The sequence below is a fragment of the Taudactylus pleione genome, unplaced genomic scaffold (genome assembly GCF_031769625.1).
Source record: "Taudactylus pleione unplaced genomic scaffold, aTauple2 ptg000041l, whole genome shotgun sequence".
In the NCBI taxonomy this organism is placed as follows: Eukaryota; Metazoa; Chordata; class Amphibia; order Anura; family Myobatrachidae; genus Taudactylus; species Taudactylus pleione.
The window spans coordinates 68,679,560-68,823,738 of NW_028284443.1; the positions used below are offsets into that span (position 1 = coordinate 68,679,560).

The following is a 144,179-nucleotide window of genomic DNA, read 5'->3' on the forward strand; positions in this document are numbered from 1 at the left end:
AGGAAATATATATATATATATATATATATATATATATATATATATTGTGACACAGTTAGGTTAGGGGGTCCCTCTCCTGGGTAGAGGACTCCTTCCTTACACACACACACAGCAGCAGGGAAGCAGCACACCAGTCTGGATGTAAGTACAAGCTGGTCGGCGCCAGTCTTTATTGTACAATGTCAGAAATAACACAAAGAAAACATAAACGTAAATCCTAGCCCTGTCGCGGCACTAACTTCACAGGTAGTTCCCTCACTACCAGAACCTGGCAGGGCCTAATGCCCTCGCCAGCAACAAAGCACAGCACAGTACTCACAGATAGGTTTTCCAAGTGTCTCTGAGCAAACTCCCTGTCTGCTCTCCCAGGTGAGACAATCAGCCCTCAACACACTAGGCTTATATTGGCCACTCTCAGGTGGAAACCTTAGCAAGCCTGTTACCAGGCTAAGAGAACCAAAACCTGGATTGGCCGTGGGTGGAGCCCTCCCTCTCCTCTCACCCACAACGCCCAGGTCCCAAACCGGCTTTTCAAAAAGCCGAAACTCAAGCCTGCTACACTGCAGACTTTCTCCTGGGGGTTTAAAACACAAAAGACAGGAATCTGGGACAAATGTACCTGCCACAGACCACTTTACCAGTGATCCTATCACATATCCCCCCCTTTGTTTCGACCTGTGGGGCGGAACAACTGAAGCCCCCAAACAATGAACGCGTGACAACGCATCAGCATTGGCCAGCTGGCTTCCTAGCCTGTGTTCCACTGAAAATTTAAAAGTTTGTAACGCCAAGAACTATCTTGTAATTCTCGCATTATTGTCCTTATTTTCAGACATCCACTTCAGAGGGGCATGGTCAGTGATCAATTTGAACTTTCTTCCGCCCAAGTAGTACCTGAGAGCCTCTAACGCCCACTTTATGGCCAACGCCTCCTTCTCCACTGTGGCATAGTTTCTCTCATGTACATTCAACTTTCTGCTAAGATAGAAAATAGGGTGTTCCTCACCCTCCTTGTTCTGGGACAGGACCGCTCCTATACCTACTTCTGATGCATCGGTTGGTACTATGAATTCCCTTTCAAAATTAGCAGTCATCAGGACTGGTTGGGAACACAACGCTACTTTCAACTCCTGAAAAGCTTTCTCTGCCTCAGGACTCCATTCTACCATGACTTTTTGTTTGCCTTTGGTCAGGTCAGTCAGTGGGACTGCCATGGTGGCAAAGTTGGGTATAAACCTCCTGTAGTACCCCGTAATTCCCAAGAAGGCTCTCACCTGCTTCTTATTCAGAGGCCGTGGCCAGTTTTGTATGGCATCAACCTTATTGAGCTGAGGCTTTATCAGGCCTCTGCCAATGGTGTATCCCAGATATTTTACTTCCTCCATGCCTAGACAACACTTTTTTGGGTTGGCTGTCAAACCTGCCTTATAGATGGAGTCCAACACTGCTTGTACCCTGGGTAAGTGAGACTGCCAATCAGGACTATGAATGACCACGTCATCCAGATAAGCAGCCGCATACCGTCTATGGGGCCTTAGAATCCTGTCCATCATTCTTTGGAAGGTAGCAGGTGGCCCATGTAGCCCGAAGGGGAACATCTTGTACTGAAACAAGCCCTCTGGTGCTGAAAAAGCTGTCTTTTGTTTGGCGCTCTCGGTTAACGGTACTTGCCAATACCCTTTGGTTAGGTCAAGAGTGGTTAAATACCTTGCCGTCCCTAGTCTCTCAATCAGTTCATCCACTCTTGGCATCGGGTAGGCATCGAATTTTGAAACACTGTTCAACTTTCGGAAGTCATTGCAGAAACGCACACTCCCGTCGGGCTTTGGAATCAACACAATTGGACTTGACCATTCACTATGTGATTCTTCAATAACCCCTAACTCTAGCATATTTTTAATTTCTTTCAACACCGATTCTCTTTGTGCTTCTGGTAACCTATAGGGCTTTAGATTAACTTTAACCCCTGGGTCAGTGATGATGTCATGTTTAATGACCGAGGTTTTCCCAGGTACGTCAGAGAACAGCACCCTATTTCTAATCAGAAACTCCTTGACCTCTTGTTGTTGAATTGCCGACAGGGTTTTTGCCACTGTCACTTCGGGAACTAAGGGCCCTGGACTTACTGGAGGGTCTCGGACGGCCGACAGTACCGTTCTATCTTTCCAGGGCTTTAACAGATTTATATGGTATATCTGTTCTGGCTTTCTTTTCCCCGGCTGGTAAACTTTGTAATTGACCTGCCCCACTCTTTCTAAGATTTCAAAGGGCCCTTGCCATTTAGCCAAAAGTTTATTTTCCACAGTGGGAACCAATACTAACACTCTGTCCCCAGGAGCAAAGCTGCATAACCGAGCATTGTGGTTGTATACCCTCTGCTGTGCCTGTTGAGCCTGTTCCAGGTGCTCTCTCACTATCGGCACTACCGCAGCAATTCTCTCCTGCATTTGAGAAACATACTCAATCACCGTTTTGTAAGGACTAGACTGCCCCTCCCATGTTTCTTTGGCAATGTCTAGTAACCCCCTTGGGTGTCTCCCATACAACAAGTCGAAGGGTGAAAACCCGGTGGAGGACTGGGGAACTTCTCTTATGGCCAACAATAAATACGGCAATAAGTAGTCCCAATCCCTACCATCCTTGTCGACCACTTTCCTAAGCATGTGTTTTAACGTCTTGTTAAACCTCTCGACCAGCCCATCGGTTTGGGGGTGTTAAACCGAAGTTCTTAACTGTTCGATTTTGAACAGGCGGCATAACTCTTTCATGACTTTGGACATAAACGGTGTACCCTGGTCAGTTAGTATCTCCTTAGGTATACCCAGCCTGCTAAAGACATGAACTAGCTCTCTGGCAATGGTCTTGGTTGACGTATTGCGCAACGGGATCGCTTCCGGGTACCTGGTAGCATAATCCATTATGACCAGAATATACTGGTGTCCCCTGGCAGACTTCATTAAGGGTCCAACCAAATCCATCACTATTCTTTCAAATGGCACCTCTATGATAGGCAATGGAACTAGTGGACCCTTAAAATGTGGCCTGGGAGCATGATACTGACACTCAGGGCAGGATGCGCAAAAGTCAGATACCTCTTTATGAAGCCCGGGCCAGAAAAACCTCTGCATTATTCGCTCAGTGATTTTCTCTACCCCTAGATGACCTGCCGTTATATGACCATGGGCCAGATCCAACACTGTTCTTCTGTAGGCTTTGGGAACTATTAGTTGTTCCACAACATCTTCCCCCTTCTTAGTCACCTGATATAACAAATCCTGACACATTGCCATGTGGGGATAGGACAAAGGACTATCAGGGTCTACGGGTTTACCATCAACTACTTTTACATTCTCCCTGGCTTTTACCAAAGTAGGGTCATTCAACTGCTCCACGGCAAAGACCTCTCTTCTGACCTCTAAATCAGACAGATGATCACCTGGCCCAACAACACTTCCCACCTCAATGGGAGGCACATCAGTTGGCGGGCCACCGTCACGTTCCGCATTCTCTAGTTCGCCAACCATAGTAGAAAAAGGAAATAACTCTGACTCAGAAGAAACTCCCTCCTCCACTACATCGACAACCTTCTCAAATGGATCGGGGTTGTTCACCTCTGGAACAAAACGGCTTTCCCACAACTTCCAGAAGTGAGCAAAGTCTCCCCCCAATATTGCATCGTACACCAGACCATGAACCAAACCCACAGAAACTATAGCAGAGCCACATGGTGTCTCGATGTTCACCTCGGCTGTAACATAATATCGAGTATCCCCATGTATGCAGGTCACACCAACAGTTTTCCCTGTATGCCTCAAGGGGTTCACCAGCTCAGCTTTTATAAGTGTCACCAAGCTACCAGAGTCTAACAGTGCCTCTACTCGGTTGCCATCTACAGTGAGTACACACATGTGCTTATCAGTCTCAGCCTGCCGGTCAGCCGTACAGGCTATCTGTGCAAAGAAAGACCCCCTGCGGTAGACATAAGCAGTATCACATTGCATAGGTTCAGTTGTAAGTGCACAATTAGCGGCAATATGGCCGAAGCCACCACATCGGAAACACTGAGTCATATTAATGTCTAGTCGTTTACGGGGCAAGAACCTTCCCGGCCTGGCAGGCCTGTCTCCAGGTTCTACACCCTCAGTCTTAGGTACATTCCACCGCCCAGCACCCTTCTCCCCTGGAACAGTCTTACCAGTGTCTCTGGGAGTTCGCCGGTGCACCATCGGGGCTCGGTGGGGCATACTCATCAGCTCCTCAGCCGCCACGTACCTCTCCACCAGCTCGACCAACTGGTCCGCGGACTTAGGGTCTGCATGGCTCACCCACTTGCGCAGAGTCACAGGTAATGATCGCAGGTACCGGTCCGTCACGACCCTTTCCACGATCTGTGGTCCCGTCAGCGTCTCGGGCTGTAGCCATTTTGAGGACAGATGGACGAGGTCATGCATCTGTGAACGTGGAGGCTTGTCCTTATAGAACTCCCAGCAGTGGACCCGTTGGGCACGAACAAAGGTGGTGACTCCCAAGCGAGTTAGGATCTCCTGTTTTAGTTTTTATAGTCCTCGGCATCAGCCAGGCATAAGTCGAAATATGCTTTTTGTGGCTCCCCAGACAAAAAAGGTGCCACCAGACTTGCCCACTGCTCCTGGGGCCAACTCTCCCTTTCGGCCGTTCTTTCAAATGCGGCGAGATAGGCCTCTACATCATCGAAGTCATCTTTTGGAGGAAGTGACGGAGTGAGTGGTGGTGGGAGGACCAGTATTAACATCTCTGGGCCGGGCGACCAGGTGCTGTACCACCTCTCTTATGGCCTGGCTGTTTTCCGCTAAGGCCTGGCGGGTTTCCTCGATGGCAACCTGTTGTTGCCTGGCGGTTTCCTGCTGAAGTTTGTTAGTCTACTGCTGAGCTGCTGTAGCTTCCTGCTGAGCCCTGGTAGATTCCTGCTGAGCTGCTGTAGCTTGGAGCAAGGCCTTAATAATGTCCTCCATTTTGTCCTGGGGTGTAGGTTGGAAGCTGAACCTTGCCTCTCTGAGCATTGGCTGACGCCTCCTCTATGGGACTCCAAGGACACAGTGTTATTTCCACACTCACAAATTGGGGTGTCTGTCGCTTTAATTTTTAAATGGAAAGTTTTCCTCTTGCTGCAAGTTCAGTGTGTGTGGGTGCCCGCATTCTCCACCATATTGTGACACAGTTAGGTTAGGGGGTCCCTCTCCTGGGTAGAGGACTTCTTCCTTACACACACACACACAGCAGCAGGGAAGCAGCACACCAGTCTGGATGTAAATACAAGCTGGTCGGCGCCAGTCTTTATTGTACAATGTCAGAAATAACACAAAGAAAACATAAACGTAAATCCTAGCCCTGTCGGGGCACTAACTTCACAGGTAGTTCCCTCACTACCAGAACCTGGCAGGGCCTAATGCCCTCGCCAGCAACAAAGCACAGCACAGTACTCACAGATAGGTTTTCCAAGTGTCTCTGAGCAAACTCCCTGTCTGCTCTCCCAGGTGAGACAATCAGCCCTCAACACACTAGGCTTATATTGGCCACTCTCATGTGGAAACCTTAACAAGCCTGTTACCAGGCTAAGAGAACCAAAACCTGGAGTGGCCGTGGGTGGAGCCCTCCCTCTCCCCTCACCCACAACCCCCAGGTCCCAAACCGGCTTTTCAAAAAGCCGAAACTCAAGCCTGCTACACTGCAGACTTTCTCCTTGGGGTTTAAAACACAAAAGACAGGAATCTGGGACAAATGTACCTGCCACAGACCACTTTACCAGTGATCCTATCACAATATATATATATATATATATATATATATATATTTATGTACAGGTAATTGTGGCATATAAAAATAATAATTATGCCCCTTCCCTGCCCATTATGCTAATTTTAGGCACACCCACTGCGAGTGCAGCCCAGAATCGGGAGAGTGTGTATGCTGGAACAATCATTTTCTTTCGATATTTTGGCAGCCTGGGATCGAATTTTAGAAGTATGACTGTATAGGTGTGTGTGCATATTGGCACTGTGGTCGGGACTTCTGACTGGGAATGAAGTTGATCGAAACATCGTAATGAAAGTGACTGCACAGGTATTAATTTTAATAAAGAGTTTGTTTATGGCTATTACCATCAGTTCTCAATAATAAAACTTTCTTTTTTGGATTAGTACATGAATTTATGCTAATATGGTAATATGTGCTAATGGATCTATATTTGTAGTCTTCAAATGTATACTAATGTAACCCTTACAGCCTAGTATAGCCAACCAGAGGCAATGGAGGGGTTAACGCCAGTTCTGGAAGATAATGTGGAGAGAACATGAATATGCGCTCTGTGGCACACGCTTATAAGAACATTGGGCAGCACAAGCCCAGGTAGTTCAAGTAGGGCGATGTGTTTAGAGCTTGAAGAAAGGTATGCTAGCTGACATATAAACAGAGAGCATAACACTCACCTAGCCTCACCCACCACCTATATGGGGGAACACTCACCTAGCCTCACCCTACCACCTATATGGGGGACCATTCACCTAGCCTCACCCTACCACCTATAAGGGGGACTACTCACCTAGCCTCACCCTACCACCTATATGGGGGACCATTCACCTAGCCTCACCCACCACCTATAAGGGGGACCACTCACCTAGCCTCACCTTACCACCTATAAGGGGGACCACTCACCTAGCCTCACCCTACCACCTATATGGGGGAACACTCACCTAGCCTCACCCTACCATCTATATGGGGGACCATTCACCTAGCCTCACCCACCACCTATAAGGCCGACCACTCACCTAGCATCACCCTACCACCTATATGGAGAGCCACTCACCTAGTCTCACCCCACCATCTATATGGGGGACCACTCACCTAGCCTCACCCTACCACCTATATGGGGGACCACTCACCTAGCCTCACCCCACCACCTATATGGGGGACCACTCACCTAGCCTCACCCCACCACCTATATGGGGGACCACTCACCTAGCCTCACCCTACCACCTATATGGGGGACCACTCACCTAGCCTCACCCCACCACCTCTCCTCCCACTTCCTAATATGGGGTACCACCCATATTACCTCTTCCTACTCCCACATGAAATCTCTCATCCCCATGAGGACCACCCACCATGTCATTTTATATCCAAAGTCTCAGGAAGACTGTCCATCTTGCTTTTACACTCCCTATGGATGACATTCACATTGCCACTACCAGGATAAATAAGTAATAAAGAAAGCAACTCTTGGACACAAATATAAACATATATACTGTAGGTGTTCAACTCGCCTTAGCTGGTGTGATCTTGGGTGTGGGCAGGGGAGGTCCTGCATTTCCCAAACTGACTGCTAGTCACAGCCACTTTTTGCCCATTGACAGGATGAAGCATATGATTAGTTAGTGAATGACTGCATGAAAGTGAACAGGTAAAAACAGGGACAGAGAAGTTCCTCTATCCCAGCTCTTACCATTGTGCTACTCTTATATGCAATGTCGAAGCCAGATAATTGGCTGAGACAAAATCTGTTTAAAATTAAATCTGCACAACGCCATTTTGCGAATGGCAACAAGACGCCATTTTGCGACTGGCCACCCAATGCCATTTTAGCGAATGTCACACATAAGTACATACGGCGATGCTATTATTTAGCGTTGTGCGATTCCCACGCAATAGAAAGATGTTAAAAGTCCTCATTATATAAATACAGTTACTAAAACATATAATATGATCAACCCTGCAAAACACGTACCACGGTGTACTCCACAAAACACGTAGTCGCACAACGCTAAATAGCGTCTTTTCCCAATACCCCAATACTTACACACTGCACACTTACTAAAAAGGTTCCCTAGCATTAAGGTTAATATTTAAGATTTTATTCATTATCAGTAATGTTGTGAAATACATGTTATTTGATATCTAAGGTTTAGTGCATGATAAGCAGATCGTGTTTGGTGTCATTCTAAACCACTTTGTCTTTGCAGATTTCCGGTTCCATTGGGGAAGAAATCGAATAATGTGTCTGCAAGTTATGGATCATAGAGACTTAGGCATTAAAATGTATCCTGTAATGCAGCCAGTCTAATTTGTTATGCAGCGGGAAAATGGACACAAAGAACTGTTGGAGGCTGGAATGTGACCATACGAATTGACCTATGAACTGTACTGTAACAGAAGAACCAGGAAGAAGAACCAATGGAATCATGCCAAACTGTTTTATTGTATTGCCTATCTCTGAAAGAGTATATATGCAGGCTCTCTGAAATTAGATGCTAGTCTTCTTACTTTGCTGTTGACGGAGGTTTCATCTTTGATGCTGGGATCTGGATCCAGAGCGCATGCATGACTGTACCTTGTGACTGTATAATTTGTTTGCGCTAATTGTATTTAGATCACAGCGTGTAACTATCTGTTTTTATGGTGAATAATAACTTTGGTGCTTTGGAACCACAATCAAAGTCTGAAAGCAATTATTTCTTGTGCGACTCATAACGTTAAACACAAATAGAGGAATATCAACACTTTTCATTTCCATAGCTTGATGAATATCCACTTCCTGATAAATGGGCATTTCATGTCACAAATATATCATGCATGGTGCACCTCAGAAGGAACTGACATCATATACATATTCCCAAGTTATGGAACTCTGTGATTGTCACAATATATGTATCCAGTAAACACTGGGATGGTCATTTAATATTTATTGAATAAAGTCTATTTAAAAAACTTTTATTAGGTATACATCTGAGTTATCCTTATTGACCAATATGTTGACACTGGGGAATCTTAAAAACATAGCGCCTTATTCTGAGTTGTACATCGCACACAGTTGGTCCATGTTTTACTTCTGTGCATGCGTCCTGATTGTCTGCACTCGGAGATTCAGTACAGAATTGACCGCGGGGGTCTGGGAATTTAAGTGGGGGTTCTTAGGAGGTAACACGGGTAAGGCAAAGTCGATTGGGGCGTGTTGTGGGCATGTAGCTGAAAGCGGCTGTTTCCAAAGACACACAGCCACTCACATAGGAGGACATAGTCAGTTGGAGAAACTACCCCTGCCAAAGGGCTGGTGCAATTGTCTATAGTGCATCTGATGGTGCGTCTAAGGATGTACAATAGTGACGTAAATGCAGTTTCTTAATATGCTGCAAGTGGGTTTCTCAGTTGTGTGGAGGTCGGCTGCAGCATTAGCATAAGACGTGACTGTGGTAAAAACCACAGCCATGTCTGCTTCTGTCTCATTCAGGCCCATAAAGTGTGAGGGAAAAGTGGCCAAAGTGTATGTGAAAATTTATTTTCATTTTTACATTAGGATATATGGATATAACCCCTCTCTTAGACATCAGCATTTACACTTTGTGGTAGTAATACCTTACTGATAACAGTGAATAAGTTATTTCCTTTGGATACAGTATACTGTATGAAGGAACATGTAAAATTGTAAAAACATATAGCAAATTTAATATTCTAACTAACATAGAGATAGTACAGCAGGTTGGTGTTACTAGTCCGGGGACCGTCAACTGTGATTAGCAGAAAGCACTTCTAATATGAAGCCACTTCTGCTTTTATTACAGCAGTCTTACCTGCAGGTGTGGTGAAACAGCCACTGGGCACGAGTACTGAAGCGGGCATAGCCAAATCTGTGCGGTGACAGGAAGCTTTCCCCCTCAGCAGCTCGCCCAGCACCTCGTCGGGCACCTCAAAGAGGCCTGGGCCTAGGTGATTAGTATTCACTACTCCCGCTACCTGAGACCCTGCTTACCTGGCACCTAGGAGCTGCAGCTGATGCAGTCCCTAGAAACCTGTTTTATGCAATTGTGCTGGTTTTGAATGGGCTTTTTTCTGTTATCTTTTTTGTGCATGTGTAATGGACATGGCAGGGGACCCAGCCGTCATGGCAGCAACCTGGACTGCAGCTCAGACAGTCCTCCTCAGATATAAAGGTAGGAGACAAAACTGCTCCTCACCAGTATGTTTTGTCTCTTACCTGGTATATCATATGAAGAATCTAGCCGACTTGTCCCTCAAATATATAACTAGTTCTTTGTGATTAATCTATGAGTAATGTATTTTAACAGATATGTCTATGATAAGTCAGGGTATATTGTTGAGCGATATTAAAGGGCAGAAACAACGGGATATGACAGTCGGGAAGCCGGCTGTCGGGATTAGGTCCGCCGGCTTCCCGACTGCATACCGTAATTATGATACCTTATTTTGTCTGTCTCAAATAAATATATTACAAAAAATTGTAATTGTAGCTGTTTAAAACAGAATTTATATTGTATGTATTTGTTTAATCCTGTCCATCTCAATTAGCTGTTTACTATACATCTCTCATTTATTACTCTCCAAATACATATGTATTATACTTTTTTTTATACATTTTTATACATTTAGATACCATTGATATAATCATACTGGCATTTGTCACTTACAATATATGAGCATTATAGCATAACTACAATCTCTGCTATTAATTGATATAAAGGAGTTTGTTATGCAGAGCTTATTACACAGTGAAATTACCAAAATCTACAGTAGTATAATTATTCAGTATAGTCATACTTATGTCTATTGTTTAAATGGACACGGCCACTTCTGCAATATACTCTCTCCAATTAATTGATACAAAAGAGGTTGGTATGCAGGGTTGCACAGGGAAACAGCTAAGTTCTTGTTGATGTACAAATCCATCTCCTAAAAAACAAACAAACTGCAGGTGCTATTAAATATATAGTCGGTCGGTATTATCACATACTGCAATGAGATTTTGGGTGCTGATAATGTGCCCAGAACGCATTCAGCATGTGATTATTGATAAGTGAACACAAAACCCAGGCCAGGACATCTCTTAGTACAGCATAAACCACTAAGTAATGACTACCATTAATATTTAAATATCAGATACATTACATATTGTACTGTTTTCTATATATTTTATATAGTCACAGAGCTATTTAGGTACCTGTAATGTATTTATCTAGAGTAAGCATATTTTGCTTCTACAGTCTGTACATTTATATATTTTTTCTAATTTAACTGGTGAAGGAATTTCTAGAATTACAGTCCATCACCAGTGGCAAATTTAAGCTACTGATCTTGCACCTAACATTCTTTTTGTGCTTGATTATACATTAAAACACTTAAAATATTTGATGCCAATTCTAGGCTACTTTTCAAATTCAGTGCAGGAGATAATGCAACATTCATTAGTTGAAACATATTTTCAAGGTGATTTAATTGAACTACAAGCCCCAGCTGGCATTAAATCTCATAGCAGTCGCAATTACATTACTGAGAATGAATATGGCAGTCCAGGGCCCTTAGCTACAAGGCCAAACACCTTTATTACAATCCAAAACACAAAATAAGCCTTCTCTATTTAGTCAATTGATAAGCTGGCCTATTGCAGTATATATAATACAATATGTCTCAGTCAACACTCTTCAGTGGATAACAATCAATGAAAAAATACACATGAATGTGTAGGTAAAATAACATTTTATTTAGTTGTTCCTATACTTCACATTTATTGTATAATAAAATAGTTAGAGAAGGAACCACAAACAAGAAAAACAAGTTAGGTACAAAGAAACATAAGAAACAGTTCAACTTTAAAGGTGATTTAACAACAAATAAGTAAAAACACTTATGTAAGTGTTGCAATTTATACATCATATATCAAGTAGACTTGTTTCTGGTTAATAAGAAAGCCAGTGAGTGACATGGAATATCAGGATAGTATACCTATGGGATTTACCAATACATTCTGGAATATATTCACTAAGCAATTTAGTAGTAGTTAAAAACAATAAACATAAAATGTGAAACTAGGGCTAAATAAAGTAATAAGACCCCAGACAATTGAGCACAGTCCAGAAAAAGGCTGTGTGTATATTATAGGATGTTGAATACATAAACAGTTATAGGAATCGATAACTACTAATCACCATTCTGGAAAATAAACATTCCAAATTACAAAGATCCAGTGCTAAAACATGAGAGCCCTACCCAAAGCATAAAGTACTAAATGTTCATACCTTATCTTGCATTTTCTTATATTGCTAGAAATATATTTCCTTTCTATTTCAACTGTATTTGTTTAGCATTATGTTATTTGTGCTGAACATACTAATCCCATCAATGTTCTATGTAACAAATTTTTTTATTATATTGTACTATGCAAATTATCAGATAAGAGTATGTTCTGGCTTTGGCACTGCTTAAAAGTAATATACTATGTTTTATAATAAATGTCATATGAAATACGAATAAAAAGTCTAAGTGTTTATGTAGGAAAGTCAACAAATTACCTAGGCAATGTATCCCCAGTATGTTTCAGTTAAGTAATGAAAGTTATATATTAATAAACAATACACATGATATATTTATCCCTTCTGTTTGATTTTAAGATCTTGTACTGTACTTAAATGATCCATTTCTCTGAAATAGAAAAACAGTGATAAAATGTATCAGTTATCATTATACAAATACAGAAATATATAAATATATATAGAAATAGAACATGTTCTATCACCCAAAACAAAAAACTGCTAAGGACAAATCATATAAACAATACTACAAGGTTTATAAAATTTCAATTAAATAAAATACATACATTTAATATAGCCAGTTATAAAGATACTTAAATAAGAGTAAAAATCTATACACACAAAAAATATTCCTGAAAACACAGCATCGTTAAAGTGGAAGTAAAAATAAATTATAATATTAATAAATACAATAAAATAAAACTTGTTCAATTCAGTAGAGCCATCTTTTGACTTGTTGCTTGATTTGCAGTATGTCTTAAATGCACATTTAGGGGGAAATATAATAGACTCTGATTTTTAAGTTTGTAGTTTCAAACTGCCAGATATACAGTACAGTATAGAATTAAACTTGCCAGAAATTTGGCATTTTCAAATACAAATGTTCACAACTCACAATCCCAATTTTTAAAAATGTTTTGAATAGAAATTGCTGGATGTAAAAAGCCCTGAGTTAACAACTTGCCAAAACTGCTGGAAATATGCTGAAAAATCAATGGTCCCTCTAGTCAGGGAAACTGCTGAAATTGCATGCATTTTGAGCCATCTGTCTGGGAATAAAATAATAAAGAGCAACATAGATATGTTTCACTAATTAATACTCAATTAAGGGGGCCCAAAAAATAATAAATGTTGACGGGCCATAATTATTTAATTAATATTGTGGCAATAATATTTAAAAATATTTTTTTTGTTTATGGAGACAATAATATTTGTGTTAACTGGGACCATATTAATTAACTAATAAAGAATCACATCCATTCTGGCACTTGTAGTGACAAAAGTTTTTAATATAATTGATACCTCAAACATTAGTTAAGTAATATGTTATAGGTTTTAAACATTATTGCCCCCAATAATAAATTTAAATAATCATGGTCCAACAATCTATTTATCATTTTTGATCCTTTAATTATTAATTACTCATACAAATATGAATGATTAATGTGGCTCTTTATTATGTTCTGCCTGGACAGACAGCTCAGAATGCATGCAGTTTGAGTAATGTCTCTGGCAAGAGCCATTTTCTAGTGAGTTTGTCATTTCAAACTCACTCCAAATCGCTGGAAATGACTGGTGAGTTTGTCAGTTAACCTCAAACTCTTTGGGTATTAAGGGGTCTCCCTCTTACTTCTGTCACCCAGTGATCACAAAACTATTTATAGAGATAATCCACTTTGCCAATTCAAATGTGATCCAACTGAATCAGACTTTTATCTGGCATGATGTGTTTCCACAAAGTACAGTGCTTCACCAATATGGTTAGAAATGGTCAAATTGGACAAACAGATAGGCAAGTATATTGCTATTGTATAGGTGATAGGTAACATGTACAATTTAATTTTACTTTTGTGCATTTCCATGTACATGAAGCTTAAAATGTTTATATGTTGTCATATGATTAAATACAACAAACAAGCAGTTAATAGCTTCCCATGTGGAATCATATTGCTTTGGGGAGCGGTAGAAGGTGTTTTGGCACTGCTCATATAGTGGGGTGGTAGACAATAGAAACACAGTTGCTGGATTGCGATGGGTAGTGGCACAAGCTGTATTGAAATAATTTATATTGATGCTCATATATGTCAAACTTGTTGGGTGGCTATAGTAAATCTTTTCAACTTATTTTATTTCAATATTTGGTTCTGTTTGGAATCCAACAAGTAGAAATATATAGATGTGATATTTTTATGAAACAGTCTCAGCTGATCTCATATGTTAGGATTTGTGGTTTGGTGGATCACAACAATTCGCTCTGATCCACCGGATCCCAATGCTCACTGGCTCCATCAGCTTTCTGTTTGCCATTTTACATTGACTGTAGTAGTTGGTATGTTTTACACTGGATTTTTTTTGCACCCCTATATATATAAAGATGTTAACGACAGAAACAAAAATGGATTCTGAACTTCTAAACTTTGTGTTTTGGAATTAAAAGAATTGGGTGGATAATTTGGAGATAAGGACAATTCTGCAATAGACATGCAGCATTTGTCAATGTTTGCTGATTGGCTTATAGAGGTTTCATGCACTGTGATTGTCCTGATTCTCTGGTGATGTAAATTCTTTGGCAAACTTTTTAACATTGCCTATGGTTAATCTTTGACATTGGACAAAGGACCTGATTCAGACCCGCTCGCTAAGAAGCGTTCGCTCATAGCTGCCGATGGTTCGCATTGTGCGCACGCGTAAGCATCGCAATGCGCGTGCATGAACCACTGCCAGAGATCAGGAAGCGTTTGCTCGCTGCGCATAGACTGCCCAGCAGAGTAAGTGACACGAGAGGCCGTTTGTGGGTGGTGACAGGGGCTGGCTGCTAGAAACGGGGGAGATGCGAACGCAGGCGTGCCTGAGTATGTCAATGCCGTTTCAGAGGCGTGCATAATTTATAGGCAGCGTCATAGTACATGTCACCTGGCTGGTTTTTACACTGAAGTGCTCGCAGTGCTTGTGGTAGAGTATGGTCAGCCTCAAGCGCTGCAATCCCAACCGATTGCTGCATACACTTCCTGGAGATGACGTGCGCAAGAGGGCGTCTTAAGACAGGCTGGTGGGCATCTGCATTCACAAAGCGATCTCACACCAAGACATAGTGGGCGTACTAGTGCCTTGCCGAGCGATCGGGGCCGGTTTTCCCGTTACGCATGGTACGCAGCTGCGTAGGGCGCCACATAGTGGAGGGAGTCTCAGCTGCATACCATGCGGGCCGCGGGCAGACTGTCTCTCTTTTGACACAGGCTGCAAAGCGTGTGTAGCGCTGACCGGACGGAGTTCGGTCAGCACTACACAGTGCCAAACACACAGCTGCCGGCGCTGGCAGCTGTGTATTTGTTTTAGCAGCCGATGAGAGTCAGACAGACTCTCATCGGCTGCTGTGCCCACTGCCCACCCACTCCCGCAGTGGGTAATGGGAGAGACTTCATGACGTTTCTCCCATAATGCAAAGCGGCCCAGGAGGACGTACGGAGGAGCTGATAGCGGCGGCAGGAGCAGGAGCCGGGTTTCTGGTAAGTTGTTTTTTTTTTTTTTATTACATGTGTGTCTCTACTGGGGGGTGGACTACTACTGGGGGCACTACAAGGGGGGCCTACTACTGGGAGCACTACAAAGGGGGCTACTACTAGGGGCACTACAAGGGGGATTACTACTGGGGGATTACTACTGGGGGCACTACAAGGGGGGGCTACTACTGGGAGCACTACAATGGGGAATTACTACTGGGGGCACTACAAGGGGGGGCTGCTACTGGGGGCACTGCATAGGGGGGGGAACCTCCACTGGGGGCACAACAATGTGGGGACTACTACAAGGGGACACTACTACTAGGGGCACTACAAGGGGGGGACCACTACTGGGGGCACTATATAAAGGGCAATACTGGGGGTACTGTATAGGGGGGAACTACAACTGGGGCCACTGTCTAAAGGGCACTGCATAAGGGGTACCACTATTGGGGGCACTGCATGGGGGACTACTACTGGGGGCACTATATAAGGGGCTTACTACAGGGGGGACCACTACCGGGGGCACTGTAAAAGGGGACCTGCAGAGGGAAGCGCCAAAAAATATACTCGCTTACCAAAAAATTTGGGCTAGGGCCGGCCCTGCGTGCAATCACCTGCCTTCCCAAATTTGCATATGCATTGAGTGAGTGAACGCATCTAGTGAGCGGGTCTGAAAGAGGTCCAAATTCCATTTTCCAAATTTAGCCATCCATAGTATTATAGAGTACAAGTACTGTATAACTTACCACTTGGGGTCAAATGTAATAGCCAGATATTGTCTTATAAACAAAATTTCCACTTTAAAGCTTGTGGATAAATCAAAGAAATCTCAGCACTTGCCACAAGTTGCAGGCCATTACATTTGGCCCATGCATGCTCAAAACTTCATAAATTGACAAATGGGGCAACACACTATGGGCTGTATTCAGAGGCGGCCGTACGGTCTACGAACGCATGGCCGCCTCGATGTTTGCCTAGTGCGCATGCGCATGGGAACGCCTGCCGTTTGGAGGAGGCTCCACTGACATCACTAGTGATGTCAGTGGAGAGCTTCCAGCTCTGACAGAGCCAGAAGCTCTCCGGGGCTTACGACAAGTGAGACCCTACCCTAGGGTCTCGTCGTAAGCCCCGATGGTCGCGATGGTCAATGACCATCGTGACCATCACCCTAGCGGTCGTTAGAGTTCAGTTTCTGAGCGACCGCTTGCATCCTCCGACCGCCTCTGAATGAGGCCCTATATTCTCTGACAAGTCTGATCAATAATAATTAATATTAATATTAAATAATAATATTACATAATAATTCAATAGCAATCTATCTTCAACACATGCATCCACTATTATAATCACTGTACACCATAAGTTCACAAACTCGGTCCTCAGGATTCAAAACAGTGCATGTTTTCTAGGTCTCCTCACAGAAGTGAAATAATTAGCTCCACCTGTGGATCTTTTAAAATGTGTCAGTGAGTAATGACTACACCTTGTTTGGAGTCCTGAGGGTCGAGTTCTAGAACCACTGCTGTACACTATACATTACTACAAGTCAGGGCAAGCTCGAGGCATGTTCGACCAGTGCGGTCAAACAGGAGCGCCAGCCCATTGAGGGCGCACTCCTCCCAGCCATTCCCGATTTCAGCAGGACAGTCCCGTTTTTCGGGTACTGTCCCACTGTTCCACCCACGGGACGAAGGGTCGAGATGTTGGGCACCTCAACGCCACAGCTGTGCGGCGGTGCCGGACCCTGGGAACAAGATTGGATGCCGCACACATGCGCGTGGCATCCATTCAGTGCAGGGAGAGCGATGGGGCCAGCCCAGCTACTGACGTAGTGCTGGGTTCGCCCCCATCCTGACATTAAATGGGAGGTGTGCCGTATGGACACGCCCCCCAAATAGCGTCATTTAGGGGGCATGGCCTATGTTAATTAGGCCACTCCCCTTGTTGGTTGCACGCTGCTTCGCCACGCACAAGGGTAGGGCATAGGGGGCCATCACCGCACAGGGCGCAGCTAGGGCTGGAGCCGGCACTGCTAGAAGTTAATAATTGTGAAAACAAAAATTTTAAACTTACCTCTTGCAGAAAAATAGCAAGGTTCACAGTGGATAGTCTGCCTATAGATCCACATACTGTCTCCAGCTCTCATATTTCCCAAAGGACTAGAACACGCTTCACACTAGAGAAAATGTGAAACAGAACATTAACTCATTTTAAGTGTTTACGGGTACTGATTCCAACGACCTACTAATATTGTATATTAGATCCAAACAGGAGCATGCATAAATATCTGTAGTACTATTGCAAACATTATAGACAGCCTTCACCAACCATGAGACAATGGGGGACATGTACTAAGCTCTGCAAAGTGATAAATTGGAGAGTCATAAACTGTCAGCCACTCAGCTTCTAACTGTCATGTCACAGGCTGTGTTGGAAAAAATGACAGTTAGGAGCTGATTGGCTGGCAGTTTATCACTCTTGAATTTATCACTTTCCAGAACTTAGTACATCTGCCCCAATATGTGTAATTTCCCCTAGGTAACATGTTAAGTGAGGCAGCAGATGGCACTTCAAATCAGCACTGCTTCACCCTGCTATGTTCCATACAATTAGTGTGGTTATTGCTACTTGATATCCTAAGAGAGAGGGTCTGTATAAGCCAGGCTCATATGCTCTGTATACAGGAAGACATATCCTAATTGTGTGTGCACACTTTTCATTCAGAAATTCTGCTCATTTTGCGACCAGTTCTGTGTCCTCCCTTATTTATTTTCTCATCGCTCCATATTCCTTTTACTTACTTTTTATTTTCTTTTTTGGAACTTTCTCTGTTATTGATGTTATTTTATTTTGGACAAGGTTTCACAATAAAAACCCTTCCTGCACATCCATAACTAATAGCAGGAGATCCCCTTGCAAGGATTTTGGTTCCTCACCGTGTTTGTGTAGGTTTCTTTTGGTTTCTCCCCCTCACAATCCAGCAGCAATGTTAATTGGCTTCTGACTAAATTATAAAGGAATTGCGTCTGGTGCGGATGGCTGTGGGTGACCTCATCTACCTGGCCAAAGCCCAGTGTCATTAATATGAATATTTCTAGAGCTGGTCTGGATGTGTCCAAATGTACATTTGGAGTGTGTACATTTGGAGCCTTAGAGGCCTATGTATCAAAGCTCGATGAGAGACAAAATTGTGAGAGAAAAAGTATTAACCAATCAGCTCCTGTAATTTTTCAAACATAGCCTATAAAATGTAAGTTAGAAGCTGATTGGTTGGTGATTTATAGCACACAATTTTATCTCTCATCAAGCTTTGATACATAGGCCCCTTAGTCATCTATCTATACATAGTATAAAATAAAGTCCCTGGTAGGCGTCTGTCTGTTTGTTCGTGCTATTCTCAAAAACCACTGGACGAATTTTGATGCAGTTTCGCTGTTCTATAGAGCATTTGTCAAGAAAGGTTTAGGTGTAGGAAACATTAATGTATGACAAAATGGAGCCAAGCAGTGATGATTTTAGTGACGCAAGTCAATGAAAAAACGGTTCCTGTTAGGCATCTCTCTTTTTGTTCGGGCTAATCACGAGAACCACTGGATGGATTTTGATGCAGTTTTCACTAATCTATAGAGCATTTGTCGAGGAAGGTTTAGCTATATGAAACATTAATGTATGACAAAAGGGAGCCGAGCAGTGACGATTTTAGTAAAGCTGCCTAAACCATTAAAGATATATCACAGCGATGGACTTTATTTTATACCATGTAGAGATCGATACATTATTATTCAGTTTCTCCAGAAAAAATTATGTAAGCCCTGTTTACTGATACAAAATGACAGTTTTTCTCTTTTGTTACTGTTCCTATTTAATTTAGATGAAAAAACGATTCTTTAATTTCAAACGAGTCAAATTCCTGGTAAGAGTCTTCTTTGGCAGGACAATAAACAAAGCACAGGGATAGACACTTACTGTGGCTGGAGTTGACCTACTGTAAGTGGAGACTGTTTTACTCATGGACAAAACTACGTGGCCTGTTTACCTGTCACATCAAAATGAAATCTTTTCGTGTTGATATCAAGAGGAAAAACTACTAATGTCCTCTACAAGGCAATATTAGAAGACCTTGGTTAAAAAAAACTATCACCGTTAGTTCAAATTTGCTTCAGTGCGAAATTGGGGCGGGTCGCTAGTATTATATATTACTAATTATGTAATAAAATATATATAAAAAATAATTTTCTTTGTTGAAATTGATGGACACTGAGTATGGAAAAAAGTAATAAGGCAGTTAGCATGAGGTAAACTACATGTCACAACTATTTTTGGTATACTTGGAAAAAGTATATAAGATGATTATAAGAATAAAGTCAATGTTTGCTTTGGCATGGTAAATTGAAAATATATATATATATAACTTCTTGGTCAGTCATCTAGTAAAACACCAACAGTCAATGTCCCCTCTAAAGAGAGTGGACATGCATCTTTTTCAGGCTCCCATGAATGGATCCAAAGAATTTGCGCACTTACCGGTGACAGAGGTGATTGGCATACTTACCATCACCCCTAATGCCACTGCACTGGCATCTTTTACAGATATAAACAGGATATTTTGTTGAGTACATGGTCACAGTGTTATCATTGCTGGCTAACTGTGCTGGGGTTATGGGTTTGATTGATCCTTACCAGGCCCTATGTGGAGTTTGTGTGTTCTCACTGTGTTTGAGTGTGTCTCCTCCATTTGGTCGGGTTCCTACCACAGTTCAAAATAATGCTGGCAGTTTGGTTGGCATCAGACAAAATGGACTATAGTGTGTGGGAGTAAATCTAGGGCCTGATTCAGACCCTCTCGCAAGCGCATAGCGCTTGAAAGCGGGTCAATTGTGGCCAAGTGCGCACTCGCGGCGCGTGCGCAAGCCCCGTAGTGAGTGAGAACTTCACTCACTCTGGGGCCGCAACAAAACGGGGTGGCTGTCGATGTTGATCGGCAGCTCGCTCCGTTTTGTAGACAGGTAGGGGTGGTGGCTGCACAAACGGAGGCGTTGCCTTAGGAACGCCTGCCATTTGTGGGTGGCCCTACTGACATCACTCGTGATGTCAGTAGTGGACTTCCTGCTCTATTAGAGCAGGAAGTCCACTCGGCATTGCGAGTGTTGAGACCCTACCACAGGGTCTTCTCGAGATGATCACGATAATTGCGACCATCTCCAGCCCGCTCGCACAAGCTGTGGGTGGGCACCCACAGCTTAGCGAGCGGGCAAGAAAAAAAAAAAACCTCCGCCCTGATTCAGAGCGAGCGCTCGCAAACAGCGAGCGGCTCTGAATCAGGCCCCTAGTCTCAAAGTCCATGCCCCTAGTCTCAAAGGGGCATGGACTGATGTGAATGGATCAATATACCCTGGAAAGCGCTGTGTAGTATACTAGCAGTATACATACAAAGGGAGAAGCAAAGAGAAAAAGGGAGATTCAGAAAGCTAAAGGTGTGGAAAAATGTCTGGGGAAAAGAAAGAAATCTATAGGTGGAGTGACAGAGAGGGGCAGGGTGGAGACAGAAAGAAGAATAAATATATAAAAGTCAGGCAACACCAGGCATTACATCTAATCATAAATAAATACATAGGATAGTCCTCAAATATTAGGATTGTCTCACCAAAAAATTAACCTTTGAGAAGTATTTATATAGGGTGAATCGTCCAGTTAATGAACGGTTAAAGGAATTCTCATATTTAAGGGGATGGTGTATGTAGAAGATACAACATAAAAACTGTTTTGAGACATGTGACATCGTTATTACTATATATACTTTTAAAATACATGTTGGGTTTAAATATTGAAGGAATAGTTAGAATTATACAACCAAAAAACACAGGAGAGGTGTAGAAATTACCAGTGTATGAACGCACAATGCTAGCAAATGAACAGACAAGTATAGTAAATGAATAATACGACTTACATCAATAAACATAGTCAATAGATCTAATTTAAGATTGCATGCACTAAAGTTAAAATTACTTTATTAAACCTGAAAATGTTAATTCACTGGTAGGGCAGCACAGCCAGTGTAATGGTTAGCATTACTGCCTCACAGCACTGAGGTTGTGGGTTTGATTCCCACTATGGCCCTAACTGTGTGGAGTTTGTATATTCTCCCTGTGCTTGCGTGGGTTTCCTCAGGGTGCTCTAGTTTCCTCCCACACTCCCAAAAAAATATACTGGTAGGTTAATTGGGTCACAACAAAATTAAGCCTAGTGTGTAAGTGATAGGGAACATAGATTGTAAGCTCCACTTGGGCAGGGACTGATGTGAATTGACAAATATTTTCTGTAAAGTGCTGCGGAATATCTGTGTGCTATATAAATAACTGGTAATAAATAAGTATTGTTCATTCACTGGCTGATGCACCCGATTTGATTGTTGAATTATAGAGGACCAATACTTATTTCTATGACTGTTACCTATATTCCATTACTTGGGGGTAATACCTCTGTACACATTAATTAGATCAGGAATCATGGAGCTTTAGCTATATTGCTATATACCAAGCCTACATATAACATGCTTACAGCTATGTATCTTGGTTAGGAATATGAGTATTCATTCTATAACTAATTGGTGCAAATATCAAAACTTAGGATGTGCTATGTTATTCTGTCCAGAAAATGTATTTGTATTTTGAATTATAGTGTTAAAATTTTTTATTTATAATAGTAATAATGTTAAATAAGAATAATAAATGAAAAATAATGAATACAAATAAAGCAGCATCTACTATTTTCCATATCAACTAGGGGTGTGCACCGGCCACTTTTCGTGTTTTGTGTTTTGGTTTTGGATCTGGATCTTTCTTCGTGTTTTGGATCTGGATTGGTTTTGCCAAAACCACCCTTCCGTGTTTTGGGTTCTGGGTTTTGTGTTTTGGATCTGTATTTTTTTTTAAAAAAGCATAAAAACAGCTAAAATCACAGAATTTGTAGGTTTTTCTGCTCCTATGCTATTATTAACCTCAATAACCTTAATTTCCACTCATTTCCACTCTATTCTGAACACCTCACACCTCACAATAGTGTTTTTATGTCCAAAAGGTTGCACCGAGGTAGCTGGATGACTATGCTAAGCGACACGAGTGGGCGGCACAAACACGTGACCCATCTAGGAGTGACACTGCAGTGGCAGACAGGATGGCAGTTAGAAAAACTAGGCCCCAAACTGTACATAATGCAAAGAAAAAAAAGAGGTGCAAGATGGAATTGTCCTTGGGCCCTCCCACCCACCCTTATGTTGTATAAACAGGACATGCACACTTTAACAAATCAATCATTTCAGCGCCAGGGTCTGCCACACAACTGTGGCTGAAATGATTGGTTCGTTTGGGCCCCCACAAAACAAGCTGGCAATTAATCTGTCCCTGCACAAACTGGCTCTACGGAGGCAAGATGTCATCCTCATCCTCCTCATCCACCGATTCCTCACCCTCTTCAGTGTGTACATCCTCATCCTCACAAAGTATTAACTCGTCCCCACTTGAATCCACCACCACAGGTCCCTCTGTACCTTCTGGAGGCTGGTCTCCCTGGAAGAGCTGATAATTCATTTTGATGAACATCATCCTCTCCACATTCTGTGGAAGCAACCTCCTACGCCTTTCGCTGACAAGGTTCCAGGCTGCACTAAACACTCTTTCGGAGTACACACTGGAGGGGGGGCAACTCAGGTAAAATAGAGCCAGTTTGTACAGGGGCCTCCAAATTGCCTCTTTTTCCTGCCAGTACAAGTATGGACTGTCTGACATGCCTACTTGGATGCTGTCACCGATGTAATCCTCCATCATTCTGTCAATGGTGACAGTATCATATGCAGTGACAGTAGACATGTCAGAAATTGTTGCCAGGTCCTTCAGTCCGGACCAGATGTCCAAACTTGGTCCTGCCTGCCCTGCATCACCGCCAGCGGGTTGCTTAGGATACCTAAGTTTTTTCCTGGCAGCCCCAGTTGCGGGAGAAAATGAAGAAGGAGCCGTTGACGTGTCACGTTCCGCTTCAGCTGACAGTGTGTTCACCAGCAGGTCTTTGCACCTCTGCAGGCTTGTGTCGGCCAGAAAGAGAGACACCACATAGGCTTTAAACCTAGGATCGAGCACGGTGGCCAAAATGTAGTGGTCTGATTTTAACAGATTGACCACCCTGGAATCCTGGCAAAGCGAATGAAGGGCTTCATCCACAAGTCCCACATGCCGAGCGGAATCGCTCCGTCTTAGCTCCTCCTTCACTTTCTCCAGCTGCTTCTGCAAAAGCCTGATGAGGGGAATGACCTGACTCAAGCTGGCAGTGTCTGAACTGACTTCACGTGTGGCAAGTTCGAAGGGCTGGAGAACCTTGCACAACACGGAAATCATTCTCCACTGCGCTTGAGTCAGGTGCATACCCCCTCCTTTGCCTATGTCATAGGTGGATGTATAGGCTTGTATGGCCTTTTGCTGCTCCTCCATCCTCTGAAGCATATAGAGGGTTGAGTTCCACCGCGTCACAACCTCTTGCTTCAGGTGATGGCGGGGCAGGTTCAAGAGTGTTTGCTGGCGCTCCAGTCTTCGGCACGCAGTCGCTGAATGGCGAAAGTGGCCAGAAATTTTTCGGGCCACCCAAAGCGTCTCCTGCACGCCCCTGTCGCTTTTCAGAAAATTCTGCACCACCAAGTTTATTGTGTGAGCAAAACATGGGACGTGCTGGAATTTGCCCAGATGTAATGCCCGCACAATATTGGTGGCGTTGTCAGATATCACAAATCCCCAGGAGAGTCTAAGTGGGGTAAGCCACTGGGCGATGATTTCCCTCAGTTTCTCTAAGAGGTTGTCGGCGGTGTGCCTCTTACTGAAACCGGTGATACACAGCGTAGCCTGCCTTGTAACGAGCTGGCGTTTCTGAGATGCTGCTACTGGTGACGCTGCTGCTGTTGCTGCGTAAGGTGATACATCTACCCAGTGGGCTGTCACAGTCATATAGTCCTTAGTCTGCCCTGTTCCACTTGCCCACATGTCCGTGGTTAAGTGGACATTGTGTACAATGGCATTTTTCAGGACACTTTCTGACGTTTCTGTACAGTCTCGGTATCGCCTGCCTAGTGAAGTGGAATCTAGACGGGATTTGGAACCGGGGACACACTACCTCCATCAATTGTCTAAATCCCACTGCACTAATGGCGGATACCGGACGCACGTCTAACACCAACATAGCAGTCAAGGCCTCAGTTATACATTTTGCTTCAGGATGACTGCTGTCGTACTTCATCCTCCTCGCTAAGGACTGTTGGAGGGTCAATTGTTTAGTAAAAGTAGTGGTGTTCCTACTTCCTCTCTGGGATGATGAACGACTCCCAGCAGCAGCAACAGCAGCAGCGGCAGCAGTAGGCGTAGCAATGCAGGATCCTCCGGAGGAATCCCGGATAGGAGAGTCAGTCATGCCAGTGACATGGCCTGCAGGACTACTTCCGATCCTGACTAAGGAAGAAATTGACGAGGAGGGAGTTGACGGTGTGGTTTGCAGGCGCTTGGATACAACAGGACAACGGGATTTAGGTGTCCCTGGACTGCTTACGGTCTTAGCCAAAGTTTCTGAACTTGACAGTAACTTTTTATGAACGCGCTGCAGGTGCTGTATAAGGGAGGATGTTCCTAGGTGGTTGACGTCCCTACCCCTACTTATTTCACCTTTACATATGGTACATATGGCAAGACAGTTGTTGTCCGGATTTGGATAGAAATATTGCCAGACCAAAGAGGTGGAATGTTTGGTCTTCTGCCCAGGCATGACCGTGATGGGCTTTTTCATCCCACGGACAACAACTGTCTCCCCCGGAGCCTGATTTAAACAAACCACATCACCATCAGAATCCTCCTCGCCAACTTCCTCCTCAGCGCCAGCTACACCAGTATCCTCATCCTGTTGTACTTCAACAGTGACATCTTCAATTTGCATATCAGCAAGTGGACTGTGGGTGCTCCTTTCAGCACTTGCAGGGGGCATGCAAATGGTGGAAAGAGCCACCTCTTCCCGTCCAGTGCTGGGAAGGTCAGGCATCGCAACCACCACCACACTTGGACTCTCCTTGGGGATTTGTGATATCTTCTTAGAAAGCACAGTTCTTCGCTGTGCTTTTGCCAGCTTAACTCTTTTGATTTTTTTAGTGGGAGGAGGGCTTCCATCGTCATGTGAAGCTGAACCACTAGTCATGAACATACTAGGGATCGACCTTAGCCGTTCCTTGCCACTCCGTGTCGTAAATGGCATATTGGCAAGTTTATGTTTCTCTTCAGCTGATTTAAATGTCTTTTTCAAGGTCATTTTCCTGAACTTTGCCATTTGGGATTGTATGTGCCCTCTACTATGACATTGGGCATCGGCCTTGGCAGACGACGTTGATGGCATGTTATCGTCTATGTTATGACTAGTGGCAGCAGCTTCAGCACTAGGAGGAAGTGGTTCTTGATCTTTCTCTATTTTATTTTTATCGGAAAAAGTTTGGTCCTCCATTTATGTTATATCGATTTGATATATACAGTCAGGTCCATAAATATTGGGACATTGACAGAATTTTCATATTTTGGCCTCTATTCACCACCACAATGGCTTTGAAATGAAACAAACAAGATGTGATTTAACTGCTGACTTTCAGATTTAATTTGAGGGTAATTACATCCAAATCAGGTGAATGGTGTAGGAATTACAACGGTTTCTATATGTGCCTCCCACTTTTTAAGGGGCCAAAAGTAATGGGACAAACTAAACAATCCTAAATCTAACTTTCACTTTTCAATACTTTGTTGCAAATCCTTTGCAGGCAATTACATCCTGAAGTCTGGAATGCATAGACATCACCAGACGCTGGGTTTCATCCCTGGTGATGCTCTGCCAGGCCTCTACTGCAAATGTCTTCAGTTCCTGCTTGTTCTTGGGGCATTTTCCCTTCAGTTTTGTCTTCATCAAGTGAAATGCATGCTCAATCGGATTCAGGTCAGGGGATTGACTTGGCCATTACATAAAATTCCACTTTTTAGCCTTAAAAAACTCTTTGGTTGCTTTTGCAGTATGCTTCGGGTCATTGTCCATCTGCACTGTGAAGCACTGTCCAGTGAGTTCTGAAGCATTTGACTGAATATGAGCATATAATATTGCCCGAAACACTTCAGAATTCATTCTGCTGCTTTTGTCAGCAGTCACATCATCAATAAATACAGGGGAACCAGTTCCATTGACAGCCATACATGCCCACGCCATGACACTACCACCACCATACTTCACTGATGAGGTGGTATGTTTTGGATCATGAGCAGTTCCTTTCCTTCTCCATACTCTTCTCTTCCCATCACTCTGGTACAAGTTGATCTTTGTCTCATATGTCCATAGGATGTTGTTCCAGAACTGTAATGGCTTTTTTAGATGTTGTTTGGCAAACTCTAATCTGGTCTTCCTGTTTTTGTGGCTCACCAATGGTTTGCATCTTGTGGTGAACCCTCTATATTCACTCTTGTGAAGTCTTCTCTTGATTGTTGACTTTGACACATATACATCTACCTCCTGGAGAGTGTTCTTGATTTGGCCAACTGTTATGAAGGGGTTTTTCTTCACCAGGGAAATAATTCTTCTGTCATCCACCACAGTTGTTTTCCGTGGTCTTCCAGGTCTTTTGGTGTTGCTGAGCTCTCCGGTGCGTTCTTTCTTTTTAAGAATGTTCCAAACAGTTGATTTGGCCACACCTAATGTTTTTGCTATCTCTCTGATGGATTTGTATTGATTTTTCAGTCTAATGATGGCTTGCTTCACTGATAGTGACAGCTCTTTGGATCTCAGAGAGTCGACAGCATTTGATTCCAAATGCAAATGTCACACCTGATTTGGCCACACCTAATGTTTTTGCTATCTCTCTGATGGATTTGTATTGATTTTTCAGTCTAATGATGGCTTGCTTCACTGATAGTGACAGCTCTTTGGATCTCATATTGAGAGTCGACAGCATTTGATTCCAAATGCAAATGTCACACCTAGAATCAACTCCAGACCTTTTACATGCTTACTTGACAATGAAATAACGAGGGAATAGCCCATACCTGTCTATGAAATAGCTTTTGAGTTGATAGTCCCATTACTTTTGGCCCCCTAAAAAGTAGGAGGCACATATTGAAACCATTGTAATTCCTACACCATTCACCCGATTTGGATGTAATTACCCTCTAATTAAATCTGAAAGTCTGCAGTTAAAGCACATCTTGTTTTTTTTTCATTTCAAAACCATTGTGGTGGTGAATAGAGGCCAAAATATGGAAATTCTGTCAATGTCCCAATATTTATGGACCTGACTGTACTTGCGGCTAAACACAGAAAATAATTTTTTTTTTGGTTTGGACTGGAGTGTACTTTGGGGGTTACAGCACCCTTTAACGGTCAAGCCAGCCGGCCCTTTACTTATGACACAGGCGCATGCTTGGCACTACTTTGTTGATGCACGTGCGGCTACTGCGCACACAATTCACAAACACAGAAAATATTTTTTTTTTTGGTTTGGACTGGAGTGTACTTTCGGTGGTTACAGCACCCTTTAACGGTCAAGCCAGCCGGCCCTTTACTTATGACACAGGCGCACGCTTGGCACTACTTTGTTGATGCACGTGCGGCTACTGCGCACACAATTCACAAACACAGAAAATAATTTTTTATTTGGTTTGGACTGGAGTGTACTTTGGGGGTTACAGTACCCTTTAACGGTCAAGCCAGCCGGCCCTTTACTTATGACACAGGCGCATGCTTGGCACTACTTTGTTGATGCACGTGCGGCTACTGCGCACACAATTCACAAACACAGAAAATAATTTTTTTTTTGGTTTGGACTGGAGTGTACTTTGGGGGTTACAGCACCCTTTAACGGTCAAGCCAGCGGCCCTTTACTTATGACACAGGCGCACGCTTGGCACTACTTTGTTGATGCACGTGCGGCTACTGCGCACACAATTCACAAACACAGAAAATAATTTTTTTTTTGGTTTGGACTGGAGTGTACTTTCGGGTGTTACAGCACCCTTTAACGGTCAAGCCAGCCGGCCCTTTACTTATGACACAGGCGCACGCTTGGCACTACTTTGTTGATGCACGTGCGGCTACTGCGCACACAATTCACAAACACAGAAAATAATTTTTTTTTTGGTTAGGACTGGAGTGTACTTTGGGGGTTACAGCACCCTTTAACGGTCAAGCCAGCCAGCCCTTTACTTAAGACACAGGCGCACGCTTGGCACTACTTTGTTGATGCACGTGCGGCTACTGCGCACACAATTCACAAACAGAAAATAATTTTTTTTTTGGTTTGGACTGGAGTGTACTTTCGGGGGTTACAGCACCCTTAACGGTCAAGCCAGCCGGCCCTTTACTTATGACACAGGCGCACGCTTGGCACTACTTTGTTGATGCACGTGCGGCTACTGCGCACACAATTCACAAACACAGAAAATAATTTTTTTTTTGGTTTGGACTGGAGTGTACTTTCGGGGGTTACAGCACCCTTTAACGGTCAAGCCAGCCGGGCTTTTACTTATGACACAGGCGCACGCTTGGCACTACTTTGTTGATGCACGTGCGGCTACTGCGCACACAATTCACAAACACAGAAAATATATTTTTTTTTGGTTTGAACTGGAGTGTACTTTGGGGGTTACAGCACCCTTTAACGGTCAAGCCAGCCGGCCCTTTACTTATGACACAGGCGCACGCTTGGCACTACTTTGTTGATGCACGTGCGGCTACTGCGCACACAATTCACAAACACAGAAAATAATTTTTTATTTGGTTTGGACTGGAGTGTACTTGGGGGGTTACAGCACCCTTTAACGGTCAAGCCAGCCGGCCCTTTACTTAAGACACAGGCGCATGCTTGGCACTACTTTGTTGATGCACGTGCGGCTACTGCGCACACAATTCACAAACACAGAAAATAATTTTTTTTTTGGTTTGGACTGGAGTGTACTTTGGGGGTTACAGCACCCTTTAACGGTCAAGCCAGCCGGCCCTTTACTAATGACACAGGCGCATGCTTGGCACTACTTTGTTGATGCACGTGCGGCTACTGCGCACACAATTCACAAACACAGAAAATAATTTTTTTTTGGTTTGGACTGGAGTGTACTTTCGGGGGTTACAGCACCCTTAACGGTCAAGCCAGCCGGCCCTTTACTTATGACACAGGCGCATGCTTGGCACTACTTTGTTGATGCACGTGCGGCTACTGCGCACACAATTCACAAACACAGAAAATAATTTTTTTTTTGGTTTGGACTGGAGTGTACTTTCGGGGGTTACAGCACCCTTTAACGGTCAAGCCAGCCGGCCCTTTACTTATGACACAGGCGCACGCTTGGCACTACTTTGTTGATGCACGTGCGGCTACTGCGCACACAATTCACAAACACAGAAAATATTTTTTTTTTTGGTTTGGACAGGAGTGTACTTTCGGGGGTTACAGCACCCTTAACGGTCAAGCCAGCCGACCCTTTACTTATGACACAGGCGCACGCTTGGCACTAATTTGTTGATGCACGTGTGGCTACTGCGCACACAATTCACAAACACAGAAAATAATTTTTTTTTTGGTTTGGACTGGAGTGTACTTTCGGGGGTTACAGCACCCTTTAACGGTCAAGCCAGCCGGCCCTTTACTTATGACACAGGCGCACGCTTGGCACTACTTTGTTGATGCACGTGCGGCTACTGCGCACACAATTCACAAACACAGAAAAAAAAATTTTTTGGGGTTTGGACTGGAGTGTACTTTGGGGGTTACAGCACCCTTAACGGTCAAGCCAGCCGGCCCTTTACTTATGACACAGGCGCACGCTTGGCACTACTTTGTTGATGCACGTGCGGCTACTGCGCACACAATTCACAAACACAGAAAATAATTTTTTTTTTGGTTTGGACTGGAGTGTACTTTCGGGGGTTATAGCACCCTTTAACGGTCAAGCCAGCCGGCCCTTTACTTATGACACAGGCGCACGCTTGGCACTACTTTGTTGATGCACGTGCGGCTACTGCGCACACAATTCACAAACACAGAAAATATTATTTTTTTGGGTTTGGACTGGAGTGTACTTTGGGGGTTACAGCACCCTTTAACGGTCAAGCCAGCCGGCCCTTTACTTATGACACAGGCGCACGCTTGGCACTACTTTGTTGATGCACGTGCGGCTACTGCGCACACAATTCACAAACACAGAAAATATATTATTTTTTTAGCACTTGGGGGGAGCACCCCTGATGGACAGAGCACCCCCTGGACAACACTACAGCACCCCTTTAGGACTGGAACACTGCACAGGACTTTGGAGTGGACACAGCCCCTATGGAGAACTGACTGCACAACACAGTCCAGCCAGCCCCTATGGACTTTGAAGTAGTGGACACAGCCCCTATTAACAACAGCAGCACAGCACAACACAGCCAGCCCCTATGGACTTTGAAGTAGTGGACAACAGCAGCACTACACTACACTACACAGCCCTAACTCCCACCCTCCCTCTTCACTGTCCACAGCCGAGTGAGAAAATGGCGCCGACGCGGGTACCTTATATAGGATCCAAAACCTGCGAGACTCGGAAGGCGGGATGATGACGTTTTGCCTCGATTTCAGATCCGAGTCAGGCGGGAAAAGTCGAGCCTGACTCGGACCGGACTCGGATCGGGGGGGCTCGGGGGGGTTCGGATTTCAGAAATCCGAACCCGCTCACCCCTAATATCAACACCCTTAATTTCTCATGGGTGCAGACGTTACAAGACAGTTCATTATTTTGAGATATTGGTGTTGATTGTTTAAAACCCATTGATGCCATGTAAATAATGTACTGTAGCTGGGAGGCTCTGTTGTATACAGTGTTCACTAGAAGACTAAATGGTTGCCTAAATAAAAAAGCCTAACCATTAGATACCCTCTTATAGAAAATATAGGTAACAGGTGAATGCAGCTGGATAAGAATGCATTTGCATAAATGACCCTTGTGGCCTAGATGGCTTAGAGAAATCTTCTTTAGGTGTATTATTGTGGTAGCCTTTAGAGATGAGCATCAGATATGTGATAGGTTCTATTTAATTTGTGTGCATCAGAATGCTGAATTATAGGAAAATATATATCTAGCACGTTACAGATTTTGGGTGGGAATAAAATGGTTACATCATAGGAATACCAAAACTCATTTATCTTGATATAGTGATCTAACTACCATTAGCAATGAGCAGTGTTCATAATTCCAGTACATTGGCAATTCTCATAGAGTAACTGAAGGTGAACGCTAGGATAGAACCTGGAATGAAACATGCTGTAAGCCATGTTACTTGGCTTGGTGAATTTTGCACTTACCTTGAAGCATGTTGCATGACAACAAATGTTCATGTCCTTCAGGATCATTTTAGCATCAATGCCTAGAGGTTTGCGGCAGTAAGTACACATATCTTTTTCATTTTTAAATCTATCCAATGGAGAAAAAACAGTTACTGACCATTTAACACATACATGATTTTATTAATTAATAATTATGTCTCAGAAGATATTTGGGATATTAAATATTTTATTGTCATAGTATACAGTTCTTATAGCTATGGAAATAGGTCTCTTTATTCAGGAATCGTCATTTTCGTTTAGAAAAAAGCTCAAAACAATCATTTTCCCTTACTATTCTTAGATACAATTCTGATGTGGATTTCTGCGTACACTTAAAAGATGTGACATACTGTGGGGAATAAATTTAGAGAGTGGGGATTGTATATATTTTTTATATATTTATTTTTATATTTATTATTATCTATTTGTATATTGTTTTTGGTTGATGTTTTATACATTCGCTGAAAAAAACATCTCATCCCATGCTGCTGTATCTCTAAAACAATGGAGGTCATTTAAAACATAAATTCAAATATCCACAGAGAAATAATTTGTAGCAACCAATTAGACAAAAGCTTTTTTAGTCTACTCAGCACTTCATCAATGAAAGAAAATTTCTGATTGATTGTTATGGGTTTCTGCACCCTTATTATTAAAAATTATTTCCATTTTGACCTTCTCCCTTTGTTTTGCTCTCTGGGTTAATTTTATGCACACACTAGTACTGAGAAGCTGATGCCGTCTTTTCCACCACACTTACCGATCGGAGGTTGAATAAACAGTTTTAATAGAATTTGATGGGATGTTCTGTCCGTATGTATCAGAATATCCTGCCCTGCTAAAATAAAAAAATAAACAACACTTCATGACTTTGATATAAAAATTTGCAGCTCATTTCTACAAAAGTTAGCAAATAAGAATCTTCTGGAAAGCAGCAGAATATAGACCTGTGATATAGGGGTCTACTGTATGTACTTAGCTTTGGAGAGAAATAAAGTGGAGGGAGATAATGTACCAACCAATAAGCTCCTAATTGTCACTTTACAGGCTGTGTTTGCAAAATTACATTTAGGAGCTGATTGGTTGGTGCTTTGTCCCCGTCTACATTATCTCTCTTCAAGGCTTAGTACATAGACCCCATAGATTCTAGTAGGTAAGTGTCATGGATTATGGGCTTGATTCAGACTTCGACCTTTGGGTTTGCATACAAGTCTGATGGTGGGTGGATTGCATATGTGCCGGGCCGCAGTGTGCATGTGCTGCAATGCCACCGCAACCCCACTTGAAGTGCCCTGCACATTGCAGCCTGATTGCAGCTGAATTAGGGCGGGGAAAGGGCAGCGACGGGGACTGTTCTCTAAAGTAGAGGCTTGTAGCCTCCGTTTTATGGAAGTGCTTATGTAATAGGGTGCAACCTGCAGCTGCTGCAGGAACTCCTGCAAGTGTTCATGTATTTTTAAAGCGGCAATCATTTTAAAGGCAAAGCCAGCTTGCTTTTGCCTTTAAAATGATTGTCGCTTTAAAAGTACAGGAAGACTCGTAGGAGTTCCGGCAGTAGCTGCAAGTCACAATTTGTTACATACGCCCAGCAGATTTTCTGGCTCCGGCAGAGGAGTTGCGTCGCCCATTCTGTGTAAACATAGACCTATTCAGATGAGTGATGACTGTGGCCATCGTGACTAATGGGCACGATGGTATCTAATGCTGCATCTTCGGATGTAGCACTCAGATCTTAGATGCTGACAGAAGGCATCTTTTTTGTTCATGGGCATTAGTATATTTTAGCATTGCTGTTGGGTTCAAAGACGCAGCAGTGATGCTATTAGTGTACAACTCTGAATCAGGCCTTGTGTTGATTAAGTGCAGTCATTCAAAGATCCCTTTGACCAACTCGTATTTCTGTAGATTAGTGAGTTCACCATACCACAATACTTCCTATTGCCTATACACATATTTTCTATACATTTAATAAGAGACAAAGCTTTGGAAAGATTACAGGATACAACTTTCTTATGACACATATGACAACACACAGCATGCTGCCCTGCTAGCTTAGCCATTCATATGGTACTATACTTTTGGACTATCTCCTTTAAGTTAATACAGGTGTAGCCAGAAATTTGTGGGCCCCATAGCAACAGTTTGAAAGGGCCACCTTCTAGAGAGTACCTTTCTTCATAGCATTTGTTCATTTTATGCACCATAGTAGTGCCCTAGTTAATTTTATGCCCCATAGTAGTACCCTGGTCCACTTTATGAACTATAGTGGTACCTTAGTTAATGTTATGCCCCATAGTTCACATTATACCACACAGTGCCCCAAGTTCATATTATGTCACATTGCAGTGCCCCAAGTTAACAATATGCCACATTGTATTTCTGCCAGTACACATGCCACACAGTTCCCACAGTTCACATTATGCCACACAGTGCTTAGCGGACATTTCCGGGAACCTGGTAGACAACTTTCTGACCTGGGTGCAGTTGAGTCAGGCCCTAGAGGTTGCCCCCTAAGCCTCTGGGCCCATAGAAGTGGCACCCCTTGCAGCCACTATAGCTATGCCCAAGTGTTTCAGCATGATCTAGGTCAAAGGTGGGCAATGGCCGGAACTTGAGCTGCTACAACTACACATCCCAGCATGCCCTGCCACAGTTTTAGCATGCCCTAACAGCACAACTGTGGCAGGGAATGCTGGGACATGAATAACTGGACACCGTATTTATTTTGTATGTTGTCTTTCAATGTCTCAATTAAATTGGCATCTGGGCAAATATAAATGTGTCTTTCCACTTTGAGGGTGCCCAGTTTGTACAAAAGGCATTTAATTTACAGCATAGTCCAACTGTCAATGATCATGCTAATGATGTTATAGATCAGGGTGTTTTGCCAAGATGTTGGAAAGGGTCAGAAGCCATCCACTAAACCAGGAATGGCTATTTTTTTTATATCCTATCACTACTTAAGCTTAGTTACGAAGTGTTGGGTTATAAAACCCGGCATTTCTGATAGAGTTTATTCACAATATTTTATGGGGCAATGCTTATACTAGCAAAACACAGCTAGTAAAGGTATTGCCCTTCTAAATATCGGACATAAACATGATTAGAAGCACTGGGTGTTACAACCCAACACTTTGTAAATAAACCCCTTACTGCTACTAGTTCTACAGGCGTAACTAAAAGTCTGCGTGCTCTGTAATAATGTACTGTATGAATACAATGATGAATCTGTATACTAGTAGTTAGTTGTAAATAAAGTATGAATTACATTACCTGACAGTGGGAAGAGAGTTGTAACTGAAATATAAAAAACAGGCTTAATGTTAATTTTCATTTTAAAACAATTTCGATTTTTTTTATTATTATTATTATTATCATTAGATGTTTGAAGCAAGTATAAATTTAGAAATAAGACTGATGATGGGTAGTAGTCCTGCAAAGATGTGGGTGCTAGATTATAGCTAATGGAGTAAAAGTACAGAAGTGGGCAAGATAATATGAGTTCTAGAGATGTGCGCCAACCCCCGTGTTTTAGTTTTGGATCCAAATTCATCTTCGTGTTTTGGTTTTGCAAAATCACCCTTACGTGTTTTGGTTTTGGATCTGTATTAAAAAAAATAAAAATAAATAAAAACAGCTAAAATGTTGTAATTTTGACCATGCAATCCAAAACACATGTTCGATTTTTAAATCCGAGTTCCGAACCGCAGGAAGATCTGAACCTGGGACTTAGTTCGACTTGATACCCCAAAATGATTCCGAACTCAGACTCGGTTCAACTCGGAACCCCTAAAATTGGTTGCTGTCGGTTATCTGAGAACGGGGACCCACACATCTCTAGTTCATATTAAATGTTTGGAAATTCCGTTAAGATGAATAATATACATATATATTTCTCTATCTCATATATATGTATATATAATATGTATATATAATTTCAGAAGGTATGTCCCATCACCTCAATGCGTGCAGTCAAAGCTTGGGCGTGTGTCCCAACAGCTCCAACTGTGAGGGATATTTGACAGAGGGCCTGATTCAGAGCCGGACGCTCTGACCAGAGCGCTCGCTCTGAATCAGGGCCCTCCTACTTTAAAATGGAGCGGCCTCTTGGACGCTCGCATAGCTGTGGGTTACCACCCACAGCTATAGCGAGCGTCCATGATGATGGTCGCGATGGTCAAGACCATCACGACCATCGGGCTTGCGACGAGACCCTGTGGTAGGGTCTCGCTGCCGCAAGCCCTGGAGTGATTTTGGCTCTATCAGAGCCAAAATCACTCCCACTGACATCACTAGTGATGTCAGTGGGGCTGGACCCAGACGGTAGGCGTTCCCATGGGAACGCCTCCGTCTGGCAGCCACGCCCCTGGCACGCCCACCAAAGGGGGCGTGCTGTCACTCAACATCGACAGCACGCCCCCTTTGGTGCGAGACCCATAACGACAACTTGGCTGTCGCTATGCGGGTCTCACGCATGCGCGCGACGGAGCTCCCTCCGTTGTGCGCATGCGCATTAGGGCACCATCGACCCGCAGGCCCAGATTTCAAACAGTAGTATCGGCCAACTGGTTAAGTATGGTAGCTGTGTGGGATGGAGTGATGGGAAGGATGGGTCGGAGCGGGTTGGGTGAGGCAGGGAACAGCAGAGATGGGACGGGTCAGCCAGAGAGAGGGAAGGGGCACGTCAGAGAGAAGGGTGGGGCCGAAAGGGGGACTGAGGTGACCCAAGTCTGTTATACTAGTATATATGTATTATATCATGTTTTTGTTGTTTATTGTAATTATTATTTTAAATTACCGTGTCTCTTGAGTGAGGGTCACATTTGAACCAGAGTTTTGTCCATCAGGGGTGTCCTCATAAGTTCTGGTAGAACGACGAGTTGGAGCATCAGAGACATTATTGTAGGTTGTTGTAGTGGTTGAACGCCTGCTAGGTGCATCCTGGGAGTTATCAGTAACGTTGTAGGTTGTTGTGGTGGTGGAACGTCTTGTAGGTGCATCCTGGGAGTTATCAGTAACGTTGTAGGTTGTTGTGTTGGTGGAACGCCTTGTAGGTTCATCCTGGGAGTTATCAGGAACATTGTAGGTCGTTGTTGTGGTGGAACGACTGCTTGGTGCATCATGGGAATCATTTGTTGCTTTATAAGTTGTTGTGTTGGAACGCCTGCTTGGCGCATCCTGGAAGTTATCGGTAACTTTGTAAGTAGCAGTTGTGGTTGAACTTTGATTTGTTACATTACTGTTACTACTTGCAGGCTTAGTTGCCCTAATGAAATTAAATAAAGGAAAATTGTTGTAATGTCATCATATAATATACCAAAAATCACTGATTTAATTAGGATTATCATCTAGTATATACATACTGCATACAAATACAATCCAAAATACAACATAAAGCAGGATATGTTCTCCAAAGCTTACAATGTAAAAGGGGGACATTAACAACAACAAAAAACAATATATTAACTATGCTAATAGCAATAACAATAACACCAAATATGTTCTGCACTGACAGTATGGAACCTTATTATATAGACAGCACAACAGCCTCAAAGAGAAGTGGCTAGGTTCTTAAAAGAAAAGACTATGAAAGAATCTACAAGGCACTGGTGCTGCTACAAATCTAACAACTTGAGCCCAGTTTTAAACATTAATAGCAGGGCTGTTACTAGCTACGGTCGACCGGTGCCATGCATTACGGATCGCAACTGCAACAGCGTATACAGATCGGTCGATGGTGCGTACTGCACATGCGTAAGCAAGCATCTCAGTGCGCAAGTTAGCATTGTGAACGCTCTGCATTCACCTATGCAGATACAAAGCCATCGCAGACAGAGGGATGGGACATCTGCATTTGGGGGTAGTGACGAGGGAGTGGTTGGAGAAACACAGGCGTGCATAAAGTAGCCACTGCACTGGCATACGCAGCTTGAGTACTCACTGTGTGCAACGAGGTTAGCAATTTCTGAGTAAGGTCAGACCTGTTGTAACTGTGCGATAGGGTCCGATGTTACTCGGTGTTTCCGATGTGAACGCAGTAATGCAAGGTATTATGGATATGCGAAAATAGTAGTGGGCATCTCTATGCTGGCTTTGGGCGTGTCTATAATTGCTTTGCGATTGGTGTAATTAGCATAGCGATCCGTAATGAATTAGGCCCTCAGTGCAGAGGCTCTGGGGCGGCACCGTCACCCGCGGCCCTTGCTCCTGGCTGGCAGGGTGACTGGAACAGCACCTTGAACCAGGATTGCTGTTGCAGCACCCATGGGGCATCTTGTGTGTGCTCCAGACGGGCACTCTGCACAGTATATGTAGCTGTTCAGGCATTCTGAGGATGCCTGGTCAGCGTTGCACTTACCGAAGCAGCCGGCCATGCTCCCTTCTGCACAAGGTTGCACGCTCAGTGGGCGCGGCTGGCATAGCGCGCAACCATGATCTGTTACGGCTCTGATTAAGAGTATTATACTTTACTCATAAATCATAAAAAATCACATAAGTACATTAAATTCATATAAAATATATACTGTAACAAAGCAGAATAAAAAGAAACCACAAAGGTTACACAAAATGGTATATAAACTAAAAGACCTAGAGATGTCAGACTACGATATAGCAGCAGTTCTTGGTTAGCAGCATAGGAAGCATGTCCAAAGGAAGCAATAATATGCCTCTGAAAATATAGCATATGTGACAATTCTGGAGGAGTGATGTGATAGAAGCTGATTAGTGGGCACACAGTGGATGTGCAGATTGATTAGGCTTACTCACTTTACACTGGCTGTTATAAGGAGCTGTCCTAAGACGTGTGCCCGAGATACTAGCTTTGTCACAAAGCAAATGAATATGTGTATGGAGATTGCAACAGTGGTTACTTTCCTCTATTAATTCTCCTTAATAATTGGTGGTAACTGGAGCCAGAACTGAGGGGCCCCGTATCTGCAGATGAGCCTTTGTAGATAATACTCTAAATGTTTAAAATCGGGCTCAAATTGTTTGATTTGCAGCAACACCAGTGCCTCATACATTCTTTTTTAGTTATGTTAATAGCAGGTAGGTTAAACATTAAGGGGGAGATGTATCAAGCAGTGGAGAAGTTGCCCATAGCAACCAATCAGCTTTAAAGTAGCATTTATCAAGTACACTATATAAAATGATAGGTAGAAGTTGATTGGTTGCTATGGGCAACTTCTCCACTCTATTCACTGTTCGGTACATCTCCCCCTATGGTTGGAAATAGCACATGTAATTTGGTGAATTGGAAGCTAGGATTAAACAAAGTAAGCTCTAAAAAGGTGATTTTTTTATGGGCTGACAGATCTGAGGAGTGAGCAATAACCATAATTAGTATTAGAACTGGGCATCGCCTTTGTAGCAGCTACAACTTTACAACATGACCAAGATTTTGCACACTGATATCATATGGTACGTACATACGGTCCAACTTTGCAGGACGATATGAACGATAACATTATCGTTATATCATTCATATCGTTGACTTTTTTGCACTAAACAACCAACGATGCCCGTGGCCGTATGGACAATAACGATATCTGAGGTCGACCATACATGCAGGCCAACTTGCTCGATATCTATGAATTCTTCATCATTGTAATACTGTCAGATATCATTCATCTTTCATCATTCATGAAATCGTTCATGATTGTTGATGAAATCGTTCAACGATATTGTTCATTTTTATAATAGAAAAAATCATTCAACTCTATCGATGATTGAGCAAGTTGGACCGTGAGTATGCACCATTAGAGACAGTTGTCAAGGAGACCCAACTGACAAACTCATCTTATCAAAGCTGGCCCTCTCTCCGCTGATGCTGCAATTATGGGATGACCATTAGTCATTAGTGCTCACTGTATTGGTCCAGGCAGCTTAAAAAACTGCTTGCCTGGTGGGTTATCAAAGCTGGTGATAGTTCTGGTTCCATTGCAGTGATCTGTGCTGCTGAGATCTACCTCATTGTTGCTGGTACCTGTTGAAGGAGATTCTGTGGCTGAGCACTAACACTCACAGACACAGACATTGTTGTGCAGATGAAAGAGTTTGCCTTTTGCCTTCTGATAAGCCTGTGAGAGATTCCTTGCAAACTTGCAAAAATAAAAAAAAAGGTCCCAATCCTAAACTATTGTCTTTGGGATTCTGTAGCACACCCATGCCAAACAAAGTTTGTGAGTGATTTCCGCCTAAAATGAAGATACTTTTGGAATTCTGTTACTATCAATTTTTCAGCAGCATAATAATAATACAATCTAATCAAGTGGTAGTTATCATCTAAACACAAAAACTGTGCCCACTGGATCCAGCCATTTTTCCCAGCCAGACATTGTTAGTGCGCGCACACACACACACACACACACACACAAACAAAACTGGAGGAAACCCATGCATGCACATAGAGATAGCACTCTGATCAGAAAGAACCCAAGGTCCCAGCACACGTTGACAATCGAAAACCCAGGGGATACACAGTGTATTTCTATTTAGGAGAAGGAGATGTCAGAAAGTGTTTCTCTATTTTAACTTTGTAGCGGCAATTTTAAAATGTGCAGCTTAAGGTTGAGTTTTTTCATTTATAAGGCCAAAGTTTGAGATTTATCGGTTTAATATTCTGTAACTGTTCTCAGTAGAACAAATCCATACAGCAAGCATTTCATATTAACTTTAACTTGATATGTATTTTTTAAAATTGTAATCATTTATTACATCTCTACATTTATTTCACTAAAATCATAATAAAGGATATTACATTAGAAAATGATCTAAGAAAGATTTTATTTTCTCCCATACACTGTGCTTTAGGAACAGTTAGGGTGCACTCACAGTGCAGATATTCAGCTGTGTTGAAGGTTTATATAACAATGACTATTTGGCTCTCCCGTGAATATTCTCAGTTATACGGTATGACAAAGCACATTTATTGGATTTCAATGACAATAATTGTGCACTATTACAGATAACCACATTCAGAATATAAATGTAGCGTGAACTGCTAACAGAACTAAAATTAGTCACACAAATTCATACTTCAATTGTTTTCTGATGCCTGTTAATTATTTCCATTTAAACCAATGTCTCAGCTGTTATTTGTATACAGCAATAACACTGTCCGCAGTTTAATATATAAAAGATTCCTAAAATTTAGAAACAAAAAAACTGAAGTGATTGAATACGTCCCATATTGTAATCATGTACATCTCTACACAACAGTCCAACCCCCATTATTTTTACTGGGGGAAATAGCTGATTTGTAAAGATTAAATAGCAAAAAAATGGAAAAGTATAAATAAAAGCAACAAAAAATAATTTTTCTGATGCTACCCTGAACAGCGCCCACAAGATTACACACTATTGGAGGAGATTTGGCACCCTCCCTGCAGGTATCACCTCCTTCGGCGCTGCCTCTTCTTCCCCTGCTTCTTACCTTGTGTGAAGTGGGGCATGTGGCGCCTTCTGCTCCTCCCAGCCTGGGACTGTGGTGCTGGACTGTACAAAGTACAGGACCATACTCCCAGACCATTACCAACATAGAGGAGCAGCAGCTATTAACTCATAGGTTTGAGATTTAATAAAGCTTGGAAAGAGATAAAATTGTGAGAGATAAAGCACTAACTAATCAGCTCCTAACTGTCACGTTTCAGCCTGTGTTTGAAAAATGACAGTTGGGAGCTGATTGGTTGGTGCTTTATATCTCACAATTTTATTTAACTTTATTAAATCTCACCCATGTTTTAAGTATCTCCTAAATCCTTGTGCACTAGCCTAATAGATTTGGCCCCTCTTGTAACTCTCCATATATCCCTGGAGATTTCTGGAAAGAGTTGTATGCAGGTTGGGTATGAGATCCCGGTGGTCAGAACGCCACTGTTCAGAATACCGTCAGCGACATCCCGGCAGTCAGAATCCCGACACCCATAAGGAAAGTAGGTAAGGCTAACCCTTACCCCTAACCCTCCCTTCATGGTGCCTAATTCTAACCTCCCTCGTAGTGCCTAAACCTAACCTCCCCTTCCCCGTACCCTAAGTCTAACCCTCCCCCATAGTCTCTAACCCTAACCCTCCAGCTAATGCCTAACCCTAACCACGCACCTGAACCCTTTCTCTTTCCCTAATGCACGATAGTTACCTTCGGGATGCCGGCAGTCAGGATTCTGGTGCCGGGATCCCAACGCTGTCGGGATTTCGACGACAGGATTTCGCCCGTCAACATCCCGCACACTGGGATGCTGACTAAATCCCTTGGATGCTCATAGCTAATACCCAATAGCACTACAGTACAGCTTCTGACCAGACAGCTTTTGTTTTCTTTAAACAGCAATGGAGGCTTGATCAAAGTAACATTCTGAGATTTAGGTTTATTAAAAAGACCACTATTTAAATGAGGAAGCAAAGGAGTAAATCAGGATGAAAATAAGACAAGAATCTAAAAGCTTGAATCTAACCTCATTGGTTTAATAGAAACATCCAGCTTGATACATTTTGATTTGTTTATTTCAGAATTTAAAGAAATCTAGTTTAAAAGTTTATGTAAAAATAGTATGTAAATAGAGATTACATTCTTACCCTTTGTTTCCATCTCCTGCTATGGCAATAAGATCGTCCAGATTTTGACTTCTTAAATATGCCAAAAAAATAATCAAAGCATGATTATATACATCATAAATTCATTAAATAAAAAAAGACAATAGAAGCGTAAAACATTATTGTCTGTTACCAAAATAAAACATTATCAGGTAAGTGCAGGTCTTTGTGTTATGTGAAGTGTTAACTGTCTTTCTTTTAAATTAGCCATTAGGGCAAGGACCATTAGGGAAAGATTTTGAGTTTAGTGTAATCCATATTTAAAGCTAAGTAATTAGAAGTAATAAGAAAATAGAGGGACAGCCAATAAAGTGCTATCACTTTAAAATAACTGAATTGCATTAAAACATATATATCTTGCAAGCAATCACACTGGCTTCAACTGCAGTAGAACATTATTTTTATATTTCCATAGTGACAATGTTTAAATGTTTAAATACAACATATGCAATATTATTGTACACAAAGAGCCAACAATGTGTGGTTATTAAATTAAAGTATTAGTTTTATAATATATATTGGACAACCGGTCACTGATATCCCTTTCAGACATTAAACCCCGGCTTTAACCCAGCTTGGAACCCTGGACACTGAACACAGGTTGAAACCAGGGCTTCAATACTTAACCCCTTTCACCAGAGCCGTAACTAGACTTTTTGGTGCCCTGTCCCACAGAGAGCTTTGGCGCCCCCCCATTTTTAAATAGAGACATAAGATTCTGCACCTGAAAAAGGGGTAGGGCCATGGAAGAGATAAGGGAGGCCAGGAGATGTTGGGGATAAAAGAAGAGGAAGCTACAAATGAGAATGATAGTAAACAGGAAAATTGAAAGGCCCAAACTGTGCCCCATGCCCTGTGCCATGGCACTGGTCGCACTACCCTAGTTACGGCCCTGCCTTTCACATGTCATCTCCAAGAACTACTGTCCCTGCAAATCAAGTCTTTTTAGGCATGGCCTGGGTCATCAAGACCCGGGTTATGCCTTTCAGACATAAACTGGGGCACTGACCCGGGTTGCAAGTCCCGTGAAAAACACTAGTCGATTGCAGGGTTTCGGTTTTACATAGCTAAGACCTGGGTCGTGCGCACGAATAAAAACTATGTTTTTGGCATATGTCTGTAAGGGGTATAATACGATACATAGGAAAATAATGCAACTCCATACGAGATGCAGTCATATTGCCGGCGGACAGGAATCCCGTCGGCATCTCTTCCCCGGGTAAGTAACTGCTCTGTCCCCAGGGAAGGGGAGGTTAAGGTTAGGCAACCCCCGGGGAGGGTTAGGCTAGGGGAAGGGGGGTTAGGGTTAGGCACCACTGGGGGAGGTTAGGCAACCCCCGGGAGGGTTAGGTTTATGGTGCGGGAAGGGGGGGTTAGGGTTTAGCACCACTGGGGGAAGGTTAAGGTTAATCACTCCCTGGGGAGGTTAGGGTTGGGCACCACCAAGGGAGGGTTGGGGGGGGTTAGAGTACTTACCTACTGCTGTCGGGATTCTGCACCATGCGGGCTTCCAGTGTCGGGAATTCAGCCGCCGGCATGTCATACCGATTCCCTCCATACAGTACATTATCTTACAGATGTACACTTTTGCTGTTAGCTATGGTGTGATCATAACAGTGGCCGGATTCAGAGATGGATGGTAATGAGTGCCGCGACTGCATCTTCTTAAGCAGAGCAACTGCGTCTATATGCCAATGCCACAGTCAATGGGATTCGTAGAGACACCCACGAGTGTGACTCAATTCCATTGCTCAACATAATAAATCGCACCAACGGACACACATCATTTTCACCATCGGCTATTAGAGTAGCTCTATGGTTGCTCAAAATGTCCATCAAAACATAGTCGAGGTGCCAGCACAAATGTGAAAAAAGGTGCAGTAGCTGACTGCCACACTCACGTCTAGCTAGCCACCCCTTGTTACCACCCAGGAATGCCCACTGGAGTGGTTTCTCTCTGCGCCCAAATTCTATCTGGGTTCCCCAGCTGTAACCATGAGGACACATGCACACTGCAACTCGGATGCATACGTAGACTGAAAACAATGGCCAATTGCAACCAAAATCAACACTGTATCCACCTCTGAATCAGGACCTATCTGGAATGAGTCTTTATGAATCTTCTGTCACCTGCAATCAGTACAGTTTTGTCAAATTTAGTGATAAACTTCAATGTATTTAAATAGGGATATTCATAAATGTATTTATAGTAAAAAAGGACAGGGGATATCTGAATCTACATTATATTATAATACAATGAGGAAGTCAGTGCAGAGCTAGAATTGTGATTGTAAGATGGTCAATGTATAATTTTGTGCAAATTGAAATTCCAGGCTTGTTGACAATGTAAAGGGTCAGCATGTGATGGCTTTGGGACATATAGAGATGCCCCTCTCTGCCCTATAAGTACCTGTAACCATGGGCATAGCTATAGTGGGTGTTAGTGGTGCCACTTCTATAAAGCCCACAGACTTATGGGGTCCCATCTGCCTTGTACCCAGGTTATATAGTTTTATACTAAGTCCCCAGAATGCTGACTAAGCAATTGGATCTGGCTCGTTACTTGGACTGAAAATTTGTACTTGTCTAAGCTCATGTAGGTGTCTATAACTCTCAGTAATGCTATCACTGATATGATCTCTCTACCACACTCACTGTTCAATCTCACAGGCAGAGCTGAGCTAATCAGTGAGCTCTGGCTCTGTCAGACAGGAGGCTTTTTCCCTTGGTGGAGTGAGCTGGGTACGAGGATTGAGCTCAGAGATTAGCACTGACTAGCAGAAAGGAACAATGTGGCAAAATTAATAAGATCTTCACTCAAAGTTTAATTTCCTGCATTAGTAAGTATCTCCCTCAGGTAAGAGTTGGCTGGTCCCTGCTCTCTCCTCTCCTGCTTTTACATTCACTGTAAACTGCAATACTCTCAGCCCTGAAGGCAGGGCCGGATTAAGGGGGGCTCGACAGGGGCGGTTGTCCCAGGGCCTCCACACAAAGAAGGGTCCCCACAGTGATGTGACAAGGGGGGTGCGGACCGCACCTGGGTGTCACCCACCGAGGGGTGACACCAAGGTGCAGACTCCCCCTCAGTGACATGAGCAGGGTGCTGCACTGTAGCATTAAGTACAGCACTTGGCTCCTGTGACCGCGAGGGAGCCAGCACTGCCCGCACCACTGGCACCCTCCACCACCCTATTGATTAGTTTAAGCACGGGCTGGGGACCAGGTTCAGGAAGCAAGGCCACGTCCCCTTCCTGAGGCCATGCCCTCTTTTTGGCAGCTGCACCATGCGCAGGGCATCCCTCTCCGCACCAGGTGTCACTGCGGGGAAGGACGCCACTGGACCCCCACACCACATCCAGCGATGGGCAGACTAGGGGCACAGATGGATTGCTGCCTGCGCTGCTGCATGATCAGCAGGATACAGGCAGATACATATCCTGTACAAGGACAGTCCCGGGGAACTGCTGCACTCATTAACTTTATTGAACTGGCGGTGGCCTGTGCAATAATAAGAGATATGGTAAGAACTTACCCTTGTTATCTCTATTTCTACGAAGTCCATAGGGTTCCACAGGATACCTTGGGGTATAGGCGATGCGGCAGCAGCATCGGGCACCACAGAGTAAAAAATTTAGCCTCCCAGGAAGCACTGGGGTCCCTACTCTATACCCCGCCCCCCAGCCAAGGCCATCAGTTTTGTAACAAGCCATAGGCCTGAGGAGGAGAACAAAGAGAGAGAGAAGAAAGTCTGGAACACAGAAGAAACACCTTCTCACTAGTAGGAGACGGAAAAACCGGTGACCAGATTAAAGCCCATCTGCAGTACAGGTGCGACAGGGCGGGAGTCCTGTGGAACCCTATGGACTAAGTAGAAATAGAGATAACAAGGGTAAGTTCTTACCATATCTCTTATGTTCTACTTTAGGGTCCATAGGGTATCCACAGGATACCTTGGGGATGTCCCAAAGCAGTATCCTTTTAAGGGAGGGGGCGCTCCTGTGCTGGAAGGAGAATCTGAGAGGCGAAGGCAGGAAATGCATAATACCTGACTAAGGTATGGACAGAAGACCACGTGGCTGCCCTGCAAAGCTGAACACCTGAGACACCACAGCGAACTGCCCACAAAGGACCCACGGACCAAGTAGAGTGAGGATTACGAGAGGTTGGTCTAAGAAGGCCCTTATGAAATGTAAGCCTGAGAAATGGCCATGCTAATCAATCCTGCCAAAAATTGTTTAGTGGCAGGTCAACCTTTCTTATGGAAACCATAGAGGACAAAAAAGGGAGTCCGATTTTGGTACGGTCAACATAAATCCTCATAGCACGTACCACATCCAAAGAGGCCTCACCAGCAGAGAGGACTGAGAAATTAAAGGCCGGTACTAGGATTTCCTAATTAAATGTAGAAACTAGATACCACCTTAGGTAGAAAACCAGGGTGAATGCGAAGCCCCGCCCTGTCTTTATGAAAAATCAGAAAGGGAGGACTTGAGAGAACCCCCAAATCAGACACCCTTCTGGCCAAAGTAATGGACAGAAGAAACACAGTCTTAGCTGTAAGTCATCTGAAAGCCACTGAGCCCAGAGGTTTCAATGGCAGTCCTTGGAGAGCCCTCAGGACCACAGCCAAATTCCAAGGAGCCACTGGCGGGATGAAGGGAGGATGAATACGAAGTGCACCTTGCATCATGGTGTGGACATTAGGAAGTGTAGCGATCCTACGCTGAAACTAGACTGACAGGGCAGAAAGTTGCACCTTCAGTGAAGCAAGGCGAAGACCGTCATCTAAGCCCATTTGTAGGAAAGCCAAAACCCTGGATATCCTAAGGACCTGAGGATCAGAACCTCTAGGACGACACCATTTAAAGAAAGTATGCCTCACCCAGTGATAAATCCCTGCAGAAGTAGGTTTCCGAGCTATGAGCATGGTGTTAACAGAGCTGGAAAAACCCCTGGACCTTAAGAGGGCTGACTTAACAGCCATGTGGTCAAAGCCAGACAACCGAGGTCCGGGTGCTGGAAAGGACCCTGAGATAACAGGCCCGTATGCAGAGGCAACAATATCGGGGTGTCAACTGAGAGACCCCAGAGATCTGAGAACCAGTGCCGTCTGGCCCACGCTGGAGCTATGAGCAGAAGCGTGTCACCTTCTTGCTTGAATTTGTGAGTAATTCAAGGAAGAAGGGAAAACGGAGGGAACAGATACGCAAACCTGAAGGTCCACCTGACTCACAGTGCGACCACCAGAAGAGCCCCGTCATCTTCTGTGATTGAACCGTACACAGGCAGCTTGTTGTTGTGTCGGGAGGACATGAGGTCATTTTTATGAAAAAAAAAAAACATTTATTCACCAGTTGGTGAAATACTTCCTGGTGAAGAGACCATTCCCCTGGATGCACATCCTGACGGCTGATAAAGTCTGCACACCAGTTGAGACCTCCTGGCCTGAACACTGCCGAATTATGGCAGGGAGATTGGCCTTTGCCCAAGGTAGAATGCGGGACACTTCTGTCAGAGCTGCTCGACTTCAGTTTCCCCCTGGGCCGTGTATGTAAGCCACAGTGATGGCGTCGTCTGACTGTACCTGCACGGACCGTCCGTGGAGGACATGTGTTATCTGCTGGAGAATTTTGAATACTGGCCAAAGTTCCAAGGGATTTATTGGAAATGCAGATTCTGTTGGCGTCCACCATCCCTGAACGAAGTGTGGACCCATCACTGCTTCCCAGCCCTGGAGACTGGTGCCCATCATTAGAAGGACCCAGTCCGCAGTTGAAAAGGGGCGCACCCTGTCTGGGGAGCAGTTAGTAGCCGCCAGGCTAGAGACAGACGGACCACTGGGGAAAGCACAATCATCTGAGTTTTTAACGATTGGGCAACCCATTCTATCCGTTGAGGATTAGCTGCAGCAGAGGTCTGGAGTGAAACTGGACATATTCCACCATGTCGAACATCGACACCATGGAACCCAGTAACCGCATTGTTGAGTGCACAGACACTTGTCGGCTGCAAAGGCAACGTCTGTAACGTAGAGATATTGGCCCTCATTCAGAGGCGGTCGGAGGATGCAAGCGGTCGCTCAGAAACTGGTCGACCGCTTGCATCCTGACCGCCCACCTCTGTTTCGGTCGTTAGGCTGTGGGTTAACACCCACAGCTCTAACAACCGCTAGGGTGATGGTCGCGATGGTCGTTGACCATCGCAACCATCGGGGCTTACGACGAGACCCTAGGGTAGGGTCTCACTTGTCGTAAGCCCCGGAGAGCTTCTGGCTCTGTCAGAGCCGGAAGCTCTCCACTGACATCACTAGTGATGTCAGTGGGGCCTCCCCCAAATGGCAGGCGTTCCCATTTGGGCTGCCACCTTCCCCGGCCCGCCTTCCAAACGGGGCGAGCTGTCAATCAACATCGACAGCTCGCCCCCTTTGGAAAGAGACCCACTACGACCGGCGCTGTCGGTCGTAGCGGGTCTAACGCATGCGCACGAAGGAGCCGGCTCCCTCGTGCACATGCGCACTAAACAAACATCGAGGCAGCCGTGCGGTCATAGACCGTACGGCCGCCTCTGAATAAAGCCCATTGTCCTTTGTCAAAAAGATCCCCTGGTGTTGAAGACTAAAAGGGCTCCGAAATGGAGCATCCTCATTAAGGGACCCAGGGAGGACTTCTCTCAGTTTATCAGCTAGCCATAATTGTGCAGCACAGATATTGTTAGGTGCAGATGGTGCTGAAGGATTTCTGGAGACCCTGCTAACAACATGAGGTAGTCCAGATAGGACAACAGGTGGACCCCCTGCATTCGAAGGTGGGCTGCCATAACCGCCATGAGTATGGTAAATACTCGAGGCGCAGTGGCCAGAGTAAAGGGCAGTGCCTGAAACAGGAAATGGCGGCTTAACATCGCAAACCCGAGGAATTGCTGTTGCGCCAAGATAATAGGTATATGAAGGTAGGCTTCATAAGTGTCCAGAGACACCATGAAATCCCTAGATCCCATTGCCAATATAATGGAACAGAGGGTCTGTATCCTTAACCGAAGAACCTCAAGACTTGTCTAGGCACCAGAGGTTTTGGCCGGTAAAACCCATTGGGTTTGTGTACCAGAAAGAGAAACGAGTAATATCCCGTTCCCTGTTGGGATAATGGAACAGGTACTATAACTCCACCCTGGAGCATAGAGTGCAGCTCTTCTGGAGTTCCATGGCCTTAACAGATGGAAGACCTGTAGTGAAAAACCGTCTGGGATGCCTAGGCCGAAATGAAAGGGCGTACCCCAGAGAGACCACTTCTCTGACCCAAGTGTCCATGGTAGTCAGATACCAGCACTGGGCAAAGTGAAGAAGCCGGCCTCCCACCTTGGGGTCCCCCAAGGGGAGGCCTTAGGCTGAAGGTTTATCATCCGACCTGGGAGTAGGACGTCTTGTGCTCTTAGCCTGCTTGTTTGGCTTGGCAGATTTTCTGGTTGTTGACTGCTGAGCAAAGGACTGCACTGTGGACTTACCATGGGCCCCAGAGGCCCCAAAGGATGAAGCACCAGACCCGGATGGGATCGGAGCCGATGGCAGACACGCAGACTTAGCCGCTGCCAGAGTCGCCACAATGTTGTCTAAATAAGAGCCAAACAGGAGCTGTCCATTAAAGGGCAGTGAAAAGTGATAAGTCAGTGATAAGGTGCCAGCCAATCAGCTCCCAACTGTCATCTCACAGGCTGTGTTTGAAAAATTACAGTTGGGAGCTGATTGGCTGGCACAGTATCACTGACTTATCACTTTTCACTCTGTCTCCTAACACTGCTTAGTAAATAGACCCCTGAATCTCTTACCAGACCTCTATGTAGGATAAAGCTGCCTAATTAAGTGAGTTTCCATTTTTAGTGAGCGGTGTGTGTAGTGAATGATTTCATGATAAGGTAAGGGGGTGTAGTGGATGGTGCTGGATGCATAAAATGAACTTGGGGCTCTTTAATGTGACATAACAAAAGCTAGGTTATTATAATGTGTAATAACAGGGACTGGGGAAAATTAGTGGTTTAATGTGTACTGGTGGCAATACATATGATATATTCTCCACTGGGGGCACTATCATGTGGCATAATATGACCTGGGGGCCCAGTGTCGTATAATGTGAACTAGGATAATACTATAAGTCATAAACTGAACTAGGGCACTACTATGGGGCATACAATGAAAAAGGGCACTACTATGGGGCATAAAATTAACTAGGCACTAGGGCACTACTATGGTGCATAAAATGAACAACCACTGTGGACAGAGGTGCCTTGCTTGAAGCACCCAGGTCCTTAAAAATGTTGCTATGGGGCCTACAAAGTGGAGGCTATGCCTCTCCCTGCAATTATTTAATAGATTTACATAAAGTTTTGAAAGCCTATATATTATAAAGCATCCTAGCATTGCAATGCTCAATTAAAAATATTTACTAACCCTTTGGCATCTGCAAATCAATTAATGCTGCTCTTACACAGGCCATTGCTCTGAAACATGTTATGTTAAATATTCAAACGCACTTATGTTAAAGTGATAACAAATTAATAAAGCATTTTCAATTGAACTGTTTAGAAAGTTAGATCTCCGAAAAGAGTGGCATTTTCACCCACTATTGTTCCTATTATGGGGCACACTCAAACTAATTTTGTAGGTCAGTACAATGCAAGGTATTCATTTAAAACTGCCAATGTTCTTGATGGAAAAAATCTAATAATGTTTAACAGCATAGGGGATGAGAAGTGTGTGCCATTTAATTTGCATAAGGCAGCAGAATGGTAAGGCAACTACTAAGTGCATATTCTGTAGCTTAAAAACACCAAATAAGAAAAATGGAATTTTAGGGCCAAATGTAATAGGCTGCCAGTTGTGTCAAGTGTGAAGATTTCATTGAGTTAGCCGTGAGATTTTAAGTGACTATTCTTTTAATGGCAAAAACCAGTCTGGTTTGCCTTTTAAAAAATTGCTGCTTTAAATCTCGAGGCTAAATTGCCCAAATCTCAGCACTTGCCACAACTCGCAGGCTATTACATTTGGCCCATATTATCTCCATCATGACTCAAACATTATCTTCCTAAGGCCAAATCCAATGATCCTCTCTGTTCTTATCTACATGGTGATTTGACTGATGCGGATACATGATATGGAGGTGAGCGTCACGTGATACTGAGCATATGAAATGGAGATAATTCAGAAACAGGTATCTTAAAAATATACTTTCTGCCAAAGTGTAGCTAACTAAGAATTTGCCTTCTTTAGTTGTTAAACTTAATAACTACAAAGGAGTCTCTATTTTCTCCATTTTGTGTCTATTCCTTTATTGTACTGTTAGGTCTCATTACTGTCCTTTTACCAAATTAATTCATACTTGCCTACTATCTCTCTCTGGGAGAAAACAATTTAATGCCAGTTGGATGATGGATCTCACAGAAAAGGAAGCATATATAATATTGTAGCCAATAAGCCTACAGGTTACAAGAAACTGCATCTGTAGCAGAACCTACACATTGGAATGTGCAGAAATTGATCAAGGGCGCAGTCACAGATCTAGTGTTGTGAGGGCTATTTAAAAAGACTAAATGCATCGACAGTACTCTAAGTATAAGGCTTTTATTGGTAAATGGAGCCAGGAGGAATATAATTTTGTTCTTTGCTGTGCTGCATAGTGTACGTTATCCTAGTTAAGAAAGAATATACTACAAACGTGTTAGAAATTAATACCATGATATCAGGTTCTCTGGTATGCGTGAAAATAAACAACCTAGGCTGAGACCCGGGAATTTATCTGGCTGATTGACCCGGCAATATCCCGGATCTTAAGTCTAAAAGGGATATAAGTAATACATTTGTTGTACAACTGCAAGCATACTTTAACCCAGGGGTAGGTAACCTGTGGCACTCCAGCTTCTATAGAACTACACATCCCAGCATGCCCTGCCACAGTTTTGCTGTTAGGAAATGCTTAAAATGTGTCAGGGCATGCTGGGATACGTAGTTCCACGGCAGCTGAAGTGCCACAGGTTGCCTATCCCTGCTCTAACTGACAGTAGGCCGCATTTACTAGATGAAATTTGCACTGAACCAAAGTGACCAATAAGTTTGTCTTATATGTCTTGTATAAGTTAGTGCAGTGGTTCCCAAACTTTTGTGAATCACGGCACCCTAGATTGTAAGCATTTTTTTACTGCACCCCTATGCCAAAACTTTCTTATTGAGAAAGTAAAAAAAATCTATGAAATTAAGTATATTGTGTTTACATGTCATCCTTACATCCAGTTGTTTAGTGATGCACAGGGTTGCGTTTCTGTTTGTTAACATGTTTTATGATTGGTAGTCAACCCAGCAATGGTTTTGTATATACATTGACCATAAATTATTTGATTTGGTCCTGGACCACCAACCTATGGCACCCCTGGAAGTGGCCCGCAGCACCCAGCACCCAGTTTGGGAACAAATGAGTTAGAGAATGACAGCAAGCACCTGAGTGCTTTAGTGCAAATGTTGCCAGTAATAGCTAGCGAATGAGCTACAGTACTGAGTGGCTGACAGAATTTAATGGAGGTATAGTAAAGCTTGCAAGTCCTCCACTGACAAAATTTAATCCTAGTGGACTGTTCAGAGCTCAGTATACAAATTGGTTTACTGGAGTTTATTACTTTTATAATAAAGGCCAGTAACACAATAAATATACCAGTGTTATATTCCTGTAAAATAGTATTTGATATATATATATATATATATATATATATATATATAATTACATTTTTTATAGGGAGAAAACATCCGCTTACCCTTTATTAGTTGTAGTAGTTTTAACATCTATGAGGTCATCAAAATTTTGACTTCTGAAACAAACAAAAATATTTGCAATAAAAATACATACAAATAATGCTAATAATAATAATAATATTCAGACTTTCTTTAGCACACCTGATATTTGTTACTGATTTTATAGCTTCATAAATGATATAATAAAATGAAAACAAACAAAATGGAAAATATAATAAATCAAGTGATTTGTTTTGAAAGATTAAAAGAAACAAAAGTATAGCAATTACCTGTTTTTAGTGTCAGGCTTTTTAATTTCAATCAGTTTGTTCAAATCTCCATCCCTTTACATTAAAAATATATAAATATGTAAATTTGCATTTGTAGGCATTTAAACACATATTTATTATACTGTGGTTATAGGAAAATTAAGCTCAAATATCTCATTCATTGTCTAAAATAAAATTCACGGTCCTTAAAGCAAAACACAGTTATTTGTTTTGAGAGAATAAAAGAAACAAACTAGAACAATTACCTGGTTTTAATGTCTGGCTTTTTAACATCTATAAGGTCATCAAGATTTTGACTTCTAAAAAATAATATATATATATATTAGCATAAAAAAATCTGAAACTTAAAACAATAATAATAATAATAATAATAATAATAATAATAATGATAATAATAATCAGACTTTCTTTAAAACAACTGATTTTTGTTACTGATTTTGTAGCTTCATAAATGATATTATAAAATGGAAAACACACAATATGGAAAATACAGTAAACCAAATGATTTGTTTTGAAAGATGAAAAAAAAACAAAGTATAGCAATTGCATGTTTTTTGTGTCAGGCTTTTTCATTTCAATCAGTTTGTTCAAATCTCCATCCCTTTACATTAAAAATATCTAAATATGTAAATTTGCATTTGTAGTCATTTAAACACATAGTTATTGTACTGTGGTTATAGGAAAATTAAGCTCAAATATCTCATTCATTGTCTAAAATAAAATTCACAGTCCTTAAAGCTAACAAAGTTATTTGTTTTGAGAGAATAAAATAAACAAACTAGAACAATTACCTGGTTTTAATGTCTGGCTTTTTAACATCTATAAGGTCATCAAGATTTTGACTTCTAAAAAAATATACATATATATATATATATTAGCATAAAAAAATATCTGAAACATAATACAAATAATTCCATTTTATTACATCCATACATACACATACATACTCACCTGCTCGCAGAAGTTCACGACCCCTTCTCAACGTAAAAGTACCCAATGGAAGTACCTGTAAAAAAAGATCCAATACTCACCTTTTGTCCCACGATGTTCTCCGCAGTAATCCAAAGAGGGCCCCGGACACACTGTAACAATATGCTACCGCATGTTGTTACAGTAATGCTAATGACAGCTCCGGGCTTGAGCTATCATAAGTGCCGGGCCGCCAGCCAATCAGAGGCGGCTTCCGTTAGTGGCCGCTCATTTGCTGGGACCCACGTGGAGTAGCCGCTCATTGGCTAAGTCCACGTGCTCAAGCCCGGAGCTGTCATTAGCGTTACTGTAACAACATGCTGTAGTGTGTTGTTACAGTGTGTCTGGGGCCATATTTGGATTACTGCGGAGAAAATCGTGGGACAAAAGGTGAGTATTGGATCTCTTTTTACAGGTACTTCCATTGGACACTTTACTTTGAGAAGGGGACGTAAATATCTGGCAGAAGGTGAGTATGTATGTGTATGTATGTAATAAAATTTTATTTTCAAGGTGTATGTTGTGTTTATTTATGTATTGCTTCGTTGTGGAACTACAAGTACCAGCGGGCCCGTAATACCACGCATGCTGGTATTTGTGGTTCTCCAAATACCAGCATGCGGGGGAGGCTTGCTGGGACCTGTAGTTCCACAACTAAAGACAATATTTAACCATTTATTTTACACTACACAGTAACACTATCAACCCGCCACCCACCGCCCAGGGGTGGCGTGGATAGCCTCGGGCTATCAGCCTAGGCCAAGGGTGCCCTGGAGTGGGGGACCCCTTTGTTGAAGGGGTCCCCAACTTTCAAGGGGTCCCTGGCCTGGGCTGACTAGTGGTCAGGGCTGATGCTGCGGCTGGGGGTCCAGTGAAAGGGCACCCCTGGCTGTGGCATCAGTCCCCTGCTAGAAATGGTCTAGAGATGGTTTAAAATATATGGTGAACCTCACGCAAATTTTTTCTCCATATATTTAAAACCAGGTCTGGCCCTGCTGCCTGGTGCTGGTTCTTAAATTACAGTGGAACCCTACACATATTTTTCCCTGTAATTTTAAGAACCAGGACTGGCTGGCAAGTCCGAGGCTGGTTAGTCTTTTGGGGAGGGACCTCACGTCTTTTTTAAAAATAAAATGTATCCCTTTTTTACAGGTCCTAACACACAAGCAGCAAGCACATATCTCACTGATATGTGCAGGCTGCTAGCTCGGGAGAGATTTGCAGAGAGAAAACACTGCAATCTCAGGTGAGTAATCTCATCTTCACTTGCAACTCGGGGGAGATATCTCGATCTGCATTACCATCGGCAATCTCACTTTCAGCTAAACTCAAGGTGCGATGCACCATGTAGGGTGACTGCCGATCTGCCGGCAGACGGATCATGTTGTCACCTCAGGCAACCGTGCGGTCCCAGCAGACCGCACGATATCCCGGCTTCCCCCTCCTTCATCTGAATGGGATCGTACATCGCATCCCAGATCAGATGGTTTTGCAGGAAGATCTGGGGATGCAATGTACGACCCCGCTGGAGCACGCAGCACGACATCAGGTATGATATCGTGCCCATACACGGCACGATATAGCACCTATATCATGCTGTCTGTCGGATCGGCACGTATATCGTGCCATGTATGGGAACCTTCACTTCTTAGTAAATTTGCGAGTAGAAAAACGGGAAAATCACCCGAGATTTGGGGATGCAAATCGGGATTAAAAAGAACTAAACTCGACTTATCTCAATTCTTAGTAAATTTACCCCATTGTCTAAAGTAAAATTCACAGTTCTTACAAAGTTATTTGTTTTGAGAGAATAAAAGAAACAAACTAGAACAATTACCTGGTTTTAATGTCTGGCTTTTTAACATCTATGAGGTCATCAAGATTTTGACTTCTAAAAAAATATATATATATTAGCATAAAAAATTATCTGAAACATAATACAAATAATTCTAATAATAATAATAATAATAATAATAATAATAATAATAATAATAATCAGACTTTCTTTAAGATAACTGCTGTTTGTTACTGATTTTGTAGCTTCATAAATGATATTATAAAACGGAAAACACACTATATGGAAAATACAGTAAACCAAATGATTTGTTTTTAAAGATGAAATGAAACAAAGTATAGCAATTGCATGTTTTTAGTGTCAGGATTTTTCATTTCAATCAGTTTATTCACTTCTCTATCCCTTTACATTAAAAATATATAAATATGTAAATTTGTAGTCATTTAAACACATATTTATTATACTGTGGTTGTAGGAAAACTAAGCTCAAATATTTAATTAATTGTCTAAAATAAAAATCACAGTACATAAAGCTAACAAAGGGCCTCATTCATTACTGATCGCAGCTGCGACTACGCACGCAGACCCTCTGCGAAAATATGCTAATATTTGCAATAGCAATGCCATTGCAGCCTAACATAAGGATGCCCGCTTCCCCTTACTCACATCCGCAATATTTAGCAAAACAGGCCAACCATCAGTAACATCAAGTACCATTGCAGCATAATTGCACAAGGTCAGATATTTCTCAGAAATTTCTAACCTCGTCGCACACAGCCCCAAAGTTATTTGTTTGTTTGGTAAGATGCACTAGAACATTTACCTGGTTTTAATGTCAGGCTTTTTCATTTCAATCAAGTTTTCCAGAACATCGTCCCTTTAAATTAAATGTATAAATATGTACATTTGTAAATATTGTTAGTATACTGTATAACTAGACAGACAAGTAACTACTGATTAGTCAACATAAAAACTATTTTATCAAGCACTAAATGGTTAACCAAATGTTTATATACATATATAACAGCTGCCTTTATATGTGTAAGGCAGGGTGGGCACAGAGCTAGCTCGAGGGCCATTGGGGGCCATCCCAGTGGAGTCAAAGAGCAGCCAGCAGTGTCCCCTTTCTGGCTGCTCCCACAGCCATGCTAAACCCGCTTCCTCCCTCCCCAAAGCCATGCTAAGCCCGCTATCTCCCTCCCCACAGCCATGCTAAGCCCGCCTTCTCCCTCCCCACAGCCATGCTAAGCCCGCTTCCTCCCTCCCCACAGCCATGCTAAGCCCGCTATCTCCCTCCCCACAGCCATGCTTAGCCCGCTATCTCCCTCCCCACAGCCATGCTAAGCCCGCCTTCTCCCTCCCCACAGCCATGCTAAGCCCGCTTCCTCCCTCCCCACAGCCATGCTAAGCCCGCTTCCTCCCTCCCCACAGCCATGTAAGCCCGCTTTCTCCCTCCCCACAGCCATGCTAAGCCCGCTTTCTCCCTCCCCACAGCCATGCTAAGCCCGCTATCTCCCTCCCCACAGCCATGCTAAGCCTGTTTTCTCCCTCCCACAGCCATGCTAAGCCCGCTTTCTCCCTCCCCACAGCCATGCTAAGCCCGCTATCTCCCTCCCCACAGCCATGCTAAGCCTGTTTTCTCCCTCCCACAGCCATGCTAAGCCCGCTTTCTCCCTCCCCACAGCCATGCTAAGCCCGTTTTCTCCCTCCCACAGCCATGCTAAGCCCGCTTTCTCCCTCACCACAGCCATGTAAGCCCACTTTCTCCCTCCCCACAGCCATGTAAGCCCACTTTCTCCCTCCCCACAGCCATGTAAGCCTGCTTTCTCCCTCCCCACAGCCATGCTAAGCTAACCTTTTGTGTCCCCACAGCCATGCTAAGCCTGCCTTCTCCTTCCTCACAGCCCTTGTCAGCCTGGTTCTCCACCATCCCACAGCCATTACCTGCCCACCTCCACCTGCCTCACAGCCACCATGACCTGCTCTCTCCCTCCCCACAGCCACCGTAACCTGCTCTCTCCCTCCCTCCCCACAGCCCTTCTAAGCCCCCTTCCCTTTTGCAGCCAGAACAGCCGCCTTCCCCCTAGAGCCATAAGCCCCCTTCCCCCTGCGGTGTAGCCCAAATCCCCCGTTACCCCCTGCAGTGCAGCCTGAATCCCCCCTTTCCCCCTGCAGTGCAGCCCGAATTCCCCTTTTCCCCTGCAGACAGAAATCCATCTTCCTCCCTACAGCCAGAACAGCCCACCTTCCCCCTTGCATATATATATATCTGATGATAAATGATGGGGGGTGTTCCAAAAAATCTTACGCAGAGCACTACTATACCTGGTGCCAGCCCTGGGTTGACAGATGAAATAAAGCAGAACAGAAGATTATAAATAAGAGTAGCAGAAGATTGCCTAGAGGTATGAGGAACACTAACCTATATTTTTGTCAGCTATTATATATTTTTGCTTTTAACTTAGGGCCTGATTCAGCAGAGGACACACTAGCTATCACAGCAGCTAACATGGTAGCAGCTGCAATAGCCCTGATATGGTAATGGAGAAGGAGGCGTCCTGACTCCTGCAAGCATTAGTGGTCCGAATTGTCTTCTAGAATGCAACATCAGATCATCTGCATGTCCATTGGTCGGCTAAATGACCCAAGGGATCACGCAAGTTGGCTGCCGTAAATGCTAAAAAGAGGCCAGGAATTCCTGGCCTCGTCACTCCCCCACAATGGTGGCAACACGGCTCCGTTTTGGGAAACTGAAGGCATCGTCACCCCCTCCCCACCACGAAACTGCAGCAGACTGTCAATCACTTGCAGTCTTCTGCCGAACTGTGAATGGTATCGCAGACCCATACTGCATATGCACAGTACGAGTCTGGCGCAATCGCAGATTCACGAACATCGGGAATCTGCATAAAAAGTTTCCCTGCGTACTCTGCTGAATCAGCCCTTACAGCACAAAATGTATTGTTTTCTGGAATTTCTATAATCAAGTCTAAAGGTGCCCACACACATAGCGATATTTTACCCGATCTGGCTGATTCCGACTTGGAACAACAGATTGTGTAAAATATGCTAAAATCGTGAGGAAATCGTGAGTCCCCGCTGGTCGCACATCGCATCGTCAGATCTGCCATGCAGTAGGGCAGATCTGACAATCTAGGATACAATACACAGTGAAAAGTCTGCATGCAGGAGAGATCGTTTGAAGATTGGACACCAAATTGTGTGCATATCGTGTGTAGAGCTACCCAGGAGAGTTTCAAGGGAAATCGTACATAAATCGTATACATCGGCTGATCGTGTGCACATCGGTATGTGTGTGGACACCTTAATTTTTTCATACTTACTATGGCTATCAACAATACAATAGTATAGTGTATAGGATGTAGGAACTATGCGCTTGTGGGTTGTTCATCTTTTACCTTTTAGGAGTGCTCTTTGCAGTGTTTGATATTTCAAGAAGGTCATCCACCTGGTCTCTGAAAATAAAACTTTACATTAAGAAAAGCCTGTATAAAGTTCACAGCAAAAACAATAGTAGTAGAATAATAGTAGTAATAATAATATGTTCTTTGTCCTTATAGTTTCATTACTATTCTGCTATCTGCTATTAACTTGATTGCGGGAACTGAAATCCTGGTGCAAGTTGCGAACACATGATGGCTACAGCATCAGGCCGCGTCTGATTCGTCGAATGTGGTAAAACCACACCAACTGATGCAAATAAAGTTAGACTGATCCAACTGTGATTTAAAAGTAAGAACACAGGGCCTGATTCAGACCCGCTCGCGAGCGCTGAGCGCTCGCAAGCGGGTCGATGTTGCCCAAGTGCGCATGCTCACGACGGAGGCCGTCGTTATGGGTCTCGCACCAAAGGGGGCGTGCTGTTGATGGTGATTGACAGCACTCCCCCTTTGGTGGGCGTGCCTGGGGGCGTGGCTGCCCAGACGGAGGCGTTCCCGCCCATGCCTACCGTCTGGGGCCGGCCCCACTGACATCACTAGTGATGTCAGTGGAAGTGCTTTTGGCTCTGATAGAGCCAAAAGCACTCCAGGGCTTGTGGCAGCGATACCCTACCACAAGGGTCTCGTCGCAAGCCCAATGGTCGCGATGGTCTTGACCATCGCGACCATCATTTTGGCCGCTTGCTATAGCTGTGGGTGGTCACCCACAGCTATGCGAGCGGCCAGGATGCCGCTCCAAAAATTAGGAGGGACGGCCCTGATTCAGAGCGAGCGCTCTGTCAGAGCGTCCGGCTCTGAATCAGCCACAGTGTACTGAATACTCTTTTTTCAAAAATAAATGAGATGTATTACTCTCTTTGGGAAGGGAGAGGCTGCCCATACGATTATTAGTTTTGACTTTAGAACATTGTTCGATTACAGTTTCACATATTTGTGAAATATACAAGATGTTTGTAAATATTACATCATTGATTTAGTCGTTCTTTATCGCATTTATTAACTTTAAATCACATATATCATGTTGTCAGCACAATAGTAAGAACTGAGTGAGACTGATGGTCAAGTTTGAGAAATAAATATTTTTGAATCACCAACGACATTCCTAAAAATAGCTTATATCACTTTGTGTTAGTATACATCTGGACCCCGCATTCATTTATTATTTATTTTAACTATAGCTTGTCTCTAAAATCTTTAAGACAGTAAAAGAGTTGGGGTAACAGGGCTCACTGTACCTTTTCTTGCCTTTGACTGCCATGGGTTTGATGTCAATAAGGTTGTTAATATCTTGAGTTCTATTCGATAAATCAAAACACAAAATAAAATAGCATTTACTGTAAATAACAGTGCACTAGTGTGATGAAAATTTTTTTGTTAATTTTTTTGTTCATACACACTAGACGATTTGCTGTATGAGCGATATTGTGAAAGATCTTGGTGAAAGATATTGGGTGTACACACTGAACGATATCGTTAACGATATCGTTCAGTGACATCATCCTACCACGTCCCTGAACAGACACTTTCTGACGATATCTTCAGGTTGGCCTGCATGTTTGCATGACAGCAAACATCGATAACGACCCAATGGACGATATGAACGATATATCGTTGAACGATATCGTTATCGTTCACTTTTATCGTCTAGTGCAGAGGTTCCCAAACGCGGTCCTCAAGGCTCCCCAACAGTTCAGGGTTTAGAGATATCCATGGATGAGCACAGGTGACTTAATTAGTACCTCAGTCAATTTGATTTAACCACCTGTGCTCAACCATGGATATCTCTAAAACCTGCACTGTTGTGTTGCCTTGAAGACCGCGTTTGGGAACCTCTGGTCTAGTGTGCATGCCCCATTAGAGAGAGATAAACTGGAGAGAAATAAAGTACCAACCAATCAGCTTCCAACTGTCACTTTACAGGCTGTGTTTGAAATATTACTGTTAGGAGCTGATTGGTTGGTAATTTTTCTGTCTCCACTTTATCTCTCTCCAAGGCTTAGTACATCTCCCCTTAAGTACCTAAAATAAAAACAGGGGACCTCAGCTAAATACAAACCAATGACACATACACTATGATCATCAGCAGACCTTCACCCTTAAGGGTATAGATGTGACTGAACTATATTTTCACTTGTTTCTATACCTTTAACTCCTACAGCATGTATTTATTTTAAGTAATTAACCTTTATCTATGTACTGCCATCATATTACATATTACACATTGTTAGAGTGCAGATACAAATACACACTGATGATAATTCTGGCCATGTAAACCAGGCACTGCCGATGCGTAGGCAGACTGATCACATGATGTGTACGGTTCTGCATATAGGAATGCATATGCTATTTTTTTGCATCCTCTGTTTTTTAGGGTAATTTACTACCAATTTGCAAACAACTCTGCATCAGGACCAGTGTTTATAGTCATTAACTTTGGAAGTAGTTGTAAATCATTTGTAGGAATACATGGGAAATAATTGTTAGAAAGTGCTCACCCTTTGTTGCTTACAGCTTTGGAGCTGGAAACTTCAATTAGATTATCAAAGTCTTGGCTTCTAGGAAATAGTAAATTGGTCAAATTATTAGTTATATGCACCTAAATGTAAGAATGGGAATACAGAATGTGCAATAGCAAAGGGTTAGGAATCGGGAATGGGGTAGAAGACAGTGACCATTTGTGCTGCATAACTTAAAGATAGAAGATTTTGTATTACTCTCACATATGTTAGCAGCACACGTAGCACTTGACAGGTCTCTCACTGACACATATTACCTGTATATATTATACACGCGTTCTTCTAAAGACAAGCGTACCTTTGTTTTCTTTCCACTGCACTTCTTCTGTCTCCACTGTTTGGGATATCCGGCTTAGTAGGGTATGAAGCCCTTAAATAAAGATATTCTTTTACATCTGTTTATTTCTATAGACCACTAATCTATTCTACACTTGAGAAACATGTTAGTTACTTGTTGCCTGCCTCTTCTAGAGTAGCCTATTTTTGAATACAATTTCCCTTTACACCCAACCCATTATGGAAAAGTAAATGTAACATATTCAAAATCCATTAAACTAGGGGGAACAATATAATCCCGTGGAAAAATTGTGAGCAAAATCTTATTTACCTGTAACATTTAAATCAGATCACAGGGGGTGTAGTTTATATTCCAGCCGGCCAGAATGCTGACGCCAGCACCTCGACACCAGTCAGCATCCCTACGGTAAGTATTGGAATTAGGGGGAGGGTTAGGGCTAGGGGTTAGGCACTACGGGAAGGGATAGAGTTGGGCGGCGGGAGGGGGTTAGGTTTATGCTGCGGGAAGGGGAGAGTTACGTTTAGGCTGCGGGGAGGGTTAAGGGTAGGGTAGGATACTTACCTGCAGGTGTCTGTATCCTAACCCTATCGGGATGCTGACATCGGGATTCTGAGCGCTGGAATCCTGAGCACCAGCATCCCTTGCCCAGCCCGATTACAAGGCCATGCTTAAATTGCATGTGGAAGAAATTTCTTGCACAGAATACTACTAGTTCTTTTGAGGATTAAATAGATAATTCAGCATTTCTTAGCAGCCTTATTTATTTATTTATTTATTCTCAATTGCAAATACAGCCTAAGATATTTACAAGGTAACGCTAAATGGGAAACAGCCCTAGGCTGTTAACTAAACATGATCTTTGAGACACCAGCAAGTACTATGCACATTGCAGAATTATTCCAGCCTATATTTTTAAGGCCCCCATACATCAGCAATTGATTGCAGCAAGCGTGCAATTTGCAATCGATTGTGTATAAAAATCTTTCCCTTTTTCAATCGACTGTGGTAATTCTGCAATCTGCAATCGATTGAAAAAGGAAAAGATTTTTATAAACAATCGATTGCAAATTGCACGATTGCTGCAATCAATTGCTGATGTATGGGGGCCTTAACATGTATAATTTGGGCTCCAATAAATATGAAATGAATGCACATGACCTGGAGTTTATTCAGGCCATAAAACCCTACCTAATTATAATCCTATTCCCAAATAAGGTAAATAGATGAAAATAACTTCTTTCCATTTAATTTTGAATTATTAGAAGTTAATGGCAAAATGTGTAAAGAGATTTTTATTTTGCGTGAATCAGGTAACTGTCCTGGGAAAATTGGGACATATGGGAACCCTAAATAATCCTAACATAATTAGATAATATTATTAACAACATTTTTATACTAATTATTTCATTGGACCAAGGGCAATTTACACAAATACATTGTACCCTCCAGGTACTACAGTAAGAAAGGGGGCGTCCGATAAGACCAAGCCCAAAGAAAATCTTCGACTGCACCCATTGCACTGTACAGTATGCAGGAAAGCATATTGCTAAGAACTGGAATATCCAGTACTCTAGGTTGAATCCTGCAACCGATTTCCCATCCAAACCCGCCTGTAAATTATGTTAGATTAAAATTCATGGTGAGATGATTAGTTGTTAAAGAAAACATTTTGAAAGGTCCTCCCAAGCATTATAGTCCCATTCACCATCCTAATACAATAACCACGACTGAACTACATTATGTATAGCCTTTCAAATCCGGCACTATAGGTTCATTTGTATCAATAACATTTGCAGACCTAATTTCAGCATTGATCTAGCAATATGCATCTAGCTTGTCAGAGAACTCAACGAGAACATGATTTCTTCTGATCCAGGGCTCCAGAGCAGTCGCAGGCTGGGCTGCTATTGTTACACACCAGTACCATACTTTCTGTTGTTCATGTAATGGTAGAAAAGAAATATAAAGAAAAACAGGATCTTGTGTGTGACATATAGCAATAACCAATAAGCTTATCAGATAAGAAACGATTAGTAATAGAAATATGTGAAAATAAAGTGAGGTTACCGGTCATCAGTTTTGGAAATAGGTGACCCTGGTGGCAGCTTTCGTTTTTCATCAACACTTTAAAAGGAATTTTAAACAAAGGTAAAGCAATATATGTGTGCATATAAACAGAAGAGAAATATAACAATCTAACACATATTGCACATAAGATTATCTAATCAGTATCTACTATCTAATTATAGGGGTGGGCAATTAGCAGCCCTGTTGTAGAACTACACATCCCAGCAAGCCCTGGCACAGTTTTGCTATTTGCCCATGCTAAAACTGTTGCAAGGCATGCTGGGATGTGTAGTTCAGCAACTGGAGGGCATTTCTGAATTCTAATATTGTGAATATTGTCCAGAGCTATTTAAATGTATATTTATCACACCATTTATTAAAGAGACTTGCATATTATGCAACCCCTGCTGTAAATTTTTATGGACATTAGAAATCACTAGCACTCAGCCTACAAAATTGTGCTTTTCTATGGTCACAGAACTCCTCTATCACTTCTGTATCCCTATAATTTGCCATAGGCACTGCAATACATTATACATATGACTATTAGGGGCAGGGACGGACTGGGGCTGTACATCAGCCCTGGCAGTCCACCCTGTGCGTGAAGGGGGCATAGTTTAGTATCTAGGGGGGCATGCCGTGAGTCACAGGGGCCTGGCCTCACGGCACGCCCCCTCTGTTCCCGGCCCACTGCCACCACCCCTTTCCTCCCCTGGAGCTAATACACTGTATCCGGCGGCATTGGGTGGAGGGCGGGGGTATTTCCGCCTTCCTCGAGCCAGCCCTGAGACCATTAGCCCTTCTGGCAAATGCCAGATGGCCAATCCGGCCCTGATTAGGGGTATATTTACTAAAGTGCAGGTGTTTAGAAGTGGAGATGTTGCCCATAGCAACCAATCATATTCTAGCTATTATCTTCTAGAAGTAGCTTCATAAATGTTAAGTAGAATCTGATTGGTTGCTATGGGCAACATCTCCACTTCTAAAAACCTGCACTTTTTGTAAATATACCCCTTAGAGTCTATTACTGTATGACTGGATACTGAATTAAACATTACGGCATCTCATGTTGCTACACTGCATCCCCAGCTTGGAGGAATTCGGATCTGAGCACTCCTTGCCTCTTGCACCATACATAGGTACGTACTTCGTACAAAGCACAGCTTACTTCCCCATTTGGACTACTCTCATTAAGTTGATTTATTTCTTCCAATTAACAGCAAGTAGAACCATCATTAAAGATTTTAACGAGGCCTTGTCATCTCCACAATTTAAAAAAATACCTGTTCTACGACTAACTGATATTAAATACTAATTATTGTGTTCCCAATATTACGTATGATTTTATTGCTTTCTACGATTGTATAGGTGTATCTTATGTACTCTATCTTTAATGTGCAAACACCATCCCATCTATGAATGGTTACATAAAGTGTGGTGCAGTGTTTTACCCTATATCTATCCCACATAGTTCATTTATACCCCATTTTACACCGGAGCTAAAACCCGGGTTTTTGAAGAGTTAACCCGGGCAGCTCCCTGGTGTAAAAGGGGAGAGAGTTGGATCGCCGGGTCGAGTGACCCGGCAATCCAACCCAGGTAACTAGCAGGGTTTAACACAGGCGTAGCCCGTGAAACCCTGCTGTGAGAACAGCGCACTCCGGGTCACGATGACCTGGAGTGCGCTGCTAGCCGGCCGATTGGTCCGGCTTCAGTGGTGCTAGGAGATGACGTCATCTCCAAGCGACCACTTTCACTCCGCAAAAGCCGGGTCTATGCAGACCCGACTGCGGTGTGAGCGGCGCTGACTCGGGAATATCCCGAGTCGGCGCCGGCAAAATTCCAGGTCTGATCCGGATAGGAACTTTGTTCCAACTCCGGGTCAGACCCGGAATTTAGGTGGAAAAGGGGTATAACGTCTTTCTAGAATGATGAATTCTCATTTCTTATGCTGCACCTGGAACACTTTGGAATCTATACATTTTGATATGCCCGTCAGCCGAAGTAACTATTCTCTCTTCTACAAAAGGAGCAGGCTGGGCTTGAAATAGCCTAATTCAATGGGGTTATAGAAAGCTGCTCTTGTGCCAACTTCTACTTCCTATTATGATTATAATTAACATTAAAGTCGCAATCAATACAAAACAGTATTTGAAAATGTACATTCCGGTTATAGTACTTAAGTAAATATTTTACCTTGTGTCGCTCTTGGCTACTGGAGAAGTGGGTGGACTAGGCTTTTTGTCCACTTTTTCAAACCTAAAAAACACAATACGCGGTTTACTCTCATGAATAATAGTGCCATAATAAAGCAGTAGAAAATATGTACATTGTTTATTTTAATTGCATTCAAACTGCTTGTGCTGCTTTTATCAATTAGCAATATATTGCTTACAGCAGTAACATTGTAGTCCACCAGTGTGTAATTGACAGGGTGAACGGTTACCATAGCAACCTACAAAATGTAAATGTCTTTCGCTTTCAGTGAATGGAAGATTTAAACTACCAGAAGTGATATTAACCCACACATTTCCTCAAATGGGCTGCTGTTCATCATGTGTACACACTAGCTTGATAACTCTACAATAAATGTATATACAGTAGTTTGTTATGGCTGGCACTATCCATGTTACCTCATTCAAAAGTTACTATGAAAGACAAAAAACATAAATATCTAATAAACATTCCACTATTGTATTTTTGTTTTTACAAGGCAGTGAAGATGAGATTTGTAATTCTGTCCTTACGGTTTCTCTACATAATTGGTTAACATTACTGGAGAAAATATTAGATCAGATGTTAGCAGATATAATTCAAGATATTGTTCAGATGTGTGGAAGTTAAATAATACCTCTTTTCCACCAAAAACCCAGGTCCGACCCAGGTCAGACACCATTTACACAGCACCATCGTTCTGGGTTATTCTCACGTCAGCCCTGTTCACACTGAACCTGGGTCTGCCCTGCTAAACTTGTGAGGTGGGAGGTGACTGCTCTACAACCACCAATCAGCTTAATTTAGGCGTGACCCAGGTCGGATAACCTGGGTTGCGCCATTTACACTGCACCATTACCCAGGTCCATCCTGGGTCAGACCCTGGTAGCTACCTGGGTTGGATTGCCGGGTCACTTGACCCGGGTTATTTTTCAGGGACCCTTTTACATAAGGCTGCGACCCGGATAGACCCAGCAAAAACCCAGGTTTTTGCTCTGGTGTAAAATGGGTATAAGAGGTTTTTATTATACAGCAAATATTACTGAATATGATGCTTCTCTTACACTGCAGCAGCACAGCAAACCATTAGGTTCTAGTTCCCTGACTTCAATGCTTTATTTAAAAAGCAATTAACAATTTGAAGCACACATACAGTACAGTAATTGCTGCTGTAAGCATATCAATAAACATTATTCTAACAACTTCGCTGTCAAATTCTATTATTTTCAATTAGTAAGTTATTTCCTGATTCTCTGTAGTCTTGTTCTGATCAGAATACTTTGCATACTGTGTCTCACACTGTAATTACCTAAATCAATATACATACCAAGATTTATTTATAGTTCATGTCATTTTAAAAACTCAGAGGTTTACACCACATTTGCACATTACATATGATAATCTGAGATTTTTAAACCAATATATGATATTTTATTAGGTTTTTTTCAGTGCCTCCTGTTTATTATATAATAGGTTTTTTGTTTTGTAAACTCAGTGCTTTTATTCTCATTCATAATATAAGAGCAATAATATAATATACAATCCATAACAACAGTAAATAAGTACCTGGATCTGACACTATCAATGAAGTTGGTTCTGGTTGGCTTATCTGTGGTCCTGGTATCCGATGAGTAAATGGTGCTGTTAGATAATTAAGAAAATACCAATATACATGGATTGTTTTGACAACTGATGTTAATATACACCTGTCCCCAAACATTCTTTAGTGTTCAAAACATTAAAACTTACATTAAAACCAGTAAACTCTCTATCGGCTGAGGTCAGCCTACATTTATACACAGGTTAACAATATAAACTTATTGGAAATAAATACACAGAGACATATTGGCGGGGATAACGGATCAGATTTATGTATACTGTATAAAAGAGGTGAAAGGTATGGTGATGATGAAAGAACGGCCCTACACGCAGTGCACCATCTGTTAAAGTAAAGGCCCCCATACATCAGCAATCTGAAAACCACAATTGAACAATATGTTGCCTGATGTTAGGATTTCCCAATCTAGCAATCTGCACCCATACATTACAGATCTGTTTCAGTGATTTGCAGATCAATTGCAGCAAACACAGATCTGCCAATCTTCAAATGCTCCATCATTTTACTAGTAACAGTCTGCAAATCTGCTGATCATGTCCATACACTAGCAATCTACAGCCCCAATCCATCTGTGAAATCCAACATGTTTGGACAATCTGATTTAACAATTCCAATCACTTTTGATTGCAATCTGCGATCTGTGAAGCCCATACATTGCAGATTTTTATACACATGCGATAGCAAATTGCAGAATTGCCACAATCGATTGCTGATGTATGGGGGCCTTTAGTCAGGCTTAAAAGGGGGGGTCAACTGCCAGCCCATCTTCACACTAAGGCTAAAGCTGGGTACACACTATAAGATACAGTACAGTATATTGTACAATATATCATTCCGACTCTGATCAGAACGATATATCGTCGAGATTGTATAGTGTGTACGGATGATTGCATGCTCACAAGGGTCGTTCATCGCATCCTTTCATCTGTTGATGATGCAATGAACCATGTCATGCTGTAAAATTCTGCATGGTATGATGCATTGTGCCGTCGTACACCGGATCGTGCAGTGTGTATGGCCAGCACGATGTAACGAAACAATGCATCAATTAATTTCTGGGTACACACATCATATAGTGTGTGCCCATCATTAGATGGCAGAGTTCAGTTCAAATAAGTCTGATAATAGTAGTCTGGGGCCTAAAACCAGGGCCGTACCAAAGGCAGTGTGACTGGTGACATTGACCAGGGTGCAAAGCCATGACAGGAGCACGGTTACTGCCCCGGCGGCCTTTATCTGTTGCTTGTGGGTGCCCTTGTACTCCACTTCTGTGATGTCATGACATCACATTTGTGTGCAGCTAAACACCACTCCATTATGTGTACAGTATAATATGCACAGTACCTATTGTTTCTGCCCATTGCCTCTAAATGTAAGATCTTACAAACAGGGCCCTCTGTAACCTCTGTCCCATGTCTGCACTTTCCCCATTAACCTTATACGTCCTTGTTCTGTTTTATGTACAGTTTATTTTTTTGTTTGATATTTTTGTAATAGTGCATGATCAGCTCTGCAGAGTTCTGCGGTGATTCAGAAATAAATGGCAATGTTAATAATATACTGTATTGCTATTTTACTGTACAACCCTTATGTGTGAAAAGTTGAGTCAAAGTAAAACAATTGAATAAATAAAAATAAGAGTGACTGAGTAGTGCTGGAAACTGAGATAACTTTTTCTGTTTATCCATTATTCATCTTCTCCTGTTCTTCTGTCCATGTACTTATTTTCTATTTGAAGGGTTTGTTCAAAAATGTACATATAAAACATTTTACAAAAATATAAAAGCTTACATTTTCTGTCCTTCTGTTTTGCCTGGAACAATCCTGTTGACAAGAAATTGACATGATTATCTCATAGACACAATTACCGTATGATTTGTAGGGAAGCTTTGTGAATGACTTGCCAAACACAGTCATCGATGGCATGAGGATCCATTAGCACTACAAAGAAGACATTTTCTCCTTACGATGCAAACACAGGTATTTAGTAGTGACAGCTTTTATTTGCATTCATTTACCTTCGTTTCTATCAGCTTTTCATGACAATCATATAACTTATATATACTTATAAGTAGCATATGCTACTTACTATTAAATATGATTCTACATCTATATTTATATATCTGGCGAGGTTGTAGCCTGATTTACTCATCTACATAAAGCCCCACCACTTTTCAGGTACAGAACAAGAAGTACTGAATAAATGAATTAAGTAGGACTAAGATCTCCACTAAGCAACCTACGCAGAGTTGGGGCTCAGAAGGTTTCAGGATCCCTACCAGAAGTAATATGATGTGGCTGTCAAAGCAAAGGGAAGCCGAAGATGCTCTGTCTTTACATGACATTGACGTCATGCTTTCATCACAGCACTACACCTCTTACATTGCAAGTTCCAACACCAAAAACTCCCTTCGCAAGTCATTCAGGCATACACGCCGTGAGGTAGCAGTGATTCTTGGATTATTGTTGTAGGGGATTTGCACTTCTATGATTATCGCGTGGCACAGGGCAGATATAATAATGTGTGGGGCACTGGGCCCTGCTGGTAATAAGTGGTGTGTTCTACTGGAATAATCAATGTGTGGAAGTGGGAGTACTGCAGATATAGTCAATGTGTGGGAGTACTGCTGGTATAATCAATGTGTGGGAGTACTGCTGGTATAATCAATGTATGGGAGTACTGCTGGTATAATCAGTGTGTGGGAGTACTGCTGGTATTATAAATCAATGTGTGTGAGTACTGCTGGTATTATAAATCAATGTGTGTGAGTACTGCTGGTATAATCAGTGTGTGGGAGTACTGCTGGTATTATAAATCAATGTGTGAGAGTACTGCTGGTATAATCAATGTATGGTAGTACTGCAGATATAATCAATGTGTGGGAGTACTGCTGGTATAATCAATGTGTGGGAGTACTGCTGGTATAATCAATGTGTGGGAGTACTGCTGGTATAATCAGTGTGTGGTAATACTGCTGATATAATCAATGTGTGGGAGTACTGCTGGTATAATCAATGTGTGGGAGTACTGCTGGTATAATCAATGTGTGGGAGTACTGCTGGTATAATCAGTGTGTGGTAATACTGCTGGTATAATCAATGTGTGGAAGTCCTGTTGGTATAGTCAGTTTGTGGTAATACTGCTGATATAATCAATGTGTGGGAGTACTGCTGGTATAATCAGTGTGTGTTAATACTGCTGATATAATCAATGTGTGGGAGTACTGCTGGTATAATCAGTGTGTGATAATACTGCTGATATAATCAATGTGTGGGAGTCCTGTTGGTATAATCAGTGTGTGCTAGTACTGCTGGTATAATCAATGCGTGGGAGTACTGCTGGTATAATCAGTGTGTGGTAATACTGCTGATATAATAAATGTGTGGGAGTACTGCTGGTATAATTAGTGTGTGGTAATACTGCTGGTATAATCAATGTGTGGAAGTCCTGTTGGTATAATCAGTTTGTGGTAATACTGCTGATATAATCAATGTGTGGGAGTACTGCTGGTATAATCAGTGTGTGGTAATACTGCTGATATAATCAATGTGTGGGAGTACTGCTGGTATAATCAGTGTGTGGTAATACTGCTGATATAATCAATTTGTGGGAGTCCTGTTTGTATAATCAGTGTGTGCTAGTACTGCTGGTATAATCAATGTGTGGGAGTACTGCTGGTATAATCAGTGTGTGGTAATACTGCTGATATAATCAATGTGTGGGAGTACTGCTGGTATAATCAGTGTGTGGTAATACTGCTGGTATAATCAATGTATGGAAGTCCTGTTGGTATAGTCAGTTTGTGGTAATACTGCTGATATAATCAATGTGTGGGAGTACTGCTGGTATAATCAGTGTGTGGTAATACTGCTGATATAATCAATGTGTGGGAGTACTGCTGGTATAATCAGTGTGTGGTAATACTGCTAATATAATCAATGTGTGGGAGTCCTGTTGGTATAATCAGTGTGTGCTAGTACTGCTGGTATAAACAATGTGTGAAAGTACTGCTGGTACAGTCAGGGATTTGGTAGAATAGGAATTTGATAGAACCAGATAATAAACTTGTGACATTTCATCAACAGTTCTGTAATGCCAGAGTGTTTGGAGGGGGTTATATACATAGGAGACTGCTAGAAGAACATCTTGCATGAGCAGCAGTCCCTAAGGACTGACTCTTTGCAGTAAAAGAATACCTGGACACAAGAGACCAGGCTCTTTAGCTGAAAGGACAGCGACATACCGTATACAGAACATCCAAGGTCGTAGGTTTCTTACACAAAACACACACCTCTAGTAATGAAGCTTATTAGATAATAACAGCTAGAATTAGAATATTGGAAATTACCCCTTAAACAATATGGACTTTTTCTTGAAATGTATCCTCTTTAGGGTGGATCAAGTAAGAAATAGACTGTAATCAACAGCGGTGTTAGAATGAATTGGCCTGGACAATAACAGAAACGTATCGCTATACAGAAATACACAAACATAAAACATAGGATAATAAAGTGTTAAAGACCTTGGCGCTTTCTCCTGTTCATACATTTTATATATCATTTGTTCTCCCAGTGTATTCACAAAACTTAAAGGTAGAAAACAGGAAGAAATAATGAATCACTATAACATTGGTACAAACATTGGTGTATATATAGTAGGGATGTGCAGGCTCGGATAGGTTCGAGTTTGCACGTTGAGTTCGGATTTTTCCCTCCAAAAAAACGGAACTCAGAAAGAGGCTAAACGTCATCTTACATGGACGAACATCATCATTCCTGGACAAAGGTCCAGGAATGATGATGTTCGTCCATGTAAGATGACGTTTAGCCTCTTTCTGAGTTCCGTTTTTTTGGAGGGAAAAATCCGAACTCAACGTGCAAACTCGAACCTATCCGAGCCTGCACATCCCTAATATATAGTAACACCAACTGAACACAAAAGCCCAATAGAAAGGGAGGCCAAATTCCAGGTAGGAGGATTCCCTTGCTGTGTAATACGACCAACGCATTTCATCTGTATTAGAAACGCGTTGGTGGTATTACTCAGCAAGAGAATCCTCCTACCTGGAATACAGCCTCCCTTTCCATTGGAACAGTTATCTGCATGGGATTGTGGACACCTGCAATTGACTTATATATTCAGTTTTGTACCAATCTGCTGGTGCTATCTCTGTGGAAGGTAGATTTTCCCACTTGATTTCAAGCTGTCACAATGTTATTATAAAGTTTATACAGTGATTTGTTTTGTGCATTAAAAATCTTTTAAGCGACAATGCACTAGATTTTCTTCCATATTGCATGGTCTGGTACATCATTAATTGAGATGTGACTTGATTACTCATCCCAATTAAATTGTATATATGTGACCTGGGATATAAGAATATTCCTGAGAGGGAATTTTGGGAAGTCTACCCCCTATTTGTGTGGAGGAAAATTGTGTGCAGTGTCACAATTGGTGTTACAATGGGGCGTATTCATTATGGTAATTATCAGGGCTCGATGGCCCCGATAATTAAGATTCTGACTTGCTGCGAGTGCCAGAACAATTAAACATTGCTCAAACGTGGGGACAGATGATGCGAAGGTCAGATGTCCCTGCAAATCCTTTTATCCTTAGCACTGTCGAGTCAGACTAGCGAGCCTGCATAAACTGGGGTTCATGTAAGCTCACAAAGCCCCAGTGGAAGGAGTGAACAGGGGTGGAGGGATCTGAAATCCGGGATACCTTCCCTTAGGGAAGATGGTCCCGCAGTCTTTTGGATTTTTGCAGCTTGATGAATTTGGATCACCATACTAATGTATGGGGACAGCGGGCCAGATCGGAGCTGAAAGGTAATCAGTGTTATCTCCTGCGTTACCTTTATAATGAATAACCCTGATATGTTCATTTGCACCTGCTTTTGTAAAAATTAAGTGATGATGAATAGATCCATATATATATATAATATATATATATATATATATATATATATATATAGCAATAATTGTACACTAGTACACTGTACACTATTATTTCTTCATTTTTTTCTACCTTTATTTTTGTTTTGTGAATACATTGGGAGAATGAATGCTACAGGAGAAAGCGCCAATGACTTTAATACTTTATTATCCTATGTTAGGGTGGATCATCCAGGGAATGAACACTTAAGGATGTAGAACATACACCATAAATTCAAGTTTGAGACATGTTCCATCATCATTACTATGTCCAGGGGCGCATCTATATAGGGTGCAGGGTGTGTGGGGTACACGAGACCCTGGGTCCAGGGGGGCCCACACCGCACACCCTATATCCATACTTCCTAATACTTACCTATTCTCACATCGGCTAGAGAGGCGCTACACAGAACACCTGGAAAATGGCAGCAGCGGCCACTTTCCCTTGCGTTCTGCGCAGTAGAGAAATAGCCAGGAGAATGGCAGCAGTGGCCACTTTCCCGGCATTCTGCAAATGCGCAGTAGAGAAATAGCCAGGAGAATGGCAGCAGCAGCCACTTTCCCGGCATTCTGCGCATGTGCAGTAGAGAAATAGCCGGGAGAATGGCAGCAGCGGCCACTGTCCCTTGCGTTGTGCGCATGTGCAGTAGAGAAATAGCCGGGAGGATGGCAGCAGCGGCCACTTTCCCGGTGTTCTGCGCATGTGCAGTAGAGAAATAGCTGGGAGGATGGCAGCAGCGGCCACTTTCCCTTGCGTTGTGCGCATGTGCAGCAGAGAAATAGCCGGGAGAATGGCAGCAGCGCCCACTTTCCTGGCGTTCTGCGCATGCGCAGTAGAGAAATAGCCGGGAGAATGGCAGCTGTGGCCACTTTCCTTTGCGTTCTGCACATGAGCAGTAGGGAATTCTCCGGGAGAATGGCTGCAGCGGCCACTTTCCCGGCGTTCTGCGCATGCACAGTAGACTCCGGGTACAGACTAGTGCCCGGAGTCTACTGAAACTGTCAGTATACCGCAGCCGCCAGAGAGAGAGGAGGGGGCCCCGGATGGTGAGTGAACATGGGCCCTCTCCTCTCTAAATATGCCCCAGACTATATCTATTGCCTATGGGCATCTTTCAGGAGCATTCCCTTAAGAGGGATACGAAGAACCCCTCTGTGACTTGCACATGCGCAGCCCAATGGACACTCATGTGCAGTAGGACTCCCGGATCATAAACCTGGAGATATCTGTTATCGGAAGTGCAGTCCTTTGCATTTATAATTTCAATTAGTCATGCATATGGCATTTATAAACGCCGCCATGCATAGGATAAGTGGCGTGATGTATCGCATGCAATATGTGATGCATGATACTGTACATGCCGCCCAAAGCCTTATTATTCACATACAAATTAATTCACAGGTCAATTATTGAATGTGAAAAATATAGAAAATCTACACAGCTTGAGCATTATAGCAGCTGTCGGATAACAAGAGTAGAGATAACTGTGTTATACAATGCATTTTGTTTTCTTACTGCTTATTTTCTGTTGTTGTGGTGGTGGGGGTGGTGGTATTTCTGCTTGTTGGACCCCAAGATTTTCTGGTTTTAAAATAAAACATTGATTTTGATTAGTTTTATGCTTGAAATGATAACCTCACCAAAACATTTATTTCACTTATGATAACAAGGTAATTAATAACATAAATCACTATTCTATTCTGAACATTTAATAAATGGTCTAATGAAAAACATGTCCAATAAATTAGTATAGTGTAATGGTTCACCTTGGAATATTGTATAGCAGTATTTCTCAACTCCAGTACATCCAACAGATTATGTTTTCATATCTATCTGTGCAACGGGTGGGATAATTACTGACCAAGCAAAATAGATTAACTCACCTGTGATTGATTAAAGGAATGCAGAAAACATGACCTGTTGGGGGTACTTGAGGAATGCTGTTGAGAACCACTGTTGTATAGGATACTAAAGAGAAATATGTAGTGAATGCAGTCTTTACTTGTGTAAGAGATTATGGGCCTGATTCAGAGATGTACACAATGCTGATATTTGCACAGTTGAGCGATTGTCAGTAAACTATGCATACATCTAAGTCGCACTGCGCTCGTATCAAGGGACATTACCGTAGTCACTCGCAGTGTGACTGACAGGGAGAGTTTGTGGGAGGCAACGGGGTGTGGTGGCAAAGATGACTTGAGACTGTTTTCAGGGCATGTCACAGCCTGCGTCTGCGGATTCCCGTTTGCAGTGAAAATGGCTCCAGTGTCTCAGCTCTCGCGTCCATTCTAAGTAACCATAGGGTTCCTCAAAACTGTGATAATCTAATTATTTACGACATCTTCGGACGCAGCAGCGGATCACAAAATCATGCAGACGCCTCCTGCTGCTTTTACATATTTTCGCACTACAGCTGCGTACAAAGGAGCCGCTGCTGTGAGAACTGTGTACAACTCTGAAACAGGTCCAATGACTCAGTTACCCCATTCACATCGCAAATGCCAGGTCGCACCCGGAATTTGTACACGCATCCTTCCCGGGTACGATCTGGCTGAGACCCATTTCATATGGGAAATGGGCCTCAGACTGCACACCTTGAACATATATATCTAATTGGAGGTGCTACCTGTGGAGACAATTGATATATGCACAAAAAAAGAAGTACATTTTTACAATGAATAGAGGTTTTTAGCATAATCTTGGCCAAGATTATGGGCCTACCCACCGCATCTGGGTAACCTCTGTCAGGTAGGTCCCTAACATACTAGGATTCAAATCCAGAGCGCAGGACACCCCCAAACTGGCCCAGCTAAGCCGCCCCAGGGCACCGCCATAGTTATAAAAGTTCAGTGTAAAAGAGAAAGTTAAGAGCAGCCAGGCTGCATATAAAGAATGAAAATAAAAGTGAAGTACATTTATAATAAACAAACAGTGAAGGGTTAAAATGTGTTATAAAGGAAAAATGTGTTATAATGCGGTGCCCTGAAACAGATCAACCAAAGCAATCCGGGGGGACCCACGCCCCAAAAATGAACCAAAGCTGCACTAAACAGTCTAAATATTTGCAGGACTTACCTATATTGTGCCTCTGACTGGTGTGCATATTATAATGCCAGACTTCATGCTTTTTTTTTTAGACCCATTTCAGACTGATGGCCCGACCTGGCAATAATGCCAGGTCCATGACGTCACCGCCATCACTGCTGAGCTGGCGCTTGGATATAAGATCATCTCCAAGCACCGGCTTTTCCTATGTAGTGAATGGACCTGGGTCGCCTGACCTGGGTTACCCATTCACATTGCACCGCGAGCCAGGTGGAACTCGTGTTCAACCCTGCTCATTTCCCGAGTTGAAATGCCAGGTCGCTCAACCCGGGTTATTTCAACTGGGGCATTTCACACTGCACAGTAACCTGGGTTGCTGCGCGTTCATGTGCAATAACCCGGGTTATTTGCTGGTAGTGTGAAAGGGCTATAAAAAGAATGTGGATCAGGAAGCCAAGGAAAACAATGATTGTCCAGTACAATGATTCATTGTACGTAATTATGTCAAAATTATAATATGAACAAAAGATGCTCTGAGGCTAAGTTAGCAGGGGGTGAGAAGAGGACCACTGTAATCCTTCTTAAATGACAGCTATTTAGAGCCTTAAATTACATTATAATATTGACACCTTGCTTAGTATAACTAAATGTGTTTGAGGGCCCCAAACCACAAGCCACCAGTTAACAATGCTTTTATTATCAGCTGTAAAGTAGGCAACCATCCATTTACCTAAACCCTAGGGGAAATCAATTACATCCTCATCATATTGCTGCTCCTGAGCGTTATGTAGCACAAGGTTCCTTTCTGTAAGGTAATTTGGGCTGGAGCTGCACACAGTTTTTGCTACTTTACCTGAATGCCATTTTATTATTCTCTTTTGTTAACATAGTGATTGCATAACTGTACAAACTATCCTTAGTCACTCCCATTGTTTCTGCAAATCTCTCCCTACAGCGTTTTATATGCTGAGCAGAGGGTACAATATGTCAATGTTTAGAATCTTGACATGGACAGGAGGTCAACATGTCAAATGTTGACAGTGCCAGAATGTCAATATTGTGAACGTCGACAGTTGTCATGTCAACCATGTGGTTTTGCATTGCTGATGTAAGCATCCCTAAACATAATCACAGCCTAACCCAAAAGTCCTTTAAAAAAATCAGCCCAGTAAGCCATACATTCAGAAATAACACACACTACACTCAAATGACCCATTGTGGTTGTTCCCGTTTAGACCTAGAACCATCCTATTAGCAGAAGAACCTTGAAAGTGGTAGATGGCTTAACATACTGTATATCTGCAAATACTGTAAATGCAACCAAGGAGCCGATGTATCAAGTTGCATTTCGCATAAAAAATGCGATTAAATTCATTATCGCATAATAAAGGCGGTATAGTATCAGTCATATGTATTAAGCAGAAAATGAATGTTTTTTCGTGAAAGATGATAGGGATAATTTTATATTTCTTGTGAATACGATTAACCCCTGGCTTGCAATTAAAAAATATTAGAAATGTGATATTTTCTAATGTATCATTCAAATTCATATTAATCATATTTTCTTGCTCCTGTTTATCGCATGTCTCAGAAGATGTAGAAATAGCGTTTTCATAATAAGATGGTTTAGGAGAGGAGGATCTGAGAGCCCACCCATGTATGAGAAGACCTGCCATGTTTTCCAGCTCCTCCTATTCCTTGGCCTATTGTCACTAGTGTGCAGGAGCCTTCATCGCAGTCCACTTCAATTGAACCTTTAATTATAAGTCATTATATGACATGTGTAAGTAAATGAATCCACAATATGTGATATATTTTAATTGATTAAATAAATTAAGCTTTTCTTTATCGTCCACGGAGCAATGACACCAGGGAATAGTTTGTGGCTTTGATGAATGCACGTGATCGGCTTCTTTCCCGGCACATGTGCGCAGATTCCAGGGTGTTGGGCAACACATTTATGAGAAGTATAAATAAAAAATATCACATCTCAAAACTAGTTTCGCAACCCACAGTGGTTTTCTCATTGCGATGTTGCTCGTAACTCTTTTGTTACATTCCACCGATAAAATGTTTTATGCATTGCAAAACTCTGTGACAACAGGAGGATTGTTTTCCAATAAAATAATGAGAAAATGATACATAGGCCCCAAAGACTCCAGTTATTTTTAATACTTAAGAAGCAGTTCTAAATGGTGTCATTGTTGGCTAGGAACTGAGGGCCTGATTCAGACCCGGTCACAAGCGCTGAGCGCTCGCAACCGGGACGATGGTGGCCCACAGCGCAGGCGCATGACAGAGCTGGCTCCGTCGTGCGCATGCATGAGACCCGGCTTGAGACGGGCAACCGTCGCTCAGAGTCTCGCACCAAAGGGGGCAAGCTGTCGATGTTGAGTGACAGCTCACCCCCTTTGGTGGGCGGGCCGGGGGGGTGGCTGCCCAAACGGATGCGTTCCCATGTGAACGCCTGCCGTCTGGGGGCGGCCCCACTGACATCACGAGTGATGTCAGTGGAGAGATTTCCGGCTCTGTTAGAGCCAAAATCTCTCTGGGGCTTGCGGCCACGAGACCCTACCACAAGGGTCTCGTCGCAAACCCGATGGTCGCGATGGTCCTGACCATCGCTACCATCATCATGGCCGCTCGCAATAGCTGTGGGTGGTCACCCACAGCTATGCGACCGGCCAAGAGGCCGATCCAAAAAACAAAAAAGCCCGGCCCTGATTCAGAGCAAGCGGCTCTGAATCAGGCCCTGAGTGCAGTGGGACTATACTTTTCCAATATGCAATAAATGCTTAAATTGAGCACCTATTTATAAATAGATTGTTATTTTATATATTTATATATCTATATATATATATATATATCTATATATATATATATATATATATATATATATACATAAAGTCCAATAGTCTGACACTCACTTAAACTTGACAGCCGCCTGGGTGCTCCCGTACTGGATAATACAGTAAACACTTGTTCAGCACTTGTATAAGTACACAAACTCACGGTCACTCCAGGGCTTGTATAATAGCAAAAGTTTATGCTGTATGCATATACCGACGTTTTGGGACTACACAGAGTCCCTTTCTCAAGGTTACAGTAGTAAAAAAGTGCTGAGCAAGTGCTGAACAAGTGTTTACTATATATATATATATATATATATATATATATATATACACACATACACACACACACACACACACAGTGCATCCGGAAAGTATTCACAACGCTTCACTTTTTCCAAATTTTGTTATGTTACAGCCTTATTCCAAAATGGAATAAATTCATTTTTGTCCTCAAAATTCTACACACAGTACCCCATAATGACATCGCGTTTTTCTGAGATTTTTGCAAATTTAATAAAAAAAAACACTAAGAAATCACATGTACATAAGTATTCAAAGCCTTTGCCATGAAGCTCAAAATTGAGCTCAGGTGCATCCTGTTTCCACTGACCATCCTTGAGATGTTCCTACAGCTTGATTGGAGTTCACCTGCGGTAAATTCAGTTGATTGTACATGATTTTGAAAGGCATACATCTGTCTATATAAGGTCCCACACTTGACAGTGCATGTCAGACCACAAACCAAGCATGAAGTCCAAGGAATTGTCTGTAGACCTCCGAGACAGGATTGTCTCGAGGCACAAATGTGGGGAAGGGTACAGAAAAATACTAGCTGCTTTGAAGGTCCCAATGAGCACAGTGGCCTCCATCATCCGTAAATGGAAGAAGTTTGGAACCACCAGGACTCTTCCTAGAGTTGGCCAGTCGTCTAAACTGAACGATCAGGGGAGAAGGGCCCTAGTCAGGGAGGTGAACAAGAACCCAATGGTCACTCTGTCAGAGCTACAACATTCCTCTGTGGAGAGAGGAGAACCTTCCAGAAGGACAACCATCTCTGCAGCAATCCACCAATCAGGCCTGTATAGTAGAGTGGCCAGACGGAAGCCACTCCTTGGAAAAAAATCACATGGCAGCCCACCTGGAGTTTGCCAAAATGCACCTGAAGGACTCTCAGACCATGAGAGACAAAGATTGTACTCTTTGGCGTGAATGCCAGGCATTATGTTTGGAGGAAACCAGGCACCGCTCATCACCAAGCCAATACCATCCCTACAGTGAAGCACGTTGGTGGCAGCATCACTCTGTGGGGATGTTTCTCAGCCGCAGGAACTGGGAGACTAATCAGGATAGAGGAAAATATGAATGCAGCAATGTACAGAGACATCCTGGATGAAAACCTGCTCCAGAGCGCTCTTGACCTCAGACTGGGGCGACAGTTCATCTTTCAGCAGGGAAACGACCCTAAGCACACAGCCAAGATATCAAAGGAGTGGCTTCAGGACAACTCTGTGAATGTCCTTGAGTGGCCCAGCCAGAGCCCAGACTTGAATCCAATTGAACATCTCTGGAGAGATCTGAAAATGGCTGTGCACCTACGCTTCACATCCAACCTGATGAAGCTTGAGAGGTGCTGCAAAGAGGACTGGGCGAAACTGCCCAAAGATAGGTGTGCCATATATATATATATATATATATATATATACACAATCCATGGAGTTGGCACTCCCATTCACAAAAGATTCTGACTGAGGTGCCAGTCACAGTTAAGATAGCAGGTCAAGGTAGCGGCACTCAGCAGATTTAAACGTAGAAGCCCACAGCAAGTCCTTAGTACATCAACGTTTCATGTATCCTGATGACGGGTTGTAATAAACCTGAAAGGTTGATGTATTAAGGACTTGCTGTGTGTTTCTTCGTTTAAATCTGCTAAGTGCCACTACCTTGACCATATATATATATATATATATATATTTATATATATTATGCATACATATACGTGGGTGAGTCAACACACTCCGGTTATATTAAAACTTCTGTTGGCCGCACTGTCTTATCAACACTTTCCGTACTAGGTCGCTGACTCCCCAGTCACTGCTGTACAGGTTTGAACATGTTACATCAGTTCATTTGTGCCTGCAGTGCAGGAAAAAATGGCTGCCCCATTTGTGATTTGCACGAAAAAGCAGCCTGCAGTGATTCATTTTCTGTGGTTTGAGGGTGTGTCTGGTGCCAATATTTATCGAAGACTTTGTGCACAGTATGGAGAATGTGTTTTGTCGCGAAGAAGTGTGTATGAATGGATAGAGAAGTTCAAAGATGGTCGCACAAGTGTCAGCCATGAAGAAGGAGCCAGATGCCCGTCCACGTCCACGACTGATGAGAACATTGAGCATGCACATGAACTGATTCTCTTGGATAAACGAGTGACAGATCTTGCCCCATCAGACTATTACCTGTTTGGTCCCCTGGGAAGCCCTAAGAGGACAAAGATTCATGTCTGATGAAGAGGTGAAGACAGCGGTGCATTCATGGCTTGCAGCTCAGCCTAAAACATTTTTCAATGAGGGAATATGAAAGCTTGTTGATAGATGGACAAAGTGTATTGAAGAGCAGGGAGATTATGTAGAAAAATAACGTATTTGTCTTTTCTGAAAGTTGATTCAAATAAATTTTACAGCCAAAGTGTGGATAATTTTTGACCCACCCTCGATGTGCATGTATGTATATATATATATATATATATATATATATATGTATGATATTTTTTTCTATGTGCTATGGCTTGTACTGTCGCCATTTCAACTAGTCACATAATGGCAATCTACAATAATAATGAAGGCTGTACAGAACACTGTGGGCATTCATCTTTCTTTTGTAACTTCAAGAAGAATGCGGAGCAGTGAGCCAAGGAAAACAATGAATGTCCAGCACAAACAATGATTCATAGTATTTTTTTATAAAAATACTCAGAAGATTTCTCGGGAAGCAGACTCATTAATAAAAATACATTGTTGTTATGAACGCTTTCACAGTTCATACCATTTTATACATATAAATGAGGAATATGACTTGTGTTTCTCTATCTATATGTATTGTTGGGGTGCACTTGCATTGTGTATACTAATATAATATTGTGCTTATATTTTGAGTAATGTTTGCCCTTAAATGCTAAAGCACAAGATTGGGCTAGCAACTGTATTAAGTAATTTCTAACAACTTTTTAAAGGTAAACAGGTAATTACTTTTAGCCATCTGACATATAAATATAAAGTAAGAGTATTCTTACACTATTCATTTTAGTGAATTGATGAAGAAATTAGTAAGGTATATTACAATGATAACTTCAGTATGCCATAGTGCTTCCAAGATTTTCCACACTGCTATGTCGGGAGAATACTTATCAACTCTCCCTGAGTGTCAGGGAGACTTCCTAAAATAGTAGCAATCTCCCTGACTCCATGAACAGTCTAGCAATCTCCCTGATTGCACCTTACCCCCATTATGTAGATGTTATATACTTGGAAAAAAAAGAAATCAGAGATCCATACATTCAAATGGGATCATCAGTGCCATTTCCCTACATTGGTTATAAGGCACAATGCTCTGTATGGCTACATGCATTTTCAAATAAGGTCTCTCGTTGCCACTTTTATGGAACCACTTTTGAGTAATACAAAAACATGACCAAGCACTGAAATATCAGTCTGTTTTCATCAACAAATACAGTAAATCTGACTGAGCAACAACTGCAACATAATACACATACATGTCCACTTTAATGCCACTGTTTTTTCACAATCTCCCTGAAATGCTTTTTCAAAAGTAGGCAAATATGGTCTGGAGAACCGTCTGTTATTAGAGGAACCATTGGGGTTGAGTTTCTCCTAATCCATTGTACATTAATGGGAGAAGCTAGGATCGATCTCACTGCAGTCTGAATATTGTCTGCTGTATAGATTGAAGTGGAAGTGGATGGGAGAGTGATGGTAATTGAAAATGTATAACTAAGAAACAGTAGCTATGTAATAGTATGATATGTTAAATGCCTGAGGTAGTATGTATGCCTGTGTGTTTATTTTTAACAGAATTTTTTTATTGAACTGCATATTTTTTGTATTGAAATGTAATTAAGTGAATTGCGCACCTCTTACATTATTATGCGGGCCTGTAGTCTCATGCTACCATATCGGTATGAAACAATCAGTGACTTCTAATATCCAGATTTTTATACTTGCAAAGAGTGGTATAGCCAGGTACATATGCTCTATTGTGTTCACTCTTATACTGAGATAACTTAAATATATCCAAAAGTTTCAAAAGCGTAATCATTGACTTAGTTATGTTATCCAGAATAAGGTGAAGTCTAACTCCGTCATACAGTACTGTATGTTGCAAAGAAGTAGGGCATAGTATGGCATCTGAGTTATTCTTACTGGCTTTGAATAAAATGTGTCCTCTATAAATATGTTATCTCCAACATCTGACTTGATATTAACAACCTTAAGAACACAGGTCTGTACCGTTCCCAGAGAAAAGCACTTACTTGCCAAGCACTGCATACTGTTTTATATATATATATATATATATATATATATATATATATATATATATAAAATATGACTAACTGGAAAGTGTAATGGTTAGTAACCCATCTGAGATTCCTGTTCCGTGAGTGAAATATTAATACTATAAGTGCTGATGAGATTTACTGAGTGGATTGTACTGACATGAGAGGTCACAGATGTCTCAGAGGGCATGCATTTTAGCTGGGTCACTATGTTAAAAGAAACACTAAGTAGCAGATGTTCAGCTGAGTAATACCGAAAATGTCAGAAACTATAGTGGTTCTACATTGAGTGTATGGAAGGGTGAATGGTAAATGTGTGTCATGTGATCCATGTCATGCTTATGTATATTAATGTGCGCGTAAACAATTCCAAATCCCAGCAAACTTAAATGAATTATTAGAAACTAGTAATAATCATTAAATACGGTTTCAGGTTTCAATCTTTCTTGAAGTCAGAAGGGGCAGATGGAGCCATCTTGGCCCAAGGGAGAAGACTGACCTTAAGCATATTGGATTTCATATTATTTCGTTACTGCAATGCTTTCATGATAAAATCACATAGGATCTGTTTCACAGAACAGTGATTGCAAGACAGACTGCAATAGCACTGTGGTTGCTATTATTCTTATATTATGTAGCTAATACATTGGCTAATGATATCCCAATAAAACATGTTTTGATCATTTGTAATATTATTTGATTTAACCATTAACACTCCCAAGAATCAGGAACGATAAGTGAATGACTGAGGGGTTTATGTATCCAGGAGTGAAAAGTGTGGAGAAGTGGACCAGTGGAGAAGTTGCCCATAGCAATCAGCCACTTATTATTTTATAGACTGTACTTGATAAATGCTACTTCAAAGCTGATTGGTTGCTATGGGCAACTTCTCCACTGGTTCACTTCACCACTCTTTTCACTGCTTGACACATAAACCCCTAATACTGATATAAACTGATAATTCCTAATGCTGGTCAGAAAGTCAAATGTGATGGGTTCTCAGCTCCCTGACACATGTAACTATTACATCGTTGGGAAGAGCTAAATGTATTACTTTGAAAGCTTCTTACCTAATTACTCTATGAAGGCAGAGTTTAAATATTACCTTAAATATTAAAGTACCTGGGAACTATTTCAAATATTTGTATTCAAATACAGAAGCAGCTTCGGTGACTACTTGAAACTTGTTAATCATGAAAGTTACAGGCAACAGGGGAGGTAACTGTATTCTAATGCTTGGCAGGAAGTTGGCATGGATTATATTATGTCTACCCAGTGATTATATAGTTAAAATGTTACCATCACATGTGGATGTGGGATTTGCCATTAAATCAGGCCTTATAACAAGATTTGGGCAAAAGAAGTGCCCCATTTAGCCTTATATCCATTGGTTACATATAAGCAGACATGTCCTATTTAAGAGGGGATGGAATTTTTTTATCCAACTTTCCCATTGATATTCTTAACCTTAAACTCCTCACCAGAGTAATTCACTTAGGGGTGTAACTACTTCCATTGCAGGGGATATGGCTACTACATGGTCTGGTGGTGAGGCAATTGCGGAACTCTCTACCAAGGCCCTCGCTCTACTGTGTGAGCAATTGTGAGGTCCACGGTATGCACAGAGAAGGCTTTCCCCTAAATGATGCTTTCTGCCAGGACAATGCAGTGAGCTGCCTCTGCAGCAACTGAGTTATGAACTTGCTCTCTGGAATTCTCTAATCAGGGCTCAGTTAGTGCAGAGGGGTATGGAAGCAATACGATACTATGAGGGAGCAGCAGCAGCAATTAACAATCTCCGTTACCTCACAGGACCTGTGTATGTTTGCAATAAATACCTTTTTGATTCTTCTGTAGGTGTTGTGGTCAATGTGGTCTTGTTACCAGGAACCCAGGATTCTCTGGTAAAGGAAGAATCAACAGATTTTTTTTAAGTACACTGATGCTCAATACTTTCAGCACAGCACAGAATGTTAGTGCAGTATGGTACACTAAAATGTACAAGGATAAAGTAAATGCATCTGTACCTTTTGTTGGAGGTATCTGTATCACTGCATGATAAGAGGAAGAACAAGAATTAGGTGTCATATAAGAACAATCTGCAGCAATCTGACAGTACATAGCTGCTAGATATGAAAAGCCACCAAACCTAAAAAAAAAACAAGTTCTTCCAATACAAAAACACATCCTAAAACTGTTTTCAGGCTTTTGATCAATGATATTAATATAGCTGGGAACATCTCTGCCAGCCATACACTGGCCATACAGAGAGAGCATTATCACCAGAGTTACATTGCATGATATGGACAGGGTTCTACACCTGTTTTATATATATATATATATATATGTGTGTGTATATGTATATATATGTATATACATATAGTTGAAAGAAATGGGCAGTCCAAGGACCACCATCCAAATCAGGGTGTCAGGATACAAAAATGTAAATGCAGAAAACCGGCACTACTAAGTAGATTCAAACACTAGAGTGTTTATTAAACATCCATGCAATGTATAGCATACAGCAACATTTCGGGCAGCTGGATACCCTTTCTCAAGCTTGAGAATGGGCAAACAGCTGCCCGAAACGTCGCTGTACGTTGTATGGATTTTTAATAAACACTCTGGTCTTAGAATCTACTTAGGAGTGCCGTGTTTCTGCGTATATATATATATATATATATATATATATATATAGACAAGCATGGGGCACCAAATAGTGCATGAATTGTATTTATTAAAATAGGTATAAAACACTCCAGGTATAAGCAAGTATTGCCTGTACCTGTTAAAACATCTCTGGGGGCTGGGTACCACATGGTATAATTACTGTAATCCCCATGTCTGGCTCCATCTGTCAGCAGCTGTCTCCTCCGATCACGTAACCACGTGTCTCCGGCGGCCGCCAGAGAACAGCGTGTCGGATACCGGACTTCCACGCCTCAGACACACAGACAACCAGGGTACAGGAACAAGCTACACTGACGTTTATTCCTGTACCCTGGTTGTCCGTGTGTCTGAGGCATGGAAGTCCAGTATCCGATGCACTGCTCTCTGGCGGCCGCTTATACTTGCTTATACCTGGAGTGTTTTATACCTTTTTTTAAAAATAAAATTCATGCACTATTTGGCGCCCCCTGGCTTGTCCATCTACAGTGTCTTCATCACCCATGAATCCCGGGTTTATTAGGAGGGGAGCTGCGATCCGCATAAATTCCTCGGATCTAAGTGCCATATTATTCATAAGAAAACGGGACTATCTAAGAGGGACTTATATACTGGGACTGTCCCTGACTGGTAAAACAACTTCTATCTAGCGCACTGGTATTGCTGTGGATATTATATATATATATATATATATATATATATACATATATACATATATAATATATATACATATATTATATATATATATATATACTCACACAGTATATATATATATATATATATATATATATATATACATGTAAGTCCTGTCCTCACTGTATTGTGTTATTAACCAGAATAATTGCTCTTCTTTATAAATAACATGCATCAATATATTATGTTTAACTGCAAACTGACATATGTTAAGTTGTAGTGGATGTGCAACCTACCAAAAGTGAAGACATTTTGAACTGTTATTTATGAGAATGTAGCATATCCATTCATTAGCAACAAGTACCTCATAACTAGGTCAGGACTCGTGAGTATTAGACAGTGATTTCAATGGTTCCTAGGAAATGAATAGGCTGCAATAGACTGTGTGCCGGTGACAGATCCATTTTAAGAGTCCATTGTTAAACAGTTAGGATGTTAATGACATGTTTGTTAGGGATGTAATTAGTTGGGTTTTTCTAACACATGTTACAAGATGGTGAGAAGTGAACATCACACATAGGTTTCTTGCCAAGTTGTAAGTAACTAAAATTGTATCACATATCTATTCTAATTTATAGATTACTAAACAAATCTGCGCTGGGTGGAAAGGTTGGTGTTCCTAGGATGAGGCACCCAGTGTAAGTTGCTCTGTTAGAGTCATATTACATAAAATGTAATAATACTTCCATTTACTCTTCTGATATTTAAACATAGAAATCACAGGAAATAAATATTTAAATAAGTATAACATAACATAAGAATAAAATATGTATTGGGTCTTCGTATCTCACCAGGGAAATACCCACCCAATGTACATATTACAATCTATTGGCTTTTACTTAGATAGATAGAAGGAACAAACAACAATAATTCAGACACACATGAACACACAAGCTTATATCTAAGCAGTTTAATATATTGATTAAGCTAAGCAAGCAAAGAAAAAGTAAAGCTATATGGAGAGGCAAAATAGCTGCAATACCTGAGTGCCAGCTATGTTGTAGAAATGGAAATTGTTTCTTGTAAATAGAAAGATCAATCAAGTCATAATTGATATGGGCCCTGTAACAAGCAGCTAACTTGTAGGTGTTCTCCATTCAACAATGTATCATATACTGCAGGCTCTCCAATCTCTGCTCATCACTTACCCCCAACAGGGGTAAGAACATGTAGCATAATTCCTTGCTCAGTAACAGAGATTGATATCCTTCATAACACAGATGATTTATTGTTGGGGGGTGGACTAAAATATTTTGTTTTGTTTCCACTGAAAGAGAATAGGAAAAGGGACATATTTACAGCTAAATTTGTGTTTCCTTAGATGCTCACCTGACCCATTTCATCTATGAGATTTTAGTCTGCTCGTATAACTACTGTTTTATTGAATAAGTCTGTGGAAAGTGAATGATTGTTTATGTACAGTATTAATTGAACAGAGATAACTACAGTAAGAATGTCAGTAGTATGTACGATGGCAGACAGAAACCTCCCGGATGTGATAGGTCAGACTGATGGTAATGACGCCACATCCTCCAGAGCTCATGGCCGATTTGTAAAGCCAATGAGCATTGATTATGGAGCTGCTGCCCATGCTTAGATCAATACTCCTGATATAGAAGTAGCAGTGCAAAGCTTTATACCAGCTAATCACAGCTTATAATGTGCAACAAACACTACAGCGCAAATCTGAGTTCTCCGTCATCAGCTATAGGCTACCTTATGGGGATTCTTTCCAGTGTTGCAGATTTATTTTCTCTTTCTGATGTATTTCTCAGTGAAATTCTGTGGGGAAATATGGAACCATAGGCATTTCAACAAATATCACAGATTATTTCGTGAGTAATCTGTGTTATGTTAAGCAAAATCTAGGTTTATAATAGATGGTACACCTTGTGATGCTTGTAAATAAAAGTTAAAAGTAAATAATATAAACATTGCTATAATGGTGACTCTATGAATGTTAGATACAATGTAATGTTTCAACTAGTACAAGTATTTGTATTTTATGTGGAAATCTATTTAAATCCGTTCTGATTATTTTAGGGCAGTGTAATGCACTGTTCAATCAATAACAGAAATTGGAAGCTAAAAGGAAAAGCTTTGGAGGAAAACACTTTGCTTGATATTAATGCAAACTGGGGACCAGGTAATAGTTTAAAAAAAAAAAAGCATAGCAACCAATCAGAATCTGTTATTTGTTGTATTGTTATAGAGTATGACAGCAGACAGCTGGTCACTCTGGAAATAGCATATTTTCCTTTTGTCTATTGTTTATTAATTTACACTATATGCTTTAACTGTTTTTTTTAGACTAATGATATGCAAAGTACCAGGTCCCTAATACGTGCCTTGCTTCCTCGTAGTACAATGTTGAACTATTGAGCATTACATATTTCTCAATAGTAATAATAAACCATTTGTGAGAGATAATAGGTTGATGATGATAATTTTAGTATAGCTTCTCTACTGCAAAATAATCATTACAGTAATGAAAACTAATTAATGAAAAGTTTCTCCCTCTCCAATTACAGTGAGTCACAAAAGACAAAATAACATGATAGTATTTTGAATATTACAATATTAATAGTACTATTAATAATGTTAAACATGATGTTAGTTAGGTTATGTTCCAGGACAAAAGACAGGAAAAACTTTTTAGAGTACAAAGAACATGCAAATTCATTCTGTAAGCATTAGGTGGATGTAAAGCTTTAAATAAAATGCATAAAGAGACTGTTGAATTGAATTTGGTTAATGAGCATACATGGCTTCACATTGAGATAGTACAATGAGAACTGACATTCTTTACTTTGTATCCAACCACTAAGATAGAGGATTTCTATCAAATGTAAAAAAAAATCTGCTGCTGAGAGTATATTGTTATATAGTGTGAACTGATTTTATATAAACTCTTGTTTTTTTTTTTTTCATTTATAATTCACCGTTGGCATAACTATAGGTATAAATATGTGTAGAATTATGTATAAATTGCTTTAAGTTGTTTCATTATTCATTAGGACTAATGATTTATTATGATGACTATAATTACACCTTGCTTACATCACATAAGTCACAGAACTAGTCAATAACTTCTAATATCCCTGTTATTTTCAGCAGGGGTACAGTTATGCCATAACATCAGTAGTGTATAGTATACTGTATTATTACTGTTTATCAGATGTTATATGCTTATAATAAATTCATGGCAATAGGCATGGGCCATGGCATTAATATAAATGATATTTGTATAATTAGCACATTTTAAAGTGAGAACATGCAGATCATACATTAAAGATGCATCACTTACCTTTCCCCAATGTGAAATATCAGTTGAAATATTCCTGATGGCCCCAGCAGCACCCAAATCCAATTATACAGGTTTTAGTAAGAAACCTGAAGTCGTGTCACTGCAACTTCTTGTAAGCTGCATCCTTGGGCCCAGTTATTGCTAGGGCCACACAGGGACCAGATTTTAGGTACTCACAGCAGTCCCACATAGTGCACAAAAGGTAAGAGGAGGTGGCGGGAAGGATTTCTGCAAAGGTCTCAGTGTCTATGGGGGAGATGTAGCAAACCTTCTAAAGATGATAAATTACCCATAGCAACCAATCATCTTTCTGCTAACATTGATCAAGTGCGTTGCTTTTGGAAAACTGAGGCTGTTGCTGCCCCCTTCCTGTCCACAAACGGCAGCACACTTTCAATCACTGACAGTCTGCTGCCGCTCTGCGTCCGATCACGTAGGACCCATTCTGCACATGCGCAGAACGGGTCCTGTGTACACGCAGATTCCCAATAATCTGGAAACTGTGTTCAGCATTGTGCAAACATGCAATGCTGAATAAGGCCCAGTGTCATTCTGATTGTGTGCGATAAGGAACACACAATCATACATACACAGTCAAGTCACATTATTATGACCACCAGCTAATAGCCAGAGTAACCGCCGTGTGCAGCATGGACAGTAGCTAGATGGGCTGGGAGTGACTCAATAAGGTGCTGGTAGGATGGCACAGGTATCTGGAGCCATGCTGACTGCAGTGCGTCCCACAGCTGTTGGAGCCTTTTAAAAAGTGAATCCTTTTCCGCCGAAGCACCTTTGTTAGCTTAGCTGCAGTGACCATCCGTTTGCTTTGGAGCCCCATACGCAGCAGCGTTCACTGAACTGTCATTTTAGACACACGTCTGGTGGCCCTCAGGTTCATTTTGATGGTGAGCTGCTCCACTGTGGCGTGTCGGTCGGCCCTCATGCACATTTGTAGCCGATGTTCCCCTCTCACATCAATGGCATGTGGTGCTTCGCAGTTTCCACGTCGGTTATTCGCAATAGTGCCATTTGTCCAGTCACGATACACTTTCACCACAGCAGCACCCGAACAGTTCACAAACTGCGCTGTTTCAGAAATACTGCCACCCTTGGCCCAAAAGACAATAATCATCCCTTTTAGCAACTCAGATAAATCGCCCTTTTACCCATGACAGCAATGAGTGATATGTGTGTAGGCCCTCTACACACATATCTCACACCTTATATAACCCCCAAGCCAGCACACGGCACGTGATGTACTTCATGGGCTACACGCTGCCAATGTCAAATGTAGGAGATGGTCATAATAATGTAACTCAACTGTGTGTATATATATATATATATATATATATATATAGATAGATAGCAAAGTCGAGATATTCAAGTTATTTGCACTCACCTGTATTTTCAAAAAGACAACTTAACGCAAGCTCCTTTACATCATGTGTGCCGCTATCTCGACTTTGTTATCTTATCTGTGACTGGCACCTCAGTCCTGAGTTTAAGTGAATGGGGGTGCCGGCTCCACGGATATGATATGATAGTAGTTATATGATATGATATCAATCTTCCATATAACTACTTCATAGGCCATATTATGTTTTGAACTCTCTCCCTTGCACGAAAAAAACATTCTACCCATTGCTTACACTGCAAGCAAAACTCATCTACTGTATTAATGTAATGATGTAGAATCCTGCAGTGACTGGGAGGTGGTGGTGGGGGGCTGGGTGGCATAAAGTGGGAGCCAGGAAGAGTGGATCGGAACAGAAAAGTCTCTGCTAAATCCTCAGCTGAATGTAAGCCTCAACCTTCTACATCTCAGATGCCATATATTAAGTCTGTATTCTGCACACCGGATTTGGAGAGTTCATCTACATCCCAATCATAATAAAACCTACATATGAGGAGTAAGCTGAATTCTGGATGTGTCATAGCATTGATTGAAACTCTTGATATGAATATTATTGTTTCCAATTTCCATGTTATTGATGTTTCCCATTTTCCATGCTGCTGCTATTATACTTTCCAGTCACATTTTCCACAATAACTCAGTTCTCGTCACTAGCTACTAACCCACTTTTTCTTCATTAAGGCTCATTTACAAACCAGAAGAAAATACTTACAAAGGCTCAACATATTGGTGTAGGTTTACTAAAGCTTCTACAAATGAAAAGTGGCAGTGTTGCCCATAGCAATCCAATCAGATTATGTCTATCATTTCTCAATTGCATCCTAGAAAATGAAGACAGACTCTAATTGGTTGCTATTGGCTAGTATGGTCTAAGGCCATACAATGGATGATACTTGTGGTCATCTTAAAACTACAAGGCTACACAGTATGCTATCATAGCCCTAGAGATACATCAATGGGCCCAGCCAAAGCTAGACTTCAAGTATAAAACATATGATACCTTTCTAAAGCATCATCAGACTTGAATCTGTTATGTATGGGCTTGCTGTCTTCTTTATCATTGTTCCTGCAATACAATTTAAATGTAGTTTATGGTAAGGTTTCAGTGAATAAAATACAAATGTATACTTTGCATTGATGCTGTTACAATTGTTGGCCATGAGCAACATTTTATGAGACAAGGTTTAAGCTTCTATAATTTAAACACTGCACTGTCTGTTAATGTATCCAGTGCACGGGACAACTGAGTTCCAGCAGCTGTGTGCTTCCTCTGTTATTCAGCTATATTGTTTCCTCTGTTATTCAGAACTATAATTATAGTCCATTCAAAATGGAATTATCTGCACAGGAGCTAAAGTGGTGCTTGAAAGTTTGTGAATCTTTCAGAATTTTCTATATTTCTGCTGAAATTTGGCCTAAAACTACGTCAGATTTTCACACAAGACAGGTTGTCCTCTCACACCTGATTGTTATCCCATAGATTGAAAATACCTGACTCTAATTTCTCCTTCAAAATATCTGCTAAGCCTAAGGTTCACATACTTTTGCCACTCACAGATATATGATATTGGATCATTTTCCTCAATAAAAAAATGAGCACATCTAATTTTTTTGTCTCATTTGTTTGATTTGGTTCTCTTTATCTACTTTTAGGACTTGTGCGAAAATCTGAGGTAGTTTTAGGCCAAATTTCAGCATAAATATAGAAAATTCTGAAGGGTTCACAAACTTTCAAGCACCACTGTATTTATTGATAATTGGGAGGAACACTCAGCGCTGATCATTTTTCTATATTATCTGTAACAAACAGCAAGCATAGAAGTAAACACTTCATGCAGAGTACAGGATAGAAATAGCAGGGTTACCCTATTTGTACATTACTATAGGACAGGGATTCCCAACCACGGTCCTCAAGGCACACTAACAGTCCAGGTTTTAGGGATAGCCATACTTGAGCACCGATGACTTAATTAGTACCTCAGTTATATTGATTTAACCATCTGTGTACAATCATGGATATCACTAAAACCAGGACTGTTAGTGTGCCTTGAGGACCGAGGTTGGGAATCACTGCTATAGGATGAGTACATCTGCATGAGGTTTTTCTAATTTTCATTTAAACAGACATGATAGACTGAAAGGGTCAATTCTGTAAATATAAATCTCTTCCTAAATGTTCTCATTGATTAGCTACCTTCTTAAACAGAGTGGACCTGGTTCAGAGTTGAAATAAGCAGATCCATTTGGAAATAAATGAAGGTTTCCATTTGTACTCAGAACTGGCTGCATCCTGTGACCACACTGCCTCATTCATCTGCTGGTGAAAGCAGCCATCACCATTAGCAGCAGGCACTTGCACCACTCCTATGCTTGGTGAAGGTGATGTGTATGAAAGTGGCTGGATCTGTGAATATGCTCAACTATGATGAGCTCCTGATTCCATAAACATGCCCATAACACACCCACTATGTGCGAACGCCCCATTGCCAGCCAGTAACACCCACTCAGCCGCAAACAGAGATGTGGCTGAGATCCATATACGTAACTCTGAATCACCTGCAATTGCTCTGAGTTGTGTATGCAGGCCCAAACGCATGTGCAGTCTGCTAAACATTGTGGGATTCATAAGCAGATGGAAATGTGTGCAACTCTGAATTAGGCCCAGAGTATCTAATGATACTAGCTACAGGCTCTCTGTTCAGATGATAGCTCACATGTAGTCCCCTGTATATGTCTAGCCCTCACTGCCATGTCATCAGGATTTGCACTAGGGATTTCAAACATTGTAACTGATGGCACATCTATATAATAAGCAAGAAAATGTGTGTGTCTGTCTGTTTTGTACCTAGCTCCATCAAACTTGGCATGGTTTTGTAGTTTGACCGGGATTAGGTATGAAGGTCGGCAGGGCCATGGAGGTCTACATGATGTGCATCAAGTAGGCTGTGGAGTCTCTGATTTGAAATTTTGGTTAAGCAAGTTCACTGAGGATGTCTTCCAGTGCCTAACACTGCACTGATCTGAAGGCACAGGCTGATATGTAACAGTGGGGGCAGGCAGAGCTACAACAGAAGAGCAGTGAGTCAGAGGATCAACTGTCACACTGCACCTGCACTGACAGTTACTAATTTCCTCCAAGCACATTTTCATATGCCATGCTCTCCAATGTTGTTCTGCAATGTAAAAAAAAGTCTGATATATGTCAAGGTCCAATCTTCAATCTGGGCAATATCCCAGGTAGTTGTATACAATCCTCCACCTTTTATTGAATTGCTGTATCAGTCTATATTGTGCCTTTGTTCATAAAGCCCCCATAAGTTGCCCTAACATATTATAATTCATCAGAGGCGGATTGGGCCACCAGGACAGCTGGAACGTTCCCACTGGACCAGTCCCATCCTCCCTTCTGCTGGGTCGGCTTAAACTACTTGCCGGGCAAGCTCACAGTGCCTGCCGGCCCAGGCAGATGGCTGTGCTTCTGGGATTTGCATTCCACTGTGGAACGCAAACTGGAAGCTGTCACCCTTCCTGCCTGCCTTGCAGAACCATTGACCATTATTTCCTGTGAGGGCCAATGAGTTTTATTTTTTTCCTGCAGTGGCCAATGGGTTTTATTTTTCTTGTGCATTGTTTTTTATGCGCACATGTGTATGGGTTGCACCGCTCATGCACTCCATTGGTGTTGGTATAGAGTCGCAGTACAGATTCAGACGCACGTACAAAGAAGTGTATTAGAAATGTGCTGAGCATTCCTGGTCGGTTACAGGGGGTTGGCTAATCAGACGCAGATGTAACATAGTATGGGCGTGTTATTGGCATGACACAGGCGTGTTGCTGAATGTGGCTGTGTACAGAGATGCTGAATTGTCACACTGGAGGCCATACACAGATGGTTGATCAGTACCTAGAGCATCTGCCTCTGACTCAGAATCAGAACCTATGAGAAGGGATCCCACCCCCTTAACAAACCCCACCCCCTCAACAGATCCCGCCCCCATTAGGGCTGCTCCCAGAAATTTCCCAGGCTGGTTTTCCATCCCAATCCGCCCTTGTAATTAATAATGAATAGCACAGTGGCAAAGTGATTAGCATTATTATCTCACAGCACTGAGGTCATGAGTTCAATTCTAAACCCATCTCTACTGAGTTTGCATGTTCTCCCACTGTTTCCAGTGATGTCCTCCATGACTTCAGCTTCCTCTCACACCCCAAAAACATACTGCTAGGTTAGTTGGATGCTGACAAAACTAGCTGTAGTGTGTATGTATATGTGTGTGTGTGTGCTTGTATGTTAGGGAACATATCTATAAGCTCCATGGGGCAGGGACTAATATGAATGACATATTTTCTGTACAGCACTGTGTAAATTGGTGGCACTGTATAAATAATAAAAAATAATCATTTTAATAATAATAATTATAATAACATTACCTGTCCAGGTTATCCTGTGATTTGTATTTGCTCAATATATTTTTCCCATAGTTTTCATCTTTACTGTAACAAATATGAATAAATAAAGTTCATACAAACAAGCAGAAATCACCCAATATGAAGAATAGTAATAGCATGTTATAGTCCCTATGTCTGCTTACATCTTCTCAGCTTCTTCCTCGGGCTGTGCTTTTATCCAACTACTGTCCTTCAGCAGAGTCCTCTTCTTGTTTGTTTCCTGTATCACGTTTTGCCTGCTACTTTTTGAGTCTGTTTAGAAGAACATAGATACTTATAGCTTATACAGTCACTATTTTCCAGTGTTGACCTATGACCCAACAAAATATTACCCATTGCTTGGTATTAAGCCCAGGGCTGCTGAGAGCTCCATTATGCCCTGACACCTGGAGGAAGGGTAGGAGGGGGTGGGTTAGGCATGGCCCCTTATCCAACAATTAAGATTTATGAATTATCGTTTGGCACCATACTGATTTACTTCTGTGTACTTGTATATTATTGGCCTAATATAGAGTTGGATGCATGGCTTGTTTCTACAGTAAGTGTAAAATCTGCTTTCTCATACTGTGCATGTGCAATACACTGTATATCCCTGTATCCATATTACACTTTTTGCGTATTCCTGTTTTGCTTCTCCATTTGTTTGGAGACACGGAATAGAGGAAGGGAGAGGTGTAAATGTGTAATTACAGTAAAGGCATATTTATGTAATTACTCTCTACAGCATCAGATGCAACAGTCAGGAGGTGTATCTGTTGCAGGTACTCTATAGATATGGCTATTGATCATCGACGGCTAACAACCACTGATGTTTTACCACTGATGGTCGAAGTTTTTGCCAATGATGGCAGAATAGGTGGCAATGTTTTGTTTCTCCCATGGCACTCGGAGCTTAGCCTTGCACCCAACACAAACCATACAGTCCTACCCTTTGCCCACTTCCAGCCATTGCACTGATTCCAGCAATGATGTAACCATTGATGGTTTCCCTTTGATGGTCATCCCTAGTGCTCTACTACCAAGAGGCTTGTTAGATCAGAAAGGCATCATTCCAGCCTCTGCTCGTCGGGTATGCAGAGAGATGAGGGCAATGCCCCATGGAGTGTGGCCACTCCCATTTTTGTGCATGCACAGAGGGATGAAGGACCTGATTTACAGCCCCTGTCTGTCAGTGACTGTGGGCCTGATTCAGAGTTGAACGCTATTTCCGATGTTCACGCAGCTGAGCAATTATTGGTGGTTTGCGCATGCTTTACATCCGCATTGCACACACACTGCGAATGAATTGCGAGCACGGTCGCTGAGAGGATTCACTTGCAATTGATTGACAGGAATAGACCATTTTGTGGGTGGTTACATAGAGTTCCAGCAAAAATGCATGTCGGGACCATTTGCTGGGTGTGTACTAGCCAGCGTCTTTGATCGTCCATGCAGAGAACAAAGATCCAGCGTCTCAATTACAATGTCTTTTCTGAGTGACCATATCCTTACTCAAGGTGTTGATGTTTTGAAGATCTTCGTAGAATACTGCGATTGTGTACACAGTTGCGGGCAGCTACGAGAGCTCCGGGAGGCATCTCAATACAAAATCTGCCGCCTGCTGCATTAGCATATTTTAGCAATTGCAATCAGTAAGAGTATGTAGTTGTGTATGCATTACCATCCGTCTCTGAATCACGCCCAAAGTGTATGGCTTTATGAACATATCATGTTACATTGATACTTTTACATGAATACATGGCCCATGTAAACATTACCATTTCCAGATTTATTAAAGCTGAAGGTAGACATCTTGTTCAGTTGTTTCTTGGAAACTAAAAAAAATGTAAACAAAAGAAGTACATGAATTCATGGAATTAGATACATCTGCTGGTTGTAATTAATACATAGTTGTGTCTAAACCAGAATTGTGTACATTTTACCTTTGCTGTAAATAGTACTTCAGGCATTAGTGACAAATATATGACCACGCAATATGTGCTGAAATATAAAGGAGTTAGCACTCAATCCCTTTGATGTTGGACAGCACAAGCTTAAACGCCGCTGGCAACGTATGTAAAATGTAAATATATTTGAAATGTGGTGGTGTATGCTAGTAGCAAGGAGGAGGCACTGTTGCCCTCACTGCATTTGAATTGCTTTACCTCAAAAATATGGAACAGCCAGTCTCAAAAAATTGCATCATAATGAAAACACACTGATCTCACATGCAAGTTGGAACAAGTACAGGGCCATTGGTAGTACTGATAAATATGGGTTCCAATTTTACCACCATTTACATACATTGCACTGGCCTTAAAAGTCCTTAATGCAAGTTGGGGTATACTTACTAAAGATTTGTTTAAAGCGGCATATTCTCGGTGGCTTTGAGGGGTGGTTTTAAAAGAGCAATAGTAATCCATACAAAATCAGGATTGTTTTGCGTGCTATACTATTACCCTTTAAAGTGCAGGTCTCAAAGCTGCTGAGAATTGAAAAACAATCTTTAGTAAATATACCCATCTTGTGTACAAACCGTAAAAATATGCTTTTTCAAACTACTCAGTTTTCTGAAGTATTTTGTCATCTGTGTAGGTTTCAATCAGTTCAATTCACAAATGTAACAATATCTGTACAAATGAATCAGAGTGAAACACTTTAGGCAAACCAATGTGTGTAATCAGCTGGTTTGGAATTAAGAGAAAAAGTGTTAGTTTAAACTTGTCATATTTTTCTCTCATTGCCACCAAAGCTTTTGTCTTAAAATAATCACTAGGCCTAAAATACATACGTGTAGTATCACTGTGTGAACTTGCCTGCACTTAGGTCTTGAGCTGAAACATTCATTAGGCCTATTGCTAGCAATGCTTTGGTGCCAGTGGTCAAATAAAGGAGGAGCATAGATTGAGACTCAGATTGGCCAAGGATCAATCACTGGGCCTTAACTCCTTACACAGTGGAAATATTACTGTATTGCTCTCAGATAACACAATACTAATAATTAAAGATTATGTATTGTAGATATTGGGTATTTATGGTATAAAATGTATGGGTTACATAAAATCAGGATACATATAGTTTGTCGACAATCAAAATGCCAGAATGCAGTATGTGGACTCCGGAAGAGGGATGTCAGTAACTTAAAGCATTTCATGTACTCCAGCAGTGCAACTGTCAGCATAATGATTTCTATATATCATAATTGTCAACAAGTACACTGCATACCAATTATATATGCTGTGTTATTTTGTATTGCACTCCTTCTAGAGTAAGTAGATGTACTTGTGGGCACTGGACATACCAGTCCAGCACTGAACACAAATATAATTAATGCCCTCCACCCTGGACCTACAAAGCCCTCAGTACCCAAACCTGAAATAACAGTGATAATACAGCTGACCTGGGTGCAGGATGTGCAGTGCACAAGGACCCATGAATTACAGGGTCTCAAAATGTCCCCTCCACCCAGAGTGATAATACTGATATATTTGGGAGATTTCTCTCATTAGGAAAGATGCATCAACCATGGAGAGAGATAAAGTGGAGAAGTTGCCCATAACAACCAATCAGCTTCTAGCTGTCATTTATCTAGCACAGTCTATAAAATGGTAGAAGCTGATTGGTTACTATGGGCAACTTCTGCCCTTTTAAGTTCTTGGTTCCGGGAGCCCAAATTCACATTAGCCCTGTTCTATAGCCCTTACCTATCCCTACTGCCACACAATAGAGTACCCACGCAGGCATATGATGTAGGTCATAGTTACTTACTCATATGAAGCTAATTTGGAGACATATGGGGTGATGTATCCTAGGTGGAAAAGTTGCCCATAGCAACCAATCAGCTTCTAACTGTCATTTCATAGACTCTGCTGGATGAAGGATAGGTAGAAGCTGATTGGTTGCTATGGGCAACTTCTACACTTTATCTCTCTGCCAAGATATAAGCTAGGTATACACTATTCGAACCAGCGATGTGGTGACCGATGTAACAATACATGCACTGTACACAATGCACAACCCGCTGTATGACAGCGCAATGTATCGCCACATGCTGCATGTAACTGCACCGCGTCATTCATTGCATTGTCCCATCTTACATATGCAGTACATCCAATGGGACGATTCAATGAACGAAGGCCGGGAATGACAGATTGGACGAAATCAAATTATTTATGGTCAATGTGATAGGAAAAACCAGTGCTGGTGGCTGCCAATCATAAAATATTTGGAGAAACAGAAGCGCAGCACCACCACAGAGCTGGCCCTAAGGATGACAGGCAAGCACAATTTATTTCTTTTTTCTTAATTTCTCTAGAAGAAACTTTTGGCTTAGGGGTGCCATGAAAATAATGCTGGTAGTCTAGGGCGCCGTGATCAAAGACAGTTTGGAATTAAGCAAATAAACATATTTCTATTAATTCTCAAAACTAAAATAAATAATCTAAATATTGTGTTTCGCAATAGTGTTTTCTATAGCCATAGCAATGCAATAATGTTTTCTATAGCCATAGCAATGTAATAGTGTTTTCTATAGCCATAGCAATGCAATAATGTTTTCTATAGCCATAGCAATGCAATAGTGTTTTCTATAGCCATAGCAATGCAATAGTGTTTTCTATAGCCATAGCAATGCAATAGTGTTTTCTATAGCCATAGCAATGTAATAGTGTTTTCTATAGCCATAGCAATGCAATAATGTTTTCTATAGCCATAGCAATGTAATAGAGTTTTCTATAGCCATAGCAATGCAATAGTGTTTTCTATAGCCATAGCAATGCAATAGTGTTTTCTATAGCATTAGCAATGCAATAGTGTTTTCTATAGCCATAGCAATGCAATAGTGTTTTCTATAGCCATAGCAATGTAATAGTGTTTTCTATAGCCATAGCAATGTAATAGTGTTTTCTATAGCCATAGCAATGTAATAGTGTTTTCTATAGCCACAGCAATGTAATAGTGTTTTCTATAGCCATAGCAATGCAATAGTGTTTTCTATAGCCATAGCAATGCAATAGTGTTTTCTATAGCATTAGCAATGCAATAGTGTTTTCTATAGCCATAGCAATGCAATAGTGTTTTCTATAGCCATAGCAATGCAATAGTGTTTTCTATAGCCATAGCAATGTAATAGTGTTTTCTATAGCCATAGCAATGCAATAATGTTTTCTATAGCCATAGCAATGCAATAGTGTTTTCTATAGCCATAGCAATGTAATAGTGTTTTCTATAGCCATAGCAATGCAATAGTGTTTTCTATAGCATTAGCAATGCAATAGTGTTTTCTATAGCCATAGCAATGTAATAGTGTTTTCTATAGCCATAGCAAAGTAATAGTGTTTTCTATAGCCATAGCAATGCAATAGTGTTTTCTATAGCCATAGCAATGTAATAGTGTTTTCTATAGCCATAGCAATGCAATAGTGTTTTCTATAGCCATAGCAATGCAATAGTGTTTTCTATAGCCATAGCAATGTAATAGTGTTTTCTATAGCCATAGCAATGCAATAGTGTTTTCTATAGCCATAGCAATGCAATAGTGTTTTCTATAGCATTAGCAATGCAATAGTGTTTTCTATAGCCATAGCAATGCAATAGTGTTTTCTATAGCCATAGCAATGCAATAGTGTTTTCTATAGCCATAGCAATGCAGGGTTGCCTACCTTTAATATTCTCTTCCCGGGAGAAGCCCGGGTAAGAGAAGCAGCAGGGGGCCGACGGGGGCGGGGCTTGACGATTCACTTCATTAAGCCCCGCCCCCTCACGGTAAAATTGCCACGATTGGGCACAATTTACATAGGGGGCGGGGCCAAATGCTGTGATTCATGCCGAATCACAGCTTAAGCCCCGCCCCCTTCACGGAGACCCGCGATTGCCGCGGGTATTCTCCTCATTCTGCCCACTTCACTAGGAAGTGGGCAGAATGCGGGAGAATTGCCTACCCTTCCGGGGGTGCGGGGGGTTACCCGAAAAATTAGGAGCCTCCCGCAAAAACCGGGAGGGTAGGCATGTATGTAGCAATGCAATAGTGTTTTCTATAGCCATAGCAATGTAATAGTGTTTTCTATAGCCATAGCAATGTAATAGTGTTTTCTATAGCCATAGCAATGCAATCGTGTTTTCTATAGCCATAGCAATGTAATAGTGTTTTCTATAGCCATAGCAATGTAATAGTGTTTTCTATAGCCATAGCAATGTAATATTGTTTTCTATAGCCATAGCAATGTAATAGTGTTTTCTATAGCCATAGCAATGCAATCGTGTTTTCTATAGCCATAGCAATGTAATAGTGTTTTCTATAGCCATAGCAATGTAATAGTGTTTTCTATAGCCATAGCAACGCAATAGTGTTTTCTATAGCCATAGCAATGCAATAGTGTTTTCTATAGCCATAGCAATGTAATAGTGTTTTCTATAGCCATAGCAATGCAATAGTGTTTTCTATAGCCATAGCAATGCAATAGTGTTTTCTATAGCATTAGCAATGCAATAGTGTTTTCTATAGCCATAGCAATGTAATAGTGTTTTCTATAGCCATAGCAATGTAATAGTGTTTTCTATAGCCATAGCAAGGCAATCGTGTTTTCTATAGCCATAGCAATGCAATAGTGTTTTCTATAGCCATAGCAATGCAATCGTGTTTTCTATAGCCATAGCAATGTAATCGTGTTTTCTATAGCCATAGCAACGCAATAGTGTTTTCTATAGCCATAGCAATGCAATAGTGTTTTCTATAGCCATAGCAATGTAATAGTGTTTTCTATAGCCATAGCAATGCAATAGTGTTTTCTATAGCCATAGCAATGCAATAGTGTTGTCTATAGCCATAGCAATGCAATAGTGTTTTCTATAGCCATAGCAATGCAATAGTGTTTTCTATAGCCATAGCAATGCAATAGTGTTTTCTATAGCCATAGCAATGTAATAGTGTTTTCTATAGCCATAGCAATGCAATAGTGTTTTCTATAGCCATAGCAATGCAATAGTGTTTTCTATAGCCATAGCAATGCAATAGTGTTTTCTATAGCCATAGCAATGTAATAGTGTTTTCTATAGCCATAGCAATGTAATAGTGTTTTCTATAGCAATAGCAATACAATAATGTTTTCTATAGCCATAGCAATGTAATAGTGCTTTCTATAGCCATAGCAATGCAATAGTTGTGGGGTCCAGCAACACAGGGAACATGGCCCACAAATAAGAATACCTATAGTTTGGTTTATGCTTTTAATGTGTGTTATACAGACATGTCCTCGTACATCTAGCCTCCTTGTGCGTTAAACAGCCCTTCTAGACTCGCCATGCCGGAGTAACTGCATTCAAAATGCTATGTTACAGTGTCACAAGCCCTGACGTAGCATTTTTCGCAAGCAGATGCACCCGCAGTGGCACACATAATATAGGCATGCCGCATATCATTTCAATCCGCAGAAGCTGCCTGTGCGTCCTATTCACTGTGCGAATAAGACGCATTTGAAGGTGAAAAGACGTTACCAAGTCACGCGGCTCTCACTCGTTATGTGTAACGTGACTTGTAGCACATCGAGGATAGATATATGTGGACGTATCTGTATTCAAATGGGCTATTTAATACAATCACATACAGTATGCTCTTAATTCATTTAATAATAATAATATATGGCATATAAGGTTAATAACTCTAATAATAAATTGCCAACAATTTCCTAAAAATTTAACATGGGTTTAGGATACTTAGAGACATTTAGCCCTTAGTATTATTATGTAGCAAATGAATTGTTAAATGCCCATACTTACAGGATCATTAAGCATGATAGTGGATTAGGGGAGGGTGACTCAGAGTCCACACCTCTGTAAAACATGCAGATGCACACAGTGAAACTGGCGGGTCTTGCAGTCACTCCTGCACAGCACTCTGCCAAATGTTTCTCTTATGTGATCAGCCTCAGGTCATTCAAAATCAGGAAATATTGCGTACTTGCTTGTATTGACTGCAATGTATGAGTAATCCAATCAGTACAACAGTACTATAGTACTAATCTACATAGAAACAATAGTGGCATAGTAGCTAATTTCAACAGAAACTTTCATATGTGGCTGAAGAATACTGTAGGTGTTGACTGAATATTAATGGTAGCTGTTAACCAAACACAAACTAAATTCAACAACCTAGCACCTCCCAGGCACGCACTAAGCAACTAAAATACCCCTCTCTCTCCTTGTGCTCAACTCACCACCTCCATCAGCAACTGCGCTGTTGTTATTTATAACTTGTGAAGGTAGCGGTCATGCTGACTATTACTGTAGTGTGGGAATGTATTGCAGTGGTAGAATTACTGCCGTGTTATGCTTGATAAACAGGCTTCCCCATGCACACATTTGAACCCACCTATAGAAATCCCGCATTTGGTCCTGTGTCCAAGGTAATGCCACATATGGGGAGGGGGTGTGGATACCTTATGTGAGAATGGCAATGCATCATTGGGATGTCTGACTCTGGGCCCCATCCACAGATGTGTCACCACTGGTTCTGCTAAAGGGGCTCATGTACACTATTTTGGGGGCTTAGCTGCTCCTCTTTAGCAGGACTGGATAATTGTAATATGTACCCAACCCACCCCCATACTTCTTGGTGCCCTGGATCAAAGATATTCCAAGTGATGTCATCATATTATTTTAAACTTTGAAAAGAAACATTTTTTTACTCACCTCACTGTTTTTGAGGAGGGATTCATTATTGATGAGGCAATTCTACTGTATGGTCTGATAGTATTATATGGAGGTCACACATGGCCTCTGTTATATGGCAGTCGTCGATAATTCTATATTATATGGTAATCACTTATGCTCTCTGTATTGAATGGTGGTCACTGATGCTCTCAATATTATATGGTGGTCACTATTGCTCTCAGTATTACATGGCGTTCACTAATGTTCTCTGCATTATATGTTGGTTACTGATCTTCTCTGTATTATTTGGCAGGCACTGTGACTTTCTGTATTGTATGTCGGTCACAACTACTCTCATTCTTTTATGGTGGCCACTGCAATGCTCCTTGTATAATATGGTGGAACTACAAAATAAATGCAGCAGGTGCTGACAACTTAATGTATTAGGCTTTGCCCTCACCCTACAAATATTTAATAGTTGACAATGTTGACTTTTTATACAAGCAAGCCAGGAGTGAGTGACTACTATCTACTAGAGAGGAGGAATACATTGTCGGGTGATAGAAAGTCTAGCTTCACATTTAGGGCACTTTGCTATGATACCTATAGATTGTAAGCTTGCGAGCAGGGCCTTCCTACCTATATATGTCTGCTATTACCCAGTTTTGTTCTATCAATGTTGACAATTGTAAAGCGCAACGGAATATGCTGCGCTATATAAGAAACTGTTAATAAATAAATAATACTCTCCTTGTGCATCCATCTCTATAAGTGTCCATGGACCAAACACCAACACATCCCAACTGTATAAAATAAATCAATGTATTGTATCATTAAATATTATTATGTATGATAATTATGTGTGTTGAACATACCTGTTCCTCTACCCCCAACAGAAGTAGAAATACATAGGGGGAGGGGCACTTGAAGTAGAAATACAGTACATAGAATATAAATTAAGAATGCAAAGGTACTGACTATTAGAAAGCAGCACATAATGGTAAAATGTATATGGTATTAGACAACCACACGTTTTTGTTAAGGCCCAGTAGGTTATTGATCCCTATAGTTGTCAATCCCTACACCTCTGGTAGAGATTAGCTTTCTATGGCAATTGCACACCTTTATCAGTCATCAGGAATAGTTATTCACTGAGTCTTATGTCATTTATCAAAATGTGGGGAAGCAGTATTCATTCATTTTAGCAAGTGAGGTGCTACTTTTCTAGGAAGAAAATATATTGATAAGCAATTCATCTAGTTTAGTTGTTTAGTGTTTGTTTGCTGCAGTAACTTCCTAGTTTAAGTCTATAATCTGCATGTAACCCTAACAATACACTCTGTAGCATATCAGGATATGTTGGATAGCCACACAGCCAGTCATTTATAGCCATAGACAGGAGGGGCAGAAGCTAGGCTGATGGTGCTGGATCTTATTATGCCTTTTATATTTTGCCTAACTATAGGCAGAGATAGATCTGTACATATCACATATGGCAACTAGACACATGACTATGGCAGCAGGGCCGGATTAAGCTCTGTGGGGGCCCCTGGGCAACAAACATGTGGGGGCCCCTATCAATAAAGGTCATATATATATATATATATATATATATATACACACACACATATAGTACCCCTTCTGCAATGCCCCCTGAAGTTGTGCCCCTTCTCCAATGCCCCCAATAGTTGTACCCCTTCTCTAATGCCCCCAGTAGTTGTGCCCCCTGCAATGCCCCCAGTAGTTGTGCCTCTTATTCAATGCTCCCTGTAGTTGTTCCCCTTCTCTAATGCCCCCAGTAGTTGTGCCCCCTGCAGTGCCCCCAATAGTTGTGTCTCTTATTCAATGCTCCCTGTAGTTGTGCCACTTGTCTGATGCCCCCAGTAGTTGTGCCCCCTGCAATGCCCCCTGTAGTCGTGCACCCTAATGTAGTGCCCCCAGTACTAACTCCCCCTCCCCGCCCACACCCCTGTGAAAAACTTATCAGTAAGAACATATAATGTAAAATACATGAAATACATTGCAATGACTAACTGTGAAGGCCGCTTTATTTCAAGAAGATTACATTCAGAATTCTCACAATATTCCCAATGTTATTCCTTCTAACAATGATGCTTTACAGTCTATAAGGGTCGTTAACAAATACAAATTCTAGGGAACAACAATACGTTGTTATGTGAACATGTGCACCTACTTGCCTACCTAGAATATTTGAAATCTCAGAACAAAAGTGTATAAACGATCGGAATATAATCCGGCAGGCTGGTGGAAAAGTTAATAATGTCACATCATAGTCCAGCCTACTAATTCTTTAGGATTACCCTCTTTACTCATTTTAAAATTTGGTTTTCCTGCTAACATGCGTCTTCCCAGAGAAGATGCAAAGTGAATCCCAGTATAGGGAAAAGGCCCAACTCTATGCTGTTAGTCAGAGGTGTAAATGTACCGTAACAAAGTATCATTATTATTATTATCCAAGTGTTCCGCAGCGCCTTACGAAGTACATCAGGGGTGGCAATCAGTCAGAGGCAAAGAGCCGAAAATTATCTGTGGTCAAGTTGAAGAGACGAACGCATGCGCATGCTAAAACGGGGCATGGCCTAGCTGTCACAAGGCCATGCCCCATTTTTGTGCGCACGCTTTTGGTATGACATTCGCAGGAGCATGACCTTGTGTCACACCCCTGTTTTTAGTCACGCTAGCGGCGAGCCCAGCACTTTGAAAATACACAATTTACATAAAGTTGCCAATGTAATTATTTCAATGTTGAAGTGAAAGAAAAAGCCAGAGCAATATAGAATACATTGAAATAGCCACGTTCACATAAAATACACAGAAACAAGCCAGATCCACTAAAATAAATTTAAATACACATCCACATAAAATACATATTGAAATCCAGAACCACATAAAGTACATTGAGAAAGCCAGTGCCCATTATGCTGTGCCCCCTGTAGCTGTGCCCCATATGCAGTGCCTCCCTGTAGTTGTGCCCATTAAGTAATGCCCCCAGTAGTAGTGGCCCTTATGCAAGGCCCCCTGTAGCTGTGCCCATTATGCAGTGCCCTTAGTAGTTGTGCCCCTTCTGCGATGCCCCCTGTAGTTGTGCCCATTAAGCAATGCCCCAGTATTTGTGGCCCTTACGCAATGTCCCCTGTAGCCGTGTCCATTATGCAGTGTCCCCAGTAGTTGCTGGCCTTATGCAATGCCCCCCATAGCTGTGCCCATTATGCAATGCCCCCAGTAGTTTCCCCATTTCTGCAATGCTCCCTAGTTGTGCCCATTAAGTAATGCCCCCAGTAGTTGTGGCCCTTATGCAATGCCCCCTATACTTTTGCCATTATGCAATGCCCCCAGTAGTTGTGCCCCTTCTGAATGCCCCCCGTAGTTCTGCCTATTAAGAAATGCCCCCAGTAGTTGTGGCCCTTATGCAATACCCCCTGTAGCTGTGCCCATTATGCAATGTCCCCTAGTAGTTTTGCCACTTCTGCAATGCCCCCAATAGCTGGAGGCCCAGCGACAGGGGGGTGCAAGGGGGACACTTGTATCTGGCCACGAGATTCCGAGGAGCCCTGAACCCTCAGACATTTTGGGAGCCCAGTGCACGTCTCCCTTGCCTCTGCCACCTGCTGTGTAAACAGGGCACCTGGCACGACAAATGCGGGCTTGCGCTTAGATCCTCCCGAGTCCCGGGCTCCCGGCAGTGACTAGGAGGCCAGGCTGGTGCAGCGTGCGTGATATCATGACGTCACATCGCTAAATCAAAGAGAAGCCACCGGGTTGGAGCCAGCCTGCTGGGGAAGTCTGAAGAACACTGGCAACACAGCAGGTGAGTGTTGGCCTGGGCCAGGCTGGACTAGAGAATCCCGAAGTGAGTGGTGGGGACGAGCTGCAAATGAAGAGGGTGGAAGACACAGGAGCTGTGGAAGAGGGGGGGTATGACAGACACAGGAGCTGTGCAAGAGGGGGGGTGTGACAGACACAGGTACTAAGGAAGAGGGGGGTGATAGACACAGGTGCTAGGGAAGAGGGGGTGTGACAGACACAGGTGCTAAGGAAGAGGGTGTGTGACACACAGGTGCTAGGGAAGAGGGGGTGTGACAGACACAGGTGCTAAGGAAGAGGGGGTGTGACAGACACAGGTGCTAGGGAAGAGGGAGGGTGACAGACATAGGGGCTGAGGAAGAGGGGGAGGTGTGACAGACACGGGTGCTGTGGAAGATGGGGAGGTGTGACGGACTAGGATAAGGGTTAGGAGAGCGGATAGGGGGCCCCAAAAACATGTGTACCGGGCCCCAAGATTTATGTTGCCGGCCCTGTGTTGCTGTGCCCGTTAGGCAATGTCCCCAATAGTTGTGTCCCTTCTGCAATGCTCCCTGTAGTCGTGCCCCCTAAGGTAGTGCCCCCAGTACTAGCTCCCCCTCCCCGCCCACACCTCTATGAAGAAACTTACCTGTTTTCATGTTGGCACCGCTTCACGCCATCAGGGCTCCCTAGTCCTGCCGTTGCTGCTGCTGCCACTTCCACTGCCTGCTGGATCTAACTGGATCACATCACGAGTGACGCCATGACGTCATCCATCACTGGGAACGCTGGCCTCTGAACCGATCAGAGACTTCTTTAGTCTCTGATCACTTCAGAAATCAGCATTCTCAGTACTAGTGGGGGTCTGCCGAGCCGCATCGGAAACTCAAAAGAGCTGCATGTGGCTCGAGAGCCGCGGGTTGGCCACTCCTGAAGTACATAGACAAATAAGTGAACAAGCAACAAGTGACTTACAGTACAATACAATGCAGGCCATAATAATGCACCTAATCCAAATGTAAAAACAACTTATTTAAATATTTTAATGAGCTCTGCAAAGACTTCATATAATTATTCTAGATTTACAGTTCTTCAGTGGTATCAGAAATCAGATGTTTACCAGTGCTTTTCGAGAGACACTTATTGCAACATCCAAGGGCACTTTATACAGAGAAGAACATTTAAGTACATAAATACCAATGTTATAAAACCATGAAAGTTCTAATGTCCTCTTATTCACGTGACTTAAATGATAACTCCCCTAATAATAAAACTTTTTCTTTATGACAGAATTACAGTAGGAAAGAAATAAACTAAGAAAGATTTACTTCTCCACTCCCTCAGTCATCTGCCCTGATGGGTTCCTAAGCTGTAGGGCCCCTCCTTGTGAGTTACCCACTGATAACATAGGCCTGACACATTGCAAGATCTTATGAGTTAAAAATAAACATCAGCCGTAGACTTCTATGAAACAGAGTGAGCCTGATGTCAGTGTCAGCAGCTGTGACACTGTAATGTAGCGTTTCGCATGCAGTTACACCGCAGTTGCACACAGAATATAGACATGCTGCATATCATTTTAATCAGCAGAAGCTGTTTCGGCGTCCTGTTCCTGTGCACTTCGAATAAGACATATTTGAAGGGAAAAGGTTGAACGAAAAGATGCTCAGCGCTACTGAGTCACTCCACGGCATGGCGCGACTAGAAGGGCTAATTGACGAACAAGGAAGCAAGATGTATGTGTACACATCTGTATATTTCCACCTACCAGTCCTCTAAGATGTGCAATAATCAGTGGCGTAACAAAGGGGGTGGGCGGGCATGGTGCCTCCGGCCCGCACTAGTTAGCCACCAGTGTAGCGCCGACCGCAGTGAGTGCGGTCAGTGTTACACATTTACACAGGACCGGCGCTAGGCTTCCAGCGCCGGTCCTGTGCTGCACAGCTGAGCCCATTCCCTCCCCCTGAGCGCTTGCCCAATAGCGCTAGGAGGCGGGCTCAGGCTGTGCATAACACACGCATCGCATCGCAGATAGACTCTCATTGACTGCTGCAGCACCCACTGCAAGAGCGGGGCTTCCGTCCGGCTCCTGCAGTGGGTAATGGGACAGACGTCATGACATCATGACGTCTCTCCCATAATGCTGAGCACGCCAGCACGGGCGGCGGCAGGAGCGGTGTCGTGGTCCGGAGCAACAGCATGGATTCAGGTAAGTATATTTTTATATATATATTTTTTAAACCTGTCTGCACTACTGAGGGCACAACGGGGGAGGGGGTTAGCTACTACTGGGGGGACCTCTACTGGGGGTGGGGGCACAACGAGGGAGGGGGGTGGCTACTACTGGGGGCACCATTATCGGGAGGACCTCTACTGGGGGGGCTACTACTGGGGGCACTTAATCGGGAGGGGGAACCTCTACTGGGGACTACTACTTGGAGGGCGGGAACTACCACTGGGGGCATTAAAAAAGGGGCCTACTACTAGAGGCATTGCACTGGTGGGACCAATACTGGGGGCAATAATAGGAAGGGCCACTACAGGGGGCACTGGATAGGGGGGATCACCACTGGGTGCCTGCATAAGGGGGACCACTACTGGGAAAACTGCATGGGGGGGACTACTGCTGGGGGCACTATATAAAGGGCACTGCATAGGGGGGGACTACTACCGGGGGCACTATATAAAGGGCACTGCATAAGGGGATACCGCTACTGGGTGCACTGCATTGTGGGGATTGCTACTGGGGGCACTGCATAAGGGGGAACACTACTAAAAGGGGCACTGAATTTGGGGGGGCCACTACTGGGGGTACTGAGTAAGGGGAACTAATTGGGGGCTGTAAAAGAGGGACCACTACTGGGGATACTGTATAAGGGGCACTACTTTGGACCTGCATAAGAGGGTCCACAACTGCATACTGGGGGTACTGTATAAGAGGTACTACTGGGGTTAAGGTGCATATGGATAGGAATGTTCAGCGTGAAAATAAAGGGGTGTGTCATGTTGACACGCCCCATTTTTAAGTGACCACGACCATTTTTTGCCGCACATCGGGGGGGGCTCCCTTTTCAAATTTGCCCTGGGCTCCAAATACCCTAGTTACGCCACTGGCAATAATAGAGAATGTTTATACCATTGTCTATCAACAGAGGACATAAATAATAGGACCTTTGACCTTTTGCCGTGTGAAGAAAATAGTCAAAATATCCTGATTCTGAAAGTTATGAGCAGACAAATGATGCAGATGTTATTGATGAACCTAAACCAGTATTCATGGAAATAAATCAATAATAACAGAAGAAATGTATGAAGGAGAATAGCTGAAGCGTTGTTTAAAGTTTGATGTTAAAATGAAGACTGGAACGGGACTGCTAAGCCCTTGCTCTTATGGTGAACCCAATATAATCTAATTACTCTCAGGCCACTCCTGTAATCCACCCTGTTTTGCGCAAGATACTTAATTAAGATCTATCAGATAGCAGAGATATTTTTATCTGAATTAATCCTCCACCCCAGCCACCTCCAAGTACATTGCAAGAATATCATAAATCAGTAAGAATTTCATATATTATTATTATTATTATTATTATCCTTTACTTATATGGCGCCACAAGGGTTCCGCAGCACCTTGCAAGGCACATGAACAAGTGAACGAACAAGTTAACAGCCACTTACAGTATGATACAATGCTGGACAAGGACAACAACAACAAGCAGCAGAGCGTAAGCAACCAAGTGTTAGGTGCCCTTGTGGGGAGTTAGAAGTAGATGACAGTATGAGTATGGGAAGAAGAAGCACATAAGGGAAGAGGGCCCTGCTCGGCAGAGCTTACATTCTAATGGGCAGACATAAAGGTGTGACACAGATGGGGTAGACAGTGAGGAAGGAGCATGGAGCAGCAGGTTAGGATGAGAGCTGGAGGGCTTTGATGAAGTAGTGGGTCTTGAGAGCCAGTTTGAAGATTTGTAGAGAAGTGGACAGTCTCATAGGGAGAGGGAGAGAATTTCAGAGGTAAGTAGTGTGAAGGGATATGAGGTTTGAGATGTAAATGGGAGAGGACTGGGTGAAGGTTTGTAAGCGAGTGTGAGTGTAAGAACCTTGAATTGGGTTCTGAAGGGGAAGGGGAGCCAGTGGAGGGCTTGTAGAAGAGAGGAGGCATATGTAGAAGGTTTGGAGAGGAAGATGAGCCGAGCAGCAGCATAGAGGACAGATTGGAGTGGGGAGAGATGGGAATCAGGGAGGCCAGACAGGAGAAGTTTACAATTGTCCAATCTGGAAATGACCAGTGAGTGGGTGAGGGTCTTTTTAGCATCCAGGGTGAGAAAGGGTCTGAACCTGGAGATAATTTTGAGATGAAAATGGCAGGACTGTGAGGGGTACGGAATGTGTGGTTTACAGGAGAGGGTGGAGTCAAGGATAACTGCAAGACAGCGCACTTGGGGTTTAGAGGAGATAGTTGTTCTGTCAATATATAATAAAAAAACAAGGCTGAATACACAGAGAACAAATCCCAAAATAGTTTGAGGTGTGGCCTAGTGACAGTGATATTCATGAGGCTATAGTCACTGTTTACAGTTTTTCAGTGTTTTGATGAATTTAAATCACTTTGTGTGCAGGTCCTCTATGTCTTTATATGAACGTTGTATTAACTTATTCATACTTATTATAATGAAAGTAAAAAAACAGCTGAGATGCTCCATAACATCAGGAGAGTTGGGTTCCTGGACCCTTGCAGTACGCAGGGACTCTATAAAACGAGCTGGAGGTGTACAGGGCATACTAGCTTTTGTAACACCCCTAATCACAGGGGTGTTAAAAAATGATTTTCCACATTTCTGAACAGCTAGCTACACTTCCAGGAGTGGAGGAAGAATTTGTTTTATTTATTTGCTGCATGTTTTGTTTTTTTATTCCACAAAAAATCTGAATGTGAATATTTACATAAAAAAATACATAAACTATATGAATTGTTCATCTCCACCCCGGAAATTCATATCATTGCATTATCAACCAGGGACAAAAGAACAACAAAATCCCTTTTGTCACCATAGGTGGTTTCTCTTCTGTAATATATGACAACAACAGCTTGCTGCACTCCTCTCATTACACAGCAAACTGGTGCCAGTGATCATAGAGAGCAGTAACATCCCTGTGGCATGAGAAGTCTACACATGTTATGCTGTAGAATACATGCAACATCATTTTTTGATAAATAATTCTAGTGAATTTAAGTATTAAATATTCCTGGAAGGGATGTAGTTGACATACCGCCAGTCAGGATGTCAGTACTTAGAATGCCAGTGCCGGATCCCGACACCAGTTAGAATACAGATGGTAAGTATTAAGGTGCCCACACACATAGAGATATTTTACCCGATCTGGCCGATTCCAACACATTGGAATGACAGATCGTGTAAAATATGGCCAAATCGTGAGTAAATCGTGAGTCCCCACTCACAATCACGATGTGATGCGCGTCCCCGCTGGTCGCACATCGCATCGTCAGATCTGCCGTGCAGTAGGGCAGATCTGACAATCTAGGACATGATGCACTGTGAAAGTCTGGATGCAGGAGAGATCGTATGAAGATTGGACACCAAATCCTGTCCAGATCGTGTGCAGAGCTGCCGGGGAGAGTTTCAAGGGAAATCGTACACAAATCGTACACATTGGCTGATCGTATGCAGATCGCCATGTGTGTGGGCACCTTTAGGGTTAGAGGGAAGGTTAGGGTTAGTGTTTAGGGTTAGGGACTAGGGGTGAGGGTTAGGCTGTGGGGAGGGTTAAGCTTAGGCTTTGGGGGCGGAGGTTAGGTTTAGACTGCGGGGAGGATACAAACGAAAATGCCACTGGTATTTGTCAATACTTACTGATACGGCAAGGTCCAGCGAAGTCCTCCTCATCCATCGAGGTCCTCCACTCACCTGCTGGCAGCCTAATGCTCCTGTTTAATGCGCATGCGCGACAGTCTGTTTGCGCATGTTCATGGCACTGTAACCTGGCGGGGACCTGACAGTGCCTGGAAGGCTTCTCTGAAGCCATAAGGGCAGGGCCGAGTCCCCATCAATGGGGATCGCATCGCTCTCACCATTTATCGATGGCGAGAACGATGCTGTGACAAACAGCGGTAATCTTAGATTACCGCTGTTTGTTGAATACAGAAAGAATGATTTAATCCCTTTAGCGAGCATCATTAATAAATGGGGCCCCCCAGGTGGAATGCCAGCGTCGGGATTCTCACCGCCAGGATCCACAGCAGCGGTATACTGTACCCAAACTGTTCCAAAATATTGACCAGTAATAGGCACTTTAGCCTGATTGTTCTCTGCCACTGTGCCCAACAAACCCCACATTGATACGCATAACGCATCATAGGACAAGGGTTCAGCCCAATTTACAATTTGCCTCAGCAATTGGGATTGTTTTTTTTTTCAAACAAAAGTAAATAAGTGATGTCTCCATTAGGGTTGAGTACAGGATGCCGGCGCTGAGGATCCTGGGCCGTATTCAATTAGTTTTGCATCCACAAGAAAGTTTTGCCTGCCTAACTTTTCGCCACCTTCGTGTGTTATGGACGTGAAAACTTTTTGTGCACGCTCCTGATTTACTCCATATTCAGTTGCCAAACAGGCGAAGACAGAACCCGGCGAATGTGAACCAGGTGAAAAGTGCAGGATGACTTGGGGGAATCACTCTGTAACCCAGAAAAAGATGGTCTGACTTCAGAAATCATTATGGTAGTTTAGTATTAGCCCTAATTGAACTAGTTAGGGTACTTAAGTGGTGGTAATTGCTTGTCATTAGCGTCTTGGTAAATGTGGTGAAGAATGGCATAAAGCAGTGTTTTTGTAAGCAAATAAGTAGTTCCATCAAATTTGGGGTGCTTGAAATTGGGTACTAGCATATTTGAATGTCTCTGAAGTAAAGTTTTAGAAAAAGTGAAATTCCTCCGTCATACAAGCACCTGCAATCCCCAAAACACTTGTGACCCCTTCTTAGAGCACCCCCAGAAGCTTATTTTGCTAGTTTTTGAAGTTGTCCCCTTACTTTCTTTCACTTTTGCCCCAAATTTCAAATGTGATTTTTTTGGGGTGTTCCTGGAATGTTTTAATTCTTTTTTTGGATGAATTGCCCCTTGGGGGGGGGTTTCTCAGTTATTTCCCAACATCTGCACCCCAAAATATAGATTTGGCACTTCTTTTCACCTGCTATTCTGTGGAGAAAAATTATCGCCTATTTCAGTCCATTCACTTTTCGCATAGGTGAAAACGGACTGGAATTGAATACGGAGATACATTTTCAGGCAAATTTTTTGCCAAAAATCATGCGAAAAACGGCTTTTCTCTCCAAATTGAATACGTCCCTAGGTTACAAACAGACATGTCAACAAATGTTCTTCTTTTATCTTGTAAGTGTTGTTTGATAAGTAATAAAAACAAACCAAAAGAGTTTACTTCTAGAAGAAGCATATAATCAAAGTGTTCAGCGTGTATAATATTGGTATTATAGTCTCCGGAAAGCGTTAGTTCTGCAATGCTATGATATGGGATGCATGGCTTCCTTATGGATAATCTATCTAGCTCAGGTCTGAAGAATTACTGTATAAACCAAGGTGAGCCTACTTTGTAAAGATGAAGAAAAACGTCCAACATAGCTTAAATAGATGGAACACATAAACCATCTATTCCAGACACTCCATCAGCCAAATATGGCTTTAAGCAGTGATGCTGCGAATATTATTAGTGTTCATTCTAGCACACTGCACCTTTCACAACCCACGCAGTTCCTCTTTCCTGCTCTAGTGCTTCAAGCACACTCAGCTGATGCAACAAACTGCTGAGATACAGACCAGAGTGTGCTAGAAGCACCAGAGCATAGTGAAACCCCATGAAGGAAAATGGAACTGCACAGGTTGTAACAGGTGCAGGGTGCTAGAATGACCACTATACTATGTAGAACTCTGATTACGAGAGAGAGAGAGAGAGAGAGAGAGAGAGAGAGAGAGAGAGAGAGAGAGAGAAAGGCTAGTCTTGCTGAATATTATGGTGACATGGGTGCAGATAATCAGCAGGCCTGCCTCGCCATATATTATAGAGGGAACTGGGCATCAGTCAGCACTACCTTTATTAGGAGGGTTCTTGATTCACTACATATTTGGGACTTATGCAGCAAAATAAACTTATGTCCAACAACAAGGGTTGGTAAGCGTTTCCTCTACACCCAGCACCAACATCTCGAATCTTCCTGTCCTTGTTCATCTCCATCTGTTTACATGCTGGCAAAATATATTTTCATTCCAGTTGATCTAAGTATCTCTTGTCTTTGTGAAAAGCCTAAATTAGAGATGGGCATAATTGCTCTAGGAGTTGTGGACTCTCCCTGTAGCTTAAATTTTAGTTAGTGAATGTTTCAGTCAAACGTCCATGGCCAATACCATCATCTTTAATTTAAGTAAGAACATCTCAAACATGTTAAAATTTGGAAGCAACACTTTGCTCACTGTCTGCTGAGAGACGGCATGAGAATAATATTATTGAGAATATGCTCATATAGTTATTATTGCAATAATTCTGTCTTCCCATACATACTGTCATTACATCTATAAAATCCACACGTTAGCCCTAGAAGTTAAACAGCCAATAAATGCTCAGATGCAATTTCCGTCAGGTGCATATAGTTTTCACAGTCCTAAGAGTGAAATGCTGCTGTGTGTGTAATTACAGCAGAAACACTTCTAATAAAACCTGTCCATAAAACACTAATGTAACTGTTTAACAATAGATGGAGCCAGTGTGAACACAGCACGAATCCACTTGTACTGGCGTGCCCCCAATATGCTTTGATGCTGCAGCAATGTCTAGCTGAGTATGCTAAACAAGCCCTTTCATTAAAGATGGATTTTATGATGTTACACACCTCCTACACCACAGCTTCCTAGTAACAAATTGTGTAACTACACTGCCCCATGTGACATTTCTCTTTAGATAGAGGATAAAGTATTACTGCATTTTACAAAAATAGAAAGTAGAATAATAACGCAGGATTCAGCCAGACAATAATTATTAGCCTGTTTGCATGTCTTTGAAGCCCAGCTGATGATTAAAATCTAATCTACTGTAAACTGATAAATTTGCCAAATATCATCAGGCAGATAGAGTAGAGATAGGTCTAAAAAATGCAGTCCCTGTCTATTCATGACACAGGAAACTAACCAAACCAGTTTTTCCAGACTAGGGTGGGTAAACTTGTCTTTTTATAAGTTGCCTGTGTAGACTGAAGGGGAGAATACTAAGCTGTAATGTGTCACTAGAGAGGAACTCAGAACATTCCCAATAGAGCTGTCACTTCTTCAGTCATGCAAAACTACATATCTACTCTAGCATTATATAATATATTTATCCATTCCTCTGCTCATCTATTATATCTACTATATCAATTATGAGGATATGTGTTTCTGAATGAAATTCAATGACACTTACATTATAAAGTATTTCACTGTAAAATATTTACTATAGTTAATAGTTCATAAATGATGGCTCTTTAAACGGAATGGATATGTAATGCCAGCTGTCGGATGCCTAATGCCGCCGGTCTCATAACTACATCCCCTTTATACATCTTTAATCTAATTAAATTTGCAATAAAGAGATGTCAAATTACTTGTATATGTTTATATTGATAGGTAAGTCTGACAAACAAATACACATATATCACTTTATCAACACACTAGTGCACATATAAAGTACACATTAGTTTACTAATATTTTATTAGATGTAAATGTAACATTGTAGTAGAACTTAGAAGTAGCATGAAAGACTGAGCATATTTTGTTAAAGAAAAGTAAACAGCATTCTACTTTTTGCATTTTAATACATAATTTATTTTTAGGAAAAATATTACTATAATTGTATATATTAAATTGGGTGGTGCCACCATCACAGTCTATATAGATCAATAAACTGTGATTACACTAACAAATACAGAAAATACTTCCCATCTAAATCTGAAAAATGCAAATGAAGTAAACAGTAAATAGTAATGCATATAAAGTTACTGCTATAAGTATACATTCAGTTCAGACCACCGTGACACATTGTACATGCAGAACATGACAGTACACAATTTAAGGATTGCAAGGAAAAGATACTCACAGTGTGCTCTGAGCAGGAAGGGTACACAGATCGGCTGGGTACAGTAGTCACCTGCTGTCTGGGTATAGGCAGACTTAAGTGACTGAAGGAAAGGTAGAATAGACTTCTCCCTCACAGATTGTGACTCACTCCCCAGGGAGGCGGAGGTGTGGAAAAGGGAGTCACCTGCAAATTCCTTACACCTTTTAAGGGTTTGTGTGGGTCAAAACATTAGCATTTTTGTCATAACTCTAGCAAGTGAACAGTCACAGGCCAATAATGGCCACCACCAGTTTTAGAAGAATTAAACAATTTACACTTTACCATATGGTATTGCTGATATCACAAACCACTGTCCTGCCTCATGTGTGCATTGCCAGAGGGAAAATTATGAAAAACCTGAAGAATGCAGATTATCATGTTACAAGCATAAGAGAACATAAGTTTTGTACAGACTCTGGATACAAACCTGTTATATATATATATATATATATATATATGTATATAAATCCAAGAAGTCCTGTACCCACGTCTCAAAGTATCAACGTCAGGGTGCTTGCCAAGATCAATGATCTTAAATATAACATCCAATTTTCCAAAGAAATGGAAGGAAGCACTTGCCAATTAGGTTTAAACAACCAGTCTTTTAGTAGAACAATGGATATTTATAAACCGCCAAGACAGGCGTCATTTGTAAACCACCACATATATGTGTCGACGTTTCGGTTCAACATTAGAACCTTTCTCAAGACGGGCATGTAATACAATGTGTTATACAAAGAAATACATCTGTAAATGAATTAAAAGTATAATCAAAACAATGTCTAACAGGCACCACTAAACCATAAGGAAACACAAAAATAAGGGAATACGCCAAGTCTTGTGTATATCTCTAATACTATATATGTCTTATGCTGTATATATCCAAAGTATAAGTATGGCTAATTAGACATCATATATTATTTGTATAGTGCACCCTGTATCAATTAAAATTATAACAATTGGATGATGGTAATGTGAGGATAATGCGGATGACTATCAGAGTATCATAATGTAAGGCCAGGGTAAGACTAATGTATGCAGATAAATATCACATACAATGATGAAACAAATTACAACATATCTGTGGCAATTACCGTTGGTGCAAGTGGTGTGGCTGCTATGTTGCCCAAGCTGCCTTTGTGACCCGCCGCTCCCCTTGCACCCAGTCAAGAACACAAGGTGGGCTGGTCCAGTCAGGGCCATCGAGAGGGTCCCTATTGTTAGTGATGTTAATTTGGTGCAGGCCCACCAGCTGATTATAGCTGGCGCACTGGAGAGTAAATGCCACTGGTCGCGAGGAAATCAGAGCTCGCAGATCGTAGAACTATATACCTGTGTAATTTAAGAGTGTCCCCATTTTTAGGGATTGTGACAGTGTGTGGTCCTGACGAAGTTCAAACCTAGGCAAAAACCTAATCCTGGTCAAACTACACCACCCTGCCAAATTTGGTGGAGCTAGGTCTAAAACTCTGGCTATGCATAAAGGACAAACAGACAGACAGACATGCTTTCTCACTTATTATATAGATTTTGGTAGTCTATTTACTGATATATTTTGTGGGTAAAAGTGCTATGTTCAGTTCATGTCAAATGTCAAATTTATCTTCAACTGTAAGGGGTAAATTTACTAAGCTCCGTGTCTGACCCATGTTTGTCGGAGATTAAACACAGGTAGGAAAGATCATACATGGGAGTTTTTTTTCTAAAACAAATTTGGAAATTTAATAAGGTCTCGTTTTTGACAGGATAGTGTTTTCCGATGGTGTATGTGATCGTTCTTACCCGTGTTTCCTCCACATGTTCCCCTAGCCTAACACTCCCGAACAAGCAGCCTGCCATATCAGTGAGATACGTGAAGGCTCCTTGTGTGTAATAATGTATAAAGAAAAGTTTATTGTTAAAAAAAATTATGTGGGGTTCCCCCCCAAAAGCATAACCAGCCCCGGGCTCCAGGAGCCATTCCGGTTCTAAAAATACCAGGGAGAAAACATGTAGGAGTCACACGTATTTTATGAACAGGCACTGGGCTCTGTGAGCCAGTCCTAATTTTAAAAATATGGGGGAAAAATGGAGTGGGGGGCCCCATATTTTTAAAACCAGCACCGGACTCAAACTAGCCAGGGTGTAATGCCACATCCAGGGGACCCTTAATCCCTAAAAAAAAATTATATACTCACATACCTCCTGGCGCAGGTCGGTCCTCTTCTCCAGTAGAGTTCTGGCTTGAAAAAACAAAATAACAAATTACCCGGACAACGGACATTGAACAGATGTATGTGTTTCCACATACATCACTTCCCCAGCAAATGATGGGCACCTAGTGGGTTACGTCAGTTGCCAGGCCGCCATGCAATCAGAGGCCACGACTAAAGGTGGGTACACACCTGATAGATATATTTGCAGATCGACTATATGTTCTGCATACAGTCTGCACGATCCGTCGTGACTGACGTAACAACTGGGTGGGCATTTATATGTGCCCATCCATTTGAGTTGTCAACTACCATTGGCCTGTGCAGCAAGTGTACGGGCGGTCGACTGACCGCCCGTAGACACAGCGCACTGCCCCAATATATCTACAGATATTTTGGGCATCGGCTGCACAGCACAGCCTACGAGATATGTCTATGAACGATGTAGTTCACAGACATATCGCTGGTATACACTGGCCGACGCACACACAATATATCGCCCGTTCAATTGAACGGCCGATATGTCGGCCAGTGTGTACTCAACATAAGGGGCTACATTAAGAAAGTGTTGTCCAGTGAAAGCACTGTTAACAGTAAAGAGAGAGTGCATAAACTACTGTGGAATTGGTTTACTTTAAACAATGGCTTGAAAAAAATTTCTATATGGAAATAAGAATTGTGTGGGAAAGTTTCATATTTTATACAATTTTGTTCCAAAGGCCCACATACAGTTTGGAACAGGTTTCCAATAGAATCAATTGAAATGCCAATAAAAATCAATTTGGTTTCTATAATGCAAGAACGGGTAACTACTACAGATTAGAAGAGTTTGTTTAGTGCTGTTATGATTTGTGGCTTACTCAATTACATTTTTTTCTTCAAAAAATGGCCATAAACAAGGCACAGCAAATACTTATTACACATATCTCTATTTGTCAATGACACTTACAGGGCCCATTCTGATTTTGCAATATCGTGTCAAATTCCAACTAAGTAAAAATTTCTCTTTTTCTAAAACTTTCAAAAATTTCTAAAAAAATTCTAAACATTTCTCTTGTCCCTGTGGTTAGCTGCTTAAAGGTAAAATGCGCCATATTAATTTTGCAATTCAATTAGCAACTCGCACTGAAGCAGTCAGACTGAATTCGCATCTTTCCATTCGCACCTTCCTGAGGGTGAGAGATGGAGAGGAAAATCTTTATTTTAAGTTTAAATTCCGGGACACTGTGTTGAACTCCCTGGATACCCCCTAATGACTAATTAGACAATTGGAAGTTTCCAATTATCTTAATTAGTCCAATAATTACATGTCATTTTGGAGGTAAAAAAAATTTGCCCTCAAATTACCCCAAAATCAACTTTTTCATTAGTTTAGGCACCCCAAATGTAATTACAATATTTTTTTAATTGAAAAATAATTGTTTTTTATAAAAAAAAATTTAAATTTTTCAAGGTGCCCTTAAAGTACCCCAAATCACCTTTTTTCCTACATTTTTTTTGCATTTATCGTTTGAGTTTAAACGGAAAAAGTTTTTTTTTAAATCATTTTCTTGAATTAAAAAAAACAGAAATCAGCCATTTGAGACCATTTAAAGTAGTACCCATAGTACCTCCTTAATACCCATACGATCCTGCTAACAGAATTATAAATTTTTGGAGGTCCAGGATGGTCTCCCTCCTTTTCATGCACTTCTCTCAAATCTCATTTGCCAGTCAATTCGTACCCCTCCACTGCGTTTAGTGCGAATAGGCATTTTTAGTTGGATTGGATAATTCTCGGGAGCGCGCTTTGATGCAAAGTCTGCGAGTTTCAAGAAACAAACTCGCTACTCGCAATTTGCGCCTAATTGGATTGACCCCTAAACAGGCTTGGACTGGGCTGCCGGGGATTCAGGTAATTCCCCGGTGGGCCCCACTGACTTGAGGCCACATCCTTTTGGGGGGGAGAGGGGCTTAGCAGCCCATGATCGGGGGGAGGGGTTGCTGCCCACCTTGTGGAAGTGCCCCATGCCCTCCCACGACTAGTACTAGGGGCTCTGTACCTGCACCTTGTCGCAGATCGCTGCCTCATGCTACTTTGGAGAAGCTCAGCAGAGAACGGAGCATTAATGCAGGGAGCGGAGCCTAACCCCGCGAGCAGATCTGTGAAATTTGGGGATTTCTACTGCAGTCAGCTTGATTGGTGCTAAATTGCCCCTTACCTCTCTCTCAGGGGCCCCCCAAGCCAGGTTTGACTGCCAGCTCTTTTGGATGTGTCAGCAGCAGTGGGGAAATCCGCGCGAACTTCTGAAGGAGAAAAATGTCGATGGAGGGCACAGCTGACCAGGCACAATAATGGTGAGTAAAGCTCTATGGGCCTGATTCACCACAGATCGCAGCTGCAACAGCGTATGCAGATGGCTGATTTTTGCGTACTGTGCATGAGTATGCACCACAGTGCTCGTGTGTGACAGCAGCATTGCGATCATGCAGAGTGAGTGACAGGTAGTCAGCGTTTGGGGGTGGTAACGGGGAGCTGGTAGGAGAAAAGCAGATTTGCCTGTCCGCTTCAACGCCGTTACACGGGCATGCATAAATTAGCCACTGCGACGGCATACACAGCTTTTGTACTCACTGTGGGCCTGATTCAGACCCTGTCGCAAGCACTGAGCGCCCGCAACTGGGTCGATGGTGGCCCAGAGTGCATGCACACGACAGAGCTGGCTCCGTCGTGCGCATGCGCGAGACGCGGATAGCGACGGGCACTCCGTCGCTCCGGGTCTCGCACCAAAGGGGGCGTGCTGTCGATGTTGAGTGACAGCACGCCCCCTTTGGTGGGCGGGCCGGGGGTGTGGCTGCCCAGATGGAGGCGTTCCCATGAGAACGCCTACCATCTGGGGGCGGCCGCACTGACATCACAAGTGATGTCAGTGGGAGAGCTTTCGGCTCTGTTTGAGCCGAAAGCTCTCTGGGGCTTGCGGCCACGAGACCCTACCACAAGGGTCTCGTCACAAGCCTGATGGTCGCGATGGTCTTGACCATCGCGAGCATCATCCTGGCCACTCGCATTAGCTGTGGGTGGCAACCCACAGCAATGCGAGCGGCCAGGTGGCCGCTCCATAAAAACAAAAAAAAGACGCCCTGATTCAGAGCGAGCGCTCTGGCAGAGCGTCCGGCTCTGAATCAGGGCCTGTGTGCGACGAGGTTAGTAATTTCTGAGTAAGGTCAGACCTGCTGTAATTGTGTGTGAGGGGCTGATGTTACTGTATGTTCCAGATGTGCAGGACTGCAAGGTATTGGGTGGGTGGGTGTCTCTATGCTGGCTGTGTGACAACTTTGCAATTGCATTCATTAGCATATTTTCACAGCAGACCTGTGTGTGTAATCACAACCGCGATCGCAATAGTGATCCGTAGCAGATCAAGCCCTATATTCACAATCACAGAGGACTTGAGACTTCTGCTACCAGGGTGAGTGTGGGGGATGTGAGGTAACAACTTCTGGTGCAGCCTCTGTGCAGGCTCTGTGCAGCCTCTGTGCAGGCTCTGTGCAGTCTCTGTGCAGGCCAGCAATAAGATATTGATACTGATATCTTAGTGGACATTTAAAAGAAACAATATAAAATAGCGTCACATATGGCAGGGATATTACTTAAGCTGAGACTAAAGTGCTGATTCTGAGTGGGACGCAGCATCTTTTTGCCAGTAGCACATCTGTGACGTTATGCTAATGCCGCTACAAGCGCTTCCCCTGTGTACACTGGGCCTGATTCAGAGCCGGACGCTATTTGCGCTCGCTCGTTCAGAAAAAGGGGCCGGCTATTTAAATTGAGCGCTTGCTCTTTGCGGTCTGTTGACGCCTCTATGTCTGGCTGAGCGAATGAAACATGCGCTCGCTATTTTGTAAAGACGCCCCCTGGCCGCTCGCATCCTACGTCATCTCCGCTATTTATTTGATTAATCGAGTACATCGAAAGGCATCTGAACTGCTCGCAGTGCTTGTGGTTGGATTTTCCTACCGCAATCATGCGAACAGTTCAGGCTAAGAAACAACCAAGTGACGTGGTCGATGACGCTGCTTGTTAATTATGCACAACCATTAAACGCCCGTTTTGACCATTTGGCACGCCTGTGTTCGGATCACCACTCCCCGTTTTCAAGCACCTTCCCCTGTTACCACCCACAAACGCCTCATCGTGTCACTCAAATTAGCAGGCACTCGCTATTTTGCGAGCGCTCGATTTCCGACCACAATGACTGGTTGGCGCATGTGCATTACGACCCATACGCATGCGCAGATGTGCGAACATCGCTCGGAGCGAACGAGCGGCCGCTTACGAGGCTGCGTTCACAGAAGTACAGCCACAGGCATAGGAAGCCATGGTCCAACTACACTTTCCATAGAGCTGGTGCAAGTTTCATTGGTGCGACTGACAGGGGCATCTAAGGACGCACCAATTGCTAAGTCAGCGTGCACTGGCGCTAAAGGTTTGCATCTGAGACCTTGCACATTTGGCCGCATGGATGTATACAAGGGAAGGAGTTTGTAGCAGCACTGTCATAAAGTCACAGACGGGTGTCCGCCAATAGATGCAGCTGCGTGGGTTGTTTGCACCGCATGTGCTTATGTGTGTGACTCAGAATCAGGCACATTGACTCACTCACTGGTCCTCAGCTACTTGGCAGACACTGCTTGGTCCCGCCTCCCCCATGCTCCCAGCCCTGCCTCCCTCTTTCCTGCATAGAGTGCGTGGCCAGTATGTCTACAAACACACTGAGACTGCGCAATACCAGGACAGTGCCGCTGTCCGATCATGCTCCACTACTGGCAAAACAAATAACTCCTGTCACCCGGGGCATGTGCCCTGATTGCACCCCAAGCCGCCCCTAGTGTTGCCTATGGCTGCACAGGTTAAAATTTACCAGACAGCTCTAGTGACTAGTAATGATTCTGCTTTACACATTTTCCCCACCCAAACTTTCAATAATGAAGTAACAATTGTTCTGACACCATTTAGGCTGTAATCTCATCTGTACGTTCTGTTTCAAATCATTGTATGTAATTTAGTTGTATCATGATCCCCTCAATGTTAAGTGCTATGTAGTATGTTGGCACTTAATACATAAAGTAAAATAATAATATAATAATGACAACTACAGCAGGTACATTAATTTTCACATTCCCACATCCATAATGTGATTTAGTGCTATTGAGTAACTTCTTTAGACTTTAGAACAAATAATGCAGTCAGTGTTTCATTTACACCCAGCACATCTTGCGGTAGAACCAGTTAGTCTTCTCCACCCTTTACAAAGAATGCAGACAAAGTCATCTTCTGCTCCAGCTAGATACAGGACATTGCTAGATACATAGAGAGTGACGGCGAGTGAGTACTGCGCAGTCTGCGTAGCATTTCTGGCATGTTTTTGCTCTGCACATGCTCAGGAAGCGAATGCACACATATGCCTCTATGCAGACTTGTGCAATTCTGTCACATTTAGGCCCGTATTCAATTTGAGCCGAGCCGTGATACTTTTTGCCTCCCGGACTTTTCGCCTACATCGTGTGTTTTGCAAGCGGAAAAGTATCGCGCGCGTGCCCGAGTATCGCCGTAATCAATTTGAAAGTAGGCGAAAACGGGACCCGGAGAAACTTAAACAAGCGGAAAGTAGTGTCAGATTTGGGGAAATCAGCCTGACACCCCCCAAAAGATGCTCTAACATGGGGGTTAACTATGGTACCCCCCGATTTGGCTTGCTGAAGGTATTTGATGTTTTGAAACGGGCTCAATAGCTACTAAATAGCGTTTTTGTATAAGTGGTGCAGAATAGTATTCTGGAGGGTTTTTTGCAGAAAATAACTTATCTCAGCAAATTTGGGGTACTTGAAAATGGGGGCCAGCATATTTTAAAGTTGCTAAACTTAAGTTAAAAAAATCGTGAAAAATCCACCTGCCGCTATTCCCTGCAATGAAAAAAACACATGGGGCATACTTGGGGACCACCCCAGAGTCAAGTTCGCTAGTTTTTAACTTTGTCCCCCAACATTTTTTTTCGCCTCCAAATGCAAACTGATTTTTTGGGGTGTCCTTAAGTGTTTTTTTTTTTTTTTTGACACACTTTACCTTTGGGGGACTGTCTGAAGGCTGCATGGGGGATCCCGCAACATTGCACCCCAAAACCCCAGTTCTGCACTTTTTTCCGCCTGCTATTCATAGGCGAATCTTTTTCGCCTATTACATTGCTAGGCGGAAAGCCTTTCAAATTGAATACGGAGTAAAATCAAAACAGGCGAAAATTACGTCATCGGCGAAAAGTTTTCGCCAAAAACACATGAAAACGGCTTTTCGCTCCAAATTGAATATGGGCCTCAGTCTCACCTGGGCCTTTGGTACAGGGAGGGAAGGGGTGCTCTAACGTAGGCCGAGTACAGTAACGGTATGTTTATGTAAATGTAGCTCATGCTGACCTGATGGAACACCAGTCATTAGCAGCTGCTATAGGGCAAATGCAAATACGTATTGATGATGATGACTTGTCATAAACCAATAAATGGGGACTTTAGTCCCTGTAAATCTCCCTGTTTTATTCCTATTTATCAACTATATATTAGAATTATATTTTGTATAGGGCAATTATCATGCTCGATTTTTATTCTATAGGTTTTGTATGTTAGAGCAATTTAAAAAAATAATCATGCTTGATACTATAGCTGGGTCCTAAATATTTGTGGTCAAGTTGAACATACACCTATTTGCATAACATGTTTTAAAATATTTGAATGCTTGAATAAGTTTGAGAAGATATAAGCACACTGTTTTTTATTTGGTACAGTACTAGTTAGAGCTGGTTTTTGTTGATAGTTTATAATTGGTAGATGTCAGTTGTCAGTCACTATCTGTAGTCTATTAGCTGCCCCACTAAGGCGGGTTTAGCAGTAGTATCAGTGCTAGAAGTGTGCCGGTATGTAACGGTATGACATACTGGCACTTCAAGCACTAACCTTTTTTTTTTTGTTAGTTTTCCGGATGCAGGAGCAGGGAACCCGCTGGGACCTCCCTGATGATCGGATCATCATTGATGATCCGCAGCACTGACAGTCATCAGACTGACAGCTGTCAGCGCTGCCACCTCTCCGGGATTGCCTCAGACAGTGCAAACTGTCAGTATCAATCCCACAGTCATCTGCACTGTCAGCTGCTGGGGAGGTGAGCTGGCGAGTGCTGCCGGCGGGTGGAAGGGACCTTTTGAACTCCTCTCAGTGGCCAGTCTCTCGGCCACCAGCCGGACAGCAGGTCAGTGGCGTCGCCGCGTCACAATGGGGGTGCAGACCCATCAGGGTGTCACTAGCCAAGGGTTGACACCAGGGCCGGCAACAGAAATCATGGGGCCCTGTACATCCATTTTTTTAGGGGCCCCCATCCCCGACTCCTCTTCCCCTATCCACATGCTGTACTGCGCTCCCCTTCCCCTCTCTGCATCCTACACTGCGCTCCCCTTCCCCTATCCACATCCCGTACTGCGCTCCCCTTCCCCTATATACATCCCATACTGTGCTCCCCTTCCCCTATCCACATCCCGTACTGCGCTCCCCTTCCCCTATACACATCCCGTACTGCGCTCCCCTTCCCCTATCCACATCCCGTACTGCGCTCCCCTTCCCCTATCCACATCCCGTACTGTGCTCCCCTTCCCCTATACACATCCCGTACTGCGCTCCCCTTCTCCTATCCACATCCCGTACTGCGTTCCGCTTCCCCTATCCACATCCCGTACTGCGCTCCCCTTCCCCTATCCACATCCTGTACTGCGCTCCCCTTCCCCTATCCACATCCCGTACTGCGCTTCCCTTCCCCTATACACATCCCGTAGTGCGCTCCCCTTCCCCTATCCACATATCCCTCTGCTTCACCATCACCCTCTGCCTCTCCCAGTCACCCTCTGCCCTTCACTCTAAGACTCTCCCTGTCACCCTCTGCCCCTCCTGCCAACCTCTGTCCATCATTCTTTGACTCTCCCTGTCACCTTCTGCCTCACCGTCACCCTCAGCCTCTCCTCATCACCCTCTGCCCATCACTCTTTGCCTCTCCCTCACCATCACCCTCACCTCAGCGCCCTCTGCCCATCACTCTTTGCCTCTCTATGTCACCCTCTGACTCACCATCACCCTCAGCTTCTCCCTGTCACTCTCTGCCCATCACTCTTTGCCTTTCTGTCATCCTTTGCCTCTCCCCATTACCCTCTGCCCTTCACACTTTGCCTCTCCCTGATACCCTCTGCCTCACGGTCACCGTCTGCCTCTCTCCGTCACCCTGTGCCCTTCACTCTCAGCCTCTCCCTGTTACCCTCTGCCCATCACTCTTTGCCTCTCCCTGTCACCTTTTGCCTCACCATCACCCTCTCTTCGTCACCTTCTGCCCATCACTCTTTGCCTCTCCCTGTCACCCTCTGCCTCACCATCTCCCTGTCACCCTCTGCCCATCACTCTTTGCCTCTCCCTGTCACCCTCTGCCTCACCATCACACTCTCCCTGTCACCCTCTGCCCATCACTCTTTGCCTCTCCCTGTCACCCTCTGCCTCACTGTCACCCTCAGCCTCTCCCTCTCAGCCTCTGCCCATCACTCTTTGCCTCTCTGTCACTCTCTGCCTTTCCCCATCACCCTCCGCCCTTCACTCTTTTCCTCTCCCTGATACCCTCTGCCTCACCATCACCTTTGGCCTCTCTCCATCACCCACTGCCCTTCACTCTCAGCCTCTCCCTGGCACCCTCTGCCCATCAGTCTTTGCCTCACCCTGATACCCTCTGCCTCACCCTCAGCCTCTCCATCACCCTCTTCCCGTTACTCTTTGCCTCTCCATCACCCTCTGCTTCTCCCAGTCACCCTCTGTCCATCACTCTTTGCCTCTCTGTCACCCTCTGCCTCACCATCACCGTCTGCCTCTATCTGTCACCCTGTGCCCTTCACTCTCAGCCTCTCCCTGTTACCCTCTGCCCATCACTCTTTGCCTCTCCCTGTCACCTTTTGACTCATCATCACCCTCTCCTCGTCACCCTTTGCCCATCACTTTTTGCCTCTCCCTGTCACAATCAGCCTGCCTGTCACCCTCTTCTTCTCCCCGTCACCCTCTGCCCTTCATTCTTTGCCTCTCCCTAATACTCTCTGCCTCACCATCACTGTCTACCTTTCTCCATCACCCTGTGCCCTTCACTCTCAGCCTCTCCCTGGTACTCGTTGCTTCACCATCACCCTCTGCCTCTCTCAGTCACCCTCTGCTCTTCACTCTCATACTCTCCCTGTCACTCTCTGCCCCTCCTGCCAACCTCTGCCCATCACTCTTTGCCTCTCCCTGTTACCTTCTGCCTCACCATCACCGTCAGCCTCTCCTTGTCACCCTCTGCCCGTCACTCTTTGCCTCTCCTTGTCACCCTCTGCCTCACCATCACCCTTTCCTTGGCACCCTCTGCTCATCACTCTTTGCCTATCCCTGTCACCTTCTGCCTCACCATCACCCTTTGCCTCTCCTCATCACCCTCTGCCCATCACTCTTTGCCTCTACCTGTCACCCTCTGCCTCACCATCACCCTCTCCTCAGCACCCCCTGCCCATCACTTTTTGCCTCTCCCTATCACCCTCTGCCTCACCATCACCCTCTCCTCAGCACCCTCTGCCCATCACTCTTTGTCTCTGTCTGTCACCCTCTGCCCCACCATCACCCTCAGCCTTTCCCTGTCACCCTCTGCCCATCACTCTGTGCCTCTCTGTCACCATTTGCCTCTCCCCATCATCCTCTGCCCGTCACTCTTTGCCTCTCCCTAATACCCTCTGCCTCACCGTCACCATCTGCCTCTCTCCGTCACCCTGTTCCCTTCACTCTCAGCCTCTCCGTTATCCTCTGCACATCACTTTTTGCCTTTCCCTGTCACCTTTTGCCTCACCATCACCCTCTCCTTGTCACCCTCTGCCCATCACTCTTTGACTCACGCTGATACCCTTTGCCTCACCATCACCCTCTGCCCATCACTCTTTGCCTCTCCTTGTCACCCTCTGCCTCACCGTCACCCTCAGCCTCTCCCTGTCACCCTCTGTCCTTCACTATTTGCCTCTCCCTGATACCCCCTGCCTCACCCTCATCCTCTCTATCACCCTCTTCCCTTCACTCTTTGCCTCTCCCTGATACCCTCTGCTTCACTGTCACCCATTTCCTCTCTTTGTCACCCTCTGCTCATCACTCTTTGACTCTCCCTGTCACCTTTTACCTCACCGTCACCCTCAGCCTCTCCTCGTTACCCTCTGCCCATCATTCTTTGCCTCTCCCTGTCACCCTCTGCCTCACCATCACCCTCACCCTCTCCCCGGCACCCTCTGCCCATCACTCTTTGCCTCTCTCTGTCACCTTCTGCCCACTGTTACCCTTTCCCCAGCACCCTCTGCCGATCACTCTTTACCTCTCTCTGTCCCCCTCTTCCTCACCGTCACCCTCTTGCCTGCACTTTCTGCCAATCACTCTTTGCCTCTCTCTGTCACCCTCTGCCTCTTCCGTTCACTCTCTCCCCGTCAATCACTGCCTGACACACCCCTTGTGATGCGTGCCCATGCTTTTTTTTTTCTGCACGCCCTCGACTGATATCGCTGCTGATGCGTTGTTTCTGGTTGCACCACTGCCACAACTTCTACATTTTCCATACTCCCACTTCAAAATTCCCACTTCGACCACTGAGTATATTAGGGCTGGAGGAGGAGTCAACTTCCTCTTTCCAGTTTGTGATCCCACCCACCCGGCATACTGAGAAATTGGTTTGTTACAATAATTATTAGTTGGAATATATTATGTTTTTTCTTCCAGCAGGAGAGGTGCAGCAGGCGGAAAGCAGTGCTCCTCAGCGGCTCAATTTAGCGCAGCAGAGCTTGGCTAGCATTCTCCTTTGAGAGAGGCGTCAGTTACTACTTTAGGGAAGGACCAGGTCTCCCTCCTAGGGAGGGACCAGCACTGTGCTGGTTACGGGGAGGTGGTACTACCCAGGATGGTTTGCGCACGGGGTGGAAACTCCATCCCATTTTGGTAAAGCGAACAATTATTATGAGCTGTAGACCCAGGTAGCACTGCCACCAGGATTAATTCATTCTTCTTTGATCTTAATAAATTTGTCTGTGACTTCTTTCTTCCAATTCTATACAGTTGTCTGTGTCTTAATTATTATTTAAGTTGTAAAATAATAAAACTATGGGTGACTTAAATGAATTCGCACTGGGTATGCTCAGAAAACAAACGCACTCAAGTACAAGAATGCAGAGTGCAAGGCATGCTGCACTCATCTCCCAGAGAGGAGAAGCACTAGTGTAAAGGAGCATTCTCATGTATATAACAGTCAGTAATACAATGCTCACACAATACAGACCAGCACCTAAGCCAATAAATGCACCTTAGGAGACATATCATTTGCACCTAGTATAGGGCAGGTTTAAGTACAGGGTTATGATTACTTAAAGCAACTAAGAGCATATGCTGCAATGCAGGTGAAATACGTACAGCTCTGCATATGTGTGAGAATATGTTATATTTTAGTGCATGTTTCTTTTGAGTTATGCTCACCTAATTTAACTTACAAATCTGCAACAGTCACTTGATATCTCTTTTTAGTTACATTTTAGTCTCACTGATTTACAAAGTCTATTTGATGACTGTCAAGCCTACTGCCAATATTAAAATCTGTATCAATCATATCGGCTCATTCACACAGGTTCTTTTTTTTACATTAACAGGAAAAAAAATAACACCATCATGCGTTTAATATACTGAGCTTTGTCATGTTTTCTGGGCTGGGCAGTAAATGTGTTTTGTTTATTCTGGGCTCTTACATAAGAAGCATGAAAGAAAGTATTATACAAAACACCTCTCTGTGAGCCAGAGTGCAGTGTAAATGTAGAAGAAAGGTGTAAAATCTGCTCTTTCAAGTTTTAAAATTGAGAACAATAATACACACATTCTTTTCAGACTGCACTGTAAATTAATATATGCTATATCATAATGACTTTATTCTCTTACCTGTACACATTGGGCTGTATTCAACTTGGATTGCAGTTGCTAATACGCACGCAATCGGCCGATTGTTGCATACTGCGCATGTGTATAAATCACAGTGCGCGAACCGGTCACTGCGATTGGCACTGCGATCACAGTGACTACGCAGACCCATCACAGAATGATTGACTGAATGTGTATGGTAACGGGGGACGATTGTGGAAACGCAGGCGTGCCAGTGAGTGTGAACGCCGTTGCATGGGTGTGTATAAATTACCTACTGTCATGGTGTATGCAGCCTGAGGACAAATAGGGCCGTATTGATTTTGGAGCGAAAAGCCGATGTCGGCTAAACTTTTTCACCGATGAAGTCATTGTCGCTGATTTCACTTATCCCCGTATACAATTTTAATATCGAAAACACAATGCAAAGTAATAGGCGAAAAAGTTTCGCCTATGAATACCCGGCAGAAAAAAGTGCAGAATTGCGGTTTTGGGGTGCAGAAGTGCGGAAACCACTCTGCACCCTTTGTACACCCACTTGACGCAAACTGCGACAAAAAATGCTTAAAAAACAAAAGGACACATCAAAAAAGCACTTTGAAAATGTGGGCGAAAAAGTCCAAAATGGGGGGTGCAAATTTAAAAACTAGCAAAATAGCCTTTGGGGAGGGTCTGCAAGTATGGGGGAGGAGTTTTTTTGATTGCAGGTGCTTGTAGAAGGTGCGTTTTTTTGGTGCTCTTTAGTGCTTGACTTTAGCGATTTTTAAATATGTTTGCACCCATTTTCAAGTACCCAAATTTTGATGGGACTACTTATTTTGGCCAAAAAAAGTTGCTAAATGCTATTCTTCAATACTCTCCCAAAGACACTAAATGACTCTATTGAGACCATTTAAATACTCCAAATACCTTTAGCAGGGCTAATCTGGGGTAACCATAGTGAACCCCCATGTCAGATCATGTTTTGGGGGGTGTCAGGCAGATTTCCCCAAAAATGACAGGACTTTTCGCAGAATTCCTTTTTACTGGGTCCCATTTTCGCCGATTTGGAATTGAATATGGGGATACGCGGGTACTAGCGCGATAAGTTTTGGACCAGAAAACCTCAGATGTCTGCGAAAAGTCCAGCAACTGACTTTTCGTTTGAAATTGAATATGGCCCATAGCGTGTGCTGAAGTTAGCAATGTCTGAGTAAGGGCAGAGCTTGTGCAAGTGTGCGTGAGGCTGCGATGGTACTCGATTGTAACAATGTTTTTGCAGTCTCGCTAAAGATTACCGATGTGTGTAAGGTAAAGTGGGCGTCCTTATGTTGAACTGCATGGGTAATCGATCACAATAGCGATCCTTGCTGAATCAGGCCCCTTGTACACTCCCTTGTAGATTTATTCTCTTCTTATACTGTACATCCTTTCAACTGTACTGTGGATATAAATTAGGGGCCTAGATTTGCATCTTACCGCAGTAGTTTTACTTTCAGCTAGATGTATCCACGGGGCCACCAGTTACCTCAGTGTTAGATTAGTGCCAGCAGTTCTCTCTTTGGGGTTGGCTTGGGAACCCCAGCCTGGGTTGTGTCTAGCATCAGCTAACCAATGCACGACTCACAATAAATGACTGGGGATGACTTGCACACTAGGTAAAAGGGAAAAGCCACTTGGCTTGTTTATTACATGGAGTGGTAACCTGAATGCCCGTAATGTAGTAAAAAAGGAGTAATGAAAGAGGACTTTGTCCTTGGCAAGATAAAATGGCTGATATAACTATAATTATGAAATGTAAATAGCAGAGAGTAATGCAATTTTGGTATATAAGATTAGCTAAACAATAACGCAATGATATAGCCATCAGTAATGGGACTGACTAATGGCATTTATTAATAACATAAAAGAATGAGCAACAATATTAGTGAGAATAGGAGAATAAGCAAAAATAATAATGACAATTGCACATATGTGTCCTCATACACCTAGGCCCTGATTCAGACTTGGGAATAGAGGGCCTGATTCAGAGCCGCTCGTAAGCGGCCGCTCGTTCGCTCCGAGCAATGTTCGCACAAATGCGCATGCGTATGGGTTGTAATACGCATGCGCAAACCAGTCATTGTGGTCGGAAATTGTGTGCTTGCAAAATAGCGAATGCCTGCTAATCTGAGTGACAGAAAGAGGCGTTTGTGGGTGGTAACAGGGGAAGGTGCTTGAAAACGTGGAGTGGAGATCCGAACGCAGGCGCGCCAAACGGTCAAAACGGGCGTTTTAAAGCTGTGCATAATTAACAAAGCAGCGTCATCGACCACGTCACTTGGTTGTCTTTTAGCCTGAACTGTTCGCATGATTGCGGTAGGAAAATGCTACCACAAGCACTGCGAGCAGTTCAGATGCCTTTCGATGTGCTCGATTAATCTAATAAATAGCGGAGATGACGTAGGATGTGAGCGGCCAGGGGGCGTTTTTTTAAAAATAGCGAGCGCATGTTTCGTTTGCTCGTTCAGACATAGAGGCGTCAACAGACCGCAAAGAGCGAGCGCTCAATTTAAATATCCGGCCCCTTTTTCTGAATGAGCAAGCGCAAATAGCGTCCGGCTCTGAATCAGGCCCTGAGAGAGATATCTCTCTCAACTGATCATCTTGGTGAAACCATGCTGCACTGCAGGCGGGACAGATTTAAAATGTGCAGAGAGATTTAGATTTTGGAGGAGTGTTTCCAAACTGACATCTAAATTGTAGAGTAATAATAAAGCTGTGCAGTATTTGTGGGCTACATGCAAAAGCAGCCAGTATTTACCCCACATGTAAAAAAAATTATGTATTTACAGTTACACCCCTTGCATTGCAATATGGTTTGTTCAGGTTCACAGTTGAGGGAGATATCTCACTCTGTGCCTGATACAGACCCGGTCGCAAGCACTGAGCGCTCGCAATCGGGTCGATGGTGGCCCAGAGCGCATGCGCACGACGGAGCTGGCTCCGTTGTGCGCATGCGCGAGACCCGGATATAGCGACAGGCAATCCGTCGCTCCGGGTCTCGCACCAAAGGGGGCGTGCTGTCGATGTTGAATGATAGCACACCCCCTTTGGTGGGCGGGCCGGGGTGGTGGCTGCCCAGACGGAGGCGTTCCCATGAGAACGCCTACCGTCTGGGGGCGGCCCCACTGATATCACAAGTGTCTGATCCCTGTACCAGAAATAAAGAGGCAGACAAAGGATATTTGTCCTCAGCGGGACACATCAGTGGCCGGCGTTGGGACAATGTGATTGTTCCCAGCGCCTTGATGCGGCGCCATGTTGAATTCATGGCTAGTGGACCAGCAGCCAATAGGAAGTAGCTGCGGCAAGCCAATTATGGCTCCCTGTGTCATGGCTCCACCTGCGGTGTCTAATGTCACATCAGTTGAACCACCAGACCTCTTAACAACCCGGACCCAGAAGCAGAAGTGTTCAAAGATGGTTGCTGCAGGTTGGGTACGGTATCCTAGCAAACAGAATCCCAATGGTCAGGATGCCGGCAGTTGAATCCCGATAGTGAATTACCTGTGATTTTTGGTAAGTACTTTAAGGCTAACCCTAAACCCAACCCTAACCCTGACCCACACCTCCCGAAGCCCCCTCCCACTCCTCGCAGCCTAACTGTAATCCTCCCCTTTGCCCTTTAACCCTCCCCTCCTGCAGCCTAACCCTAACCCTTTCCCTAATACTTACTTTTTGAAGTTGTCGACATTTTGAACCATCGGGATACCACAGCCAGTATAGTGTGTATTGGGATTTTGACTGTCGAGATACTGACTACTTCCTGGCTACAACACGCCCCCACAATTTTCAGACATACTTGCTTTTTGATCACTCCCTGTTACCTCCCCTAAATGGTCACTGGCTGTCAATCAAACTTCATCTAAGTTCAGACTGAGAGCAACATCACAAGACCATCATGGCACATGCACAGTGCGGCTCCAATGTATGCGCAGTAGTCAAAATATTGGCCATTTGCAAAAATATCAAAACTGCGTTCCACCTCTGAATCAGGCTCTATGTATGTATATAGGTCACTGTATATATGTATGTGTATACTGTAGGTGTGTGACTATGTACGTGTACTGTATATGTGTCGGCTGCAGTGTCCTGTGGGGAGGAAAAGTAGGGAGGCAACGCTTCACCTGCTGTGTACTTGAGGCGGGGGGCAGCCCAACAGCTGGGGAAGCAACGTACATGCGTAACATGAAATGTGACCACACCCCCTTTTCATGTACACGCCAATGGCTTGTGCACAAGAACCCAATCCCCGCTTCCCAAATGTACTCTTTAGGCTCCCTCAGTTTTAAGTGCCCTGCACCCCCCCCCCCCAAAGCCTTCATCCACCTATGTAGTATGTGAGTATAAGAGAAGGGATTGCTTATCTCTTATAATTATGGTGAGCACCCGAATTCTTATACATAACTCCATATCTGAAACTGAGCATCGACATGTGATTGTGTACATACATATAATGCAATAAGCACAGTGCATTCAAATAACTGTATGCAAATTATTTGATATATTATGGCACACAGGGTCACCATTTCTCAATATCCGCGGGCCTGATTCAAAGCCGGGCGCTATTTGCGCTCGCTCGTTCAGAAAAAGGGGCCAGCTATTTAAATTAACCGCTCGCTCTTTGCGGTCTGTTGATGCCTCTATGTCTGAGCGAGCATCATACGTCATCTCCGCTATTTATTTGATTAATCGAGTACATTGAAAGGCATCTGATCTGCTCGCAGTGCTTGTGGTAGGATTTTCCTACCGCAATCATGCGAACAGTTCAGGCTAAGAAATAACCAAGTGACGTGGTCGATGACGCTGCTTTGTTAATTATGCACACCCTTAAAACGCCTGTTTTGACCGTTTGGCACGCCTGCGTTCGGATCACCACTCCCCGTTTTCAAGCACCTTCCCCTGTTACCACCCACAAACGCCTCATCCTGTCACTCAAATTAGCAGGCACTCGCTATTTAGCGAGCGCTCGATTTCCGACCGCAATGGCTGGTTGGCGCTTGTGCATTATGACCCATACGCATGCACAGATGTGCGAACATCGCTCGGAGCGAACGAGCGGCCGCTTATGAGCGGCTCTGAATCAGGCCCAGAGTTCATTTCAGTGTCACTAGCACTCTATCTGTGCTCTGCTTACAGAACCCTGCTTGGTGTTGATTGCTATGGAGACTGACATCAGATGTGATATCATGTATCAATTAGAGTGCTGCAGTCTTCAACAGACATGAAGATCCCTACAGCAGGGGACGCCCTGATGGTTACTGCATATAAAAAGAAGCATGTACCGCCACCACCGAGTGTGGTGGAGTGAGAGCAGCCAACAGAGGAGATAGGGGCACTGGAGCAGTATACAGCATAGTCGGCGCCATCATCTTTCCATTGATTTTCAGAAAGATGGAGCATATACACTAAAGAGCAAACATGGGGCCTGATTCAGAGCCGCTCGTAAGCAGCCGCTCGTTTGCTCTGAGCGATGTTTGCCCAACTGTGCATGCGCGAACCAGTCAGTGCGGTCGAAATTCATGTGCTCGCAAAATAGCCAATGCCTGAAAAATTGAGTGACAGAAAGAGGCGTATGTGGGTGGTAACAGGGGAAGCTGCTTGAAAACGGGGAGTGGAGATCCGAACGCAGGCGTGCTTAAAGGTCAAAACGGGTGTTTTATGGGTGTGCATAATTAAAACAGCAGCGTCATTGACCACGTCACTGGGTTATTTTATAGCCAGAACTGCTCGCAAGATTGTGGTAGCAAAAACCAACCACAAGAATAGCGAGCAGTTCATACGCTGGTCGATGTACTCGATTAATCTAATAAATAGCGGACATGACGTAGGATGCGAGCAGCCAAGTGGCGTATTTTTCCAAAAAACGACCGCAAGTTTTGTTCGCTCGTTCAGACCTAGAGGCGTGAACAGACCACAAAGAGCGAACGGTTCATTTGAATAGCCACCCCTATTTTCTGGACGAGCGAGCGCTAATTGCGTCCGGCTCTGAATCAGGCCCATGTTTCCATAAGTGAGACAAAACTTCAGTGATATGGAAGTGCTAGGAATAAAGGTCTCGACTGCCATCCAGATAGACTACAAATGAATGGTAGAGAATGTCTCAGAATATATTTAGCATTACAGAGTCAAAAAGGCATAACAAAATATTCTTCCCATCTTCCACTCATCACTAGGGATGGCCATCGGTGGTCGGTGGTTACCATCAATGGCAATTTAGCAAGTGGCCATCGATGGTGACCAACTATGCAATGGATGACCATCGATGGTTTCACCAACTGATGGTCAACCCTGTTGTCTGACTGACTCACCCGTGGGCCAATCAGAACCTGGGGGTGGGGCTGTGGGTGTTGGGGCGGAGCTATGATCCGTGTCCTGGCACCTTGCAAAAATATACAAACCATTCGGTTATACTGTGCCATCGATGGAGGGAAACCATCTAGTTCTCCCCCATCGATGGTAAAAGCATTCGACATCGGCCACAAATCATCGATGATTATGAATCACTACTGAAACAAAGTTGATTTTCTTTTCAGTAAATTGGTAGGTTTCCAACTTACATTATGTGAACTATCTCATTTAAAACATGTCTTTGCATGTCCATGCTGACTACAGCCTTGGAATAATACTACGCTATAATGTGCTGTCTTTGTTTTGTTTGTTTAGAGTATTAAATCATAAAGGTAATTTCCAAAAGTCAACATTGTTGTGAGATGAGATGGGTGAATCAGAACGTTCTTTGCTGAATGGAAGATAGACCTACTCGTACTGTGACTGGGTTACCCCACTGACACTGCACCTTCAGTTGTGTCCTGCAGGGGGCCCCCTCAGCAATACTCCCAGATGGACAAGGTAATGGAATAGGCATCCTGTTCTCTCCACACTACAGTCCTAGCCCCTTGAACCCTCACTCTACTTCTGTTCTTTTGATGTTGATACTATCTATCTCTTCTATCTGCTCATGTCACTCCAGATTTATTCTCCCAATCCCATGATAAATGTCTTGATATGAACAAACCATGCCATCACCAAAAGTAAACTTCATCTTCCACACACTGTGATGGATACTCTATTAACTATCAACTTCTCCCTATACTAATCGATATTTATCATTCCCATCTCAGCCTTCCCACTCTCTAATGTCAACTTCCTTTTCCTTTACCTTCATCTTACCTCCTGCACCCCTACACCCAATTCACACACCCACATCCACCCTCACACACACTTACACACACATGCATGTTCTCCACCCAATTCTCATCTTCACTAGAACTACCCCAATATCATATAAAACCACTGATCTGCCTTCCTCTATCTACAACAATACCTGAGCTACAAGGCTGTACACACCGGGGCTGGTACAGAGTGAGTACTACACCAGCTTGTATAGCATGATTTCACTATGTGCATGCTCAGAAAGTGAACAAAACAATATGTGCCAGTTACGCTCACCTGCACTTGGACAGGTAGAGCAGGGGAGTAAAATGCCATCCTAATGCCCCCCATGTATAATGAGGGCAATTGTGGCTCATGCAGATATGCATGTATGCTAGCTAGGAGGCTATAGGGCAGGTGCAAATACACACTGATGATGATGACTTGTAACAAACCAAGCGCATAGGCTGCCTATGTGGAAGTGTACTGATCTCGGGATGGCTACAGCTCTGCATATGGGAAAATATGCTTCCTGTGCTCTTTTCAGCCTCACCCTCTCTAGTGACACAAACCTCAATCATGTGACACTAAACAGATCCACTACCTGCAAATGTGCCCCCGCACTGTTTAGCAGCTTTGAAAGAGACCTCACTTTATCATCTTTCATTATGAATTGATCCCTTTATTTCAACACGCTACTCTTCGACTTGGCCAGGCAAACTAGTTTATTTTGCTGATATCCTATTTTCTAGCACCCTAATACTGTACCTATTTGCTGCTTGCTTCTCTGTACACCTTTAGACACCTATTTCAAAGGCCAAATTAACTGCATTCAACATAATACACCACACATCCTATTCTCTTCTGCAACAAAAGTCACGGTCTTTGTAATCCCTACCTCCCAACATTTGGGCAGGGAAAACTCTGGATTCAGTGCACATGCCTTCGCCATGTAAGCGTGGACTTCAGTTAGTGGCTGCTGATTGGCTGTGACCAACGTGCTGTTGACTGTTAGTCATGTGGGTTGCAGCCAGGGAATGACAGAAACTACGCGGTCTCTGTCATTCACCACGGTAGAGATGTATGTGTATGTGTATATGTACATCTTTACATGTCCGAAATGGATCGGGTACTCGTTTTTCCCCCCGTATTTTTAAAACCAGGACTGGCTCAGGAGCTCGGGGCTGGTTATGCTTTGGGGGGGGGGGGGGGCACGTACATTTTTCTTTTAAATTAACCATTTAGTTACTAACACACACAAGCAACCTGCACATACCTCACTGATATGTGCAGGCTGCTTGTTCAGGAGAGAAACACGGGCAGGAAACACGAGGATTAAACACGGGTAGGAAAGATCACATACTCAGAAAACACGATACTGAAAAACACGAGTGCTTGGTAAATTCCCAAATTTATTTTTAAAAAAACCTCCTGATTCTGATCATTCCTACCCTTGTTTAAAAATGGACAGACACGGGCAGGACACGATTCTTAGTAAATTTACCCCTAGTGTTTTATATGGACAGACAATTTGTTTGATTAAGTCCTGCTAAGTTACTGTGGGATTTTATTGCAATTTAATTGATAGTGTATTCAGTTAAGTCTGGGCTGCAGTCCTTGTAGATTTTTAAGAGAGCTTTCAAGTTACTGTGTAGCATGTGCTGTAGGCCACGATTGCATAAACAATAATACAGTTACATTTAGTGCAGAATCTTTAATATTCAAGTTTATTACCTTGTTATAGATATTGTTAAAATGTACATTGTGCATACTGTAATTTTATGCAAATCCACTCCTGAGAAGACTATTTTGCAAGTGTTGGATAAAACTTTGATTATTTATACCAGTGGTTCCCAAACTGGATGCCACGGGGCATCTGCAGGGGGGGCACAGGGTGGTGGTCCAGTACCAAATAAATTTATAGTCAATCTGATGGGCAACCCTAGTGCTGGTGGCTGCATATCATAAAATACATGGACATAAAGAAGTGCAATCCCATCCACCACCACACAATAGAAATTAAGGATGACAAGTAAGCACAATTTACTTAATTTAATAAGTTTGCTGAATTTCTCAATAGGAAACATTTGCCTAAGGGTGTTGTGAAAAACTTCTGATACTGTAGGGTGCCGTGATTCAGGAAAGTTTGTGAACCACTGATTTATACCATGATTGGTTTAGGCCTTATACTAGATCACTGAATAAACCATGTTATTCATCTGCATCATATCTGTCTCCTTATCTCTGTTCACCTGGGGAGAAACCTTGCCTCTCTGCTAGGGCGGGATATAACAGGAAAGTATGCGTATTTCCAGAAGCAGTTCCCACAACAAGGTACCCCCACTAGCCACTGGGGTATTACAATATGCTTCCCTAATGGAATTTGTTGAAACTAAGCTTCTTTGTTTAATAACTATATGTATAGCTTTTTATGGTAACAGTAATTATTTTACACTAGACATGCTGGGGCTGATCTTGAGTCTCACTTAAAGTGGCTATAGTTGCGGGCAGCTGCAGAAAGCCTAATTTACTACCTTATGCTTATGCGAGAATTTGGTTTGGTGTTACACCAACACTGCAAATGCCATCATTAGTATCCGCACTTACACCAAGCCCATGCTAGGTGCAAGAGATCCATCAGAATCAGGCTTCCCATCCCCATACCCACGACTAAGAATCACACAGAGCTTTTGATGCACTCCCATG

General features: G+C 42.8%; 1 protein-coding gene across 5 annotated transcripts; it reads right to left on the reverse strand.

The window, feature by feature from the left end:
* Window positions 1-11,503: 11,503 nt before the first annotated feature.
* On the reverse strand, window positions 11,504-120,184 carry SCEL (sciellin). 5 transcript variants are annotated; one of them, XM_088459105.1, is made up of 30 exons: window positions 120,082-120,184; window positions 99,255-99,311; window positions 97,641-97,749; window positions 97,480-97,542; window positions 94,049-94,114; window positions 90,044-90,109; window positions 86,995-87,018; window positions 86,806-86,868; window positions 76,019-76,084; window positions 70,357-70,389; window positions 68,514-68,588; window positions 66,930-66,992; window positions 64,734-64,790; window positions 62,667-62,738; window positions 62,348-62,404; window positions 61,088-61,147; window positions 59,811-59,867; window positions 57,215-57,268; window positions 56,434-56,487; window positions 54,419-54,472; window positions 53,873-53,926; window positions 53,628-53,681; window positions 53,361-53,414; window positions 42,552-42,602; window positions 36,775-37,242; window positions 35,250-35,273; window positions 32,737-32,814; window positions 31,956-32,064; window positions 17,648-17,750; window positions 11,504-12,462 (listed from the first exon to the last, which is right to left on the reverse strand). In XM_088459105.1, the coding sequence occupies exons 2-30, from the start codon at window positions 99,286-99,288 to the stop codon at window positions 12,446-12,448; spliced, it is 2,139 nt and encodes a 712-aa protein (XP_088315231.1). In that variant the 5' UTR covers window positions 99,289-99,311; window positions 120,082-120,184; the 3' UTR covers window positions 11,504-12,445. The 5 variants fall into 5 exon arrangements, with proteins under 5 accessions (XP_088315231.1, XP_088315240.1, XP_088315222.1 ...); XM_088459114.1 differs by having other exon boundaries at window positions 32,737-32,811; window positions 62,348-62,407; XM_088459096.1 differs by having other exon boundaries at window positions 62,348-62,407.
* Between the last annotated feature and the right edge of the window lie 23,995 nt (window positions 120,185-144,179).

Coding starts and splice junctions, on each gene's coding strand:
- SCEL (XM_088459096.1), bottom strand. CDS start 99,288: ATGTCTACCTTCAGCTTTAATAAATCTGGAAATG. Junction 59,868..61,087: donor GCAGTCAAAGGCAAGAAAAG/GTACAGTGAGCC, acceptor TTTTATTTTCAG/AGACCAGGTGGATGACCTTC. Junction 17,751..31,955: donor GTCATGCAACATGCTTCAAG/GTAAGTGCAAAA, acceptor CATTTTCTCTAG/TGTGAAGCGTGTTCTAGTCC.